The sequence below is a fragment of the Podarcis liolepis genome, assembly GCF_965112155.1.
Source record: "Podarcis liolepis genome assembly, chromosome: 1".
Taxonomy (NCBI): Eukaryota; Metazoa; Chordata; class Lepidosauria; order Squamata; family Lacertidae; genus Podarcis; species Podarcis liolepis.
The window spans coordinates 4,009,124-4,141,337 of NC_139554.1; the positions used below are offsets into that span (position 1 = coordinate 4,009,124).

Below are 132,214 nucleotides of genomic sequence, written 5' to 3' on the forward strand. Positions count from 1 at the left end.
GTCTCTAAGGTGCTACTTAGGGACACGGGTGGCACTGCGGTCTAAACCACAGAGCCTAGGGCTTGCCGATCAGAAGGTCGTCGGTTCGAATCCCCGCGACGGGGTGAGCTCCCGTTGCTCGGTCCCTCCTCCTGCCAACCTAGCAGTTCGAAAGCACGTCAAAGTGCAAGTAGATAAATAGGTACCACTGTGGTGGGAAGGTAAACGGCGTTTCCATGCACTGCTCTGGTTCGCCAGAAGCGGCTTAGTCATGCTGGCCACATGACCCGGAAGCTGTACGCCAGCTCCCTCGGCCAGTAAAGTGAGATGAGTGCCGCAACTCCAGAGTCGTCCGTGACTGGACCTAATGGTCAGGGGTCCCTTTACTTTTAAGGTGCTACTGGACAATTCTTTTCTTATTCTTATTTTTATATACCGTATATACTCGAGTATAAGCCGACTTTTTCAGCACAATTTTTATGCTGAAAAAGCTCCCCTTGGCTTATACTTGAGTGAGGGTCCTTTTGGGCTGCCCCTTCTTCCTCCGCTGCCTTTGCTGCTGTCAGAGGCAGAGGAGGAGGAACGAGCAGCCCGAAAGCAGCCCTTTTGGGCTGCTTATTCTTCCTCTGCCGCTGCCGCCATCACCAGGTTTGTGGTGTGGTGAACCGGCTTATACTCGAGTCAATAAGTTTCCCCATTTTTTGTGCTAAAATTAGGTGCCTTGGCTTATATTTGGGTCGGCTTATACTCAAGTATAAGTATAAGAAAGTGAGGAGGAATTAAATTAATGAGGGTGTAAGAGGAGAGCGCAAAATATGGTCTGAAGCTCAACATCAAAAAGATGAAGATCATGGCCACTGGTCCCATCACCTCCTGGCAAATAGAAGGGGAAGAAATGGAGGCAGTGAGAGATTTTACTTTCTTGGGCTCCATGATCACTGCAGATGGTGACAGCAGCCACGAAATTAAAAGACGCCTGCTTCTTGGGAGAAAAGCAATGACAAACATAGACAGCATCTTAAAAAGCAGAGACATCACCTTGCCAACAAAGGTTTGTATAGTTAAAGCTATGGTTTTCCCAGTAGTGATGTATGGAAGTGAGAGCTGGACCACAAAGAAGGCTGATCGCCGAAGAATTGATGCTTTTGAATTCTGGTGCTGGAGGAGACTCTGGAGAGTCCCATGGACTGCAAGAAGATCAAACCTCTCCATTCTGAAGGAAATCAGCCCTGAGTGCTCACTGGAAGGACAGATCCTGAAGCTGAGGCTCCAAGACTTTGGCCACCTCAGGAGAAGAGAAGACTCCCTGGAAAAGACCCTGATGTTGGGAAAGATGGAGGGCACAAGGAGAAGGGGATGACAGAGGATGAGATGGTTGGGCAGTGTTCTCGAAGCTATAAATATGAGTCTGACCCAACTGCGGGAGGCAGTGGAAGACAGGAGTGCCTGGCGTGCTCTGGTCCAGGGGGTCATGAAGAGTCAGACACGGCTAAATGACTAAACAACAAATACTCGAGAATATATGGTATTTCAACAACAGAGATGTGCCTAGGCTCTCTCCATTGCCCCCTTGGCAAGGAGCTGAATGGGAGCTGCACTTCTAAGTACACCACTGGGCAACTGGGGAGGGGACCCTGCTGCCGTGGCCCATGCCAGGAAGCAGATTCCTCCGCTGGGGCACCCAGAGGAACCACCCAGAGCAGGGGAAGAGCAGCTCAGGGAGTGGGCAGCTGGGTGGGCTCCTAGCCACTCCAAACCAGAGTGGGGAGGCACAGAGATTTGTGCCCCCTGGGCCTGCCCTCTTGGCAGGGGCCAATCTTCCCAACCCATAGGCATGCCCCCGCTGAACAACTTAGCCAAACCCTCCAACATCTGGAGTCCCCAAACCGGGATGAGGCTCGATCCTCGGGGGGGCTAGAGAGTCTTCTTCTTTGACGACCCCTCGTAGCTGAGTAAGATTGTCTTCCATCAACATGGTTTTAGTAATGAGTCCGCAAGTGACTGTGGAGGCCAATTCTGGATCCACACGTCCTTCCACAGTGGGGACACTGGTTTCCGGGCAGGAGGTTCCCCCTCCTTGTTGTTGTTGTTGTTTAGTCGTTTAGTCATGTCCGACTCTTTGTGACCCCCTGGACCAGAGCACGCCAGGCACTCCTGTGTTCCACTGCCTCCCGCAGTTTGGTCAAACTCATGTTGGTAGCTTCGAGAACACTGTCCAACCATTTCGTCCTCTGTCGTCCCCTTCTCCTTGTGCCCTCCGTCTTTCCCAACATCAGGGTCTTTTCCAGGCAGTCTTCTCTTCTCATGAGGTGGCCAAAGTCTTGGAGCCTCAGCTTCAGGATCTGTCCTTCCAGTGAGCACTCAGGGCTGGTTTCCTTCAGAATGGAGAGGTTGGATCTTCGTGCAGTCCACGAGACTCTCAAGAGTCTCCTCCAGCACCATAATTCCAAAGCATCAATTCTTCCCTCCTTCTTAGGAAGACTTAAGATACTGGCATGCTAGCAAGAGGAAAGGTTACGACATCTGGGACTTTTCTGTTAGAGAAGAAGTGAGCAAAGGAGGTGGGGGGGGAGTAACATGGTGTGGAGAAAGGGGGGTGTGAAGTTTTTCTCCGTCATAATGCTAAAACTCCTGTCTATCCCATGAACCGATTGTTGGAAGATTCAGGAGAAGTTTTGGTGCGAAAACGGTGCCATTCATACCACGGAATATGTGGAACATGGCCAGTCGCATAGCAAGGTCAGGTGGTACCCGGTGCAGAAAATTTATTGTCAAACCCCCCCCCCCATTGATTTATTATTATTTTTTTGCCTGCAAAAATGGGTTTGACTGAGGGGGGCAGAGTTGCTGAGCTTTTTTTTTTACGGAGACAAACTTATTCAGCATTTCAACAACTGGAAGCCTCTGAACATGGCACTAGGTGGGCAAAGGTTGGGAACAGACGCCATCTGCTGGGGGACAATGGTTTCTTCCATTGATCACCTGCCGCCTTGGGGCTTGCGAGACTGCACAGAAAGACCATATTTCTAGAGGCACTGAGGAAGAGGGCGGTCACCTCAACAGCTGTGCCTTGGATTCATTTGATGGATTTGTTTCTGTAGCACAGAAATACATGTCATCATTACTAAAGGCCGAGTTGCAGGGGCCATTGAAAGAGCTGGCAGCCCTATAATTGCATCAGGATGTGGTCTGAGACGTGGAAGGCCAAGATGTCAAGAAGGGGGCAACAGACAGACCTCCTGCGCTTTTAATATCTGCCATGAAATGTACATGTGCTACACTTCCCTCTTCTACACAACTGTTAAAAGTTCAAGAGGCCTTTGTCCTCTCTGGCATCTGGCCAATGTAACCCATGTTATTATCCTTGTTATGATTTAAGAGCAGGAGAACACATTGCAAAACCAATAGAGAGATGGCCTATCAGCTGATACTCTGCAGCAACAACAAAAATTATTCTTGTTGCTATTTATTAATTGTGATGGCCTGGGATTCGGACTCGGATGCTGAACCTGAGGGATCCCAGCCTGCACAGGATTCCCCACCTCCAGAACCAGCTGAGCTGGGGCTGGGGCATGAGCCTGAAGGGTCCTCACCTGTGCTAGATCCTCAGGTGCAGGTGTCAGCTGAGTCTGCTCTGGCTCCTGAGGTGATGGAGGACCCATTGCCTGCAGGTGCTCCACTCTCAGCCCCGTCAGGGGAAGGTGAGGTTGCCTCTGGGTCCAGTAACCCTCCAGCCTCTCCTGAGCTGCAGAGGCTCAGGGCAGAGAGGCGGAGGGAACTAAGTTCTCGCAGGAGGAGTGCTCGCCTCCAGGCCAGGAGAGGCGAGTCACCAGAGGATCGGGGCTGCCCTATGCCTCGGGGCAGATAAAAGCCGGCCAGCCCCAGTCCCAAGTTGCGGGAGCAACATTGTTGATTGCTAGTTCCTGCCTGAACCCTGTCCTGCTTTCCTGCCTGAGCTCCTGACCCGCCCTGGCTCCCTGCTTGCAAGCCTGTTCCTGACTTCACCCGACTCCCTGCCCTGCACCCAGATTCAGCTACTACGGACTGCCTCCACGTTGCACCTTTGACCATGGACCGCACTTGGACCTCGCCTCTTGGGTAACCCATGGGACCATCACATTAATTTATTGTTATTATCGGGCGGATGTTGTATTGTCGACACTCCTGAGTTTTGGGTTGTATTTAAGTAGGTGTCCTCTTACACTCCCTTCCCCCGACTTCCTCTTCCAGATCCAGGCACCCCCCCCCCAAAAAAAAGAAACAGTCAGAAACACTGGCAATTCTCTGACTAAAATCTTTTATTAGAACAACACACAGGACCCCTTTTGGGCCTGGGAGGGCGGCTGTCTGCAGCTAAAGATTGCAATAAGTTGCCAACGACATGTTACGAAGTCACTAGGAATCTATTCTAAGCATCAGGAACATCATCAAGAAGCAAGATCGATGCTGATGGGAAAACAAGGCCGCAGGTGGCCCAGCCACCCAAGCCCTGGAGGAGATCGGCGTCACCCTGAAACCTGTCTCCTCTGCAGCCGAGAAAAACGAAGAGCGTGACTGCGAGGTTAGCACCCATTCAATAAATTATGTTTAACGTAATGCTGGTACAACATCACCATAACAGAGAAAAATCAGTTCTAAGGGGAAGGAAATCCTAGAAGGGAACAATTACTTATTTACAGACATCTCCTTTGTTGTTTTGCTTTGGGTTTTGTTTTGTTTTTTGCTGTTAACATTTATTACATTGGATTGTTTTCTTCCCACCATTCCTGATTTATCTCCACTCCTGGTTAAATGAATCAAAGCAGATAATTAAATAACTTACGATGAGAAACAATGGTAGAAGAAAGAAAACAATATCTCAACCCTCCGCAGACAACTATCTCTAGAGAGCGCCACCAATCTGAAAGCAAAAGGAAAGGTCAGACCAGCATGCTGTCCGTGCTACAGAGAGAATATTATGGCACCAACCACATGGGGTGGACTTGAGGCATTATGGGGTATGTACATGACATTCGCCAAATTTAGCAGCCAGTCCCAAGATGGGAACAGATTCCGATGGAACGGTTTGTTAAGGTTTTCTAAAGTTGCCTCCTCCAAAATGGAATGTGGATGGTTGGTATGGCCACAGATATTAGCATCCCTATCATTTATGGCCCCCCGCCCACTTCCCTGGAGACTCCAAATGCCACAAAACTGCCAGTGCTGTCCCTCTCTGTTCTGAATTGAAGGATTGGGCTTCCACAAAATCCAGGGTTGAACCACTGAAATACAAAGGCTTCTTCTCTTGTTGGAACAACATCTCTGATGCTCTGGAGCTGTCCCAGGTCCTGACTTGCCACCGGCTGACAGCTACCAGCTTCCTACCAACCTCCTGACCACATTGCCTGCTCTCGGGCATAATCCAGACTAGTTTCCTTATAAGGCATTGCTCAGCAAATGCTCAGCAAATCCTTCTGCCCCTGGTGTAAACCGATACATGGAAATGCATGCAAATATGCATCTGCCGAGGCCTTATCTGTGCTCGCATTTTTCTGGGTCACACGCACTGCGCCCATCTCAAATTGCAGTTAGAGGCAGCTGCTAGGTGGGTCTTTCGGGAGCAGACGTGGCTGAGTATTTCATTGCAACGTGGTTCCTTCCAGTTCGGCAGAAACGTAATGACAGAGAGCCAGCCTGGGTTGACACTGCGACACAGTTAATCAGACAATGCAAAGAGCAGATAATAATATTATGGTGATACAGAAGAAGTGCATTTGGATGGGTGGGGGTAATGCTGGCTGGCCTGGTTTCAAACCAGGAAGGTGGCAACCATGAGAGGTAGCCATGGCAATGAGAATATTTAATTTCCTGAGATTGTGAAAGGAAGGTATTCCTGCTCTCTTCTCTCCATGTCTGTCGTTGACCACATAGGAATGCTAGATCTGCCTCGTAGTTGTTGGCTTTTTTAAGGCAAAGTCATCACTGTAGCTAATTTTGAAATGCTGCTATGGAAAATTATGTCCTGACACACACGTGGACATGAGGCGAGATGGATGCTATGTACCGGGATGTAGTCAGAGAAAACGGAAACATGTCGCGTCAAGCTTGTTTGCAGAATCAAAAAGGACCCCGCAAGCAGCGCCCCCCCCCCACTGAGCAAAAAAGCAGCTGCCCATTTAGAGTGGGCTATCCAAAATTGACAGCTCCGTGTTGACATGGTCAGGGAATCTCACATTGTTAATACAGCCTTAGACTAGCCAAAGAGCTGGTTTCATCAGTTACCTACGTGGTCTGGAAGCCACCCATAGGTGCTTGCCTCTGATATCTGTAGGAAGCAATCAGTAAGTCCAAGACTACAAAGCCCAGCATCAAGCACAAGGCAAGAGGGGTGCTATCCAAGGGAGGTCCAGCGGCAGATACCTGCCTCTGCCATGTTTCAGACCATGCATGAGTTTATTCTTAATTAAAAGCTGCACTTCTGGCCTCCCAATGGTCTGCACACTGATATGCAATCCTGTTTGCTTGCTCAAAAGGAAGCCATGTAAGTCCCACTGTGTTCAACAGGATTTACTTCAAGTTAAGTGCGTTTAGGACTGCAGACTTGTCCCCGAGCAACCCTGTGCATGCTTACTCAGAAGGAAATTGCATTAAGGTGTGTTTACCCCCATGCTAGCATGCATGGGGTTGCGGCCACAGTGACTGATGTCACAAACAATTAAATGGGCCTGCGCACCAGGACAGGATGTCAAAGGCACAAGCTTCTTTGCCTTGGAAATATAGCGAGATAGAGGAAGGAAGATGACCGTTGGACAGGTGCTGATAATGTAGCATTATTACGGCATGAAAATGAAACACAACGAATTGGCTGGTTTACAAGGGAAACTTGAATATATCTAAGAGCCAGCCTTTGAGCCTTGCTGTGAATATGGATCTCTCCCAGTCTGAAATCTCTCCCCACAACATGACCAGTCTGAAGTCACAGCTCTGCAAACTGACTTAGCACACAAAACAATCATGTAAGAAGCCGTTTCCAGTCAAAGCTGCAATAATCACCGCAGCGTGAAGGATGTCCCACAGGGCCGGCCCTAACATGAGGCGGCTGCCTCAGGCCGCAAATATTGAAGGGCGTCAAGTGGCGGGAGCTCTGTGTATGTGCGTGTTATGCAACCTGTCCTGCGCCCTTGGGGTTCAGTGGAGGATGTTGAAACAAGATTCAACGGTCTGTTGAGGTTTTGTACTTTGAATAGGACTGGGAGGATGTGACCTCTCACATTTTGCTTCAGTCCGAAACAGCCAGAGGATATCAGGATAGCAAAGGCCGATGTAAACCAATGAGAAACAGAAATGCATTATGGGAGCTGCCATGTCTAGCGTGCAAAGGGCCCTTGTTGCACACTAGAGCAAATTGTGGGTGCCTCCTTCTACTTCAGGCATTCAGAGACAGATTGGTGACCCACCCTCCATTTACAGAGGTACAGGACAAATGTCTGGATAAACAGCCAATTAACTTGAGCCAGAAGATTGTCACGTTCTGCTAAATACAACCATCCATCCCAATCAGAAAAGAAATGGGATATTGGATATATTTGCTGAATGCTGGCAGGGGGGGCATTTCTGGGTGGCATTTTGGGGGGAGCATTCAGAAATCGGAATGTTGGCATTTGAGTTTTGAAACTCACTGAAAATGGAAATGTTCTGCTCCTACAAAGTGATAATTTACTCAGAACTCAAATACGAATTTCCAAATTTGAAAATGATGCTAATTTCATATGCAGATTGAAGCATTGAGGAATCCTCCGTAGAGTGATCTAAATCATACATCTCACCCTCACAGGGCTGTTAGACCCGTATCTGAGCTGCGCCACTTCAGATGTGGGCACTGGGAGCAGCTCCCATCACATCTGGGCTGGAGAACCAGGCCTCAGTTGCTTGGCCCCAAAGGATGCCCTGCTAAAATACCATCCTTCATAACCAACATTATTATTTTCCAGTGTTGATTTGTTTATACCGGTGTTCTGTGCTTTGTGGTGAACCGCCTTGCGCATCCTCTGGATCAAAAAAAGGGGTGCCTGATCTTGAAAAACGAAAAGCTAAACACTGTAATTGGGGGGGGGGGGAATCATGTGACCTTTTCCCAGCACCTCTCTGCTTTGACTGGGACAAAATTAAGATAAATCCCATCTCCCAGGGCTTGATTCATCATTCTGCATGGCTTTTGTATGTCGATTAAGTGGTGATCCCAAGCTGATGTCTGTGAGAAGGTATTATTCAGCAAGAAAGGCCACGAGGACAGAGGAGGCAAAAGTCGACTGGACTCTCTGCAAACCCTTCAAGGACCAGCCAATTCTTGCCCGCCCAGGGGCTTGGGGTGGGCTGGGGGGGGTCTGCCTGATGTTATATGCACAACTCTCCATCCATAGCAAGTGAAGCTCAGTTTTCCTTCTGGCTGGAGAATCCGCAAGTTGGTTCAGCCGCCGCGCCCTCAGGAATCTGATCCACATTTAGGGGAAAGGGGAAATTGCAAACTGAAAGAATAACTGAACCCAAAAGCTGATTCGAGAGAGTCGCATCTCAGGCTCTCTCTGGGAACGCTGTCGTCAGCCGAAAGAGCAAAATTAGCAAAGCAAACACACATTCGTGCACACACACACAGAGAGAGAGAGAGCGTACAGGTGGGGCTGGAAAGGCGGAGAGGGGTGGCCCTGGCGGATGCCCAAAGTCTGCTTGGTCCTTTCTCTTCTCTAGATTCCACCCCGCTTTTTGTCTGTTGGTTTGTTTAAAAAATTTGGTTTCCGCTGGCCTGGAGTTACCAGACGACCAGATATTCTCCTCCTTTCTCCCATGAGGTCAATTCCTGAAGAAAACGAACGCAGGTCTCTCGGTATGTCCTGAGAAAAAGCCGCCGGGCGCCCCCTGACTCCTTACTGCATGGAGCCTCGTGCGTTGTAGAAGTCCGGGACTGGGAGACCGGTGTGCAGCGTCACCTGCAAGCAAAGAGAACTTGGTACAAATACCCTCCAACATTTATCCAATGAAAATACAGTGGAGCCTCGGGTTGCGGACGTAATCCATGACGGAGGCACGGCCGCAACCCGCAGTGTTCGTAAGCTGCAGTGCTGCGTCTGCGCACGTGCGCGACACGATTTGGCGCTTGTGCACATATGTGAAGCGCGATTTAGTGCTTCTGCACATGTGCAAGCGGCGAAACCCGGAAGCAACCCTTTCTGGTACTTCCGGGTTTCCCGCGGTCCGCAACCTGAAAACGCGTAACCCGAAGCGTCTGTAACCCAAGGTACCACTGTAGGAACATCTCATTCCACAATGATAACTTTACTATTTATACCCCACACATCTTATTGGGTTGTCCCAGCCACTCTGGGCAGCTTCCAACATATATAAAAACACAATGAAACATTAAACATTAAAAAAAACCCTTTCCTATACAGAATAAAAAAATTCCTTCCAGTAGCACCTTAAAGACCAACTAAGTTAGTTCTTGGTATGAGCTTTCGTGTGCATGCACACTTCTTCAGATACAGTGTATCTGAAGAAGTGTGCATGCACACGAAAGCTCATACCAAGAACTAACTTAGTTGGTCTTTAAGGTGCTACTGGAAGGAATTTTTTTATTTTGACTATGGCAGACCAACACGGCTACCTATCTGTAACTTTCCTATACAGGATTGCCTTCAGACAGCTTGGGGGTTGGATAACTCCATACTCTCCAATGAAAATAGGGACATTCCAGGATCAAATCAGAAACCAGGATGGCGTCTCTAAATCAGGGACTTCCCTGGAAAATAGGGACACTTGGAGGTTCTGGGTACAGGGTACAACAAGAGGTGGCAGGACCGGCCCTACGATGCGGCAAAGTGAGGCAGCAGCCTCAGGCGGCAGATGCTGAATTGTGGGGATTGTGAGTGCTATGTTGGCATTCTGCATTCAGCTGCAGTGGAAGAGACTTCCCTTTCCCAGTATTGGAGTAAGATTCAACCACCAGTCCAGTGGGCTTCAGCCCATGCCTTGGGGAAGGGCATCATCTTGTCCCTTGCCTCAGGCAGCAAAATGTCTTGAGCAGGCCCTGAGGAGTGGGGGTGGCATTTTTCATCCCATCACAGCTGGCAGGATTTGATCTTCCCATGCTCACAGAACCATCTCTCTCTCTGTGTATGTGTGTGTGTGATGGCATGGGACTCGGGCTGGGACTCGGAACCAGAGGAGTCTCAGTCCGCACCGGATCCTTTGCCACAGGCATCATCTGAACCAAGTCTGGGGCCTGATCCTGAAGAGGCCCAGTGTTTTAAATTTGTTGTTAGCCCCCCTGAGCCCAGTTTTTTAACCGGGAAGGGTGGGATATAAATAAAAAAATTTTTTTTTTTTTATTATTATTATTATTATTATTATTATTATTATTATTATTATTATTTATTCCTCCCAGGAAGTCACTAGGACTTGAGGGGCAATTATGGCAGGACCATGACTGTATATTTACACATTAAATGAATCCCCCGCTGTCTTTACACCATAGGCATCAACTCCTAGGGGCCCAGCTCTTTGGGCCCTCCCAATAATTTTTTTGGGGGGCTGCCCTTCCCAATGATCAGGGGGTAGAAGAGGCCAAATGCCAATTGATGCCTTTGCTTTAGTCATTGTTGTGCATACTCCCTAATTCCACACAAGAGCAGACAACGAGGGATTGGGCAGAACTCTACTCACCCCCACTGCCCCACCCCACTGCCATGTTTATGAGTAGCAAAATTGGAGTGTTTGGGCAATTCAGAACAGGACAATTTTTTTGGGGGGGGGGGCGGCTGTTTGAACCTGCCACCTGCTGCCCAGCCCACCCCCTGCCCAGAATGCCCTGCTTGAGGGCACTAGCTTTGAGTACCAAACTGATTCTGAATATTTAACCCAGCAACCTGAGAATCACAGCTTGCTTGCTTTTCGTCAAAGCGAGTTTCTAGTCCTTGGCGTTCCTCCGCCTGTTTTGGACGGCAACTCCCGTCATCGGCAGCCAACGCAACTCTGGGTTTCCCGTTCTGATTCCTGTTCTTCCCACTCTCTGCCCTGCCCCTCTCCAGCAACTGATGGGAGCGCTTCATCCCGAGATGCAAGAAGCCTCTATGTCTCTCCTCCCAGAGGCCCGGACTCCTTCCCATTCCTCCTTACCTGCACATTTCTGTTCAGACTGACAGCAGGGAAGAAGACACCTTCCAGGTTCTCAAAGGCCACTGGCCCCTGCTGGTCCTCATTGATGGAGAAGGTCAAGGTCCTTCTGGTTAGGTCAAGCAAGATCCCGACCGTAGCCCCTTTGGTGATGCCCCCTTCAGTCCTGCCGAGAAAGAAAGCGCTCCTCATTAGCTCAGGGGGGTGGGCTAGATGACATTTTGGGTCCCTTCCAAGCGTACACGTCTATGGTTAACCTCTCTCTCTGTTTAGGGGTACAGTGGTACCTCTGGTTGCAAACGGAATCCATTCTGGAGGCCCGTTCGCAACATGAGCAGAACGCAACCCACGTCTGCGCATGCGCAGGTCGCAATTCACCGCTTCTGCGCATGTGCACGACATCATTTTTGAGCCTCTGCGCATGCGCGAGCGGCGAAACCCGGAAGTAACCCTTTCCGGTACTTCCGGGTCGCCGCGGGACGCAACCTGAAAAGACATAACGTGAACCGAACATGACAAGAGATATGACTGTACTCTCATTTTCACTCAATAAAATCACCAGTTTATAGTTCATATCAGGAAAAATAAATACAGTAAATGGACGAAAGTACAAAGATTCACAAAATGTTTAGGGGTATGCGTACACCTGTGTCACCCCAGAAAAAAACACTGTGTGTGTGTGTGTGTGTGTGTGTGTGTGTGTGTGTGTAAATTTTTAATTAAATTTTCTGTTTTACCATTTAAAATACCCATTTTACATCCTTAAGCTATTAGTGACTTCCCTTCTTTTCTTTCCATAGTTTATTTTACAGATCATAAATCCCTGCACATTTTACAAAAGCCATACCATTCAATATTCCATTATTGCATCCATCAAAACTTGTTTGCACTGCTGAATTTATCGTAATGCTGCCAGCGTTTTCAGCTGTACACAATTATTTCCCATATACAGTGGTACCTTGATTTAAGAACCGTCTGGTTTAAGAACGATTCAGTTTAAAAACTCTGCAGAACCGGAAATAGTGTCTTGGTTTGAGAACTTTACCTCGGTTTAAGAACGGAAGCAGAATGGTGGAAGGGCACTGGTGGCGGCAGGCCTCATTAGGGAAAGCACACCTTGGTTTAAGAACAGTTTCGGTTTAAGAACGGACTTCCGGAACGGATTAAGTTTGTAAACCAAGGTACCACTGTATTCAATAAACATCTCCCAATCTTCTTTAAACATATGTTCTTCTTGTTCTCTTATTCTATATGTTAAGTCTGTGAGTTGTGCATATTCTGTCAACTTAAGTTGCCATTCTCGTTTAATTGGGACCTTGCTCGTTTTCCATTTTGGGGCTAACAAAACACGGGCTGCAGCAGTAACATACATAAATAACTTTTTTTGACACCTGGGGATTTCAGTCTGAATTATCCCCAACAGAAAGGACTTATCGTAACCCTCTTCTAAAACTATCCAAGTTGGTGGCCATCACACTACGTCTTGTGGCAGAGAGTTCCATAGTCTAACTGCGTGCTTCCAACGTTCAGAGGATGGGGGGAAGAGACAGAGGGAACCAGAGATGCTCTGGGGCCTCGTACCTGTTGGTGTGTGAATTGTTATGCATGAACCAGCTCCGGTTGTTGTCCACGTACATGGCCCAGGCCTTGTCATCTTTCCCCAGCATGACGTCCTTGAGAACATCCATGCGGGCCACACCAAAGGCCGGGTCTGGGTGGTTGTCGTAGCGGTCGATGGACAGCTCCCAGTAGTGGAGCCCCTTGGAGAAGCCCGTTTTGCCCAACACCACCCGGTCGTCGTAGCTGTTGCAGGTGACGGTCAGGTTGTCGTTAGAGAAGATGACGTCCGAGTGGGCCGTATTTGGGTCAAACGAAAACCAGGCCACTGCAATGGACACAAGGGAAGAGAAGTTACCTGTGTGAATGGGATGGCAGTCCCTGGGCTGGGGGGGGGGAGGCACAAAATGCATTCCATGCAGGCATGCAGGAGGAAGAGAGTTGCAGGTTGCTCAAAGGCCACGATTCCACATGCTTTCTGGGACAGAGCCGGCCTAAGGCATTTTGCCGCCTGAAGCAGGGGGCAAGAAGTTGCCACCACCCAGTCCCATTCACCATACAAAAGCTCTGCAGACCATTGCATCTTATTTCAGCATCCTCCACTGCACCCCGAGGGCTCTCTCTGTTAGTTTCTGTTTGCCACTGTGCAGCTGCTTAGAGTCACAAGACTCTGTTTACATTCCAGAGACATTCCAGGCTGTTGGAAGTCTCACGGGAGACGGGAGATGGACGTGATGTTACTGGTTTCCTGTTCCTTTGTTTGTTTCAGTTGCTCTCTGCCTCTCACAGAGAGAGGATGTGGTTTTCTGTCTGCATAGTAAGAAATAAAGCATAGCGATGTAGCCATAAATCTCATCACTTCTGCATGCCGTTTTGATTCTCTGCATAATGGGGAATGTGCCTGGAGCCTTATCAAAGGCTCAGGTCGTTAATCACGTCGGAGGCGATTCCGGAGGAGCTCGGCCGATCGCAGGTTCCGACACTCTCCACTCAATGCTCATCAGTATTTGCCACCCGAGGCACTTGCCTTACTCTGCCTCATGGTAGGGCCAGCCCTGTTCTGGGGACAAATCCAAAGGGATTTGAATCCCTCCCTATGTAAGTTATGCAAGCTGCGTATAGTAACTCCCCACAGCAGGTAGGGAGATAAATGGTTTAGTTTTTGTTGGAAGGTGACTTGCAGCAGAATGGAAACGATGCTGCGTGCGACAAATAGAGGCAAGAACAGAAAATGGGTGGAGCGTGGGCTCATGGGGAAGAGCCAGGGGCTGACACCCCTCAACCTGCACCTGCCGCCTGAAGGCCAGTGTCTCACTCTGTCTAATGGCAGGGCTGCCCTGGGCCTGCAGACTTGGCTCCCTGATTGCCCTTGCCTTTGCCTGCTTGCTTTGTTTAGGCTTTTCACTGCAATTGCACATTGTCCGAATGCAGAGGACAGGAGATGATGCCATTGGGTCGCTGAGTTTTGCTGCACCAACTGGGAACCCGCAGAGCTTTGGGGTAGCAATCTGGGCAGGTGCCAACTTCATGGCTTGGACTTGGTTACCGGAATTCCTACGGGCAAGACGTCGCCTTGAGGACAACACACGTGCAGCAAAGTTTTCAAAACACACTCACAAACACACACAAACTGTTGCAGCCAGTCAGTAGGTTCCATTGGCCCCATGCATCCAAACGGACTCCTACCTGCTACCAGTTTTTTAATATCAACTGTTGTCGTTCCGAGCGAAAGGCATGGAGGGGAACAAATGAGAAGCGGTGTCGGCATTGACAGAGGACAAAAGCGCCAACCGCAAGCTTCATTGAAGCTTGGTCTCCTGGCTGCATACTTTAGTTTGCCCCTCCCGGCCAAAGCTGGCACATCAATTTGGCATTAGCAGAAACCTCGCACAGTTATACATAACGTGTCCCGGAGACCACACAGCTTTTGCAGACAGGGAAGGGCTCAAGGAAAGGCTACCAAATTCTGCAAGAGGCTGCTTTCCTTTAGCTCCTCCTGCCTTCCCACAACTCGGCTAAGAAACCAAGTAGAATTCCCCACCCAATTAAAAAAAGAAAAGAGAGAAAAACCAGGTCTAAATTTCACTTCTTCAAAGGGTTGACTCCAAGCTAGGTTTATTGGACTGCTTCCATAGTGCCATAACTCGATCCATCCCTTATGAGTTTCAGAGGCTCCGATGGACACCTTGAGCCAGTTGTGCTGTGATGAGTGAGTTCGCTCAGACCAGGGAGATCTGGGTTCAAATCTCTGCTTAACTATGCTGTGTCCAGGCAGGGGGCAGACTGGGGCAGTCACTAGCTCTAAGCCAGCCTTCCTCCAAAGGCGCCCCCTAGAGGCATTATAACAGGCTCTGCGAATTCATTTACCGTATTTTTCGCTCCATGGGACACACTTTTTCCCTCTTAAAAACTAAGGGGAAAAGTCTATGCAGCCTATGGAGCGAATGCAGGGGGGAGGCAGGCAGGTAAAGCCCCCAAGAGCCGCACACAAGCTTCCTGCGGCTCTTGCGGGCTTTTCCCCAGGAGGGAGAAGGGACTGACGTGGCCAGTCAGTCCCTCCTCCCTCCTCGTAGAAAAGCCCGCAGGAGCCGCACGCTCCTTAAAGGGTGCACGGCTCCTGTGGGCTTTTGCGGGAGGTGGGGGAATTGCCATAGCCGCACGTAGCCTCTCCAGCTGGGAGAGGCTGCGCAAGGCTAAAGAAGCCAAGGCAGCGAGCGCGATCCATCCCACTCACTGCCTTGGCTTCCTCTTTAGCCTTGCACAGCCTCGCCAGCCGGGGGATCCCTATGGCTGTCCTGGCTTCTTTGCTCTTTGGGGCTGGGGGGGGAATAGTACTTTTTTTCTTGATTTCCCCCTCTAAAAACTAGGTGTGTCTTGTGATCCTGTGCGTCCTATAGAGCGAAAAATACGGTATATTATTATGAGTTGGTGGCTTTGCCCTCTAGCTAAAAACAGCTGTTTCTCATTTCAGCATCGCTTCCTGGGCTGCCTCCCCTCTTCCCCCACCCCTCAAAGGTGTTACAGACAAGGTAAGGGGGGACAGACTGGACCAAACATAGTGTTAGTTTAAACATCGGGTGTATAGCTGGGGGTCTCTCCTTGTCACGTACGAATGGGGGGAGTCGAGGGTTAAAAACAAGTGACCGAAACAAATGCCACCGAAATGTGGAAGGAAGTATATACTTGCCCAATTGGGAGAAAGGTCCTGACTGAGCCTCAAAACCTATAAAGAGATACACTGCATTTCATACGTCGACACGGAAAAAGGGCAACCGGACTCGGGTGGCAGGAGCCACGCAGCTGGGGCACCAGCGGGCGGCAGCCGCCGGAACGGACTTGCCAGATTCACTTGCAAAGCCAGAGGCCCACCATCAGAACCAGAGACATGTGCATTTCATGGAACTTCACCAACCTGCGTCTCTCCAGGTTAATTGGACTCCCAACTCCCATCAGCCCCGATCATCCTGGCAGGGGCTGATGGGAGTTGGAGTCAAAGCTCCCAGAGATGCCCATTCTAGAACCCAGGCCTGGCACCCCTGAAGTGGGTTGACAGCAGCGGATTCAAGGCAAACAACAACTGGCACTTCGGCCATGCACAGCACATAGCCAGTGGAACTCCCTGCCACTGGCTTTTAGACAACCCAGTGGAGAGGTCTATCCATCAGGCAAGGCCTCTTTCCCCCTGCCTTGCTCCACCCTTTAGTTTCTGCTTCTCAATTGGTATTGTATTATTTTATGTACTGTGGCTTGCCGTTGTCTTATTGATTATAGTTTAGAAATTATTTATTGTAACTGTTGAGTGGATTTCTGTTTAACTTTTATATGTTGATATTATTATTTTGTACTGTTCTAATAATTGTTGAATGTTACTTTTTGATGTAGGTTGCTTATTTTAAAGTTTTGTTTTATTATCACATTTTTTTATTGCATCGGATTGTTATAAGGTGTACATTTTTTCTTTCTTCAGCTTGTAAACCGCCTTGAGTATTGTAAGATAGAAAGACGGTATACTAATAATAATAATAATAATAATAATAATAATAATAATAATAATATCATCAACCATTAGCTATGCAACTAGAGCAGGCTTCCTCAACCTCAGCCCTCCAGATGTTTTTGGGACTACAACTCCCATGATCCCTAGCTAGCAGGACCAGTGGTGAGGGATGATGGGAATTGTAGTCTCAAAACATTAAATACAGTGGTGCCTCGCAAGACGAAAAGAATCCGTTCTGTGATTCTCCTCGTCTAGCGGTTTTTTCGTCTTGCGAAGCAAGCCCATTGACAGATTAGCGGATTAGCGCTATTAGCGGCTTTTAGCGGCTTATCAGCTTATCGGATCAGCTGATAAGCGGCTTAGCGGCTTAGAAAAAGGGGGGGGAAGGAAAAAAACCCCGCAGGAACTCGCAAGACATTCTCGTCTTGCGAAGCAAGCCCATAGGAGATTTGTTTTGCGAAGCACCTCCAAAACGGAAAACCCTTTCGTCTAGCGAGTTTTCCGTCTTGCGAGGCATTCGTCTTGCGGGGCACCACTGTACAATATTAAATACAATTTGATATATTGAGCATTCTAGTTTCAATGTCTGCCCCCCTTCCTTCCTATCTGTCCTACTTTTTCTTTCTATCCTATCTGGGTGGCCACTTGCCAGGAATTCTTTTAGCTGTGATTCCCGCATTGGAGGGGTTGGACTAGATGACCCTGGGGGTCCCCTCAAACTCTACAGTTCTATGATGGTGATGATAAAAATAATAAATTACTTATATTCTGCCTTTCCTCCTGAAGGAGGAGGTCAGGGCAGCAAACAAGTCAATAGCGGAAGTCAATCAAAACTTCTAAAAACAGTTTAAAAACAACCTTGCAAAAACAGTAAAAGAAACACCCTCATTTCTGCTTCTCCATCACTGTTCTTTTTCGTGTGTGTGTTGGCAAAGACTAGAAAATCACAGGGCCAGTATTAATGCATGAAAAAATAAAAATAAGGAGGCCTAATTGAGCTTGCATAAATCGGAGAATGAATTGGTGGGGGTGGAATTTGAGCATCAACGGAAGAAATGCACATAACCCTGATCCTGTGGACTTTAGCAAAAGCCTTTTAAATGAATCTGGACTCAAACCAACTTAGGGGATTGTGAGCTTCACATTTTTTTTGGCAATTTCCCATTGTGCAATGTCTCCTAAGAGAAGCAAAAGGTGTCCGTTTTAGGGAAGAGCTCCACCAACCATCTAAGGATAGGTGAATCTGAATTTCACACACTGTGTGAATTTCTGTGAATTTCCTCTTTTCCCACTCTTAAGTTCTCCACATTTCCACACCAGTTCGTGAATTTTTTAAAAAGACATTCTCACGAAAATTCCCCAGCATATCACACACTTGTTTTGTACGCAACGTTGTTTGACGTGTGCATTTTTGCAAAGCAATTCCTCCCGACAGAATGTGTTTTTATCTGTTATCTCCACAAATATATCAATTTCCCCTGAAGAGATTCGTTTTCATACAAACTACTTGGCCGGGGAACTGCGCTGCAAAGTTCAGAGAACGGCAAATCTCAAACGATGGCAACGTTTCGGTTTGCTTATTGTTTCAGAAAGCAGAAATTATGCAGGTTTGCTTTTTGAAAGCGAACCAAATCCAGTTTATCCCCCCCCCACATCCCTACCTCCACCCCACAAATCTGCCCCCCACCCAGCTTGAGACCAATTCACTCCAGAGATACAGACTCCAAGAACGTACAAGGAAGCAGGCAGAACCACCAACTCTTCGTACACAGGACACAAGATCAGAAACGTTCGGGGATGGATTATGTCGAAAGCCAGTCGCACAGAAGCAGTGGGATGGGGTAACCCATAAAAGGACGATGGGGAAAATATAATAAAACCGGGGTTGTGCGTCCAGCCCCTCGGTGTAGCCCAGCAACTAAAAGACTGTGCCATTCCTCATTCCAAATTATGGGGTGGACGGAAAGAAAGAAATCTATGTCAGGGCTATTCTCCTTTCGCTTACGCCGGTGTCAGGCAGGTGCCAATGGAGGTTACATCAGCGTAAGCTTGTAGCAACGGGAGAATCCTTAAAAAAAATAATGCAACCCAAACGGAAAAGGTTGGTTCTTGCAAAGGTGGGAGGGGAAGGGTGGGCTGCGGAGAGAGGGGGCACCCGAGGCCTTGGCACCGGAATTCCAGAATATCCCGCAGGAAAATGCATGTGAAGAGCTGCTATTACACCCCCAAGGCTCCGGACAGCTTTCTAGAACCTTCCTTCTCCTTGGTTGCTCTCTTGCTGAAGGCATCACAGTGGAAATCAGCTTGCCTCTTACTTGGCTGCTTCGATCTGCAGAAACTGGCACTGCTGCAGATGCCATGTAAGACCCATTCTGCGCTTGCAAGAACTTGATCTTTTCCTGTGGCCTACACTTCGGAACTCCCTGCCTATTGAGATCGGCCACCTCCGCTGTACTCTTTCTGGGGCCTGCTGAAAGCGTTTCTGTTCAAACAAGCCTGCCCAGATGTTTAGATAGCTGGTGCAAGCCTTAAGCTGCTTTTAGCTTATCGTTATTTTAAACCTTTCGAATGTCTCAAATCGTTTTTCTTTGTGTTATGTACTGAGTCAAATAGGATCCAAAATGCAGCAGTCTGATTGGTCCTAGAACAATAGGATTCAGGATGCAGCAGCCTGATTGGTCCTAGAACAATAGGATCCAGAATGCAGCAGCCTGATTGGTCCTAGAACAATAGGATTCAGAATGCAGCAGTCTGATTGGACCTAGAACAATAGGATCCAGAATGCAGCAGTCTGATTGGTCCACAGGAGCCACCCATTCCAGCTCCAGGTGGAAGTGAATCCGCAACCTGATTGGCCTACAGGAGAATCCCGGAATTAGCCAATCACGTGGGGCCCATAGTGTAAATAATGGATATAAAGCAGACATTCTGGGGGAACTTCCATTCCTCCTCACCACTATGAGCTGAATAAAGAGCATGAAATCCACTCTCGACTCCGAGTATATTTCACTTTGTGACCATTTTAATGTTTGTTTGTAAACCGCTTTGAAGTGTGTGTGTGTTTGTGTGTGTTTTGTTTTTTACAATCCAGCGGTGTATAAATTTTAGGAAACAAATAACAAATGAATGTGTGGGGTGTGGCCACAGATTCAATGTTATAGACAGTGGGCACCCATCTCCCACCCAGGAATTATACGCCTTCAGGAACCCCAACGCAGCTTGGATGTTTTCCTACGTGGCGGCAGCCAACATTTTGCCTTCCAGATGTTGTTGGACAACAGCTCCTCTGGCCACTGGCCAAGCCGGCTGGAGGAGATGGGCGCAGCCCAACATCTGGAGAAACCGCATTGGCTGCCCTGTCCTGCACCAAAACCTCTGCACTGGGGGGAAGTTTAGCCTGTTAGGGAGACGTTTCTTAGCCCAGTCTTCTTGCTGACATGCTCTGCCACAGTTAGTCGGTGTGGTGTGTATTCCAGATATTGATAGACTACAATTCCCATCATCCCTGATCACTGGCACATCTGTGATCTAACCTGCTTCTTCTGTTACAGCACCAATCGGGTGCTCAACAGTCTTGTTGGACTACAACTCCCATCAGCCTGCGGCAGCATGGCCATATGCTCCTGAGGGTGCTGGCTGGGTGTTCATGGGAGTTGTAGTCCAAAATATTTGCAGAGCACCAGGTTGGCAAAGGTTGTGTTATACCCTCAAGTTGCATTTTAAAAATCCCCAATCTGGTGGTGAAATCCAGTAATTGCTGCCTGCCCTGGGCTCCTTTGGGAGGAACAGCAGGATAGAAATTTAATCAATAGAATACTGTAAGTAAATAGTGTTTTTTTTAAAAAAAATTCCTTCTAAATGCTATTTGAACTTTGCACATTTGTGACTTTCCCCCCTTCTCAAGGACAATGCTGTTGACTGCAAGTCCACTTAAAGGAGACAGGATGTCAGCAACGATATCCGTGCTCGCTGGTGCTGTTCAAACAAAGTCTACAAACTTGTAACACAGAAACAAACACGTCACACATCATGTCTACATCCTCAGAGTTTCCTGCACAGTGGAACACGGGCCACTGACAACATAGAACACCAAGTCCCGTCTCACACGGATGCCATGGGCAGGGGAAGAAGGGGAGGAGGGCCCCCAAAAAAAATTAAAAAGAAAAGCAAAAAAAAAAAAAAAGCAAACAGCAACAAAACAAGAGCCGAACCCCCAAAACAAAAACGGGGGGACGTCCAGAAGCACAGCGCAAGAGGCAACGCCAGGCACGCTCGGCTCACCCACCGGCCGAATTCAGAGATTGTAAAGAAGAGTGCAAGCTCATTTGGTGGGACGAGGATCTGAGCTCAAAGTAGGATCTCCCCGGAAAGCTGTTTTGCAGGTTAAGGGTGGAAGAGAAGGGGCTGGATCTACGCAGCTGCAGCCTTTCCAAAGGCACTGGGAAAGTCAGGGCCTGCTCCTCCGGTTCGGAGTCTAGATGCAAGATCAAGGCAAACTCAAGGTCAGAGCTCCCCAAAGAGGCGATTTGAACATGGCACCCAAGCCCTTCCTTACCTGTGCAAGTGCAAAGAGGGGGGAGTCTCCCAGGGGGAGCGTGGCCCCTGGGGCAGAACGTCAGCTCCCAGCAGCGGAGGAGCATATGCCCACACGACCCAGGGCGGGCGCGTCCACCGAGGGGGGTGGGACGTGCTCCCGAGGGGGGGGCAGGGCACGGAGGGTGCCCTCCCAGGCGCGGGATAGCCGCTCAGGTGCATGGTGCACTCAACATTCGGTGTGCCGCCCACCGACAACTCCTAAGCCTCCTCCTGCTGCCCCTTTTCACCGACGGCTCGGGGTAGGCTTGGGAGTCGCGGGCGGGTGGTGCGCCAAATGCCGCCCCCCTCCGCGAAGACACCCAGGATGGACTGCCCCCACCACACACTCCTCCCTCCGCCACTGGCTCCCAGTTATGGCTTTACCAAATTTGGGGGGGGCTCACAGGGAGAGGAGAGGAAGGGGAAGCCCCACCCCACCAACGGCATTCTGCTAGTTCATAATAATAATAATAATTTTTATTTATACCCCACCCTCCCCAGCCAAGGCCGGGCTCAGGGCGGCTAACAAGCAATAATAAAAACAAGTTGAATGAATACAACTTAAAAAACAAGATTAAAATACAACAAATATTGAAACATTAAAATATTAAAATGCAGCCTCATCACAGGAGGAAAAAGAAAGAGGGGGAGGGAATCAAATTGGCTCCAAGCCAAAGACCAGGTGGAACAACTCTGTCTTACAGGCCCTGCGGAAAGAAATCAGATCCTGCAGGGCCCTGGTCCCATGAGACAGAGCGTTCCACCAGGCTGGAGCCAGAGTTGAAAAGGCCCTGGCTCTGGTTGAGGCTAATCTAACTTCCTTAGGGCCCGGGACCATTAGGGTGTTGCTATTTATGGACCTTGAGGCTCTCCATGGGGCATACCGGGAGAGGCGGTCCCGTAGGTACAAGGGTCCTAGGCCGTGAAGGGCTTCAAAGGTCAAAACCAGCACCTTAAACCTGACCCTGTACTCCACCGGGAGCCAGTGCAGCTGGAAAAGCACTGGGTGAATATGCTCCCATGGCAGAGACCCCGTGAGGAGCCTCGCTGCAGCATTCTGCACCCGCTGGAGTTTCTGGGACAGCTTCAAGGGCAGCTCCGTATAGAGCAAATTACAGTAGTCAAGCCTGGAGGTGACTGTCTCATGGATCACTGTGGCCAGGTCAGAGCAGGAAAGGTAAGGGACCAACAGCATTGGATGCAACCTTATATACAAAACTCTGCATACAGATCTACAAAGCTGGGTGCAAATCTATAGATATACACGTGTGTGTGCATGCATGCGTGTGTGCACACGCACACACACACTCCTCAGCCAAAATCCTTGAGCAAGCAAACCTTATCTTTTGGCAAGTAAGAGCCACGGAACAGTAAGAAGAGAGAGTGGCTGTGGGCTCTCGTTCCCTGGTGGTTTTAAAGCAGAGGTTGGGTGGCTTCAGGATGCTTCAGTTGAGATTCCTGCCTTGCAAGGGATTGGACTAGGGATGTAGGGCTGGGAGGGGGGAGGGCATTCCCAAGGCAATTGCTTCGGGCACATTTTTGGGGAGGGAGCGCTGCTCATGCCACCTTCCTTGAGCCGGCCCTTTGCAAGGCTGGAATATGATCAGATCCCAGCCTCGCAAAGCGGCTCAGGTAGGGTGCCTTGAGAAATAATAATAATAATAAAGTTTTATTTATACCCCACCCTTCCTGGGTCAGAAAACCGGGCTCAGGGCGGCTAACAACAGATTTAAAACACTTAATTGATGCAACAAAAACCAGCATAAAATACAGTATAAAAAGTGAATAACAATAAATTCAGAATTCGAAAATCAATTTAGGGGGGAAATTCATCCAATAAACATTAGACGATCACCAGGGCTAGCTGGCTAAATTAGTCCTACTTGGGCCAGCGAGGAGACCAGGGGAGAATTAGCTGTGGGGTTCCAGAGTGCGTAATCTTCATAAAAAGGGGAGAGGGAGGGAAGGAAGGGGAATAAAAGATCAGGCTAAGTTGAAATTGAAAGCCAGGCGGAATAGCTCTGTCTTACAGGCCTGGCAGAAGGAAGTTAAATCCTGCAGGGCCCTGGTCTCATGGGACAGAGCATTCCACCAGGTCGGAGCCATCACTGAGAAGGCCCTGGCCCTGGCGAAGGATAATCTGACTTCCTTAGTTCCCGAGACCTCTAAATTATGATTATTCATAAACCTTAAGGTCCTCTGCGGCGCAGACCAGGAGAAGCAGTCCCGTAGATGCAAGGAAGATGCCACGCACCATCCGATCTCAGCCTCAGCCTTGAAACCCTTTGCAAAACATTGCAAGGCCCTGTGCTGCTTTCGGAGGCTGGGGTCATTCCAGTGGCTGTGGTGGCTGGTGCTGGGCTGGTGCACAGCAGGCTACGTTCGCCCTCCAGACCCCCAGTGCGTGCCCCCCCCCCGGCGCTATGGATACATGCTCCACTGCTAGATTGGACTAGGGGTCCTTTCCAACTCCACCGTTCTATGATTCCATCTTGCCGAAGCCTCACAAGAGCTCACGGAGAGCAGGAGATCTTGTGAGATTTTGGCATGATCCTCTGTCGGAAGATGGCACTGCTGCCAGTGCTTTGTGGGCTCTGGCACGCAATGCAGGAAGAGAGGCACAGCGCCAGTGGCGAGGCGAACAGCGCAGGGAGGGGGTGGCCCATGCCTGTTCCGTCTCAAGTGGCAAAACGGGGTGCGCCTATCCCACCCGGATTAGGGGCTGAAGGGAGAAGTAGGAAAACGGAGGCCAAGGGGGAGTTTGAAGGGGGGGGTGTGTCAGAAGAGAGGGAGGCGGAGGAAGGCTTTACGGGAGCTGTTTCCCACTCGAGAGAGAGAGATAAAAGAAATAGACTCTGGGTCTCAAGGAGTCGCCTCTGTGCTTCAACAAAACACCTGTAGCTGCACCTGCAGACTCATACAAGGTGAAAAAGAAGTCAGGATTAAAAAACTGTGAACGATCTCACTGCCTGGGAGTGGGCTGCCTAAGCCAAGAAGCAGCCCCTCCCCAGAGAGAGGATGTCATCCACTCTAGGGCTGGTGCCCAGCAGCTCTTCCCCATCTTCTGACGTCACTGAATCACACTGACTGATGGATTTGTGGTTGCCCATTTGCTTTATTCATACGCCACTGCGCTAGAGATATCAGAGCGCTCGCTGCTGCGTTTGTTGCTTTTCAGCGCTGCTGTGATTGTCGCAAGCCGCTTTGAGCTCCACGTTCATTGTTGGAAAAGCAGGATGCAACTATGAAATAGAAAACATGGCCAACTGCGCGACACGTTTTTGGAACGGAAGGGGCAGGGAGGACAGAAATTGCTTTTGACGCCTTTTTCCCAGGTGACATTTCTCTCCTTTTTTGAGGGAAGGGGGGGTCTCCAGTTTAGCAGCCCAAACAAGGAAGGGCATCTCCTGCAAGAATTCCTAAGATGAGCCTAGGCAAGGAAGGACCCCCCTGGCCCTTCTTCAGTGGAAAATGCCTCACCCCTGATCCCGGCAGCCATGACTTACCCTCGGAGGTCTGCAGAACCAGCATCTTGCTGTAGGGGCTGACCCCGGTCTTGTTGAAGGCCTTGACCCGAGCACTGTAGGTGCTGTTAAAGTGGAGTCCATCCACAGTGCACATCGTCTCTTTCCCGACATATACCTCCTAAGGATACAAAGACACAAAGCTGATGTATGTGTGGGAATGTTCAGGGAGGCATATATTGTTTATTAATATCCTTTCTAACTCGTGCTAGCAGGTTCCTTTGCTTAGCAGAGTTTACATGCCCCTCCTCAGGCACAGCAGATAGCTGGTTGCAGGCTCGTGTGAGTCTCTCACTGTTATACAATTCAGTCTGTCTCAGAATGAATTGTATAGTATCTGCTAAGTAAAGGGAAAGGGACCCCTGACCATTAGGTCCAGTCGTGACCGACTCTGGGGTTGTGGCGCTCATCTTGCTTTACTGGCCGAGGGAGCCGGCATACAGCTTCCGGGTCATGTGGCCAGCATGACTAAGCCGCTTCTGGCGAACCAGAGCAGCGCACGGAAACGCCGTTTACCTTCCTGCTGGAGTGGTACCTATTTATCTACTTGCACTTTGACGTGCTTTTGAACTGCTAGGTTGGCAGGAGCAGGGACTGAGCAACAGGAGCTCACCCCATCGTGGGGATTCGAACCGCCGACCTTCTGATTGGCAAGTCCTAGGCTCTGTGGTTTAACCCACAGCGCCACCCACGTCCCTGCTAGAGTTCCTGGTAAATTCCCTTTAATCCCTCTTAAAAGAATAAAGAGACAACAATCTTATTTAAAGCCAATAAAAGAAGTTTACTCACATCAGTTCACAGTTGGATTCCTGAAGGCAGACTTAGTTACAAAATATGTACATGTGGATCTTCCCCATATGGGGGAATAATCCCAGTGCTTATGCTAGATGAGAAGCTATCATAGCATCCTAGCTAAAAAGCTGGTCAAACAAAGAAGGAAGTCAAAGAGAGAGAGAGTGCTGCGTGATTTGTGCTTTTTGTTACCTGGACAGGTAAGGTCACGCCTCCCTCTAGTCACATGCAAGGAAGGATGCTCCAGGCCAGGAGGAAACAGGAAGTTTCGACTAGCTGACCAATATCCCCTTGCATGTCCACTCTAGGAAAACAAGGAATGTTGCATTTGACTGCTCCCACAGGGAACGGGCCCTTTCAGGGAAGCTTTGCAATGCAGCAGAGATCTGGTGTGCGCAGTGGGAGGCAAGATCATAGGCCAGCCTTTGCCTGCCTGATGCCCTCCAGATGTTTCGTACCACTACTCCAAAAGTCCATGCTGGTTGGGGCCGGTCGGAGTTGTAGTCCAAAATATCAGTAGGCATCAGGTTGGCAAAGGAAGACGCTGGCTCAAATCTCAGTTGAGTCAACGACAATTGCTGAATGTCCAAAAAATTAGGATTGCTGGAAGCTGCCTTGTGCTTATTGCTGTCTACACTGGCTGGCAGCAACTCTCCAGGGATTCAGGAAGGGAGCCTTTCCCAGCCCAACTTGGAGATGCTGGGGACTGAAGCAGGGTGCTTCTGCATGCAGAGCAGGTGCTCTGCCACTGAGCAAGGATCCTACCTTAAATATATAGGGTAAACAAGAAACTGCCTTATGCAGCCAGGCCACTGGACCATCTAGGCCAATATTGTCCACACTGACTGGCAGCATCTCTCCAGGGTTTCAGCCAGGGGCATCTCAGGGGCATCAGAAATTGAACCTTGGACCTTCTACAAGCAAAGCAGATGTCCAACCACGCAGCTGAGGCTGCTCCCCAGCGAATATATTACATATATTTGTTTTTTTGATTGCTGCTCCTAAGAAAAATTGATTGTTGAGTAACTGTCCCTGAAACTCACAGCTCCCCAGAGAAACGAGGAGGCTAGGAAGCAACTGCCTTTTATTTCCAAGATGTTGGAGGCAGCTATTTTAAGCCAGCCCCCCCCCCTCCAAAAGGCATCTGTGCTGGCTTAGCTTTCCACCCACCCAAGTCTCACATCACAAATCTATTCTCGATTGCCTACGCACACAAAGCGTTTGTGGTTCCAATCTCTGCATTTCAGGGACTCGGACTAGACCCTTGGGGTCCCTTCCACCTCTACAGTTCTGTGATTCTAGGGTCCCAAAGCCACTTCCGCCCTTCCGAGGAGGTGAGGTTGTGGGCTTCACGGCCCCACCACATTGTGTGCTGGGTGGAGGCCAGCCCCCTTGCGATTGGGGGGATTCCTGGCCGCGTCACCCCCTAGCCCAATTGGCCGGTTCAGGGGGTGTGGCCTGCCCTATAAAGGCAGGATGGGGCCAGGGATCTCCCTCTTTGCTGCTCCTCAGCTGTTCTGGTTTCCCCACCCTTCCACCCTATAAGGTTTCGTTCCTTGACCTTGCTATGGACCTCGGTTGGTCGCCGTTGAGGGGCCTGGTAGGGATTTTCCCACTTGGTAAATTGGCACCTGCCACTTGGTTTTCGCCTACCTCGTAGGAAATCGTCACAACTTTCTTGGTATTGGTGGTTAGGCATTGGTGTTGCTCTGTAGATGGAAGAGGGGAGGAAGCGCCATCACCTGCCCCACATATTGAAGGGTAGTCCGGTAAAGGATTCCGGGGGGCGTGGCCCTGTCCGAAGCCTGGGGAGGTGAGGGCCTAAGGCACGCCCCCTATCGGTGACCCCAGGGGAGTTCCTAGTTGATGTGCATCAGCAGGACTCCCCCTACTGGTGGTTAACCCTTCCCGGACTTCAAGCGGACGGGCTGGAGTCGGATATAGTCAGTTAGGATCAATGCCTAAGCCAATACCGCTCATCACCTGTAACCAATAAAAGTTGTGGCTTTATTTAGCCCATTAACCTTAATAATTGTGTCATGTGTCATTATTTCCACCGGGGGGGACGGGAACTCGCCACGCAATTCTATTTGAGTTTAATGGTCTTTTAACGAGGTTGGGTGGCCACCTGTCAGTTGCATCCCTGCATCACACGGGGTTGGACTAGATGACCCCTGGAACCCCTTCCAACGCTAAAACCCGGAGCCAGGGCTGTTCTCCCTCCCACCCACCCACCCCTCAATGTAAAAGTGCCTCTCCATAAAACGTACCCTGAATTGACCACCGTTCCCATCATCCAACTCCAGGATGTATCCGTCCACTTGCACCGCGGAAAGTGGGGGCTGCTTCCATGACAAGGTGGCGCTGTTGTTCTGGGTGCAGCACTCTTCCAGCTGGAGGATTGGGGGGGCCGGCACTGGGGAGGAAGCTAAACAGAAATTAGTGTAACCCCGACTTCTACCGCCAGACAGGGTGGAAATCGGGGTCTCTGAGTTCTGCAAGAGTTTGTCGGCTTATTACCTATCCTTCACCCTAATACAGTGGTACCTCTGGTTGCGAACGGGATCCGTTCCGGAGTTCCGTTCGCAACATGAGCAGAACGCAACCCGTGCCTGCGTGGGTCGCAATTCACCGCTTCTACGCATGCGTGTGACGTCATTTTGAGCGCCTGCGCATGCGTGAACGGCGAAACCCGGAAGGAACCCTTTCCAGTACTTCCGGGTCGCCGTGGGAAGCAACCTGAAAGATTTAACCTGAAGCAAACTTAACAAGAGGTATGACTGTATTATAATAATAATAATAATAATTATTATTATTATTATTTATACCCCACCCCTCTGGCTGGGTTTCCCCAGCCACTCTGGGCAGCTCCCAACAGAATGTTAAAAGCACGATAAAACATCAAACATTAAAAATTTTCCTCAACAGGGCTGCCAGTCCTCTAAACGTCATATACAGTGGTACCTCGGGTTACAAACGCTTCAGGTTACAGACTCCGCTAACCCAGAAATAATACCTCGGGTTAAGAACTTTGCTTCAGGATGATAACAGAAATCGTGCTCTGGCAGCGCGGCGGCAGCAGGAGGCCCCATTAGATAAAGTGGTGCTTCAGGTTAAGAACAGTTTCAGGTTAAGAACGGACCTCCGGAATGAATTAAGCTGAGGCACCACTGTACCTCACTGTACCACAGCCATGAGATTTTCTAAATGTACTTGCATCTTTGCTACTGTAATTCAAAGTGTTGGTGTTGACCTTTAAAGCCCTAAACGGCCTCGGTCCAGTAGACCTGAAGGAGCGTCTCCACCCTCATCGTCCATCCCGGACACTGAGGTCCAGCTCTGAGGGGCTTCTGGCGGTTCCCTCACTGTGAGAAGCGAGGTTACAGGGAACCAGGCAGAAGGCCTTCTCGGTAGTGGCACCTGCCCTGTGGAACGCCCTCCCATCAGATGTCAAAGAAATAAAGAACTATTTGATGTTTAGAAGATATCTGAAGGCAGCCCTGTTTAGGGAAGTTTTTAATGACTGAGGTTTTAACGTATTTTCAATCTTTTGTTGGAAGCTGCCCAGAGTGGCTGGGGAAACCCAGCCAGATGGGTGGGGTATAAATTATCATCATCATCATCATCATTATCATTATCATTATCATTATCATTATGTTTATTATTATTATTATTAGTAGTAGTAGTAGTAGTAGTAGTATTGTAAGAGGCTGTCCGTGGCTACAATAACCCTTCAAGTAATATAAGTAGTGACGTTTCTGTACCTTGGCATTATATGTTCTGTTTTAATTTTTGTACTGGAGTTGTAGGTGATAGTCCTGGGGACCAGCTAAAACTTGCCAGTTTTTCTCCTATTCTAAACTACTGAGTGTATAGAAATCAGTAAACCATCTCATCTTCTTGTTCATTAGCCCCACTTTTGGAAAAAAAAAAAAGCTATAGAAATACTGTTATTACTGCAAACTGAGACCAAATTGCCAGTTCAGAACTTCCTTCTCATTAGCCGTGGGAACTGCAGTTCTCCACAAGCCTACAGTTCCTACCCAGGTGGCAGGCACCCTGAGCGTCGCCCTACAACAAAGCCTGTTTCAAGACAGGGGCCTGGCTATCCCTTCCCCCTTGCGAGGCTTTGAAGTGCCACAATGGCGCAGATGGGCACCTCGCACCTGGCAGGTCGCCCAGGAGCCAGCAAACATATTCTCTGCGGCCCTGCCTGTTGCTGTGTCTCTCTGCTCTGCCGCTCTGCCCCAGATGGGGCCTGTTGCGATGTGCCAATGCAGCTGAGCTGGCAAGGAGGAGAGGAACGGATGCGGAGGCAGCTGGGCATGTCGCAGGAAAGGAGGGCTGCATTGTGCCCAGTCGTGTGAATGCAGGAAAAACAGATCTTGGAATGAACGGCATGCAGAGGAAGGAGGGAGGCAAAGACTCCCATTTCTGCATCAGATTTATTTCCCCTGTTTCCTAAAATGGCAATTGCGCAGCCATTACTGCAGGCATGTAAACATGGGAATTTTCCACCCTGAGAAACCTAGATTATCATTCTCTCTCTCTCTCTCTCTCTCTCTCTCTCTCTCTCTCTCTCTCACACACACACACACACACACACACACACACACATATACCGTATTTTTCGCTCTATAACACGCACCAGACCATAACACGCACGTAGTTTTTAGGGGAGGAAAACAAGAAGAAAAAAATTCTAAACGAAACAGTGGATGTATGATTTTTGTGGTTCATGCTGTGGCCACAGACATGTGATCTGACAGTGAGTTTGGAGTAGCCCAATGCAAAAATCCTGAGGATCCATGTGGATCCGTGCTTTGTAACCACGTTTTAAGTGGGGAGGGAAGGAAAAGCACTCAAGGGACAAGGAGCACGTGTGGGGTGTGTGGAGAAGGATGCTGCTAATCATGCTATTTAGCGAGCTGAGTGGGGAGGAGAGAGGGACAGAGAGCCTGCTTGCTTTAAAGGAGCCAACCGGACAGGAGCCGCTTACACGAGGCTTACTCTCTCCTGCTTTGCTCCTTTAAAGCAAGCAGGCTCTCTGTCCCTCTCTCCTCCCCACTCAGCGGCTCTTCTCCCGCTTTGCTGTTTCAAAGCGAGCCACGGAGGAGGGAAGGAAGGGGAACCATGGATCCTCTGCTCACGACTGTAGCAGATCCCCCCATCATCCGTAGGCATTCGCTCCATAACACGCACAGACATTTCCCCTTACTTTCTAGGAGGAAAAAAGTGAGTGTTATGGTGCGAAAAATTAAATAATTTTAATTGAATTTTCTGTTTCACCATTTAAAATACTCATTTTACATCCTTAAGATATCAGTGACTTCCTTTCTTCTCTTTCCATGGTTCATTTTACAGATCATAAATCCCTGCACATTTTACAAAAAGCTATACCATTCAATATTTTATTATTGCATCTATCAAAACTTGTTTACACTGTTGAATTTATCTTAACTGCAATGGCTCCCGGTGGAGTACAGGGTCAGGTTTAAGGTGCTGGTTTTGACCTTTAAAGCCCTATGCAGCCTAGGACCCACGTACCTACGGGACCGTCTCTCCTGGTCTGCCTTGCGGAGGACCTTAAGGTCCACAAATGACAACATTTTGGAGGTCCCAGGTCACAAGGCGGTTAGATTGGTCTCAACTAGGGCCAGGGCCTTTTCAGTACTGGCCCCGACTTGGTGGAAGGCTCTGTCACAAGAGACTAGGGCCCTGCGGGACTTGACATCTTTCCACAGGGCCTGCAAGACTGGAGCTGTTCTGCCTGGCCTTTGGTGTGGACTCAGTCTGACCCTTATGTTTCCCTCCCCTTATGGTTCTGATCTATGGGGAAATGAGGCTGCATTTTAAATTGCATTTTAACCTGTATTTTAAATTGGTCCCCCCCCCTTATGTTTTTACTGTAATTTTACCGGTGTTAGCTGCCCTGAGCCCGGCTCTGGCCGGGGAGGGCATGATATAAATAAATATTATTATTATTATTATTATTATTAATGCTGCCAGCATTTTCAGCTGCACACATTTATTTCCCATATATTCAATAAACGTTTACCAATCTTCTCTAAATGTATATTCTTCTTGTTCTCTTATTCTATATGTTAAGTCTATGAGTTGTGCATATGTCCGTCAACTTAAGTTGCCATTCTTCTTTGGTTGGGACCTCGCTCGTTTTCCATTTTGGGACTAACAAAACACGGGCTGCAGTAGCAGCATCATACATAAATAACCTTTTGACTCTAGTTTTTTTACGAAAGTACTTTTAAACATTTTTTTCAATTCATTATGGATCATTTCCCAATACTCTTTCCCCCTTTTACAAGTCTACTGGAATGTCATTTTCCTAGCCCAGAGGCTACATCCGCAACTAAGGACATAAGAATGGCGCAATGAGTTGGTGCGTTCCAGGTCTGTTGTGCTCCTGTTTTAGTAAGATGGTGTTGTGAATCTCTAGGATTCTAAGAAGAGCCTGTTAGATCAGGCCGACTGGAGACTGGGGTGCTGGGTAACATTCCTAAAGAAACAAGTTAACATTACTCGTCTTGGTCCATATGGAAATGTTATCTACCCAGACTCACTAGCAAAGCTCGGCTTTTAAAACTGGTTCCTAGGGAACAGTGTTTCAAAAAAAAAGGACATTTAATTATTATGCAATTGTTAGTCACCCTGAGAACTTTGTTCAAGCATGGGAGATAACATGCCTAAAATAAATTTCTAAAAAAGGTAAAGGGACCCCTGACCATTAGGTCCAGTCGTGACCGACTCTGGGGTTGGGGCGCTCATCTCGCTTTATTGGCTGAGGGAGCTGGCGTACAGCTTCTGGGTCATGTGGCCAGCATGGCTAAGCCGCTTCTGGCGAACCAGAGCAGCACACGGAAACGCCGTTTACCTTCCCGCCTGAGCGGTACCTATTTATCTACTTGCACTTTGACATGCTTTCGAACTGCTAGGTGGGCAGGAGCAGGGACCGAGCAACAGGAGCTCACCCCGTCGCGGGGATTCGAACCGCCGACCTTCTGATCGGCAAGCCCTAGACTCTGAGGTTTAACCCACAGCGCCACCTGCGTCCCACGAAAAACCAAAACCATTTCTACCTTGCGGCTATTTTAAACCTGTTGTTTCTTTCCTCCCCCTCGTATTTTCATGCCTGGCACTCCTTCCAAACAGACAGAGACAGGATTGCTCTGACATTTACCTTTCATTTGCATGAAGTCCAGCTGGTGGATGGTCTGCAGCAAAGGCCCGCTGTCCAGGTTCAGATCAAAGTCTGTCGTCATCCTTGGAGAGAGGGTTCCTTTCCCCCACTGGTCCTCTGTCAGGTGGACTCTCCTTATCAGCGCATCAGAGATCTGGTGGCAAAGGAGACGGGTGAATCAGAGAGTGCGAGGCTTGGATAAATACAGGGTTGGAGAAGTCTCCCAGGAGTGAGGAAGGTCACAAGCCTTGATAGCCAAAATGCAAAATCCATCCTTAGACACAGGATACCCTTTGACTGCCATACACTTGTGGAATGTGAAACACAAGAGCAGTCAAGTACAACATTCCTAGAGTGAACATGTTTACACAAGGGGAGGAAGGTTTGTCCAGCCAGCAGGTCAACTTCCTGTTTCCTTCTGGGCTGGGACAGACTTCCTCTGCATGTGACTAGAGGTGGGTGTGGCCTCACCTGTGCAGGTAACGACAAAAGCACAGGGCAGGACAGCCACCTCTCTCTCTTTGACTACATGCACCGAAGAAGCAACATCTGCTTAGCCAAAGATGCTCTCTTGGCCTCCAGCCAAGAGAGGACAAAGGGACTGTCTTCTTAAGGGATAGTTTCCAGGTGTATGTTACTTTTCTAAGCTAAGTCTGCCTTCTGGGATCTGATTGTGAACAGAATGTGAGTAAGTAAACTCTTTTATACTTTTATAGAAGACTGTGTCGTGTCTTATCTTTTATGAGGGAATAAGGGGGAAATACCAGAACAGTAATTATAGAGCCTTTCGCATCCGCTGTGAGTTTAAAAAGGGGAATGTTACTCTGCTAAATTGTGAACGTGTTAACACAAGTTGGAAAGGCTATAACCAAGGCTATAGCCAACAGAGGCTATAGCCAACAGAGGACACTTGGATTATCCCCATATGGGATAGATCCACACATATATACTTTGAAACTAAGTCTGCCTTCAGGGATCCAACTGTGAACTGATGATGTGAGTAAACTAATAATAATAATAATAATAATAATAATTATTATTATTATTATTATTATTATTTATATCCCGCCCATCTGGCTGGGTTTCCCCTGCCACTCTGGGCAGCTTCCAACAAAAGATTAAAATACAATAGCGTGTTAAACATTAAAAGCTTCCCTAAACAGGGCTGCCTTCAGATGTCTTCTAAAAGTCTAGTAGTTGTTTTTCTCTTTGGTGGCAGGGCGTTCCACAGGCCGGGCACCACCACCGATAAGGCCCTCTGCCTGGTTCCCCGTAACCTCACTTCTGGCAGTGAGGGAAGCACCAGAAGGCCCTCGGCACTGGACCTCAGTGTCTGGGTAGAGTGATGGGGGTGGAGACACTCCTTCAGGTATACTGGACTTTTATATACTTTACACAAGATTGTGGTGTGTTTATTCTTTTAAGAGGAATATAAGGGAACTTACCAGGAATCTAATATTGAGAGGCTTAAACAAGCCTGCAACCAGCTTTCTGCTGTGCGTTTAAAAGGGGAATGTAAAACTCTGCTAAGTAAAGGAACTTGCTAGCACAAGTTGGGAAGTATATTAATAAACAATATATCCTCTCCTGCCTCCCTGAAGATTCCCACACAACAGACCTGAGAAAATTCAGATCACAGAAGACAAAAAGGAGGGGATTTAAGCCTTTGCTGTAGTCATGGGGAAATTCTCTCCTCTGAGGCTGCTATTTGCATCAGGGGGAAATGTTCCATTGATGCCAAACTCCTCTGCTTCTCTGCCTCCAGCAACCTGCATCTCCTCAGCAACTTCTCTTTGCATCTTATAAAGTGCATATTAAATGAAAAGATGCATTTAATGGTTCATCTTGTGCAGCTTCAGGTCTATCAAGCCCACTACTGTCTCTTTATACCAGCTGTGCTTTCCCCTAAGGACTCAGACACTTTGCAGTGACTCCGCCTGAGATCCTTTTAACTGGAGATACCAGGGATTGAATTTATGGGTCTTCTGCATGTGATGTGCTCAGTCCCTGTACTTCGCTCCGGCCATCCCTGATGGAATGTGAAGGACTGAGTCTTAAAAGGTTAAACAGACTAGCAGGTTTATCTTCTCAAGGCGACTTGCAAACAAGCAGTCAACTCCTCCTTTTTCCACCAGCGCCTTGTCCTCCTAGGCCAAGTAGCCTTGAGTTGCTTAGGAATGCTAGGTAGCATCATTCAGTAGACCGGTCATGAACACCACAATGTACAGTGGACACTCGGGTTGCAACCTGCAGCGTTCGCAACCTGCAGCGGCTGCATGCACGACCCCTGAAACCCGGAAGTAACCCGTTCCGATACTTCCGGGTTTCAGCGGTCCATCACCCAAAAAAAGCACCCCGAAGCGTCTGTAACCCAAGGTATGACTGTATACATGAACTCAAGGAGGTCTGAATTAGGGCATTTGCAGCGATAAGAGGAAATCCACGCTTCTCTTAGGAGTATGAACAGGGGGGGAAGAGAATCAAGCAGCAACCTGGAGGAATCCGCTGGGATCGTTCTCCTTGATGACCTCCAAGCAGTATTCCATGAGTCCCGTCGTCTGGCGTAGTTTCACTGTGCAGTGGGAGATCTGGTCCCGCACCACCTGCAACGAGACACACAAGACAGCAATGTTTCCACAGCTAGGAGCCATGCTGTTCTATCTCTGTACCATTGTCCAGCCCAGACACTGAGGTCCAGCGCCGAGGGCCTTCTGGCAGTTCCCTCCCTGCAAGAAGTGAGGTTACAGGGAACCAGGCAAAGGGCCTTCTTGGTGGTGGCGCCCGCCCTGTGGAACCCCCTCCCATCAGATGCCAAAGAGATAAACAACTACCTGACATTTAGAAGGCATCTGAAGGCAGCCCTGTTCAGGGAAGTTTTTAACGTGTGACATTTTAATGTATTTTTAATCTTTGTTGGAAGCCTCCCAGAGTGGCTGGGGAGACCCAGCCAGATGGGCGGGGTATAAATAATAAATTATTATTATTATTATGCATTCAGTGGTCTGTGTTGTCTGGACTAGGGATTCTGAGCCCTTGTGTTCTGATTCGATTAATAATAATAATAATAATAATAATAATAATAATAATAATAATAATTAATTTACCCGGCGAACAACAATAAAATAAGACAACATTCTAATCCAATCACAGAACATTTCAGGATTTGGGCCTCTGCCATTGGCCCTTAAACTCTGACTTGTGATTCGCAGCTTGGAAGTTTAGACAGCCAATCACGTTGAGAGTGGGAGTGGCCCAGGCCTCCAGAAATGTCTATAAGCAGTTGCTTTGCCCCTGTTGTCCAGTTCTGCAGTTCAATAACGGTTCTTGCTGTTATCACTTTGTCTTGCCTCGTGGGAACCCACCTATGGTTCAGCTTCTGAACACCAGCTGTTGGAAACAACAGGAGGGGAGTGTTGCTCTTGTGCTCAGGTCCTGATCCAGCGTATGCTCTTCTTAAGTTCCTATACTGCAATACTGCAAGCATCCAGTAGGAGGGGCTCGCACATTGTGTTGCTTCTTCGCGATTACATTTGACATTTGAGTTCATGCAAGTTTCTGCAAAGTTGCAGAAAAGGAGGACATGAAGTCCTTATCACACCGATTCCAAATGGCAGGCCAGATATCAGTCTCGCCAATGGTGGACTTGTGGAATCAGCAGCTATTGCCATTCCTGGCTTGGGAAGGTCTTGCCACAGTAATTCATGGGTCTTCTTTTTCCAGGACACGTCCTCGTTTTCAGGGGTTAAATTTGGAACAATTTGGGTTTCTTTGCTTTGAATGGCCATCATAGCGTCCTATTTTTTTTTGCTCTTCAAGATACGGCAACCCAAGTTCCATCAAGACTGGATTACTGCAATGCACTCTATGCGGGGCTTCCCTTGTGCTTGATCCGGAAGCTGCAGTTGGTGCAGAATGCTGCAGCACAATTGCTGACGGGAACAAGACATACGCAGCATGGAACATCTGTGCTCAGAGATTGGCACTGCTTGCCAATCCGCTACTGGGGCAAGTTCAAACTGTTGCTATTATCTACAAAGCCCTTAATAACTCAGGGCCAATTTACCTACGAGATCTCCTTACCCAACATGTGCTCCATCAACCACTTCAGTTGATGGAATTGGCAGTACTACATCTGCCACATGTAGTATGTGGGCTGGATGAATCCCAAGCTGGAATTAAGATTGCCGGAAGAAATATCAACAACCTCAGATATGCAGATGACACAACCTTGATGGCAGAAAGTGAGGAGGAATTAAAGAACCTTTTAATGAGGGTGAAAGAGGAGAGCGCAAAATATGGTCTAAAGCTCAACATCAAAAAAAAAAAAAAACGAAGATCATGGCCACTGGGAAGAAATGGAGGCAGTGAAAGATTTTACTTTCTTGGGCTCCATGATCACTGCAGGTGGTGATAGCAGTCATGAAATTAAAAGACGCCTGCTTCTTGGGAGAAAAGCAATGACAAACCTAGACAGCATCTTAAAAAGCAGAGACATCACCTTGCCAACAAAGGTCCGTATAGTTAAAGCTATGGATTTCCCAGGAGTGATGTATGGAAGTGAGAGCTGGGCCACAAAGAAGGCTGATCGCAGAAGAATTGATGCTTTTGAATTATGGTGCTGGAGGAGACTCTTGAGAGTCCCATGGACTGCAAGAAGATCAAACCTCTCCATTCTTAAGGAAATCAGCCCTGAGCGCTCACTGGAAGGACAGATCCTGAAGCTGAGGCTCCAAGACTTTGGCCACCTCATGAGAAGAGAAGACTCCCTGGAAAAGACCCTGGCGTTGGGAAAGATGGAGGGAACAAGGAGAAGGGGACGACAGAGGACGAGATGGTGGGACAGTGTTCTCGAAGCTACCAGCATGAGTTTGACCAAACTGTGGGAGGCAGTGGAAGACAGGAGGGCCTGGCGTGCTCTGGTCCAGGGGGCCACGAAGAGGCGGACATGACTAAACGACTAAACAACAACAACACATCTGCCACATAACACCCACTCCACATTTCTAAGAACTCAATTGTTTAGTATGGCAGCGCCTATACATCGGAACCCCCTGCCTCTTGTACCAAGCAGGGACCTTCACTGTATTCTTTTTGGTGCCTGCTAAAAACATTCTTCTTCAGGCTAAGCCTACCCAGATGCTTAGAAATGCTAATGTGAATTTTAATCTGTTGTAGTATTTCAACTTTTAGCATGTTGAAAAGGATTGCAAATGTTTCTTGGTTTTATTGCTTTATCTTTTTGTAAGCCGCTTTGTGGTTTGTTTTATTGGTTTATTTTTACAAACAACCAGTTTATAAATTTTATGAAATAAATATAAATGAGATATACAGACACAGTTCTGAGTAGCATTCCCTTTTTAAAAAAACCTGAAGTCAATGTGTTCCCAGTAACTTGCTCCCCTTTGCAAATGTTGATGCCGACTCTCAATGTTCAAATATTTGCCAGTTGCTTGGTGTCTACATTAATGGTATTCGATTTCAATGTTTGCTACCTGGTGGTAGGCAGTTGTCATGCAGTGGTATTCGGGTGCTTAATTTATTACAGGGCATGCAATGGCATTCAGCATAAGGCAGCTTCCTCTGTTCCTATAAAATCTCCAGCCTCAGGACAAGTAAGCAAAGCATTGAAAGCGCCTTCCCTTTCATCACGTCGGCCTCCGTTAATACTCTTTGCGGAGATGAGCCCAGCCCTGGGGAGCGAGATTGCAAATATGGGATTTGCGGGGGAAACCATCTTTTATCTCCTTATCTTCTTTACAGCTTAAGTCGAGGTTCCTGCTCTTCCCAGATAATGAAATCTCTCGCCTCTCCACTCAAAGTTGACGCTTTCAGAATATTATTGAAGGAGCCACCATCTGCTCTGCGCATAAACTCCGTGTGTATAAATCACAGGGTGATGCACGGTGTGTCTCAGGTATGGCAAGGAAGGAGTTTCAGGGGCTCCGGAAATTCAATAATGGCTCATAATCTTAGCTTCACAGAAGGAGGTTCAACACAGTCCCAGCGGGGCCTTAACTGGTGCCGGGGGACAGAGCTGTAGCCTGTGAGGTTAGGGCTTGACCTGGGCCAGGGGTGACTCCTGACCTCTGACCTTTTTATAACCTCAACAGCAAGCCCAGTTGAAGGCCAACATGTCTGTACAATAACACATTACAGACAAAATCTGCAAAGGACTTGATAAGCATTGCCTCTGATTCAACGCACTACTAGCTGCCTCTAATTCTCTTGAATAAGGCCCATCCACACTTTATATTTAACTGGGCTCATGCCACTTTAAACTGCTGTTCCCCCCAGAGAATCCTGGAAACTGTAGTTTGCTATTCCACTCAGAGAGCTGCAATTCCCAGAGTTTCCTGGGGAAAGAGATTGATTATTAAACCACTTTGGGAACTATAGCTCTGTGAGGGCTGAGGTTTGGTGAGTGTCTGAATCTACTTATGCAAATACCATATTTGCAATATCAGACATCGCTCATCCCTATCAACAAACCTTTGAATCAAAGAATTAGAAAGTTGGAAGGTACTGCAAGAGCCTGCAGTGAAGAATCTCAGCTAAAGCATCCATGACTGATGGCCATCCAAAAGTAAAAGTAAAGAAGAAGAAGAAGAAGAAGAAGAAGAAGAAGAAGAAGAAGAGGAGGAGGAGTTTGGATTTGATATCCCGCTTTATCACTACCCGAAGGAGTCTCAAAGCGGCTCACAATCTCCTTTCCCTTCCTCCCCCACAACAAACACTCTGTGAGGTGAGTGGGGCTGAGAGACTTCAGAGAAGTGTGACTAGCCCAAGGTCACCCAGCAGCTGCATGTGGAGGAGCGGGGAAGCGAACCCGGTTCACCAGATTACGAGTCCATTGCTCTTAACCATTGCACCACACTGGCTGGTAAAGGACCCCTGAGCGTTAGGTCCAGTTGCAGACAACTCTGGGGTTGCGGTGCTCATCTTGCTTTACAGGCCGAGGGAGCCAGTGTTTGTCTGTAGACAGTTTTTCCGGGTCATGTGGCTAGCATGACTAAGCCGCTTCTGGCACAACGGAACACCGAAACCAGAGCAGCGCACGGAAATGCCATTTACCTTCCCACCATAGTGGTACCTATTTATCTACTTGTACTTTGACGTGCTTTCGAACTGCTAGGTTGGCAGGAGCAGGGACCGAGCAACAGGAGCTCACCCTGTAGCGGGGATTCGAACCGCCGACCTTCTGATTGGCATGCCCAAAAGGCAAAAGGCTCAGTGGTTTAGACCACAGCGCCACCTGCATCCCTGATGGCCATCCAACCTATGGTTAAAAGTCTCCAAGGAAGGAGAGTCTATCACCTCCCAAGGGAGCCCGTTCCACTGCTGAGCAGCTCTTACCATCATAGAATCATAGAATCATAGAATCATAGAGTTGGAAGAGACCACAAGGGCCATCGAGTCCAACCCCCTGCCAAGCAGGAAACACCATCAGAGCACTCCTGACATATGGTTGTCAAGCCTCTGCTTAAAGACCTCCAAAGTAGGAGACTCCACCACACTCCTTGGCAGCAAATTCCACTCTCGAACAGCTCTTACTGTCAGGAAGTTCTTCCTAATGTTTAGGTGGAATCTTCTTTCTTGTAGTTTGGATCCATTGCTCCGTGTCCGCTTCTCTGGAGCAGCAGAAAACAACCTTTCTCCCTCCTCTATGTGACATCCTTTTCTATATTTGAACATGGCTATCATATCCCCCCTTAACCTCCTCTTCTCCAGGCTAAACATGCCCAGCTCCTGATGTTCATTTGGAATCTCCTTTCTTGTAACTTAAATCCATTGGTTTGCGACCTGCCCTTAAAAGCAGGAGAAAACAAGCATGCTCCCTTCTCCATGTGGCAGCCCTTAAGATATCTGAAGATGGCTCTCATATCTCCTCTCAGTCTCCTCTTTTTCAGGCTATATTATTTATAATATAAAAGCTTTAATGTAAAATTTCAAACTGTGTTGTATTTGCATACAGCAAAGAGAAGTTTAGAGTAATTAGGTATTATTCAATTTAGTTAATTATGTTATAGGTTTGTGTTAGAAAATGAATATGGATGTTGATTTTGATGTTTCTAATTTTTCTTTTTTCGGTTTTGGAAGTAAATGATGATGATGATGATGATGATGATGATAGAATAACAAAAAAAGATATTTGAAGATGGCTCTCATATCTCCTCTCAGTCTCCTCTTTTTCAGGCTAAACATACCCAACTCCCTCAAACATTCCTTCTAAGGCTTGGTTCGGACCCTTTATCATCTTGGTTGTTGTTCTTTTCACACATTCCAGTTTGTCAATATCCTTAAATTGTGGTGCCCAGAATTGGACACAGTACTCCAGGTGTGGCCTGACCAAGGCAGAATCGAGCAGGAATATTACGTCCCTTGATCTGGACGCTACAAAGCCTTGGCCCTGCAAAGAGTTAAAAACTGGCCCGGGTATGCTGTGCATTATTTAAAACCCAGCCTCTGAGCCACAGCAAAGACAAATGCTGCACTCTAAATAAATGATGCTCATAAAGCAATGCAAATATATTTTGCATAATTAGTGCCACATTATGCATGGTTATTTATCTTTCTGCATCATTTATGATGCTGGGCGCTGGAGAGCGAATACGTTGTTCTAGTGAGTCCTAAAGCCCCATTCCAGCATCGCTGGAAGTCACACTCGGCCCTTCTCTAGCCCCAGGGACTCTTCCCATGTCCATAAGGACTAGAAACTTACTTTTATTCAAAAACAAAAGCGTATGTTTCGGGTACAGAAAATCCAGTCCTCAGTAAAAATGCAGGGAATTAAAAACTTGCAAGTCCACATAGGGCTGTCATACGCCCAGATTTTCCTGGACATTGCCGGGATTTCAGAGGCGGAAGTGATGTCTGGAAGGAATTTTCAAAAAGTGGTGCTTTGTCCTGGATCTTAGGTAAGTCAATTGAAAAATTGTTTTTAACATTTGTTTTTGTTTTTAACAATTGTTGTTTTTAACATTTTTGCAAAAGGGGGAGCTCAAAATCTTTGGGGGTGTCATCCGAAGGCAGCCCTGTTTAGGGATGTTTTTAATGTTTAATGCTGTATTGTGTTTTTAATAGCCGGTTGGGAGCCGCCCAGAGTGGCTGGGGAAACCCAGCCAGATTGGCAGGGTTTCTATTCTATTCTATTCTATTCTATTCTATTCTATTCTATTCTATTCTATTCTATTAGGGACGCGGGTGGCGCTGTGGGTAAAACCTCAGCGCCTAGGGCTTGCCGATCGCATGGTCAGCGATTCGAATCCCCGCAGCGGGATGAGCTCCCGTCTTTCGGTCCCAGCGCCTGCCCACCTAGCAGTTCGAAAGCACCCCTAAGTGCAAGTAGATAAATAGGTACCGCTTTACAGCGGGAAGGTAAACGGCGTTTCCGTGTGCTGCGCTGGTGCCGGCTCACCAGAGCAGCTTCGTCACGCTGGCCACGTGACCCGGAAGTGTCTGCGGACAGTGCTGGCCCCCGGCCTCTTAAGTGAGATGGGTGCACAACCCTAGAGTCGGACACAACTGGCCCGTACGGGCAGGGGTACCTTTACCTATTATATTATATTATATTATATTATATTATATTATATTATATTATATTATATTATTATATTATATTATATTATATTATATTATATTATATTATATTATATTATATTATATTATATTATATTATTAATCTAAGGAGGAATACAGCAGGGAGATCCTAGAAATGGGTCTGTTTAATTTTAAAAAAATTGATGGATTTGTGTTTCACTGTTCTACATTCACTCTGAATTAATTTCCATTAATTTCAGTGGGTTTTGTTATGGAAGGCATAGAGGACATATCAGGAAGTTATATGACATTAAAAGATGGTGGGATTTCAAATCTAAGACCAACAAATGTGAATATGGTATGACCCAAATGAGTTCTGCCTCTGGGCCACAATGAAGTACTCAAATGCTCAACGCAACTTTATAGCTCATAAAACAATCCAGGAGGCAGAGAAGATGGGGAGCCGGGGAGGGCCTGGGCACTCATTACTGAGGGGTGATGTTGTGTAAATAACTGCTCAAGGGAACTCAAGTTACATCCAAGTCCTTTAAGAGACCCCAAAGCTCATTATCAGCTTTGCAAACGTCATCTGTTTCTTCCTCCTGAGCTTCTCCTCTCTCTCTCTCTCTCTCTCTCTCTCTCTCTCTCTCTCTCTCTCACACACACACACACACACACACACACACACACACACACACACACCACTCTTCTAATCAGAACCAGCTGAACAAACTCTGTCATTTCACAATCTTGGAGTCCTCACAGGTTGTATGATTCAGGAAAGGGAGCAGAACCCTACATCTTGAGAACTGCGGCGATCATTTCTTCATCATCCGAACTCTGTGTTCATCATCTGAGGCTGTTCTCTGAGTGCCCTGTCCACATGGGGTGGCAACATGAGAACGGCATACCCTCCAACATTTCTCCGATGGAAATAGGGGCATCCCATTCCATAAGGATAATTTTTCAAATTACACCCCTTTGCAATTTATACCCCACACATGTAACTCACTCTACGTGGGGCTGCCCTTGAGAATGACCCAGAAACTCCAGCGGGCGCAGAATGCCGCAGCAAGACTCCTTACGGGGTCCTTGCCACAGGATCATATTCACCCAGTGCTATACCAGCTGCACTGGCTCACGGTGGAATACAGGGTCAGGTTTAAGGTGCTGGTTTTAACCTTTAAAGCCCTATACGGCTTAGGACCCTCGTACCTACGGGACCGCCTCTCCTGGTATGTCCCACGGAGGACCTTACGGTCTTCAAATAAAAACACCTTGGAGGTCCCAGGCCACCGGGAGGTTAGGCTGGCCTCAACCAGAGCCAGGGCTTTTTCGGCTGTGGCTCCGATCTGGTGGAACGCTCTGTCACAAGAGACTAGGGCCCTGCGGGACTTGACATCTTTCTAAAGGACCTGCAAGACGGAGCTGCATTCTACTGTATGGAGTGACGCAGGTTTGCTTTGAAGAGACATCTCAGTTCTGCTCTGAAAATGCCAGCGGTGTTCAAAGACACACAGAGAGAGAGAGGTATAAGGGAAGGTTGAGGGTGGAAAGCCAAAAGCTCTGAGCTGGACGCCTCTGTGCATGCAGGGAAACCTACTGGAATCCTCTGCTGAATAGGCAGAAATGTGTTTGAGTTTACTGGGCTGGAAAACATCTCAGCACTGCTGCCTTTGACTATTCCCAGGGGGAGAGACTTTTGGCTCCGGCCGACCCAGTTAGGAGCAACCTTCTCCCTACATTCAGCCTGTGTTGCAATGGTGCAGTGAAAATGCCCGGGAGATGGACTCTCTCCTTCCTCCACTAGTCGATTTCCTTTCAATCAATTCTCTTGTGCAGCCGCAAACTCCCTCCTGGGAGAGGAGCTATAACCTTTCCTTGGAGGGGACTGTGCACAGCACAAACGCAGCTGCCCTCCATCTCCAAGGTCAATTCTCCCTGGGCTTATCTGTTGCTGCTGGTCTTCCGCACGCCACACACACTGCCATCCCTCCCTCCCTCCATCTCCGGGTGTTTCTATGGCAACTGTTGCCACGGCAATTTCCAGGCCCCCTCCCTCCCATGGTGGCGGCACCCTCATCCCTAAATCATCCCAGCCCTCTAATCATTCCTGCGTGCGCTGGAGGCGGGTGGGGGCTTCAGGGAGTCTGGGTGGAGCAATGAGAAGCCATGCTCAGCTACCCCTGAATTGTGTGTGCAGGTCCGTATAGTTCAAGCTATGGTTTTAAGTGAGAGCTGGACCATAAAGTAGGCTCATCGCCGAAGAATGGATGCTTTTGAATTCTGGTGCTGGAGGAGACTCTTGAGAGTCCCATGGACTGCAAGAAGATTCAACCTCTCCATTCTGAAGGAAATCAGCCCTGAGTGCTCACTGGAAGGACAGATCCTGAAGCTGAGGCTCCAAGACTTTGACCACCTCATGTTTCCTGCTTGGCAGGGGGTTGGACTCGATGGCCCTTGTGGTCTCTTCCAACTCTATGATTCTATGATTCTATGAGAAGAGAAGACTCCCTGGAAAAGACCCTGATGTTGGGAAAGATGGAGGGCACAAGGAGAAGGGGACAACAGAGGACGAGATGGTGGGAGAGTGTTCTAGAAGCTACCAGCATGAGTTGGACCAAACTGCGGGAGGCAGTGGAAGACAGGAGTGCCTGGCGTGCTCTGGTCCAGGGGGTTACGAAGAGTCGGACATGACTAAACGACTAAACAACAACAGCAAAGCAAGTGTGCAGGCTTAAGGCGATGGCAGTTGAAATCCAAAATAACTGGAGGGCACCAGTTCTCACAAATGTAGAGAGACAGCTACCTATATGGATCCATATTTTAGGGACGCGGGTGCTCCTGGGGCTTGCCGATCGGAAGGTCGGCGGTTCGAATCCCCACAATGGAGTGAGCTCCCGTTGTTCCGTCCCAGCTCCTGCCAATCTAGCAGTTCGAAAGCACACCAGTGCAAGTAGATAAATAGGTACCACTGTGGCAGGAAGGTAAACAGTGTTTCTGTGTGCTCTGGTTTCCGTCACGGTGTCCGTTGCACCAGAAGCGGTTTAGTCCTGCTGGCCACATGACCTGGAAAGCTGTCTGTGGACAAACACCGGCTCCCTCGGCCTGAAAAGCGAGATGAGCACCGCAATCCCATAATCGCCTTTGACTGGACTTAACCATCCAGGGATCCTTTACCTTTTACCTTTATGGATCTTGTCTCACCAACCTCAGTCTACCCTCAGCCAGCCCCCACCTTCTTATCTTCTCGTTTATTACTCAGAAGAGCTCTGCTGGGCGATGGTGATGGCCCACTGAGTCCAGCATCATCTTCTCACAGTGGACAACCCTTAGCCGCAATGGGAAACCCCCAAGTAGGACCCCAGCACAAGGGTACTTTCCCCTCCTGCGACTGTCTCCCATCTGTGTCCATCACCCATGTGAACCTTGCTGGCCGTTCTTGTCCAAAGGCCGTACGCTGCCCCCAGATACATCACCACCACCCTCACCCCAGACCAACCTTCAGCTTGTGCTCATGTTCCTTGTTGACCCGCGTCAACAGCTGAGCTTTCCTCCGGTTGAGGGCATCAATGAGGGCATCACACTGGGCGACGAGGCAGGCTTCAAACTCCACGCTGTTCTCCTGTGGGGCAAAACACCTGTGAGATGGTCCCAGTGATAGGGACAGTTGAAGCAGCTCCCATTACATGGTCTTGTCTTCATGCAAGTCTACCCCGACTTGGTGCCCTCCGGATGTTGCAGAGTAGCATTCACATCGGTCCCAGGGGGTATGGCGGATGAGGGATGCAGCCCCAAACATCTGGAGGGCACCAGGTTGGGGAAGGCTCTCCTGAGCTGCATGAAGATTCCCCAAGGCCCGCTGGAGGTGGCAGATATTGACTAAGAAACGTACACATTTCGTGTGCAGATGATGTGCACATTCTCCAGGCGGCCTGGTGAATGTGCACAATGGCTGGGTGTTATGCACATTTACCGCTCAACTAAGGGCTCACCCACACTTTTGCTTATCCGTTGCCTAGAAAGCATGGACCTGAGCAGTTTCGACCTTGCCCTGCTCCTTTCCTAGGAAAAACCCAGTCTTTAGCTCTAAATCGGAGCAAACAGCAATCTGTGCAAAAATCAGATTGCTGTTTGCTCCAACTGAGCACTAAAGAGCAGTTTTGCCCGGGGGTGGGGGAAATAGTGGGACAAGACTAAGTGTGGATCAGGGCCAGATTAAGACCTTTAGAGACCTTAAGCACTTAAAGGATTTGGGTGCCCTGTATATATATCTAATTCAAAATATAAACCATAATAAACCATAAAATAAATTTACACTTTTTGAAATGAAACAAAACCTACAGTAAAATGGGAAAGAGTGTTTATTTTTGTCTACTTCCACTTTATTTATACAGTGGTACCTCACAAGACGAATGCCTCACAAGACGAAAAACGCGCAAGACGAAAGAGTTTTTCGTTTTTTGAGTCACTTCGCAAGACGAATTTCCCTATGGGCTTGCTTCGCAAGACGAAAAACGGCAACGTCTTGCAAGTTTGTTTCCTTTTTCTTAAAACCGTTAATACCCTATGGGAAACCGTGCTTCGCAAGACGAAAAAAAACTCGCAGAACGAATTAATTTCGTCTTGCGAGGCACCACTGTATCTGAAAAAAATTCTTCTGCTTTTTCTAATTGTAGTCTTTGACCAGATTCTCAAAACTAATCTTATGTAAAACATCTGCTTCTACACTTAGTTGAGATAAGGCATGCAGCCTGCCTTGTTGAATAGTTGTTCTGCTGGGATTTTAAATATACTTCAGTTGAGGACATGAATGCTCAGCTGAGCCATTTGTGACCATGAATGTTAAAAAATCCAGCAATGGAAAATTTCTGCGGTGCCCCCCGCCTTTCCCTTGATGCCCTAAGCGCGTGCTTATTTTGCTTAATCCTGCCCTGATGTGACTCAGCCCTGACATTACTCCTCCTCCACACAAAAACAGGTAACACGCTCGAGCCACCGGGGCAAAATTAGGCCCTTACAATCGAACAGCATCTCTGTGCTGCCTTGAGAAAGCAGAGCTCCTGCAAAACCTTTCCAACCCATTCCTGGAGATCAAGCCCCTTGACTGAAACAGTTGTGTGTCTCCGTCCACAGCAGGGCTGCTCTGTTAGGCGAGGCAGGATTAATCCCCAGAGGGATTACTAACATCAAGGCATACAAAGTGGGGCGAGGCAGCGGTAGGGGGCGGGGGTTTAATTTGGCAACAGCTCAGCCTGGCTGTGATGGATGACTCTCCACAGCTTAATGGGGAAAGGCGGGGAGGAGCAGCCTTCCTGGAAACCAAAGCCAGCCAGCCACAGCGCGGGAGCCACACTTTAAATCAATGCCGCATGGAAGCCCAATTCCTCCGGAGGTTTGCATTAGCCCTCCAGGCACATTTGCAGAGATGTTATCAGGCTTGGCTGGGGGGCAGGGAGGCTGCACGGAGAATAGTTGCCTTGGCTATGCCATATCTTTAGAAGATGCTGCAGCAACAGCGGTACCCAACACCTCTCCATCTTTCCTAAATACTACTTGGGGTGGGGGGAATTTAAACTGTCCGATGGTAATATTATTTTGAACTATATTCCAGCTGCCTGGGGTTTGACAAAGGGTCGGTGTAAATGGACTCTCCGTGCCCTTACTTCTGCGAAAAGACCGATATTATTTCGTCGGAAAGATAATGTGCCATGGCTCATTAGAAAGAGATGACGACTCTAGCAACATACGAACGGATTGCCTTGAAACACAGATTGCGTGTGGATAAATATTTGGAATCAGTTTGTAAAAAGCATAATGCTGTGTTAAGAATTTGTTGGATTAACTGTGCTACTCATGTGCAGGGTTATTTTGGAGAAGGAAGTTGTGGGAACCAAGTTCACTTACCTTTTTTAAAATTAAATATATTTTTTTTGGTCTGGGCAGGCTGGAATGGATGTAAAACCCAACGCCCGAGCCAAAAATCCACTTATATCTGCAATCAATAAAATTGTGGACATTTCTAATTGAGATCATTGTCTGCTAGAGTTTATGAATCACATCTTACATTTAGCCACTGCCTGGGGGTGGGGGTGGCACTGTGACTGGGCCCGCAAAAACAAACAACTTTTCCTCTTTCTTTCCTTTTACATTTCTTTTCTTTCATATCATATTTTCACTGAATTTTAAAAATAAAATATAAATATTTTAAAAAGCACGTTAGTGACATGGTCCAACAGAGCAGGCTTTGCTAACCTTGTGCCCGCCAGCTGTTCTAGGCCACAGCTCCCATCAGCCCTGGGGTTCAAAGGACTTCCAATGCACAGGAAAAGCACATGACTCCCCCCCCAAATGAATTCTGGGAACCGTAGTGTGGAGTTTGTCTCCTAGGATGAGTCATAAGGAAAGGGTTAAAATAGGTGTGATGTGATTGGGCAGTGAGAATGCAAGGGGGGAATAAAAGTTAGAGTGGGAGGTTTTAAGGTTGGGTTGAGTTGAGTTGAGTTGAGGTTTGGGAGTTGAGTGGATTTGAGGCTGGGGAGTTGAAGAAGGAAGAGGGATGCCTTATGAGGAACGGCTAAGGGAGCTGGGCATGTTTAGCCTGGAGAAGAGGAGGTTAAGGGGTGATATGATAGCCATGTTCAAATATATAAAAGGATGTCACATAGAGGAGGGAGAAAGGTTGTTTTCTGCTGCTCCAGAGAAGCGGACACGGAGCAATGGATCCAAACTACAAGAAAGAAGATTCCACCTAAACATTAGGAAGAACTTCCTGACAGTAAGAGCTGTTCGACAGTGGAATTTGCTGCCAAGGAGTGTGGTGGAGTCTCCTGCTTTGGAGGTCTTTAAGCAGAGGCTTGACAACCATATGTCAGGAGTGCTCTGATGGTGTTTCCTGCTTGGCAGGGGGTTGGACTCGATGGCCCTTGGGGTCTCTTCCAACTCTATGATTCTATGATTCTATGATTCTATGATTCTAGGTGTGGGTTGGTAGAGTTGTATTGTGAGAGAGTGAGAGGAATTGTTAGGTGGAGTCAGATAGATAGTTGGAATAATCAGTTTGGAGTTGTTAGGAACTAAGAATAAGAAACTGACAAGAGAAAAATTAACTGAAACCATAAGCTTGTTCCTGCATTTAAAAATAAACTTGATTATTTGTTTATGTTAACCACTGACTGGACTCCGTGTGTCCCCGTGAGATACGGGGTGGTGGCAGCGGAAAAAGCAATCGCAGTGGCGGCACAGGGTCAATAGACCGTCAAATGTCCGGGGCCCCTGTGTGTGATCGCCACACGTAGTTTCCTCCTCACAGAGCTGCAATTCTCAGGACCTTTAAAAAAACTACCAATTGCTGGGAACTATGGGATGGGAGAATGCTGCTCTCGTCTTCAAATCCTGTGCTTGCGCGCTTGCCACAAACATGTGGGTGGCCACTCTGAGAACAGGACGGTGGACTCAGTAGGGCATTGGCCTGATTCAACAGGTTCATCTCATGCTCTTAACCATTCCTAGGATACTTTGGGGGAAGCCATGTGCTTGGCACGCACGCTGGAAGCTTTAAACTATGGCTGATTTAAATTATGATGTGGGTCTGCCCCCGGTCATCAAGGTTGGGGGCTGATGGGAGTTCTAATCCAAAACAGCTGGAGGTCTTGGTTGTGTTTAGAATAGATTTATGAAAGATTTAGAAAACTTTAGTGATTATAATATTTGCATGAGATAGTATGGGAAAAATACAGAATAACAGATACAACCTTGCTTAAAATGTACCGTATTTTTCGCTCTATAACACGCACCCGACCATAACACGCACGTAGTTTCTAGAGGAGGAAAATCCGTAGGCATGCCACCCGTAGGCATTCCCTCCATAACACGCACAGACATTTCCCCTTACTTTCTAGGAGGAAAAAAGTGAGTGTTATGGTGCAAAAAATACGGTATATAGGAAGTGCAGTGTAAGCGATGGAAGTCAATCAATGAAATTTTATTATTCATTTCATATTGAGATATTTGTAGAATAAATTTGGAAGAAATTCTTCCAACTTTTCTTCTTTTTTCTCTTTATTTTTTCTTCTTTTTTCTTTTCTTCTTTTCTATCTTTTATTCTTTTGTTCTTTTTTATATATGTGTGCTTATCTGAAATATATATGCATGTATGTATTTGCAATATTTTGCTTATATTTTGTAATAATTATGTTAAATAAATTAAACAAACAAACAAACAAAGAGCTGGAGGGCATCTGGTTAGGGGGCTGCTTGGCTGGGCAGTGGCCAGGGTTCCAATTTGGGCTTTCGGTTTCAGGTCCCCAAATGCTGCATCCAGCTCCCACTTCCACCTGGTGGATTCGAGAGCATACCTGGATTTGCTGCACCATGTTCCGTAGTTGCACCAGAAATTCTTTGGCCTCCTTTGCTCTGTCTGAGAGTCCGTTCAGCGCCTGAGACAGCTGGCTCTGTGGGGGGGAAGGAGGAAAAATCTGGGTTAGAAGAAAGGACCCCATTTCCCAGGATAAGTGCAGGCTGGTGTTAGCTACTCCAGATGTGAGACTGATATTTACTCAATTTGATTTATTGAAAAATATTTAGAGTTTGTAAATGCAGCATAAAAACAAGCAGTGTCATTAAAACAAAACTACCACCCAAAACCGGTGGCATAAAAGCACATAAAACCAAACAGAAATTCAGGGGATTCGGGTACATAAATCAGGGTCAGGGTCTTATGAGTCTGTGGAAGCCTCTGTACATGCTCAGATAGCTCATCGTTCTCGCACCTGCACCAGGGATGGGCCTCAACATTCTAGGTAGGTTATGGAGCCAAATATTCCAAGCAGCTCAGTGTTAAGTTGTGGGTGAACATATCAGACGACATAGCGATTCTTCAGACAGCTCTTATTTATTCACAGGCCAGAAGAGAACTGAACTGAAGGGTTCAGCCAGCCTGCTTATATAGAGCTCCACTACAACGCAACAGTAACAACTTTCTGTAACTATCCAATCACTGAACGTCACTTTCAATTCCTTATTTGCATATGCGGACCTGAGTGAAAACTATCTACAGTATCCCCCTGCTGGCCCAGGGTGAGAACTTCAGTACATAACACCCAGAATTGCAACAGCTCAAGTTCAGCCAATGATTAGCAAGAGGCGAATTTCACAGAAAGCGGCAAATAATTCAGATTCTACAACCCATTAAAAGGCACTGCACTCCTTCCCAGTGGAGTTCTTGCTCATATACCGAGCCAGAATTTTACCAGCCTGCTCAGAATGCTCAGGTCACCAGGATAGCAGGATTGTAAAGCCAGAGCAAAATTAAGTGTTTGGGAGTTTTCACCATTTCCCCACTTACCGAAAGAAAAAAGAAAAAGGCATGGGACTGGCAGAAATGACCGGCAGAATCCGAAACCAGGGAAGAGAGACGGCGGAAGAAGATTGGAAGAAATTTAAGGACTATCTTGGGAAATATTACAAAATTAGTGAATGTTAAATAGATGTTGGATAGAATTTAAGTGGTTATTAGCTGAAATGATTAAGATAATTGGGGGAAAATAAAAAGAAAGAAAGGTGTAAAATTAAGTGAAAATTAAGGGTGAGGATTTGCTAAATGAAATATTTGAATTGGAATACAAAAAGGGGAGGTATGAGGAGGTCCGAGAAATAAGTTAAAGGAAAATAAGTAAATGAAATTATATGTGTTGTTAATTTTTTGTATTTTTGTGTGTTTTTTTGTCTTTGTTGTATAATTTTTGAAAATTTAATAAATATACTTAAAAAAAAGAAAAAAGAAAAAGGTATTACAGAAGAGACACTGCTCATAGTCGCTCCCCCCCCCTTATGTGGATTTACTGCAACCCGTGGCTAGAAAAATGTACTCTGCACGTACTCAGATACACTACGTGGTAAGGGCGTATTGCAAAAAGCAGATTTCTTTCCATGCAGAGGAAGGGCCTGTAGAAGAAGACATAGGGGCTGAGCTGCTATGTTTCTGTCTTCAAAGACACCACTAGCAGAAGTGACATAGTATAGTAGTCTTTAGCCCAGGAAAGGGACATCTAGCTAGATTTGACAGTGGCCTCAACCCCACCCCTGAAAAAGAAACCCAACCCCTAATGTGCCCCCTCACATGCAGACATGATGGATTTAACCATTGCAAATTGTTGTTGTTGTTTAGTCGTTTAGTTGTGTCCGACTCTTGGTGACCCCCGGGACCAGAGCACGCCAGGCCCTCCTGTCTTCCACTGCCTCCCGCAGTTTGGTCAAACTCATGCTGGTAGCTTTGAGAACACTGTCCCACCATCTCGTCCTCTGTCGCCCCCTTCTCCTTGTGCCCTCCATCTTTCCCAACATCAGGGTCTTTTCCAGGGAGTCTTCTCTTCTCATGAGGTGGCCAAAGTCTTGGAGCCTCAGCTTCAGGATCTGTCCTTCCAGTGAGCACTCAGGGCTGATTTCCTTCAGAATGGAGAGGTTGGATCTTCTTGCAATCCATGGGACTCTCAAGAGTCTCCTCCAGCACCAGAATTCAAAAGCATCCATTCTTTGGCGATCAGCCTTCTTTAGGGTCCAGCTCTCACTTCCATACATCACTACTGGGAAAACCATGGCTTTTACTATACAGACCTTTGTTGGCAAGGTGATGTCTGTGCTTTAGATAGCGGTATTTCTAAAAGAGAAAGGGAATCAGGAGTCATCAATTACTCCTTATCTTTTCCTCTCTCTGTGGACCAGCGCTTCTTCCTTCTCTGATTCTTAAAACGACAGCATCCTTCTTGACGGTCAATATTCTTCTTGACAGCTCCTGTTAATCATGTGCTCTGTGATTCAGGGAACAGGTGCATTTTTGGCCCCAGGGACAGATGAAATCGCAGACATAGGTCCCTGGTTTTTAAAAGGGTCCCTGCTATACCACCATCCCTAAACCAGCCCCTTTCCAGGGCAGGCCATTTATGGAGTCTCCTGGGAAGCAGAAGGAAAAGGCACTGGAGGAAGAATTTCCTTCCGGATCTTTTGCACGCTCTCAATGGAAAAAGCTCCATCAGGCGGCAGTTTGATTGCTGAAGCGGCAGGCGAGGAAACAGTAAATGGAGCCCGGGCTGTTGAGACAATTACTCATCACCTCCTTGCAATCAATTGCTTCCACATTATGTAAATAGGGTGCCCTGAATTCACTGCACGGCTGGTGCATCAATGCAGACATGGAGGCTTTTTCAGTGACAAGGAACCACTGGAAGATTTATGCCAGGAGTTCAGAGGCAAATGGATGGTAGCACAAAAGCAAGGGGAAGGGAACAGCTTGGTGGCGAAGCGTCTGCTTTGTATGCAGAAGGTTACTGGAACATTGGAACATAAGAACCTGCTTAATTCCATAGAATGAGAGATTTGGGAAAAAGTTAAAGGGACCCCTGACCATTAGGTCCAGTCGTGACTGACTCTGGGCTTGCGGCGCTCATCTTGCTTTATTGGCCGAGGGAGCCGGCGTACAGCTTCCGGGTCATGTGGCCAGCAAGACTAAGCCACTTCTGGCAAACCAGAGCAGTGCACGGAAACGCCATTTACTTTCCCGCCGGAGCGGTACCTATTTTTCTACTTGCACTGGTGTGCTTTTGAACTGCTAGGTTGGCAGGAGTAGGGACCGAGCAACGGGAGCTCACCCCATCGCGGGGATTCGAACCACCGACCTTCCGATCGGCAAGTCCTAGGCTCTGTGGTTTAACCCACAGTGCCACTCGCATCCCATAGAGTTGGAAAGGACCCAATAAATGTTGGAAATGTAAGGAAAAAGAAGGTACTTTTTACTGTATTTGGTGGGAATGTAAGAAAGTAAAGGACTTTTGGGAAATGACATACTTGTAATGAGATTTTTTAAATGTTGAAATAGACATTTTTTTAAAAAGCCAGAAGCCCTTTTACTTCATATTGTAGGTACAGAGATTCATAAGCATGATAAAAAATTGTTTTTACTGTATATGCTACAACTGCAGCAAGAATACAGGGGTCAGCAAACTTTTTTAGCAGGGGGCCAGTCCACTGTCCCTCAGACCTTGTGGGGGGCTGGACTATATTTTGAAAAAAAAATACAGTGGTACCTCGCAAGACGAATGCCTCGCAAGATGAAAAACGCGCAAGACGAAAGAGTTTTCAGTTTTTTGAGTCGTTCTGCAAGACGAATTTCCCTATGGGCTTGCTTCGCAAGACGAAACATCTTGCGAGTTCTTGCGAGTTTGTTTCCTTTTTCTTAAAGCCGCTAAGCCGCTAAGCCGTTAATAGCCGCTAAGCCGCTAAGCTGCTAATAGCCGTGCTTTGCAAGACGAAAAAACCGCAAGACAAAGAGACTCGCGGAACGGATTAATTTCGTCTTGTGAGGCACCACTGTATGAACAAATTCCTATGCCCCACAAATAACCCAGAGATGAATTTTAAATAAAAGGACACATTCTGCTCATGTAAAAACACGCTGATTCCCGGACCGTCCATGGGCTGGATTGAGAAGGCGATTGGGCCATCTCCATGTATAATAATAATAATAATAATAATAATAATAATAATAATAATAATAAATAAATAAATAAATAAATAATGTATACCCTGTCCATCTGGCTGGGTTTCCCAAGCCACTCTGGGCAGCTTCCAGCAGAATATTAAAATACAATAGTCTACTAAACATTAAAAGCTTCCCTAAACAGGGCTGCCTTCAGATGTCTTCTAAAAATCTGGTAGTTGTTTATTTCCTTGACATCTGGTGGGAGGGCGTTCCACAGGGTGGGTGCCACCACCAAGAAGGCCCTATGCCTGGTTCCCTGTAACTTGGCTTCTCACAATGAGGGAACCGCCAGAAGGCCCTCAGCACTGGACCTCAGTGTCCGGGCAGAACGATGGGGGTGGAGACGCTCCTTCAGGTAGGGGTTGAAGAGAACCTGCCAGTCCGTGTAGACAATACTGAGCTATCGGGACCAATGCTCTGGCACTACACAAGGCAGCTTCCTATTTAAATCTCACGTTCTTATGTCCTGATGGAGTTTTCTGCACACCCCGTCTCTTTTCCGCTTGCATTAACAGATTTTGGAGGAAGAGCAAAGATCACCAGTGTGCAGTGACCGGAAATTTGTCTAGGTTAAAGTGCTTTTCTCTTCTCCCACGACTTCAGTCTTGGAAAAGGAGCTGGTGTCCTAGGATAGATGAGGGATGAGAAGGGGGAAGGGCACCCAGGCTTAACGAAGTAGAAAACGACCTTACAGTTGCCTCTCTAAAGGGGGTGGGGGGGAACCCAATGCAATCCTTTGTCAATTCTTTTCTGGGTAATTTATAGCAGCAAGATCATTAAGATGGAGAGCTAATCAACGGAGGGTTCTCTAATTAAAATGACGCCACTCATCAGCCCTGCTCCCACTCAATACCCCCCCCCCTCAAGTAACATGGAAAAACACAGGGTGGGGGCACTGCCGAGAAGCTTCAGGGTGAAGATTTTCCAAGGAATACAAAACTAGACACAATCAAGAAATACACAAACTAGATACAGGTGACACCCCTCCGCCATTTAGATTTCAGAAAGAGAGGGAATTCTCAGCAAATGTAAAGTCCTATTTAGCTAATCATAGAATCATAGAGTTGGAAGAGACCACAAGGGCCATCGAGTCCAACCCCCTGCCAAGCAGGAAACACCATCAGAGCACTCCTGACATATGGTTGTCAAGCCTCTGCTTAAAGACCTCCAAAGTAGGAGACTCCACCACACTCCTTGGCAGCAAATTCCACTGCCAAACAGCTCTTACTGTCAGGAAGTTCTTCCTAATGTTTAGGTGGAATCTTCTTTCTTGTAGTTTGGATCCATTGCTCCGTGTCCGCTTCTCTGGAGCAGCAGAAAACAACCTTTCTCCCTCCTCTATGTGACATCCTTTTATATATTTGAACATGGCTATCATATCACCCCTTAACCTCCTCTTCTCCAGGCTAAACATGCCCAGCTCCCTTAGCCGTTCCTCATAAGGCATCGTTTCCAGGCCTTTGACCATTTTGGTTGCCCTCCTCTGGACACGTTCCAGTTTGTCAGTGTCCTTCTTGAATTGTGGTGCCCAGAACTGGACACAGTACTCCAGGTGAGGTCTGACCAGAGCAGAATACAGTGGTACTATTACTTCCCTTGATCTAGATGCTATACTCCTATTGATGCAGCCCAGATGTACTAGGCTGCATCCGCAGAGGTCTAGCGTCCAGATCAAAGAAAGTAATAGTCCCGTTCTATTCTGCTTTGGTCAGGCCACACCTGGAATACTGCTTCCAGTTCTGCGTACCACAATTTAGAGAGGGTGTTGACAAGCTGGAAGGTGTGCAGAGGAGGGCGACCAAGATGATCAAGGGTCTGGAAACCAAGTTATGAGGAACGGCTGAGGGAGTTTGGCTTAGCGTGGAGAAGACTAGACTAAGAGGAGATATGATAGGCATCTTCAAATATCTGAAGGGGAGATGGAGCAAGCTGGTTTTCTGCTCCTCCAAAGCACAGGATGCAAACCGATGGATTCAAATGACGAGAAAAGAGATTTCAGCTAAAAAACAAGACAACAAGAACTGTTCAAAGTGGAAAAAACTCCTTCAGAAGGTGGTGGACTCTCCTTCATTCAAGGTTTTTCAATTATTATTGTTGTTATTATTAATTTTATTATTTATACCCCGCCAGGGTGGTGGGTGGCGCTGTGGTCTAAAACACAGAGCCTAAGGCTTGCCGATCAGAAGGTCGGTGGTTCGAATCCCTGCAACGGGGTGAGCTCCCATTGTTCGGTCCCTGCTCCTGCCCACCTAACAGTCCAAAAGCACACCAGTGCAAGTAGATAAATAGGTACCGCACCAGCGGGAAGGTAAACAGCATTTCCATGCGCTGCTCTGGTTCGCCAGAGCTGGCCACATGACCTGGAAGCTGTCTGCGGACAAACACCGGCTCCCTCGGCCTATAAAGCGAGATGAGCGTGCAACCCCAGAGTCGTCCACAACTGGACTTAACTGTCAGGGGTCCTTTACCCGCCTATCTGGCTGGGTTTCCCCAGCAACTCTGGGTGGCTCACAGCATATATCAGAACATACTAAAACGTGAAACATAAAAAACTTCCTGAAACAAGGTAGACGCTGGGTGGCCATCCATCAGGGATTCTTTAGTTGTGATTCCTGCGTCGCAGGGACTAGATCACAGAATCATTGAATTGTAGAGTTGGAAGGGACCCCGAGGGTCAACGAGATGTCCTTGGAGTCCCTTCCAACTGTACAATTCTATGATTCTATGACTCTTATTTATGCTCAAGATTTAGGATGCAAAGCTATGCCCTCTTCCTCATGACTAATCGACTCTCCAGGCATACCGCTTATCGTCCATTCATGATTATTTGCGCTCACGGTTATATCTGGGTGGTTATAGGTGATCCTGCTTTAAATAATGTTTGTGCCTGCAGAAGTTTCAGGATGAGCATACAGCTTCATTTCCAAACAATCTATAAAAAAGCCATAAATCCTCACTGAAATCCTATAGCTCTAGACAGTCCCTACAGATGGCAGTGATGGAATAGCATTGGAAGATCATCACAGACTAACCAAGAAAGCAGGACAATGTGTGGATGGTCTGGTATAAATCCATCTGTGATGGCCTGGGATTTGGACTCGGAGGCTGAACCTGAGGGATCCCAGCCTGCACAGGATTCCCCGCCTCCAGAGCCAGCTGGGCCAGGGCTGGGGCTTGAGCCTGAAGGGTCCTCACCTGTGCTGGATCCTCAGGTGCAGGCACCAGCTGAGTCTGCTCTGGCTCCTGAGGTGATGGAGGACCCATTGCCTGCAGGTGCTCCACTCTCAGCCCCGTCAGAGGAAGCTGAGGTTGCCTCTGGGTCCAGAGGCTCAGGGCAGAGAGGCGGAGGGAACTAAGTTCCCGCAGGAGGAGGGCTCGCCTCCAGGCCAGGATAGGCAAGTCACCAGAGGATCGGGGCCGCCCTAATGCCTCGGGCATAAAGCGAGATCAGTGCTGCAACCCCAGAGTCAGTCACAACTGGACCTAATGGTCAGGGGTCCCTTTACCTTTACCTAAGAACAGAATGGCAACTTAAATTGGTGGACTATGCGCAGCTTGCAGACTTAACATATAGAATAAGAGAGCAAGAAGAACATACGTTTAAAGAAGACTGGAAAATGTTTATTGAATATATGGAGGAAAATTACATTCATTTGAAAACGTGGGCAGCATTAAGATAAATTCAGCAGTGTTTATAAGTTTTGATGGACGTAATAATGGAATACTGAATGGTCTAGTTGGGGGTGGCCAACTCCCCAGAGACAGCGATCTACTCACAGAGTTAAAAACTGGCAGTGATCTACTCCCTTTTTGGGGGTGCAGGGCAAAGATGTTGAGCTTTTTTTAGGGGAGCCAAAGTTGTTGAGCTTCTTCGGAGGGGAGCCAGTGATCTACTGGTGATCTACCACAGACGTCCAGTGATCTACAAGTAGATCACGATCTGCCTGTTGGACATGCCTGGTCTAGATTATATAAAATATGCAGGGGTTTATGTTTTGTAAAATGAAGCACGGAAAGAGAAGAAGGGAAGTCACTGGTATCTTAAGGATGTAAAGATGAGTATTTTAAATGGTAAAACAGAAAATTTAATTAGAATTGGGAGGGGGGAGAACAGGAGGTTGGACTAGATGGGCCAAGGCTCATGTTACATTCTTATGTTCGACACCAGCAAGCCTCTCGAATCCGCAACCAGGAAACTCCCCGGCGGAATTAAATAAGTAATGGGAAGGTTGAAGGCCAGGATGCCTCCACAATGTACGAGGGGGAGGGAGAAAAAAGTACATTATTTCCTGGAGATTGCACACCAGGCATGACGTCAACCCCTGTAACATTTGCAATCCCTTCCCATTCATCCCAAGAGGCTTTCGCTCAATGGCTCAGCCTGCTGGAGGATTATCAGTGGTTCTTTCAGACAGCTGCTCCGGAGAAGGCAAGGGCTGGGTGGGCTTACGGCTTGCTGGGATGCTTGATTTGTGGAAATTGCACAGGGGATCTGTCTAAGCCGCCCAGCCCTCCTCCTTTTGGCCTTTTGCAACCCACTAAAGGATTCCAGCACTCTGGGGGGGGGGGGTACGGGGGCTGGCAGCTTCTGCAAAAGAAGGTTTGTGCTCAGATGACCTTGGAGTAGGAAGGACTGTGTGTGTGTGTGTGTGTGTGTGTGTGTGTGTGTGTGTGTGTGTGTCTTTCGGTTCCGGAGGAGGCCGCCCAGATTGTAATTAGCAGGCCATTTTTTGTGCTTGGAAAGCCAAAGTGTTGCTTGGGGGAGAAATGAGATTACTGGAGCAGAGCGAAGGAAGGCACCTCTGGGGAGGGAGTGAAGGGAGAGGGGGGAGCAGAGAAAGGAGGAAGGGAAAGAAGAGGCAGAGAGAGAGAGAGAAAGCAGACAGAGAAGGATTAGCCAAATACAGAAGCAGCTAAAGGACCCGGACTCTGGATTCGAATGGGAAGCAGAGGGTGGATGACGATGAACAGGGCATTTTAATTTGTTCCACAGAGGAGCGCATTGATTTCTCCTCCGTATGAGCGATGCTCTTTCCACACTTGAAAGAGAATAAAAACCCACAGTCTCGATTTTTGTGTTTTGGGATGTGATGGTACATCTCCTACCTGTTCATTTCTGCCTTTGGTTTTTATTGCGTTTATATCCTATCTTTTTCTCCAGGGAGCTCAAGGCGGATTATATGGTTCTTTCCCCCACCCCGCCCCCCAGCTTATCCCCACAACAACCCAGTGAGGTAAGTTGGGCCACCCAATGAGATTCATGGCCAAGTGGGGATTTGAACCCTGCTTTCTCCCGGGTCCTAGGCTGACTCTCTAACCACTACACCACTCTGGCTTGCTGTCATGAACTGGCAGGACGACGGGGAGAAGGAGGAAGCGGTGGAATAGGATCCTGGCAAGGGGTGTGGCCGGGACTGTGAGGCAAGCTGGGGATAGGGAAGGAGAAGATGGTATAGAAAGTACCGTATTTTTCGCTCTATAGGATGCACCGGACCATAGGAGGGGGAGAACAGGAAAAAAATAATTCTCCCCCTCTCTGCTCAGCGCCCATTCAGTGAAGCAGCAGGAGAAACAGAGCCCCTTCCATTTCTCCTCCCGCTTTGCTGAAGGGGCGCTGCGCAGAGAGGGAAAACTGTGCAGCGCCTCTCCAGCGAAGCAAAGCCAAGCCTGGAGAGCAAGAGGGATCGGTGTGCACCGACCCCTCTCGCTCTCCAGGCTTCAGGCGGCTATCCGCAAGCCTTCGGAGCACAGCGAGAACTCCTGCTGCACTCCAAAGGCTTGCGGATAGCTGCCTGAAGCCCCCGGAACGCAGCGGGAGTTCGCGCTGTGCTCCGGGGGCTTCAGGCGGCTTCAGCGAAAGCAACGCGAAGCCTCTGGAGCACGGGGGGAGCTCTCCCTCTGCGCTTCGGAGGCTTCGCATTGCTATCGCTGAAGCCAAGGAGCCTGCATTCGCTCCATAAGACGCACATACATTTCCCCTTAATTTTTGAAGGGGAAAAAGTGTGTCTTACAGAGCGAAAAATACGGTATTCACAGGCTGTCAGGGACCGAGGAGGAATGTGTTGGTTTCTGTTTATGCCATTGTTCAGTGCTTGGAGTCACAAGACTCTGTTTTGCATTCCAGAGATTCCAGGCTGTTGGAAGTCTCACGGAAGACGGATGTGACGTTACTGGTTTCCTGTTCCTTTGTTTTTCCAGTTGCTCTCTGCTTTCACAGAGAGAGCATTTATGTTTCTTTTCTGTTGGTGTAGTTAGAAATAAAACGGTCTTTGCAATGTAGCTCATATTTCTCAGCGCCTTCCCTGCTGCTGGATATTCTGCGTTACTCTGGAGCCTTATCAGAGGCTAAGGTCGTAAATCATCATCGGAGGCGATTCCAGAGGACTCGACCAGAGGAGTAGCTCGGTCGTAGCGGAGCTTCTGACATTTTTTGTTATGGGCCCAGAGGAACGGAATGCAATGGTGGGAGCCCCGTCCCCTTCTCCTGAACTTCCCCAAAGGCAGGAGGATAGTATTGATTTAGAACAGTTGTTGCAGAGGGACATGGTCTAGAAGGGAGAAGCTGGGAAATACTGGGTGAGGAACAGTTAGAAGAGGAAACATCAAGAGAGAAACAGCTGGTAGATTCAGTATCTTTGAACAGCATTCCTGACCCCTTTCGCCTAAGACTAGACTAGACTAGACAGACTCTGAGGGGAGGTAGGTAGCCGTGTTGGTCTGCCGTAGTCGAAACAAAATAAAAAAATTCCTTCCATTGCATGAACACATGAAAGCTCATACCAATAACAAACTCAATTGGTCTCCAAGATGCTACTGGAAGGATTTTTTGAATTTTGTTTCATCTGAGGGGAGGGCGTTCCACAGGGAAGGTGCCACCACCAAGAAGGCCCTCTGCCTGGTTCCCTGTAACTTGGCTTCTCGCAGGGAGGGAACCACCAGAAGGCCCTCAGAGCTGGACCTCAGTGTCTGGGCAGAATGATGGGGGTGGAGACGCTCCTTCAGGTATACTGGGCTGAGGTCATTTAGGACTTTAAAGGTCAGCACCAACACTGGGGAAAGTGGGAGGACAAAAGAAAGATCTCTCAGACCCATGCCTAGGGATGAACAGATGAAATTGTGGGACAAAGGGAAGTGTGAAGGAGCCCTTCATGTTGGGAGTTTCAGGAAAGATACATGGAAGTATTTCTTTCCACAGCACATTGTTGAACTTTGGAACTCACTGCCACAGGAGGCAGGGATGGCCACCAATATGGATGGCTTTACAACAGGGTTAGACAAATTCATGGAGGAGAGAACTATTGAGGGTTACTATCTAGGATGGCTTTGCAATGTTTCTGAATACCAGTTGCTTGAATGCACAGAAAGGCAAGAGGGCTCCTGGGCTCAGATCCTGCTTCGGAGATACACGGGATTGAACCCTGAAGCTTCTACCTGTGAAGCATATGTATATGCATATTTTGGGAAGAATCACCCCAAGTTTTGTCTCTGAGCATGATTTCTCACAAGGCGCAAACTCCCAGTGTTGAACAATGCAATTTCCCATGGGTGACAAATGGCTGGTGGTTTTCCTTCAGCAGTTTGATACATTTTTTGATGTTGCGCATGGTTCTGTTTACATCCTTCCCTTCCAGGCGCACAATGGGGACTCCTCACAAGAAAAGACTTCATGCATGCCCTTGAAAATCTGAGAAATTAATGCCTTGTTTCATCTGTCAGTAATTTGTTTGGCAGATGTCTCAGTGAGGGCGGCTGCTAGATTTGGTGACTTTTGGGTTTCCCTACAAGTTTGGTCTTCCATCTCAAGAGCAGCCTTGCTTTAAATAGATTCTAGGCTCACGGGAATCTCTATAATAAGGGCGGTGAACCCATGTCACTCTCCCTTATAGCAGGACTCCAACTGCCATCATCCCCAGGTAACATGACCAATAGTCAGGGCTTTTGACAAAGTCTCCCATGATAGTCTTGTGGAGAAGCTGGTGAAATGTTGACTGCATAAGATTACTCTGGAGTCCTGTGTCCAGTTTTCGGTACCACAATTTAAGAAGGATGTTGACAAACTGGAAGGTGTGCAGAGGAGGGCGACCAAGATGATCAAGGGTCTGGAAACCATGCCTGATGAGGAACGGTTGAAGGAGCTGAGTAGGTTTAGCCTGGAAAAGAGGAGACTGAGGAGAGATACAACAGCCTTCTTCAAATATCTAAAGGGCTGCCACATGAAAGATGGAGCAATCTTGTTTTCTCCTGCTCTGGATAGGACTTGAACCAATGACTTCAAGTTGCAAGAAAGGAGATTTGGACTCAGCATCAGGAAGAACTTTCTGACAGTAAGAGGTTGGGGACTTTTCTTTGTTGGAGGTTTCAAACAAGCGTTTGGATGGTCTTTGTGGGATGTGAAACACAAGAGCAGTCAAGTACAACATTCCTAGAGTGAACATCTTTACACATGGGGAGGAATGTTTGTCCAGCCAGCAGGTAAACTTCCTGTTTCCTTCTGGGCTGGGACAGACTTCCTCTGCATGTGACTAGAGGTGGGTGTGGCCTCACCTGTGCAGGTAACGACAAAAGGACAGGGCAGGGCAGCCATCTCTCTCTCTTTGACTACATGCATCAAAGAAGCAACATCTGCTTGGCCAAAGATGCTCCAGCCAAGAGAGGATAAAGGGACTGTCTCCTTATGAGATAGTTTCCAGGTGTATGTTACTTTTCTAAGCTAAGTCTGCCTTCTGGGATCTGATTGTGAACAGAATGATGTGTGAGTAAACTCTTTTAATACTTTTATAGAACACTGTGTCGTGTCTTATCTTTTATGAGGAAATAAGGGGGGGATACCAGAACAGTTATTATAGAGGCTTTAGCAAGCCTGAGCAAACTCATCTGCTGCAAGTTTAAAAAGGGGAATGTTACTCTGCTAAAGTGTAACTTGTTTACACAAGTTGGAAAGGCTATAATCAGACAATATATCCTTTCCTGCATCTCTGAACATTCCCACAGTCATTTGTCATGGATGCTTTAATTGAGATTGCATTGCAAGGGGTTAGACTAGATAACCCTGGAGACACCTTCAAACTCTATGATTCTGTGATGACAGCTGGAATCTCAACAACATCCTGAGTGGGGAGGGGGCAGAGGTCCCTCATCCCTGCTCTAGAATGCAAGAAGAGCCCCGCTGGGTGTCAGACCAAAGGAGGTGGTGCTTCCAAGACAATAATTTAACACACACACACACACAAACATCTTTCCCACTTCTTTCTCCAGGGAGCTCAAAGTGGCACACATTTACCACCCTCCCTGTTTTATCAAGGGACACGGGTGGCGCTGTGGGTTAAACCACAGAGCCTAGGACTTGCCGATCGAAAGGTCGGCAGTTCGAATCCCCGCGACGGGGTGAGCTCCCGTTGCTCAGTCCCTGCTCCTGCCAACCTAGCAGTTCGAAAGCACGTCAAAGTGCAAGTAGATAAATAGGTACCACTCCGGCGGGAAGGTAAACAGCGGCCAAGGTAAGTGGTGGCCAAGGGAGCTGGCATACAGCTTCCGGGTCATGTGGCCAGCATGACTAAGCCGCTTCTGGCGAACCAGAGCAGCGCACAGAAATGCCATTTACCTTCCCACCGGAGCGGTACCTATTTATCTACTTGCACTGGTGTGCTTTCAGACAGCTAGGTGGGCAGGAGCAGGGACTGAGCAACGGGAGCTCACCCCGTCGCGGGGATTCGAACCACCGACCTTCTGATTGGGAAGCCCTAGGCTCTATGGTTTAACCCACAGTGCCACCTGCATCCCTGACCCTGGAATGACTGTAGCCAGGTGCTAATTGCTACAAATTACCTCCTCTAGCATCACTCCACCTCCCAGGCCCCAAATCTCTAGTGATTTAAGAGAGGAAGGCAACAAAATCCCATGAACGCAACCTGTATCGAAGTGTGGAAATAAGAATTTGAGAAGAATTGGGATTAACCGGTGTTGGAGGCCTCATTGTCATGGAGGCGTTAAACTTGTATCTGGGCTTTACCACTGCAGATTGCAAAGGTAGGTATCCAAAGGCACCCACAGGACCTGAAAGATTGCACAAGCCAAGATCGGCAGCCCCCTCGCCTGTTGCTGAAGTCGCCCATCACCAACTGCTTTGCCACCTCTCCTTTCTGTTCTTGCAAGGATGCTTCAGAGAACTGATCTCATCTCTGACCGCAGGCAAAAATCACCTTCCCCAGCAGGGGAGAGGGGAGCAAGGTTTCTTTCAGGCTGCATCCCATGTTGGGTAAATATTTTGACAGCTTGGCTGAGGAGACCGCCGGGAGAAGAAGCTCATGCGTGGCAAACCGTGTTGCACCCAGCGCCCTTTTGCCCTGAGGCGGCCTGGATGACACCGGAGAGCTGGCAGAGCAGTTTGTGTCTTGCCAGGCAGGCTCTCTTCCGCCTCCTGAGCTCAAGAGGGCTGCACTTGTGGAAACGCAGAGTGGGAAGAGGAGGAAAGCGAGGGAGGGAGCAGGAGAGGGCAGAAATGCAGTGGCGAAGAAAGCTGCAATTGTGAAGGAAGGTCCTTCTTCATTCTCACACCCCACAACCACCTGTGAAGTCAAGGAGATGCTCCAGAAAACTCCATGGCTGCTAAGAATAATGGAATTGTAGAGTCCAACCTGTTGTCTTTGTCCACGGAGTTTTCTTGGCAGGGATACTGGAGTGGCTTGCTGGTTTCTGCTCCAGGTGGATCACGTTTGGTCAAAACTCTCCACTATGACCTGTCCATCTTGGGTGGCCCTGCACGGCATAGCTCATAGCTTCTCTGAGTTATTCAAGCCCCTTCGCCATGGCAAGGCAGTGATCCATGAAGAGGCAGTGATACATGAAGGATCAATGACAAACCTAGACAGCATCGTAAAAGCAGAGACATCACCGTGTCAACAAAGGTCTGTATAGTTAAAGCTATGGTTTTCCCAGTAGTGATGTATGGAAGTGAGAGCTGGACCATCAAGAAGGCTGATCGCCGAAGAATGGATGCTCTTGAATTCTGGTGCTGGAGGAGACTCTTGAGAGTCCCATGGACTGCAAGAAGATCCAACCTCTCCATTCTGAAGGAAATCAGGCCTGAGTGCTCACTGGAAGGACAGATCCTGAAGCTGAGGCTCCAAGACTTTGGCCACCTCATGAGAAGAGAAGACTCCCTGGAAAAGACCCTGATGTTGGGAAAGATGGAGGGCACAAGGAGAAGGGGACGACCAAGGACGAGATGGTGGGACAGTGTTCTCGAAGCTACCAGCATGAGTTTGACCAAACTGCAGGAGGCAGTGGAAGACAGGAGGGCCTGGCGTGTTCTGGTCCAGGGGGTCTAAATGACTAAACAACAACGGCAGAGTTCAACCCCTGCAATGCAGGAATCACAGCTAAGGAAACTCTGTTTTAAAACTTCCAGTGAAGGAGAGCTCACCACCGTCCAAAGAATTCCATTTCACTGTAGAATGGCTCTTGCCGTCAGAAAGTTCTTCCACATGTTTAATAAGGATCTCCTTTTTTGACATTTGAATCCATTGGCTGGGGTCCTACCCTCCAGAGCAGGAGAAAACAATATTGCTCCATCTTCTAGTGTGATAGCCCTTCAGATATTTGAAGATGGCTCTCAAATCGCCTCTCAGTCTTCTCTTCTCCAGGCTAAACACCCCCAACTCCCTCAACCATTCCTTGAGTTTGGGTTGGATGAAGCTGCTTTAAATGCATTTCTCCACATTTCTGCAACAATTTGCAATTTAAAAAAGAACCCTATAAAAGTTCATCAGTATTTCAATGGAGATTTCCCCCTGATAAACACATCTTGGTGTGAAGTTTTGACTAATATGCATATTTTTGCATGCAATTTCTTCTAAAAGAATGCATTCAACCTCTTGTTTTCACCCTATTTCTGTGACTGTAATTTGTTTTAACTGCTTTTATTTCCCAATTTTAAATTGTTGTCACCCACCCTGGGGCCTGTTGGTGACTTCTCCTGCCATATATACATTTTTGTAGGTATTGCCTGGTTGTAGAACTGCATTGCAAAATTCAGAGAAGGGGAGACTGGACTTCAGTTTGGGTATCATTTTGAAAAGTGCAAACAGTATCCATTTCCCCCTCCATCCTTGCCAGGAGGAGGCACACAAGCACAGGAAGTCCACAGAGCCACATGCATGCCTAAGAAACCAGCCTCACATCTGATTGGCGGCTGTGGGGTGCTGCCACTCCCACTCCCCCCTCTGAATTGTGAGAGTGCATTTTTGTCGTCTTTTTTTAAAAAAAAATATGTTGTTGTTTCTATCCCAGTTGTTTTTTCCAAATCCAGGACTTCTATTATTATTTTTAAATTTTTATTGGAAATTTTATTTACAACATAACATAAACCCCCACCCCACCCCCCAGTACAGAAATACAATAAACATAACATACAACAATACAAACAACCAAATAAAAGACTTCCTTTATCCTGTATCTGGCCTCCTTATTTACTTCTTGTAAGCTGTTTCCTTTAAGAATAATTATTAAGATTTTTCTAATTATAACTTAAATATCCACAAAGTCTCCTGCAGACATTAATCAAAACAAGTCCAGGTATGTATTTTAGGGCACTGTTTTGTGCAGTACCGTATTTTTCGCTCTATAACATGCACCGGACCATAACACACACGTAGTTTTTAGAGGAGGAAAACAAGAAAAAAAAAATCTAAACGAAACAGTGATGTATGATTTTTGTGGTTCATGCTGTGGCCACAGACATGTGATCTGACAGTGAGTTTGGAGTAGCTCAATGCAAAAATCCTGAGGATCCATGTGGATCCATGTTTGTAACCATGTTTTTGCACCACTGCGGCCCCAGGCAACAGTGGGTGTGTGATTTTTTTGGTGCAAGCTGTAGCCATGGACATGCTATGTGATCTGATGGTGAATTTGGGGTGACCCAGTGCAAAAATCCTGAGGATCCATGTGGATCCGTGCTTTGTAACCACGTTTTAAGTGGGGAGGGAAGGAAAAGCACTCAAGGGACAAGGAGCACATGTGGGGTGGGTGGAGAAGGATGCTGCTAATAATGAAGAAGAGGGGTATAAGGGGAGGAACCAACCGGACAGGACTCGTGTAAGCGGCTCCTCTCCTCTCCCGCTTTGCTCCTTTAAAGAAGCAGGCTGTCTGTCCCTCTCTCTTCCCCACTCAGTGTCTCTTCTCCCGCTTTGCTGTTTCAAAGTGAGCCACGGAGGAGGGAAGGAAGGGGAACCATGGATCCTCTGCTCACGACTGCAGCAGATCCCCCCCCCCCCCGCCATCAGTAGGCATTCCCTCCATAACACGCACAGACATTTCCCCTTACTTTCTAGGAGGAAAAAAGTGAGTGTTATGGTGCAAAAAATATGGTATTCTCTGCATTTCCCCCATGCTTTTTGAAACTCTTATCTAGTGGGATCTCTAAGTCCAGGACTTCTAATGCAGTTAAAGAGGGAGAAGAAATTCTACTCCTTTTCTCTAAACTAAAAGGTCCCAATAAATGCTGCAAACTTTTCTCAGAGTGGAGTTTCTCCATCTCCATCTCCATCTCCATCTCCATCTCCATCTCCATCTCCATCTCCATCTCCATCTCCATCTCCATCTTGCTAGCCTTTTTCCAACTCTACAAGATCCTTTGGGAGGTGAGGCGACCAGAAAAAGAAGCGAAATAATTTCCTGGAGTGCGGTTCCTTTGCAACAAGCAACGTGCAAAGCTTAGGCGCCAACATTTCCTTTCACACTTCCTCGACTGCTGAGCAATCCCCCTGGCAATCTTTGCTAGATGCCCTGCATGGTCTACTTTCTTGTGCACTGAGAGCTGCCAAACTGAAGGTGCTGCAACAGTGGCTTGAGCAGATTCTCCTGGCTCCACACTCACAGTCCCAATGTGCACAGAGCATGAACCTTCTAGGACTTCTCAATCCAGCCCGCGGACAGTCCAGGAATCAGCGTATTTTTACATGAGTAGAATGTGCCCTTTTATTTAAAATGCATCTCTGGGTTAATTTGTGGGGAATAGGAATCTGTTCATTTCCCCCCCCCAAAAAAAATATAGTCCGGCCCCCCACAAGTTCTGATGTACAGTGGACCAGACCCCTGCTGAAAAAGTTTGCTGCCCCCTGTTCTAGGGGGCTCTTTGTTCAGCCCCTGTCCCACCCTATCTAAAATATTGAGACAAGGATACTAGCCTTCCTTCTAAGGCTTTTATTGTCAGGATTAAATATGGCAGCAAAGTTGCCAGTAAGGACCCACTGCAATGGTCACATTTCTCCTCCATTTGAAGATCTACACTGGTTACCAGTGTTCATGATCTCTTACACTGAGTCAGACCATTGATCCAAGTAGCTCAGCGATTTCTACAGGACCCTATCTGAAATTTAGATTTGTTTTTAAAGGAGACAATAATACCGGCCTCCCAATTGGATGGAAGGCCCTTGGCACTGGTCCTCAGTGTCCGAGCAGAACGATGGGGGTGGAGACGCTCCTTCAGATATACTGGACCGAGGCCGTTTAGGGCTTTAAAGGTGAACACCAACACTTTGAATTGTGCTCGGAAACGTACATTCCCCAATAAGGCCTCCCACCGCCAGTACCCTTCCACCATTCGGCTTCTGTTCGTAGACCAAGGTAAAGTTCACTAACCGGAACACTACTTCCGGTTTTGCAGAGTTCATAAACAGGGAGTTCGTAAACAGGGCTGTTCTTAAACCGAGTTACCACTGTATCTTACAAAAATTCACTCTGAGCTGCTTTTCTGAGCCCCCTCCATTAAAGTCCTTGGGTAGAAGATGGGGGGGGGTTCCTTGCTCAGAAATATGACCTCCAGTGCTCCCAGTCATCAAAGGACCCCATCCTCTATGAGGGCAAAGTCAGTTGTAACCAAGCTTTGGGTGTAACCAAGCTTTTGGGTCTAGAGTCTAGGGGCTATTCACGCAGCCATCTTCCTCTTATGCTGCTCTCTATTGATCCCTTCTCTCCATTTTGCTGTCTGCTGTCTGCTGGCTCTCAGCCAGCAACACAAGGGCTCCTCCCTCACAGAAGATGAACCCACACTTTTCTCTGTAACCGTAACTACAAGATAAAGCCTGCCTTCAGGACCATACTGTGAACTGAATGTAAGTAAACCTTAGCATTACTTTTAAAGGAAGACTGTCGTGTCACTATGGTTTTTAAGAGGGAACCAAAGGGGATTTACCAGGAACAATCCAATCTGGGTTGCTTAACGCAAATGATTCTCACGAATCCATCCACTAGCTTACTGCAATGTACAAGGGATTGTGCTACATGACTCACTAGCGTGAGTGAGGAAGGATAATATTTAATCAATATATCCTCTCCTACTATCCTCAACGGGACGCGGGTGGCGCTGTGGGTTAAACCACAGAGCCTAGGACTTGCCAGTCAGAAGGTCAGCGGTTCGAATCCCCGCAACGGGGGGAGCTCCCATTGCTCTGTCCCTGCTCCTGCCCACCTAGCAGTTCAAAAGCACATCAAAGTACAAGTAAATAAATAGGTACCGCTCCAGCGGGAAGGTAAACGGTGTTTCCGTGCGCTGCTCTGGTTCACCAGAAGCGGCTTCGTCATGCTGGCCACATGACCCGGAAGCTGTACACCGGCTCCCTCGGCCAGTAAAGCGAGATGAGCGCCGCAACCCCAGAGTCGGTCACAACTGGACCTAATGGTTAGGGGTCCCTTTACCTTTACTTTACTATCCTCAACATTCCCACATGGACAACTTTTGCTTGGTTATGAAAAGCAGGTGAAGTCCCAGGCCCTGTGTCTTTCTCCAAAGAGTTCTCCAGGAAGTTTTGTTTGATGCCATCCACGGCCAGTCCAAGGCATTTTGCCACCTGAGGCAGAAGAAAATTTGACCATCCCCTAATTCCACATATAGAATTACATCTTACTTCCACACTGGTGACATTCCCCACCATGCCTGAGGCAGCAGGTCAGATTTTTATGTGGGGCAGGAGTGGCCATGTGGAAACAGCAGAGACTGGCTGGGGACCCAGAAGGAACAGCCAGAAACTGCTGCTGCTACTCCTGAGTCAGTGCTGCCTGAGGCAGTTGCCTTACTTGATCTAATAGCAGGGCCAACCCTAAACCCCTTGCCTGCAAAAAGGAAACCACCACCACATTTTGTCTAATAGCAGTTACTTGGCCGTTCACCTGTCGATATCTATGAATTACGGTCTCGAAAACGAGGCAATTCAGTATGTCTCGGAAGATCATTAGAATTCATTACAATGATGAATTAAAATGTATTTCAGAAGGCTGATTTTAAATGCATTCCTCTTAACAGAACTGGGCCAGGCAAGTTGACTTTGGTGCAGCGATGCCACTTTGCTGAAGTGGAATTATTGGGCGAGGGCTGAGGGGACCTGGGCTCAGAGGTCCTGAAACTCATGAGATGGCCTTGGGCCGGCCACTGTTCCCTAGCCCGTGGGGATGAAAACACTGTGTATCCATGTACTGAATAATAATAATAATAATAATAATAATAATAATAATAATAATAGCATTCTCACATGCAAGAGAAAGAGGATGGATAATTAATAAATAAAATATCCTCGCCTACTCATCTAAATTATTATTATCCATCTAACAGATAAGCTGTAATGCATGCAACAAAGATGATCAAGGGTCTGGAAACCAAGCCTTATGAGGAACAGTTGAGGGAGTTGGGGGTTCTTAGCCTGGAGGTTCTTAGCCTGGAGAGTTGGGGGTTCTTAGCCTGGGGGTTCTTAGCCTGGAGAAGAGGACACTGAGAGGAGATGTAATGGGCATCTTCAAATATCTTAAGGGCTATCACATGGAAGGAGGAGCAAGCTTGTTTTCTCCTGCTCCAGAGGGTAGGACTTGAACCCATGGATTTAAGTGACATGGATTCCAACTAAACATGAGAAAGAACCTTCTGGAATGCACTCCTTTAGAAGGTGGTGGACTCTCCTTCCTTGGAGGTTTTGAAGCAGAGTTTGTGTGGCCATCTGTCATGGATGCTTTAGTTGAGATTTCTGCATTTCAGGGGGTTGGACTAGATGGCCCCAAGGGTCCCTTACAATTCTAGAATTCTATGATTTTATGATGGGGTGGTGGTGACAGAAATGAGAGAGAAAGGAAGGTTGGAAAAGAAGGGAGAATGTGGGAGAAAGAGAGAAAAGAAGTGGGAGGGAGAGAGAGAGAGAGAGAGAGAGAGAGAGAGAGAGAGGGTGGCTGAAAGAGAGAAATGGGGTGCTCTGTCCAGTTCTGCCCATCACTGGCTCTGATTCCAATACCTCCCCTCTGTCTATGGCCAACCCTGGTCTGCACCCCCCAGCCAATAATTACCTGATGAGAGTTGTAGTCCAAAACACTTGGGGCGCACCAGGTTGCAGAAGGCAAGGCTAGTGCCTTGGCTGTAGGGCACCCTTGTTTCCAAATGCTCCCACCGCAAAAATTGACATTTTGTGTATTCCTGGTTCATGTGGCTTGAGGAGAAATGTCCCATTGCCACCTCTCACACGGCACCTTGAGCAGCGCTAAATTCATTACAGTGGTACCTCGGGTTACAGACGCTTCAGGTTACAGACGCTTCAGGTTACAGACTCCGCTAACCCAGAAATATTACCTCGAGTTAAGAACTTTGCTTCAGGATGAGAACAGAAATTGTGCAGCAGCAGTGGGAGTCCCCATTAGTTAAAGTGGTACCTCAGGTTAAGAACAGTTTCAGGTTAAGAACGGACCTCCAGAACGAATTAGGTACTTAACCTGAGGTACCGCTGTATTGACTATGAGACCTGAAGCTAAAAGCTTTGGCTGCTGTTAAGTCATAGCATACCACATACATTGTTTCAGCAATCCATGCAAAAACCAGGAGGAGAGCGAGGCAGTGTGATTATCCCCACATTTGTGACCCTGAGGGCACTTTGCATTTCATGGATGAGCAGAGAGGAAACAGGGTCTCCTTGCTCACGATGCAACACTTAGCCGTAATTTTGCACACACTGTTGGTTCTGCTACACCAGGCAGAACCATAGCTGGAGTTTCAACCGACGGTGATGGGTGTACATGCACTTCATCTCCAACAGAGGCAGATGCTTCTGGTTTGCGCATTGGAACATGGACTTCACAGTCCGGGTGCGACATTTGCAAAAAGCAAAAAATCACCACCGCCAAACCCTCTTCAGGGATAAATGTGTCACTAGGTGGCTTCTTGCCACACACCATACTGAACGTGCCACATCCTGGCTCCCTGCCCAGACAGCTCAGTGAGGGTGATCGGGTGTGTGAGAGAAAGGGGAATCAATTATGCCGATGTGCATCCATGCGCTGATGCCCGGCTTACGTGTTCCATCAGGGTACGTGGGGGAGGAGGGGATATCCAGCCACATCAGAGTCGCTTCTCTGCCCTAGTTACCTCAGAGGCAGGGTCACTATCCTGCAGCCAGATCCCCTGTGACAGCTAGACATGGGTAGCCGGTGGGTGGGTGGAGTGGGGTGTAGAATGGGTGGGTTTGGTGGGAGTCTAAAACCGTACCCCTCATCTCATTCTTCCCACCCACCACTGGAGTGGCTGCTCCATATTTATTCAGCCAGCCTTTGCCAACCTGATGTCTTCCAGATGCTATAACTCCCATTGCATTTGTGCCAGCTGGGGCCGATGAGAGTTGCAGTCCGACAGCATCAGGAGGGCACTAGGTTGGCAAAGGCAGCATCAAGCAACATCAAGTGTCACCTGAAATAATTTGCAGAGAAGCTGGTCAGCATTCAGGAGAGAAATCTAATCCTCCAGAAAGCAGCCTCCGAAATCTCCTCTGATGCTCTTGAGATCTGTCACTGGCTTAAAGCCCCTCTCTCCACAGACCCTTCGTTTGAACCCAAGAATTCATTTTTCCCCCAATGCCAATGGCCAGCTCTGTCGTCAGTGAAGGAACAGTGCTGAAAATATCACCTCTGGCAGGCACAGGCAAAGCGTTTCCCCCTCTTAACAAAATAAACACGACACATTCCTGTGCATATGGCAACACAGAAATGCAGCTGAGAGACCCGAAACAGCTGCCCCAAGCCAGGATTGATCCCAGCACCCTGCCGACCACCCCTGGCTCCAGATATCTGGTCCTGCCCTTTGCCGCCTCACTGAAAAATGAGAGGGGCGTTTGCAAGAAAAGCTTGTAGGGGTTTCTGTGGGGAACATCGCCTGGATGTGGGCAAAGGCAATGGAAGCCTGGGCAGTCCCAGGGGTGATGTAAGGACAGTCGAGGGCTGCAGCATAACAAAGTCTATTCCATCCCTGTTCCTGACCACCCCCCACACCCACTCATCTGTCAATGTTAAATTCATCCACCCCCAAATGCCCCCCACCCCCAGGTCTGTGTTGCTTTGCACTGCAGGCAGCTTGGTGCAAACACTTGAACAGCAGCCAAGAAGGTGGGGGTGGGGGTGGCAAGAGCCATGGGAAAAGAGGCAATGGAGCCCCAGCAGTTCTGTGCTTCGAAATCAGGGTGAGAGACACCCCAAGCAGCAGCTGGATTGGCTGACAGACAGGAGGGGCAGCAGCTGGGGGGGGTCTGGAAAGGGACTCCTGGAAGCCCACCGAGGAGCAAAGACTGGGAAGAAGGTTGTTTACATGGAGCTGAGACTGAATCATTAAAGGCGGGGGCGGGAGATGGGGGGTGGGATTGATTAGTCAGGTAGGGAGGAAGCTGGCTGATGATAGGAAAGGGGTGGGAGGGTGGGAGGGAAGGAAGGAAGGAAGGAAGGATGAGAGTGTTAGCTCGTCCATACTGTCATTTAATATGGATGTACATCTACTGATTCTCCATTACCCTTATGACGTTCTCCTGCAAATCACTGCCTCCACAAACGTTCCTTCTCCCCAGTCTGGATTTTCACATACCAGGCATGCTCTAAAAATGAGAGGGTATGAGAAAATCCGTATGGAGTGAGAGGAAAGTGTGGGGAGGCAGTGATTTAGAGGAGAGTGTCCTATGGGCAAATGAAAATTTACGGAGGGCCAGGAAGCTTGCTATTCACATTGAGGGATGGTGTGGATGAACCCTAAGGAGGGACCCTGCAGAAAAAGACGAAGTGGGGCAATGAAGGGAGTCAAGAGATGGAAAGGGAGGAAGGGAACTCTTCAAAGCTGACTGCCCAACTAGTGCCCACCAGCTGCTTGGGACTACAACTCCCATCAGCCCCAGTGAGCCATGGTGGGGGCTCTGGAGTTGTAGTCAGGTAACATCTGGTTGGCGGGGCTGATGGAAGGCAGAGAGAGAAAAAGAGAGGGGGGTTGGAGAGGGAGAGTTGGAGACTGAAGACCTTTAAACAGAACCAAGTGAAGAGGTAGATAAGTGAGAGAGAAAGAGATGGAGAGAGAAGAGAAATGAAATGGATGGATGGATAGGAGAGATGGGAAGAAGCCCCCCCCCCCATGGACCAGGAGCTGCCTCCAGGTTACTGCATGCCAGCCCTATAGTCTAGTGGTTAGAGTGTTGAACTAGGGCTTGGGAGACCAGGGTTCAAATCCCCCCTTGAATCTCCATGGGTGACCTTGGGCCAGCCACTGTCTCCTAGCCTACCCTACCTCGCACGGAATTGTTGTGGGTTGCAATGTGGAGTGGGGAGAACCATGAGCTTCTTGGAGCAAAGGGTAATGTATAAATGCAATAAGCAAACAAATAAAAGCTCTCCCCCCCCCTCCCGCCCGCCCACAGACACACTCCCGGGGGCTGACCTTGTGGAGCTTCCACATGGCACCCAGGGCCTTGACCTCGTGGCTGGAGTGCTTGCCCTCCTCCAGGCACTGGTAGCAGACGGGCACCTTGCACTGGACGCAGTACATGCTGTGGTTCTCCAGCTCGTGGTCGGTGCAGGTGGAGATCTTGCGCGGGCTGAGCCTCCGGCTGACCCGGCCCTGGGCAGGGGGCAACAGGCGGTGCTTGGCTAGCGGCCCCCGCGGCGGGTGGCAGCGCAGGCGGCAGGGGTCGCAGTAGAAGACGTCGCACTGCTCGCACATGACGGTGGCCTCCTTGGGCGCCTTCTCGCACAGCTGGCAGCGCAGGGCGGCCGCCTTGCTCTGCTGGTAGCGGTCGATGACGCCCTCCAGGACGCGGTTCTTGGGGAAGCCGCGCAGGCCCCGCTCGTCCAGGATCAGGCTGCGGTGGCACTGCGGGCACGTCAGGCAGGAGTTGCGCGGCACCGGCGCCAGAGAAGCGGCCGAGGCCGGCGGCAGGTGCGCGGCGGGCGGCACGGTCGGCGGGAAGACGCGCACGCCGTTGGGAGACTTCTGGCACGGCGTGGTGGGCGCGCTGGCGAAGCCGCCGTACGAGCCGTAGCCGCTGTCCGCCTCGCTGTACAGGCTCATCTTGTCCAGGTCCAGGTAGTCATAATCGGAGGCCGAGCCGCCGGAGCCCGAGGCGCGACGGCTCTGCGGCGAGTCCGCCTCGGGCGTCTGCACCAGGATGTTGCGGGCGCACGCCTGGCACAGGTTGTGCGAGCAGGGCAGGATCAGCGGCTCCCGGTAGAAGGAGCCGCACACCGGGCACTTGAGCTCCTCTTCCATCTCGTCCATGGAGCACAGCAGCCGCCGCTGCCCCTCGACGGCCACCGGCAGCAGCAACAGCAACGAGCGAGCGAGCGGGAGGAGGCGCTTTCAGCACCACGGAAGGCGGACAGCGCCTGCTGCAGCTGCTGCGCCGACGGCCAGCCTCGCTCTGCCTGCGCGCCGCCAGCCTCTGCGAGCGCCTGGCTGCCGCAGCCGCCCCTCCACTCCTCGGGCTCCCCCCCACGCTCGCCATTGGCCAGCTCGAGCCCAGTGCCCGGCCTCCATTGGCCCAGGGAAGCCGCCCCCGGAGAGGAGCTCCTCCTCCTGCCCCCCTGCCCTCGCCGAGGAGGGGGCGGCCGCAGCAGAGGAGAGGCGCCGCTCCTGCTGCGGAAAAGGAAGCGCACGTCCTCTCTGGAGCGTTGGATGCGGCTTAGGCGCCCACCCGCACTCCCAGGACACCCCGGGGTGCTTCGCCCAGGGCCCAGGAGGACGCCGTCGCCCAGTGCAAGGGGATCACGGGTTGGTTGGGGGAACCGCAGCCCAGTTGGGACTGGGAGCAGTGGCGTAGCGTGGGGGGTGCAGGGGGGGGCCGGCCGCACCGGGCGCAACATCTGGGGGTTAGGGTTAGAGGGTGCAAATCCACGGGTTAGGGGGCGCAAATCCACGGGTTAGGGGGCGCAAATTACTTGCCTTGCCCCGGGTGCTGACAACCCACGCTACGCCACTGACTGGGAGACCTGTAAATGGGATTGGGGGGGGGCTGAACGTGGCGGGTTGGATCCCCGTTTAGCGCAGCATCTTGGCCAGACTGACGCGTCTGGGGAGCTTGTAAATCAGGCGGGAAGGCGATTGCCCCTCTCCCTGTTTAATCTCTTCTCCGCCACCCAGTCCCGCGCCACTCGCAGTTAATATCTGAAGACAATTTGCCTCTGAACACAGAGGGCAGGGATGGGGCCCCCGAAGTACTTCAGATGCTATTGGACTGCAGAGGTCACCACCCTCTGACCATTGATCGTGCTGGCTTAGAATGTTGGCAGCTGGAGTCCAATAACATCTGGGAAACACCTGTTTTAGGGCCATCCGTGCATCACCTCCTCTTGTGGTAGCAAAAGTCCACAATTTAATCCCGGACTGGGAGAAGACTTCCCTGGTGTCTCTTAGGAGTCATTTTTGTCTGTGTGGTCTGTGATGGGTCTGTGTGGTATCCAACACAGCTGTTCCACTAGAGCAGTGGATTTCTGCTTGAGCCACAGAATTCCCCTCCCCCCCTCTCCTCCTCTATTCACCTCCCAGAGGTAACAATCCCCAGAGTTCCCTGGGAAGAGAGATTAATTGTTAAACTTCCTTCCAGCAACTCCTGCAGCCAAGCCGGTGCCCGCCAATCCATACCCACGTGGGACATCTTCAGGAATAGAAAAGGCCAAGGTATAAACCCTTTTCTCCTGGCCTGGAGGCAAGCAGGAACTTAGTCCCCTCTTCCTCTCTGCCCTGAGCCTCTGCAGCTCAGGAGAGGCTGGAGGGTTACTGGACCCAGAGGCAACCTCAGCTTCCTCTGACGGGGCTGAGAGTGGAGCACCTGCAGGCAATGGGTCCTCCATCACCTCAGGAGCCAGAGCAGACTCAGCTGGTGCCTGCACCTGAAGAGCCAGCACAGGTGAGGGCCCTTCAGGCTCAAGCCCCAGCCCCGGCTCAGCTGGTTCTGGAGGCGGGGAATCCTGTGCAGGCTGGGATCCCTCAGGTTCAGCCTCCGAGTCCGAATCCCAGGCCATCACACCCTCATTTGTTATCCTCTTTGCCTTCTGTAGCTGCAACCCCTCTCTCCACACACACACACACATCACCAAGCCTGGCTTCCCTTTGGCCAAGTAAAAACCTCCTCTTCTCAATGTTTGCGCCTCTGTGGGCAACCCTGGGTCATTTATCATTGCATCAGGGTGGAGGGTCTGCTTAGCCTGCAAATGAACAGCAAACCTCCCCATAGGGAAACCAGGAAGTGTGGGGCTGCTTCCCCCCTCCACCTCCCCTTCGTCATGTACCATAATCTCATCCTGTGGCTTTCTACCTGACACGATGTTTCAGCCCTCTTTAACTCGACGAGACAATGCTTTGGGTCATACAAGATGCTGCTGCTGCCTCCTTGTCATGTTCAATATTGCCCTGAGGAGTGTTGCTGTTTTCATAAGCAAAAGAGCTGTAATCATTGCTTCCCTGCTCGCTAAACTCTTTGGAGAGACGCAGCGGTGGTTAGGAGTGTGGGAAAAGGTTATGAAACCAGATATAGATTTCCTGGTTCGTTTGCGCATGCACTCAGCAGTTAAATAATGAGGAACAGAAAGGCAGTCTTCAAAGTTTGGTTTTTTTACATTGAATATGCCCAGATTTTTCCTTTCTTGAGAGTCAATGGAAGGTAGCCATCTCCAGTAAAAGGATTTGAGTGTCCTAAAAGGGGGCAGCAGAGTGAGAGGTGGGTCTGAGATGACCTATAGTGCTCTGGTGCAGTTCCTCCCCCCCCCAAAAAAAAACATTTTATTGTTTTCAAGTATTTATACAAGAAGCAACCATCAGTATTCAGCAATCCACACACAGAGAGAGATGCACTAAATATCTGTTTAGTCACATCTAACTTGGAAGTCATTCCAGTTTTTAGGCAAAGGCATCATTCCACAAGTTGCCATTTGTCCTCCGAGGTCTATAACCATGTTCTGCCAGCGTTGCAGTGTAATAAAACTACGCCAGGTTGACTGAAAGTATTGGTTTCCATGGGTTGTCGGTTTGTCCATTTATAGTCTTATAATAGCTGGGTACCTGCCCCTCTCTCTGCTGCGCAGTGGCAAGAGCCCAAGTAGTGCCAGCCACCTGGCTTTAGGAATATGGCTTTTGGAGAGGCAGGACTGAGATTTGGATATGCTTCAAGGTCCAGACTATGGGAAGTCCCGAAAAATTAATAATTGTAATTTGGATGAGAATTTGGTCTTTTTTATTTCAGTTTTTTTATTTTAATTGGATTATGATTTGACATGTTAATTGGATGTTTTATATTGGAAAATTAATAAAAATGATTTAACAAATTAATATGGCTTATGGAAGAATGGGGGAAACTGTGGAGAGTGAATTTGAAATTTACTGGTTGTATACTATTAAAAGAGAATTATATGAAAATGATATATAGATGGTATATTACATCTGAAAATATAGCCAAAATGTACAGAACAGGCTCCAATAAGTGTTGGAAATGTAAAGAAAAGGAAGGCACTTTTTTCATATGTGGTGGAGCTGCAAATTGATTAAAACTTATTGAGATATGAATTATAAGGAAATTAAGAAAATGTTTAAGTTCACCTTTACTAAAAAAAACCCAGAAGATTTTTTTATTAGGCATTTCAGGTCAAGTATTGCCAACAGAAAAGAAGAAATTCTTCATGGACGCTATGAATGCAGCTAGGATGCTACTAGCCCAAAGGTGGAAAAGTGAAGAAATACCAACTAAAGAAGAATGGCTCCAAAAACTGATGGAATATGCTGAAATGGCGAAATTAACAGAAAGACTCAGAGACAAAGACAATAGAGAATTTTAAAAAGATTGGGAACCATTTATGCTGTACTTAAAGAAACGATGTAAAGAAATAGATTCACTAGCAGGGTTTGAGTAAACATGTGCAATTATCAAAAATAAGTATAAAAACTATAAAGATGATGCCAAAGTGATAAAAGATAACAATAATCTATATACAATTTATATAGAGATTCCCTATGAAGGTACAGGAAAGCAAGCAGGGGAAACCAATATTGGGGGCAACCAGAATAGGAGGTTGAGAGAAGTCGGGGGGGGAGGAGGGAAGTTGGGGGAATGCATGTCTTTATTTTGATGAATTGATATGATGTAATATGATAAACCTAGGCAGCATCTTAAGAAGCAGAGACATCACCTTGCCAACAAAGGCCCGTATAGTTAAAGCCATGGTTTTCCCAGTAGTGATGTATGGAAGTGAGAGCTGGACCATAAAGAAGGCTGATTGCCAAAGAATTGATGCTTTTGAATTATGGTGCTGGAGGAGACTCTGGAGAGTCCCCCATGGACTGCAAGAAGATCCAACCTCTCCATTCTGAAGGAAATCAGCCCTGAGTGCTCACTGGAAGGACAGATCCTGAAGCTGAGGCTCCAAGACTTTGGCCACCTCATGAGAAGAGAAGACTCCCTGGAAAAGACCCTGATGTTGGGAAAGATGGAGGGCACAAGGAGAAGGGGATGACAGAGGACGAGATGGTGGGACAGTGTTCTCGAAGCTACCAGCATGAGTTTGACCAAACTGTGGGAGGCAGTGGAAGACAGGAGTGCCTGGCGTGCTCTGGTCCATGGGGTCACGAAGAGTCGGACATGACTAAACGACTAAACAACAACAACAACATGATAAAAATGTAAAATTTAACAAAAACTTTCTTTTTAAAAAAAGAGAATATGGCTTATTCACCTATTTACACCTTCTGTCTGCAATGAGTCCAGATCTTACTGCATAGTCATTTCAAGAGACAGCAGTGTAGGCTGCCTGCAGCCAGTATCTCGCAAGAACCGACTTGTGTAACAATATTAAACGCGTGAGTTGTGAGGTCCTGATCTCAAACATGCCTGCATTTAGAGTCTTCCAGCTCCTTGCAATAGTAAGCCATCAGGTGAGTAACTAGATCCTTGTGGGAATGTTGTTGAGCAGCTTCTGAGTAGTACAACGGAAGGGCTATTTTAGGATCCAAAGGGATATCTTTGTTTTGTGATAAGACCTGCTAGCTCCTCTCTCCTTTCAGCAAGGCTTGCCCAAGAAAGATGCTGTTGGACTCCAGCCAATGGCTTCAAGTTACAAGAAAGGAGAGTCGAAGCATCAGGAAGGCCTTTCTGGAGGCAAGAGCTGTTTGATGGTGGAACGGACTCCATCAGAAAGTGGTGGGCTTTCCTTCATTGGAGGTTTTAAAGCAGATGTTGAATGCTCACATGCCAGGGATGATTTAGTTGAGATTCTTGCATCGCAGGGGGTTGGACTACATGACCCCTAGGGTCCCTTCCAACTCCACATTTCTGTGATTCCATGATTCAGCCCATAGCTGTCAACCGTCCCTTATTTGGCAGGAAAGTTCCTTATCCCAGTGCTGTGTCCCACTGCTGTCCCTTATTGATGATGTCCCTTAAATTTCCCGGGTTTCAAAGGAAGCAGCTCCTCTCCCTCCCTCCCTGCCGGCCAGGGAGGAGGGAGGCTCCAACTGTGTTGTTTGGCTGTGTTGCTCACCCAATAAGGAGTCTAAGAATGACTGGGGGGTGGAGCTTGCATGCCTTGTGCCAATCAAATCGGCCGCATTGCCTGGGGACTCGCCTTTGCTCAGCGCTTCCCAGCGGAGAGGTGACGGTGGTTTTCCTTGCTGTTGTATCCCTTTACTGGGTTGCTGCGCTGTGGGAACCACTGCTTGAGGCTTCGTTTGGCTGCTGGCTGGGCTTTCTGCCTTTGGCTTGAAGGGGCTCAGAAGCTGAACATACCTGTGCTTGGGAAATCCCTTATTTTGGCTGCTGATCCCTTATTTTTGAGGCTGCTGGTCCCTTATTTTCAAATCTGTAAGTTGACAGCTATGATTCAGCCACACAAGTGGCTGGCATTGTGTGTGTGCTCGGTACTTCACTGGAGAACCAGCTGCCAGGGGCAAAACTAGGCTTTATTTCACCTGGGGCAAATATGTACACACACACAGGCTGGGAGCCTCAACCGTGCCCCTCTGGAAGCTTCACCCCGAGCAAAAGAAACCTGGCTAGCTCCCACTTCACCCTGTAGCTACAGCTCTGACAACAGCCAGGACAAAGCAGCATTTCCTCAATGTGTGGGCTGGTCCTGAGGTTGATAACTGGCCATTCAGAAGAACAGGGCATCTGCTGAAGCATTGCAGATTTCGTAAAGGGCGCTCTCTCCTGTCTCATTTCTCCCTGCCTTCCTTGCCAGGATCCAAGACTCAGCTACTTTGAGTGAGTCATCCCTCCTTCCCCAATCCTGCAACGAGAGCCTCATGCCAAAAATCCTTCCTCAGCCAAACATCCCCCATCAAGCTGGAGCCAATTCATCATAAACTCACAAAAAACAAAGGCCCGTCAGCTCTGAGATTCTGCGTCCATCCGAATGACACAGCTCTAAAGCAAGGCACAATGGAGATGGCTGATTCATCCCGGACACCTGCTCTGGTCAAGCCACACCCCTCACTGGCTCTCCTCCATCATAGAATTATAGAATTGTGAAGTTGGCAGGGACACCAAGGGTCATCTAGTCCAACCCCATGCCAAGGGTGAACCTTGGTAATATGGCTCCATTGCAAGGGCTAAATTCAAGGCACTCCTGCCCCTCACACCTCCTCAAAGCTGGGTAAGGGAGATGCTGGGCTTTGGGAAGGAGGCACTGTGGGGTGTAATCCACTGGGAGCAGTTAAATACAACATTCCTTGTTTTCCTAGAATGGACATGCAGGGGAATGTTTGGTCCAGCCAGTTGAAATGTTCTGTTCCTCCTGGGCTGGAGCATCCTTCCTTGCATGTTACTAGAGGTGGGCGTGACCTTACCTGTCCAGGTAACAAAAGGACAAGTCACGCAGCATTCTCTCTCTTTTTCACTTCCTTCTTTGTTGGACCAGCTTCTTAGTTAGGAGTGTTCTGCTAGCTATCAGCTAGCAGAAGCACTGGGACTATTCCCCATATGGGGTAGATCCACATTTACATATTTGTAACTAAGTCTACCTTCAGGAATCCAACTGTGAACTGATGTAAGTAAACTTCTTTTATTGACTTTAAATAAGATTGCCGTGTCTTTATTCTTTTATGAGGGATTTAAGGAAACTTACTAGGAGTATACAATTCAATCTGAGACAGACTGAATTGTATAATAGTGAGAGGCTTACACGAGCCTGCAACCAGCTATCTGCTGTGCATGTAAGAAAGGGGAATGTAACTCTGCTACATGAAGGAACTTGCTTGCGCAAGTTAGGAAGGATATATATATCCTTAGGAGGGATAAACAATATATCCTCTCCTGCCACCCTGAACATTCCCACAGGGACAAGGCTCTGGCAGGGCCCTAGAGTCCTTCCTCCTACTTCAGAAAGTTGGGCAAGTGCTAACTAGGCTTGGGGAAGGAAGAGGGAGGACTCTAGGACCCTGTCAGAGCCCTCACACCTCCTTCTCAAAGCCCAGCACTTACTAGTGTGAAGGTTCCCCCTTGACCCTTGCACCCTGTGTGGGGGAATCAGTTGCAGTACCCTAAATCCGTCTCTGCCCATGCAATGCAGGAATCACAGCTGACAAATCCCTGACTGATAGCCACCCAGCCTCTGTTTATAAACCTCCAATGAAGGAGACCCCACCGCCTTCCGAAGTCATCTGTTCCACAGTCTAACTGCACTTGCCATCAGAAACTTCTTCCTGATGTATAGCTGGAATCTCTTTTCTTGCCCTTTGGATCCATAGGAGTCATATGCTCCTTGAGAGTCTTTGCACAAGTGGTGCTGTGGTCTAAACCACTGAGCCTCTTAGGCTTGCAGATCAGAAGGTTGGTGGTTTGAATCCCTGTGAAGGGGTGAGGTCCCACTGCTCTGTTCCAGCTCCTGCCAACCTAGCAGTTCAAAGCATGCCAGTGCAAGTAGATAAATAGGTACCACTGCTGTGGGAAGGTAAATGGTGTTTCTTTGTGCTCTGGTTTCTGTCACGGTGTTCCATTGCACCAGAAGCGGTTTAGTCCTGCTGGCCACATGACCCAGAAAGCTGTCTGTGGACAAATGCTGGCTCCCTCGGCCTGAAAGCAAGATGAGCACTGCAACCCCATAGTCGCCTTTGACTGGACTTAACTGTCCAGGGGTCCTTTACCTTTACTTTCAGAAAGTGCATCCTTGAACTCAGATAATAATACAAAAAATACCACAAAACATACAAAACCACCTAGAAGGATCAAACTGAGAAACGAGGACACACAGCTTATAAAATTATTTTTTTACGGACATCTCTGAACTCCTCTTCCCTGGCACGTGGTCTTCCAAAGGTTGCTGAAGACCAGAGAAGGGCAGGGCTGTGGCTCAGTGACAGGACACCTGCTCTGCATGCAGAAATTCCCAGGGTGAATCTGCAATGGCATCTCCATGCAGGGCTGGGAATATTCCCTGCCTGAAGCCACGGACAGCAGCTGCCAGTCAGTGTAAACAATACTGACCTAGATGGACTCACAGTCTGGTTGGGTGTAAGGTGGCTTGCTCCGTTATACTGAATTAGAAAATTTGGTCTTCCCTTCCTTCCAACCCAGTTGTCTTGGTTCCCCCCCCCCTCCCTCTCCCCAGCTCACACAGAGTTGCAGGGAAAAGGTCAAGAGCCACACAACTGGCAATTAATTCTTGAAGCGCTGTTACTTTCTTGGAAGTGTTCAGACACCTTTATATTTATTTTTTAAAAAAAGGGAAAAATGACATCTAATTTGAATCAAGTAGTAATTAAAGAATCTGCCCTCCTGGTATACTAATTATCTCCCTCCTCTGGACCACTTCAGTCCTCGTGCACCTGAATGTCTCCTGCTGACTTTTTAACGTTAGAAAACTGCCTCACTAAGGCAGAGCTGTATGGAAGTGAGAGCTGGACCATCAAGAAGGCTGATGCCAAAGAATGGATGCTTTTGAATTCTGGTGCTGGAGGAGACTCTTGAGAGTCCCATGGACTGCAAGAAGATCAAACCTCTCCATTCTGAAGGAAATCAGCCCTGAGTGCTCACTGGAAGGACAGATCCTGAAGTTGAGGCTCCAAGACTTTGGCCACCTCATGAGAAGAGAAGACTCCCTGGAAAAGACCCTGATGTTGGGAAAGATGGAGGGCGCAAGGAGAAGGGGACGACAGAGGACGAGATGGTGGGACAGTGTTCTTGAAGCAACCAGCATGAGTTTGACCAAACTGCAGGAGGCAGTGGAAGACAGGAGTGCCTGGCGTGCTCTGGTCCAGGGGGTCACGAAGAGTCGGACATGACTAAACGACTCAACAACAACAAGGCAGAGCTGTGGGCAGCAGCCTTTGGGGAGCTGGGTGCCATGGGCAGCAGTCATCAGTGGGGCTGTGGAGGAAACAGAAGGAAGTGGTGCTGTTAAGGGGTGGCCCTGGGAGTCCAAGCCCCATATCCTGAACCACTTGCCCCTCTGCTCCTTTTTTAATTTTGTAAAGAACAGGGTTTCTTTAACTATTATTATTTGAATTGCAGGGGGCTGAATTAAATGACTCTTTTGAGTCCCTCCCAACTCTACGATTGGTCATACTGGCTGGGGCTGATGGAAGTCCAACAACATCTTGAGTTTCCCACCCCTGAGTGAAAGAAAGACTTTTGCACCAACACTAGCAGGGTCTGGTTTGCTTTTCCTTTTGCTTGGATGTAACTTTCTAAAATAAAAAATAAAAACGAAGTGCTGCTAATCACTGGATTTCTCCAGACAACCCGGATTGGCTTGCACAAAGCTTACATTATGTTACACCACCCAGGTCTTTGTTGAGCATCCATTTCTAATTTGGTATACCACAAGAAGCATTCAATAATAAATAATTATTATTATTATTTATATCCCGCCCTCCCCAGCCAAAGCCGGGCTCAGAGCGGCTAACAACAGTAAAACCATAAAACACTCTAAAATCATTTCATTATAAAATTAATTCCAATCAAATTAATGGCAACCATTGGGCTAGAAGTTCTGTGGAGATTGCCAAAGGAGGGAGTCAGGCTGTGCCTTGGCCAAAGGCCTGGTGGAACAGCTCTGTCTTGCAGGCCCTGCGGAAAGATGTCAAGTCCTGCAGGGCCCTAGTCTCTTGTGACAGAGCGTTCCACCAGATCGGAGCTACAGCCGAAAAAGCCCTGGCTCTGGTTGAGGCCAGCCTAACCTCTCTGTGGCCTGGGACCTTCAAGATGTTTTTGTTTGAAGACCATAAGTTCCTCCATGGGACAGACCAGCAGAGACGGTCCCATAGGTACAAGGGTCCTAGGCCGTATAGGGCTTTGAAGGTTAAAACCAGCACCTTAAACCTGACCCTATACTCCACCTGGAGCCAGTGCAGCTGGTATAGCACTGGGTGAATGTGATCTCGCAGCGAGGACCCCATAAGGAGTCTCACCGCGGCATTCTGCACCCACTGGAGTTTCAACTTTATTTCCTTGCATTGTGGCTATACACCTTCCCAGTAATCATTCGTTCATCCCACACTTTTCAGTACATTTCTCCATCACTTTCCTTACAGCAAAACATTCAATTCTTTTCAAGCGGATTTACTGCAAAAGGATGGCAGAGGGCTTTAATCCAATTTAATTGTGCAAACCTACATTTCTGATATTCACTTGGGTTCTGCAAAACACTGACTACCTGAGTGAGGGTGACCCATACCTAATATACGGGTGGAGGAGTTGCTATTCCCAAAGGGGGGCGGACTTCACAGGGAAGGAGGCACTTAGAAATGTGAGACCCTGCTGCAAATAGATTCACTTCCAAGCTACCTGTCCATTGTAATTCACCGCAATACAAAGTGGAAATATAGCTGCATTCAGAATGACCCCAGAGAACCTGCTATGGTTCTGAAGTGATCAGACTTGCCAACTGCTAAAAAGCAAATCCCCCTTCTGTTTGGCTAGGCAGCTCAAGAAGAGTCCACCCTTCTTCCCAGATGGCCAGATAAGCTTAATTCCTTGCTCCAATCTGTTCCGAAGAGCTGGGGTCTCCTAAATGGTGCTTCCAAGATGGGGAATTGAAATCTGCTGGAATCTCACCCTGGTAGCTATTTGCACTATGACAGGAATGGGGAACCCCTTTCAGCTTGCCACCCCCACACCCCCACATTTCCTTGTGGAAAACCTTCCAGAAGCTGCATATCAATTGTGGGTGGGAATGCTAAGAAACCAAAAAGATCAGTGCAATTTTGAAGGTTGAGTTTGCCATATTGATTCAAAATGGCATCCGTCCGTATCTAAACATAGATGGAAACTCACTGCCTTGATCTCAGGGATCATCCTGGAAAATTTGCTTACGATATTTTAAGAGATGTCGAAATGCGTGGTGAATGAACCAGTTTCTAAAATTTTGTTGTTGTTGTTTAGTCATGTCCGACTCTTTGTGACTCCCTGGACCAGAGCACGCCAGGCACTCCTGTCTTCCACTGCCTATACAAACCTTTGTTGGCAAAGTGATGTCTCTGTTTTTTAAGATGCTGTCTAGGTTTTCATTGCTTTTCTCCCAAGAAGCAGGTGTCTTTTAATTTCGTGGCTGCTGTCACCATCTGCAGTGATCATGGAGCCCAAGAAAGTAAAGTCTCTCACTGCCTCCATTTCTTCCCCTTCTATTTGCCAGGAGGTGATGGGCCCAGTGGCCAGGATCTTCGTTTTTTTGATGTTGAGCTTCAGACCATATTTTGCACTCTCCTCTTTCACCCTCATTAAAAGGTTCTTTAATTCCGCCTCACTTTCTGCCATCAAGGTTGTGTCATCTGCATATCTGAGGTTGTTGATATTTCTTCTGGCAATCTTAATCCGGCTAGGGATTCATCCAGCCCAGCCTTTCACATGATGAATTTCTAAAATATATAGTAGATATTGATTGATTGATTGATTGATTGATCATTAAGTGGTTTTGTACACCTAAACAAATAAATCCCTTGACCATGCCCATTCTTTCTGCACATTCCTGGAGGGGAACTGGCCAAGTAGCCCACTTGAATTTGGATGCAAGGTCTATAGACAGAGGTGTTGTCCACTCTCTCTGGGACCATAGAAGGTCTGGTGGGGCTCGGTTCCAACATGGAAATCTGAAAGACAGGGCCTGCTGGCTTTCAAACGTATTCTCAAGCTAGGAGATTCTACAATCTCCCTCTCTAGGTAAGATGTTTTTAAACGAGAAACAGGGGATTTCAGGAGCTGTGAAGAATGCCTAATTGTAATCACACCAATTTCAAGGCAGGGAGGCAGAGCAGCTGGGAAGCCCTCGCTCAGAGATAAAACTCCTCTGCTAATTAAATGCCGCACCTTTGAATGCCGTTAGAGAGCCATGATTGCAGATTTCAAGTTGGGCACAGTTGACGTCAGAGGAAGCTTGCCAGGGTTCACCATTTAAGGTAGAACACTTTTTTTTATTTTTAGCTAATTTGGTTGCCATGGCAGCAGTGAAATTTCAGCACTAGGATGCAAGATGAAACTTAACTTTTTTTCCCCCTTTCTCTTTTGCCTCCTACTCAATGTATCCTAAAACCCCCCACTGTGGAACAGATTGCACAGAATTAGACTGAAGACAGGCTGTACATTCCCCGCCCACAGAATAACATGTTGACCCACTTTGTCTTCCACCATTTTATGGAGTCCGCTTTCTCCGGGCTTTCTGGTCCAACCCAAAAAAGCTATGATGGAAACAGCAGGAGGTGAAAGATCCACTTCAACGCGTCCCTGAGGCTTTGGCGATGCCTTCAGAGTAGTGGCAAGTAAGAAAACCCATTGGCCTAAGCTGGTGGTCGCCCAGCTTTTTGGGCTTCTGGGACTCTCCAGATTCTAGAGTCCCTGTCGTGGATGTCATCCTCTCTGGTCTCTTCATAGAATAATGGAATTGGAAGAGACCCCAAGGGTCATCCAGTCCAACCCCCTGCAATGCAGGAATCTCAGCTAAAGCATCCATGTCTGATGGCCACTCAACCTCTGCTTAAAAACCTCCACGGAAGGAGAGTCCACAACCTTCCGAGGGAGACCATCCCACTGTCCAACAACTCTCCACCCCCATCGTTCAGCCCAGACACTGAGGTCCAGCTCCAAGGGCTTTCTGGCGGTCCCCTCCCTGTGAGAAGCAAAGCTACAAGGAACCAGGCAGAGGGTCTTCTTGGTGGTGGCACCTACCCTGTAGAATGCCCTCCCATCAGATGTCAAAGAGATAAACAACTACCTGACATTTAGAAGACATCTGAAGGCAGTACTATAAGGGAAGTTTTTAATGTGTGACATTTTAATGCATTTTTAATCTTTGTTGGAAGCTGCCCAGAGTGGCTGCGGAAACCGAGCCAGATGGACAGGGTAAAAATAAATTATTATTATTATTATTATTATTATTATTATTATTATCCAATAGTTTAGTAGGAAACTCATTTCTTATCATTTGAATCCATTGGTTTCTCCGTCTTCTTTGTAGTTGTCCAGATGTTGTGGGAGGCATAGGCACAGCCAAAGGGGGGGTAAGGGAACAGCTGCCCCCCTAGATCAAGTAAAACAATAAAAATACTTAACTGACCAATCACATCTGTTCTGCCCCCCCCAAAAGTCCTGCCCCCTCAACAAAAACCCTGGCTACGCCCATAATGGAAGGTACATGTAGGAGGTACTTATAGGAAGGGCCACCTATTTGTGAGGTCTTTGGTTAATCGGCTGGAGGGTCTTATGAAAGTTTTTTGCTGGCGCTGTCTCTAATTAGCAGCGTAATCCTCTCCTCCTTAGAGTTAAGTCGCATTGAATTCAGTGGTACTTACCGCGGTGGATTGCAGCCTGAAGATTTCTAATGGACTATTGATTGAACATTCATTTCACATTAAAAAATTGTGCTTTTTCCATTGGGAAGAGTGGGTTAAATATATTTTAAAGCAACAAAGGGGTGCTGGGTCCTGAGCAGATTACCTTTGTTCTAGAACTGTGCATTGCTGACAGCTAAAGGCATATTGTAACGGGATGTGGGTGGTGCTGTGGGTTAAACCACAGAGCCTAGGACTTGTCGATCAGGGTCGGCGGTTCGAATCCCCACGAAGGGGTGAGCTCCCGTTGCTCGGTCCCTGCTCCTGCCAACATAGCAGTTCAAAAGCACATCAAAGTGCAAGTAGATAAATAGGTACCACTCTGGTGGGAAAGTAAACGGCGTTTCCATGCTCTGCTCTGGTTGCCAGAAGCGGCTTAGTCCTGCTGGCCACATGACCCAGAAGCTGTATGCCCGCTCCCTCGGCCAATAAAGCAAGATGAGCGCCGCAACCCCAGAGTCGGTCACGACTGGAACTAATGGTCAGGGGTCCCTCTACCTTTAACGGCATATTTCATCAATCAGCACCTCAATAGCTAAAGGACTATGGATTACCGTATTTTTTGGTCTATAAGACTCACTTTTTCCCCTCCCCAAAAGTAAGGGGAAATGTGTTGGCGTCTTATGGAGCGAATGCAGGCTGCGCAGCTATCCCAGAAGCCAGAACAGCAAGAGGGATTGCTGCTTTCACTGCGCAGCGATCCCTCTTGCTGTTCTGGCTTCTGAGATTCAGAATTTTTTTTTTTCTTGTTTTCCTCCTCCAAAAACTAGGTGCGTCTTGTGGTCTGGTGCGTCTTATAGAGCGAAAAATACGGTACCTTAAACCAGGGTTTCCCAAAATTGGGTCTCCAGCTGTTTTTGGACTACAATTCCCATCATCCCTAACCTCTGCTCCTGCTAGCTGGGGATGATGGGGAGTTTGGGTAACCCTGCCTTAGGCGATTGCTGACTACTAGTAGATATATAAAACACAACCCTTCTGTGGAAAGGGCCGTAGGTCAGTGGTAGAGCATTCAGAAGGTGCCATGTCCAGTGCCTAATATCTCTAGCTGGGGCTGGGAATGAGCCCTGCCTAAACCCTGGTGAGCGACTGCCAGCCAGTGTAGACAACACTGAACTGGATGGATCAACTATTCTGCCAAGGGCAGGGTTCTTTCCAGATCTGGAGTCAATAAGCACACCAGTGGATGAAGAATAAGTAATGCTTTATTTGCGTAAGGTTAACAGACAGCAGCAGGCATACAAAACATAGAGGCACAGAGAGCTGTTCCACCAGGCTTTTGGCCAAGGCACAGTCTGACCCCCTCCTTTGGTAATCCTCACAGAACTCTAGCCCAATGGTTGCCATTAATTTGATTTTGAATTGATTTTAGAATGAATTGATTTTAGAATGCTGTGTTTGTTGTTGTTAGCCACTCTGAGCCCGGCTTCAACTGGGGAGGGCAGGATATAAACTTATTATTATTATTATTATTATTATTATTATTATTATTATTTTATTAAAACACAAATTATAGCATACCTGACAGAAGTCACACACAATCTCCCCTTCAGCTGCCCGGAGCTCCAGGTAGAACAGCGAGAGAGAGACCCTGGCCGACAGTCTCACAGCACCTGGTACCTTGACCTGTGAAGATGCTCTCTGGACCACTTCAACCGACAGCTTATAGCCAACTTTGATTGACTTGATTGACTGCACCTGGTTATCAGGCATCACTCATGATCAGCCCGGAACACCGGGTGTAACTCAACAGGAATGAGGAGCAGCTGAGAGTCTCCAACCCAATTCACTGCAACTGGGTATCCTTCCCACTAGCCAATCAGCACTTAGAACACAGGAGACCCAGGAAACTCCTGACACAGGTGTGTGGAAAACAAGTTATACCAGCATGAATTGGCAAACCGAAGATGTAAAGGGAAAGAGACATGTCATCTAACTCATGGGTAGGCAAACTAAGGCCTGGGAGCCAGATCTTCTGGGAGCCCAATTACCTTCTAAATCCGGCCCACAGACAGTCCAGGAATCAGCATGTTTTTACACAAGTAGAATGTGCCCTTTTATTTAAAATGCAGCTCTGGGTTATTTGTGGGGCATAGGAATTCATTCATTTCCCTCCCAAAAAATACAGTCCGGCCCCCCACAAGGTCTGAGGGACAGTGGACCACCCCCCTGTTGAAAAAGTTTGCTGACCCCTGATCTAACTCCTCGAAATTACAATGGTCTTCCGCGTTTCCCCTACACCAACAGTCTGAATTAGGCCGCTTCTTAGGATCATTTTTAAGGTATCCAGCAAATGAGAAAGGTTGGTTTTGTGTTTTCACAGGGGCTGGCAAGGAGGAGTCTTTGCAAAGTGTGGGAGGGCATGTTGTGGGTTTAGAGGGGGGTCAGTTTGGATGATGCCCTGAGTCCCTCCCAATTCATGAAGTCCTGTACCCAGTGAGGTTTAGAATCAAATGGAGGATGATTCTGCGGATGAATTTAAGTATCCTCATCAGGATCCCAAAAGAATGAGCTGGGTTGTAAGAGCTACAGCTAAGGGATGGTACCCTTATAAAATCATTTATCCTAAAGACACCACGGTCTCCACTGACCTTCCAAGGAAACCACAGCAGGGTAACTGGCCAGAACCTGGAGTCTCTCACCGCTCTGAGATTGGGGTGGCATGTAATGGGCATATTACCATATTTTTCGCTCCATAAGACGCACCAGACCACAAGACGCACCTAGTTTTTGGAGGAGGAAAAAAATATTCTGAATCTCAGAAGCCAGAACAACAAGAGGGATCGCTGCGCAGCGAAAGCAGCGATCCCTCTTGCTGTTCTGGCTTCTGGGATAGCTGCGCAGCCTGCATTCGCTCCATAAGACGCACACACATTTCCCCTTACTTTTTAGGAGGGAAAAAGTGAGTCTTATAGAGCAAAATGTACGGTATTTGCTTTGGGTGGTGGGGGATGGGGGAAGATGCAGCTGCTTTTAAAGACCAGATCAGTCAGCCAGAGTCCTGACCTCTTCCTCCCTGTGGTACCTGCACATTTGTGTGACAGAGATCACAGGAGGAGGAGCGTCCATCGCCAGAGCCCTCTCATCACCAGGAAGCTGTTCCTGACCCCTTCGAAGGAGCCAAAAACCCCAATGCGTTCTCTGGGCTTGAGCAGGAGCACTCGAAGGCAACACCCGCCTCGTACAAACACACACAGCTCTGTTCACGCCTGCCTTGTGGAGCGTCAGTTGATTTAGATAAGGTTTTTTTGGTGGCCGGGAGAGAGGCTGACACCGTGACCAGAATCTGTAGAGGTTGCCATGGCAGCAGAGGCGCCACAAAAGGCTTCAGAGACCGCCTTGGAGCAGCCTATAAAACATGCCCGTTTCCAAGGCAAAGTCTTGCAGGAGAAAGAGAGGGCCTCACGTGTCTCCCCTGGCTTCATCCTGCGTCCCCAGGATGGCTTGTTATCCCAGCAGGACATTTATGGGCCATGAAAGACAAGGGCTCCAGACAGCAGATCTCAACATCTTTTATGGGAGGAAGGCTGTCTCTACCCTCAATAAACATCTAAGGGACATTCAGATGTGAGGGGTTTGGCACTAGTTTTTCTGGTAATAATGCCTGTACTCCTGTCCCATTTTCTAATGATCCTTTCACACTGCAGTACAGTGGTACCTCGGGTTACATATGCATCAGGTTACAGACTCCGCTAACCCAGAAATAGTACCTTGGGTTAAGAACTTTGCTTCAGGATGAGAACAGAAATTGCACAGCGGTGGTGCGGCAGCAGCGGGAGGCCCGATTAGCTAAAGTGGTGCTTCAGGTTAAGAACAGTTTCAGGTTAAGAACTGACCTCCACAACGAATTAAATTCTTAACCCGAGGTACCACTGTACCTAGAATCTTAGAACTGTAGGCACCTTTTATCATATGTAGTGGACGTTTAAGCATCTTTAAAAGCAGAGGCATCACCTTGCCGTCAAAGGTCCAGATAGTTAAAGCCATGGTTTTCCCAGTTGTGATGTATGGAAGTGAGAGCTGGACCATCAAGAAGGCTGATCGCCAAAGAATTGATGCTTTTGAATTATGGTGCTGGAGGAGACTCTTGAGAGTCCCATGGACTGCAAGAAGATCAAACCTCTCCATTCTGAAGGAAATCAGCCCTGAGTGCTCACTGGAAGGACAGATCCTGAAGCTGAGGCTCCAATACTTTGGCCACCTCATGAGAAGAGAAGACTCCCTGGAAAAGACCCTGATGTCGGGAAAGATGGAGGGTGCAAGGAGAAGGGGACGACAGAGGACAAGATGGTGGGACAGTGTTCTCGAAGCTACCAGCATGAGTTTGACCAAACTGCAGGAGCCTGGCGTGCTCTGGTCCAGGGGGTCACAAAGAGTCGGACACGACTAAACGACTAAACAACAACAACAGTGGACGTGTAAGGTAATAAAAGGGACACGGGTGGCACTGTGGTCTAGTCCAGTGTTTCCCAAACTTTTTTGGGCAACGGCACACCTGTTTACTGAAAAAAATCTCGCGGCACACCACCATTAAAGCCCCGCCCCGTGACGTCAGCGCGCAGCGTGACGCCGGGAGGGACGCACGAAAGTGAAAGTTTTTTCCCTCCCCCTTGCCGGGGAACCTCCAAGCTTTGGGGGTGGGAGGAGGCAGCAGAGCGAGGGACTGAGGGACGGCGGCAACTGAGGCGGCGGCGGCTGTTGTGGTGGTGGTGGCGATAGCGGGCGGAGGAGGGGGCGGCGGCGGGGCTTGAGGAGCCGTCGCCGGGAGTTGCTGCTGCTGTTGTTGCTGCTGCTGCCTGGACATGCCGGCCTCCTCCTCCTCCGCTGTCTCGCGCTCCTCCCTTTTGCACGCGCTGCCCCGCCGCTCGGCACCACCACCGCGGAGCCGCCCCCGGCTCGACGCGGATCCTCGCCGCCGCCGCCTCTCACCGCCCGACTCGCCCGCCTCCCTCCCATGGCACACCAGCCAATGTCTCACGGCACACTAGTGTGCCGCGGAACACCGGTTGGGAAACACTGGTCTAGTCCAACCCCTTGCAATTCAGGAATCTCAATTAAGGCATCCATGACAGATGGCCACCCAGGCTCTGCTTAAAACCTCCAAGGAAGGACAGTCCACAACCTCCCGAGTGAGATTTAAAATAAAATAATAATAATAATAATAATAATAATAATAATAATATTTTATTTATATCCCACCCTCCCCAGCTGAAGCCGGGCTCACAGCGGCTAACAACAGTAAAAATAACACAGTTTAGATAAAATCACAACCAATTAATTGAAATACATTCTAAAATCAATTCATTCTAAAATCAATTCAAAATCAAATTAATGGCAACTATTGGGCTAGAGTGCTATGAAGATTACAGAAAGAGGCGGTGAGACTGCGCCTTGGCCAAAGGCCTGGTGGAACAGCTCTGTGTTGCAGGCCCTGCAGAAAGATGTCAAGTCCCGCAGGGCCCTAGTCTCTTGTGACCAGTGGCGTAGCGTGGGGGGTGCAGGGGGGGGGCGGCCACACCGGGCACAACATCTGGGGGTTAGGGTTAGGGGGCGCAAATCCACGGGTTAGGGGGCGCAAATTACTTGCCTTGCCCCAGGTGCTGACAACCCACGCTACGCCACTGCTTGTGACAGAGCCTTCCACCAGATTGGGGCCGCAGCCAAAAAAGCCCTGGTTCTGGTTGAGGCCAGCCTAACCTCCCTGTGGCCCGGGATCTCCAAGATGTTTTTATTTGAAGACCGCAATGTCCTCCGTGGGACATACCAAGAGAGGCGGTCCCGTAAAACAAAATGCAGATTTGAGGTTTTAAAATGTTAGATTTCCATTAGAGCTGCCATCGAGAGGCCTCTGAAAACAGCTTCCATGTCTTGACTTGGGTCAGACTCCGCATTGCAAGCCCCTCAGGGGACCTACCTATCAGTCCATGTAGGAAGCCAGTGCGCAAGTTCTCTGGCGACATAAGCAGCAGCAGACAACAAAGTCCTTTGGTGTGACTGAGTTGCCTGTCACGTCCCCAGGAAGTGCAAAGGAACTCCTCATTTTCATTGGTGGAATGAATAGAGGCAAGAAAAAGGGGAGTTGGCGAGGGGTCTCTAAACTAAAGTGTTCTCTTGCTGGAAAACCCGTAGACTGATCATTTGCACAAGGTGGGATGCTTTTGTGCACATGTCAGACGAAAGACGTAGGCATGGGAAATTTCAATACCCTACAATGGTGCGGAAAGGGTTTTCTTGTTTAAAAATCTGCCAAACTTCTGAATATCAGTTGCTGGAAGTCACCGGAGGGAAGAGGGCCACTGCTTAAGGTCCTGTGTGCATGCTTCCCTTTCGGGTATCTGATTGCCCATAGGAAGAACTGTTGGGAAATTCCATTCCACCTTTAGTTACAGACATGAAAATGTTGCATGTCACATGTCTGTTTAGGTTCCAGCACAGTCTGCTGGGAACTTCCGTTTTGTGTATAGCTTTTGCTTTTGATTCTCTCTCAAGGAGAAGAAAGGGAGACGACATGTTTCTTTAATAAATTCTTACTAAATCTTGAGCTGCTGGTATGTTTCTGGAATCAAGATTGCCGGAAGAAATATCAACAACCTCAGATATGCAGATGACACAACCTTGATGGCAGAAAGTGAGGAGGAATTAAAGAACCTTTTAATGAGGGTGAAAGAGGAGAGCCAAAATATGGTCTGAAGCTCAACATCAAAAAAACGAAGATCATGGCCACTGGTCCCATCACCTCCTGGCAAATAGAAGGGGAAGAAATGGAGGCAGTGAGAGATTTTACTTTCTTGGGCTCCATGATCACTGCAGATGGTGACAGCAGCCACAAAATTAAAAGACGCCTGCTTCTTGGGAGAAAAGCAATGACAAACCTAGACAGCATCTTAAAAAGCAGAGACATCACCTTGCCAACAAAGGTCCGTATAGTTAAAGCTATGGTTTTCCCAGTAGTGATGTATGGAAGTGAGAGCTGGACCATAAAGAAGGCTGATCGCTGAAGAATGGATGCTTTTGAATTATGGGGCTGGTGGAGACTCTTGAGAGTCCCATGGACTGCAAGAAGATCCAACCTCTCCATTCTGAAGGACAGATCCTGAAGTTGAGGCTCAAAGACTTTGGCCACCTCATGAGAAGAGAAGACTCCCTGGAAAAGACCCTGATGTTGGGAAAGATGGAGGGCACAAGGAGAAGGGGACAACAGAGGGTCAGATGGTGGGACAGTGTTCTCGAAACTACCAGCATGAGTTCGACCAAACTGTGGGAGGCAGTGGAAAACAGAAGTGCCTGGTGTGCTCTGGTCCATGGGGTCACGAAGAGTCGGACACAACTAAACAACTAAACAACAACAACACATCTGCCACATAACACCCATTCCACATTTCTAAGAACTCAATTGTTTAGTATGGCAGCGCCTATACTTCGGAACCCAACAACAACAACAACAACATGTTTCCACACGCCTTGGCGTCTCTTCTGTTTGTGCAGCACACTCCGCTGACACAGCGTGCTCAGACTTTTGAAGTCTGAGTCACTGATTTATGTTGCACCAGAGATTGGGGGAATGTCACTGGAAGAGCATGATCCAGCTGGGGGCTAGCCAGCTGGCATCCCGACCCCCGAAGGATGCCAACAAGAACAGGATGCTGGACTAGATGGGTCACTGGCCTGATCCAGTTGATGCTCTTCTTATGCTCTCATGTTCTTATAGGGGCACGGGTGGCGCTGTGGTCTAAACCACTGAGCCTCTTGGGCTTGCCGATTGGAAGGTCGGCAGTTCAAATCCCCGTGATGGAATGAGCTCCCATTGCTCTGTCCCAGCTCCTGCCAACCTAGCAGTTTGAAAGCACGCCAGTGCAAGTAGCTAAATAGGTACCACCGCAGTGGGAAGGTAAATGGCATTTCCATGCGCTCTGGTTTCCGTCATGGTGTCCCGTTGCGCCAGAAGCGGTTTAGTCCTGCTGTCCACGACCCAGAAAGCTGTCTGTGGACAAACGCCAGCTCCCTCGGCCTAAAAGCGAGAGGGGCGCCGCAACCCCATAGTCGCCCTCAACTGGACTTAACTGTTATGGGGTCCTTTACCTTTACCATGTTTTTATGTCAATACAGGAAACAGGAAATAAAGTAAATATCGCTTCTGATTCCTGTGCATAAAACTAGACAAAGTTTTCAGTTTGCTGTGGAGTTGCTTTGCTCCAGATTAATAAACAAAAGTGAGACAGATGCTCTCCCCTCCCGCATCCACTGGAAGTCTCCTAAGATTAGAAAAAGTATTTTGAAAAATATGAGGCTTAAATCTCCCATTTAGCCTTAACATGGTGCATGATGAATTATCAATGCTTTGACTTCCAACATCCATTTACCAGCGTAATCGGAATGAATGAAAAATATTAAAATACCTGACCTAGTTTTTTACAAAACCAGTTTTACATTTCCAACATGGATTTGGAACGTTTAATGGGATGGAGGGGGATTTCTAGGTCAGGAAGGCAAATCCTTGTGTAGCAGCCGCACTCAGCTTTATGCACAAAACGCAGGAATCCCGAACAATGTGTGCTTCCTGAATCCACACGTACAGTCTATACTTGATGCTCCCTTAAGAAAATGTTTGCATTCTCATGTTCCCAGTTAGGGACCTGTTCAGGATGACATTTTCTAGATCCATAGAAACTCTGGTTCAAACACTCACTGGTCTACATGTGCAGTAGAATAAGGTGGTAGAGTCAGTAGAATGGTCTTCAGGTGGAAGACCATGTTTTTCTATGGTCCCTTATGTAACAAAGCCAAACCCTTTTGCAGGTACAATATTTAGCAGAGCTGGCAGAGTGGGCTGCACCACTCAGACTGGGAGGGGTGGCTGCTATTTTGGAATGCTCCCCCTTGCACAAACTAGTATCCTGGCTCCCACTCAGTGTAAGCACACGGAGGCACTCAGCCCAGAGTAAGAAAGAAGTTGCATCCATGTTCAACTAGTAAAGTAAATGGGACAGAGTAAATTGGAGATAGGCAGACAGTAGGTAGCTTTTGTTTATTTTATTTGCATATGGGTGCGGGTAGTGCTGTGGTCCAAACCACTGAGCCTCTTGGGCTTGCTGATCAGAAGGTCGGGGGTTTGAATCTCTGTGACAGAATGAGCTCCTGTTGCTCTCTCCCAGCTCCTGCCAACCTAGCAGTTCGAAAGCACGCCAGTGCAAGTAGATAAATAGGTACTGTTGCGGTGGGAAGGTAAACAGCATTTCTGTGCGCTCTGGTTTCCGTCACGGTGTTCTGTTGCACCAGAAGCGGTTTAGTCCTGCTGGCCACTTGGCCCGGAAAGCTGTCTGTGGACAAACGCCAGCTCCCTCGGCCTGAGAAGCAAGTTGAGCGCCGCAACCCCATAGTTGCCTTTAACTGGACTTAACCAGTGGTCCTTTACCATTCCTTCTTCGCAGAGGTTTGAACTAGATGACCCTTGGGGTCCCTCGGGTTAAGAACTTAATTCATTCTGGAGATCCGTTCTTAACATGAAACTGTTCTTAACCTCAAGCACCACTTTAGCTTAATGGGACCTCCCGCTGCCACCGCCGCACAATTTCTGATCTCATCTTGAAGCAAAGTTCTTAACCCGAGGTACTATTTCTGGGTTAGCGGAGTCTGTAACCTGAAGCGTCTGGAACCCGAGGTACCACTGTATTCCATATATGCAGCGAACCACGTAAAAGTCATCAATACGATCGTTGCTGTGTAGTCGTTTAGTCGTGTCCGACTCTTCATGACCCCCTGGACCAGAGCATGCCAGGCACTCCTGTCTTCCACTGCCTCCCGCAGTTTGGTCAAACTCATGCTGGTAGCTTCGAGAACACTGTCCCACCATCTCGTCCTCTGTCGTCCCCTTCTCCTTGTGCCCTCCATCTTTCCCAACATCAGGGTCTTTTCCAGGGTGTCTTCTCTTCTCATGAGGTGGCCAAAGTATTGGAGTCTCAGCTTCACGATCTGTCCTTCCAGTGAGCACTCAGGGCTGATTTCCTCGAGAATGGATAGGTTTGATCTTCTTGCAGTCCATGGGACTCTCCAGAGTCTCCTCCAGCACCATAATTCAAAAGCAACAATTCTTCAGCAATCAGCCTTCTTTATGGTCCAGCTCTCACTTCTATACATCACTACTGGGAAAACCATGCCTTTAACTATACGGACCTTTGTTGGCAAGGTGATGTCTCTGCTTTTTAAGATGCTATCAATACGATTACACCAGTTTAAAAAACAGAAATAATAAATGGTTACATGTGTTTGGCCACAACTGCCAACACCTGCAGAATGACAGTATTTCCTGCAGAGATCTAACCTGTTCCTGGCTTGGGCTACACACACACACTGTTTCTGCTTTTGTTGCTTTATGAGAATCAGAGGAGGGCTATCAATGACTGCTAGCCGTGGCAGCTCTGCTCTGCCTCCGCGGTCAAAGGCAGCCTTGCTTCTGAATACCAATTGCTGGAAAGCACAGGAGGAGAGAGGGTTCCTGTGCTCAGATCCTGCTTGCTGGTTTCCCAAAGAGTCCTCTAGTTGGCCACTGGGGGAAAAGGATGCATGTCTAGATGTGTAGCCTTATTGGAGTTCACCGATTGCGTCTGCGTTGCTCTGGGACAGGAGGAAGGAAGTCAAATGACACCGAGGTTGGTTCAAAGAAAGAGTTTATTCTGCTCTCCGGAACAGCAGAAAGGTACCTGCGTGGTCAGTCCACAGCAAGTCCAAAGAAATGAGGAGTTTCATGCAGTATATATACCCTCCAGGCACCCTCTCCCCCTTCCCCAGGAATCCAACCACGTCAGCCTATACACGCAGGTTGACATCACAGATGTTCCTGCTCCGGCACTCTTAACCATAAAAGGGTTTTCCTTCCTGTACTTCTGACCATAAAAGGGTATTCCTGTTCCTACTCTTATCTTGGAGGAAGAGGTCACCATCTCCGAGAACACACTCTGGCTCTGTTCCCGGACTTAGGTCTGTGAGTCAGGGTTGTGGTAAGATAAGACCTAGAGTGTCATCCCTGTTCCACTTTAGAGTGGACAAGGTCATCCTTATCGTCACAGACTGATAAAGGAGAGAGCCTTGTTTATGCAGCTGTGTTCTTGTTATGCATTTGCTCAACAGCTCAAGTTAAAGCATTTTGGAAATGCTAAGAAGAAAAGGGGGGGTTGAGTCAATTTTAAACTGACTGCACAGAAACCCATTCCTTCAGATGGACCATTGGTCTGGTCCAGCCACAAGCTCTTCCTAGGTTCTTAATTATCAAATTAATTATGCATGGAATCCATATTCATTAATACCTCTTGGTGGCAGCAAGAATATTATTGGCACAAAAATGGAAGCAAGAAGAATTACCGATGAAAGAAGAATGGCGGATGAAGTTGGTGGACTATGCAGAACTGGATAAATTAACAGGAAGGATTTGAAACCTGCGGGACCAGAGATTCTTAGAAGACTGGAGTAAATTTACCAACTATTTGAAAAGTAACTGTAATGAACAGATTACGCTAGTAGGATTGCAAGAAGTTTTGTAAGGATGATTATTTGAAATATTGGAAGAAAGACTATGAGGAGAATTATTAGTTAATGATAATTAAGAGTAATAGAGAAATTAAGAAATGCAGAATAAGTGGTAAAGAACGGAAAGTCATCAGAGGTGTTGACAGAAGTCTACAATATTGTATAAGATAAGAAGTTATGTTATACGATTGTTGGAAATGATATGTTAAAAAACTAATAAAAATGTATATGAAATAATAATAATTAATACCTCTTGGATTGTTCTGGGATCTGAAGAAACTTGATGCCAGCAGACACCAAGACCAGTGGAAGACGGGCCAAATTAGTGCCCTCTCGTTTTAGTGAGTTGTGTGCCAACTTCATCTCCCAAAGAATGTCTTTTCTGTCATTTCTTACACACACACACTCTTCTCCAGATTTAAAATGATGCACTCCATGTGGGTGGGAGATGACTTGCTAGAATCCGTATTGAGAGCATGTGGGAGAGCAGTTGCGAAGTCATTTGCAGCCGGAATTGAAAGGAAGGGAGATCTGTAAGCCTCAATTCCCCTCCCTCTCCCTGCCTCCCCGCCTGCTCTCTCTCCAAGGAATAACAGAGCAGGGGTGGAACAGGCCTTGGGGCCAAATGCAGCTCTCCAGGCCTCTCTCTCTGGCTCCCAGAGCTCTTTCCCAAGCCACGCCCCTCTCCTCAAGCCACGCCCCTTCATGGGCTCTACTTCACACCCAGAGAGTTTTTGCCTGGCTTGACTATGTCAACCTTTGCCAACCTGGTGCTATCCAGGTGCTTTTGGGTTTTTTCCCCTTCAAGTTTTTTTTATTGGTTTTCACAATTTTATAAACAAGGAAACACACAAGACAAACAAACATAAATCATAACCTTATTGAAAATTACACTTATTAACTTTGTTAAGTGACTTCCTCGCTTCCCCTTGGTTGAATTTCATTGCATGTCCTTTTTACAGTCTTCCAAATCACAATTCTTATGAAATTTAACTTAAACATTAACATCCTTAAATCTTCACATTATGGAATTAAACATATTAATTCATCACTTAACATAAATAAAATCCTAAGCCAGTTAGGTATCTGCAAGCTGTTTTCAGTTAATTTAACTTAAATATTTAACTAAATAATCATTAAATTTAATCCACTCTTCCTGATACTCCTCCTCCTTCTGGTCGCGGACTCTTCCGGTTAGGTCAGCTAGCTCCGAAAAATCCATCATCTTCATCTGCCATTCTTCTATCGTCGGTAATTTCCACTTTTTAGCTAACAGAATACGAGCAGCAGTTGTGGCATACAAAAATAATTTAACATCTTTTGGATTGCAGCTCCTGTCAGAAGTGGGTTAATGGAAGCTGCAATCCAAAAATCATCTGGATGCCACCAGGGTGGTAAAGGCTGGAATATGTCATTCATGGAATCATAGAATCATAGAGTTGGAAGAGACCACAAGGACCATCGAGTCCAACCCCCTGCCAAGCAGGAAACACCATCAGAGCACTCCTGACATATGGTTGTCAAGCCTCTGCTTAAAGACCTTCAAAGAAGGAGACTCCACCACACTCCTGGGCAGCAAATTCCACTGTCGAACAGCTCTTACTGTCAGGAAGTTCTTCCTAATGTTTAGGTGGAATCTTCTTTCTTGTAGTTTGGATCCATTGCTCCGTGTCCGCTTCTCTGGAGCAGCAGAAAACAACCTTTCTCCCTCCTCTATGTGACATCCTTTTATATATTTGAACATGGCTATCATATCACCCCTTAACCTCCTCTTCTCCAGGCTAAACATGCCCAGCTCCCTTAGCCGTTCCTCATAAGGCATCGTTTCCAGGCCTTTGACCATTTTGGTTGCCCTCCTCTGGACACGTTCCAGTTTGTCAGTGTCCTTCTTGAACTGTGGTGCCCAGAACTGGACACAGTACTCCAGGTGAGGTGTGACCAGAGCAGAATACAGTGGCACTATTACTTCCCTTGATCTAGATGCTGTACTCCTATTGATGCAGCCCAGAATTGCATTGGCTTTTTTAGCTGCCGCGTCACACTGTTGGCTCATGTCAAGTTTGTGGTCAACCAAGACTCCTAGATCCTTTTCACATGTACTGCTCTCAAGCCAGGTGTCCCCCATCTTGTATTTGTGCCTCTCATTTTAGAAGAATGAGAGAATCATAGAACTGTAGAGTTCAAAGGGACCCCGAGGGTCATCTAGTCCAACCCCCTGCAATGCAGGAATCTCAGCTCAAGCATCCATAACAGATGGCCATCCCACCTCTGCTTAAGAACCTCCAAGGAAGGAGAGTCCACAACCTCTCAAGGGAGATGTTGCAGTCCAATCAGAGCAGCTCTCTATTAAAAACAAAGTTTGGTTTTATAGCAGTCATGCTTCCCTCTCTGAAGCATCCTTTGAGCTGTTTGGGAAGGATGCAGCGAATTTCCTATTGTTGATTCACAGCCCTGCAGCACCGACTGACAGTTCCTGGTCTTCCCTGGAGAGAGAGAGAGAGAGAATGACAGCTACTAGTCTAAAGATGCCTCCAGACTGTCACTATTCTGTGGAAGGGATTCCAGGGCATACCAGAAATTTAGCTTTGCGTGATTAAAGCAGATCAATGTCCTCTGTCACCCAGGAGCGGGAAATCCACTTCTTTTTAAAGGGCTTTTTGCATTTAGGATAGTGACAGGGAACAGCACTGAAAAGCATGGGATGAAGCATAACGGGAAGCCATGTGGACCTTCCACAAGTGAATCAGGATGAATCCTCAATAGTAACTTGGGAATCTACCTTATACCGAATCAGACCATTGATCAGTCTAGCTGAATATTGTCTAGACTGATTAGCAGTGGTTTTCCAGGGTTCCACTGGTGACTGGGAGCAGCTGCTGAGACCACATAACACCGGTCTTGAAAGACCTACATTGGCTCCCACTACGTTTCCAAGCACAATTCAAAGTGTTGGTGCTGACCTTTGAAACCCTAAACAGCCTCGGTCCAGCATACCTGAAGGAGCGTCTCCACCCCCATCGTTCAGCCCAGACGGTGAGGTCCAGCGCCGAGGGCCTTCTGGCGGTTCCCTCCCTGCGAGAAGTGAAGTTACAGGGAACCAGGCAGAGGGCCTTCTTGGTGGTGGCGCCCTCCCTGTGGAACGCCCTCCCACCCAATGTCAAAGAGATAAACAACTACCTGACATTTAGAAGCCATCTGAAGGCAGCCCTGTTCAGGGAAGTTTTTAATGCATGATCTTTTGATGTATTTTGAATCTTTGTTGGAAGCCGCCCAGAAGAGGGGGCAGGGATCTCTCAGTTAGGCAATGGGAAGCCTCCCTTCCCAGCTGAGGGATCCCTGCCCCCTCCTGCTTGCACGCAAGTAGGAGTTGGGATGGGGCTGCTCCTCAACGTGTAGTGTTTGTTTGTTTGTTTGTTTAAAGTGTGCCTGGAATCTGAATTCATTGAAAAAAATCTGGTAACCTTACTGTACATGCACAGAAGTCCTTAAAGGGGAGCCCTTAAATTAAAAAAAAGCAGAAGAATGGGAGACTGCAAACACATCCGTGCCACTTTGGGAATAAAATCATGGAGGAAGAATTACATAAGCAGCCTTGACGCCAACTTTATTCTAGAGCCTGATCCTTGACAGCAACTTCAGATGGTTCTGAGAACATCCTTGCCCACCATCCTTCCAGTAGATCTTGTGACCTCTGCCAAGCACAGGATATTGGGGTGAGTGAACCGTTTGTTCCATTCAGCCACACTTGGCGTGTTTTAGGAGTTTAGCAAACTGAAGCATCCCTTTGATTGCATTTTAAGGAAGGGAGCAGGAGCGAGCGAAGCCTTCCTCCCTTTGCAGGTCTGGCACAGCTCAGAGGTGATGCTTATGCGGGGGAGACAGGATCCAGCCTCCTTCCTATCTTCCAGGAGATAAGTAAACAGGCAATTCATCGATAAGCAAAGAATGCAAGTGGTGGCAGTAGCATCTCTCTGAAACAAGTCAGCAGACAGATGGCCGTGGGCCCTGAAACATCTTGCTGGAACAGACCGATGTGGGATCGGGGACAAGAAAAGAAAACACCTCCATTATTAATTTTTTTGTCATTGCAGAGTGGCCCTCCTCCCTCAGGCTGGGAACGAAGCAGACAAGCAGGTGGTTGTGTGAATGAGATGATCTGGGCAACGGAGGAGTGAGGCACCTGGACCCAGAATTCGACTCACCTAGAGCAGTGTTTCCCAACCACTGTTCCGCGGCACACTAGTGTGCCGCGAGATGTTGCCTGGTGTGCCGCGGGAAAAATTAAAAAATTAGAAAGATTTTTTTTTTAAAAAGTCAAATTTTCGATTGGGGCGCCGTCACTAGATGACCCCTGGGGTTCCCTCCCTCCCGCTCTGCGCCTCCCTCCTCCTCCTCCTCCGGGGAGGCCCTTCCTGGCTCTCCGCCAAGGCTTGGCGGCTGCCACTCACTCACTCGCTGGCCCACCCGTCCCTCCATCCCTGCACCCGGCCTCTCCCCCTCTGTCCCCGGCGCGGGGGCTGCTGGGATCCGTAGTCCCCTCGCCCTTGGGCTCCGCGCCCGCGCAGGGTGCGCAAACTACGTTTCCCAGCGTGGCCTGGCGGGCCGGGCGTTTTGTTTGAAGCACTCTTCTCCCGGCCATGGAATGAGCGCAGCGGCGGCGGCCAGGCGGGCAGGGGATCTTCCGCGCAGACCCCGCGCAGCCTGCCTGCGCCCCCACGGAGATCGGGCGGCAGGATGGAGCCCGGGGATCCCCGCGGAGGCGGAGCGGCGGAGGCGGAGGCTGCCCCCCAGGTAGGGCTGCGTCGGGGGGGGGTTATTTTTGCAATGCTGCATCCACGCCGGAGGGGACGCATCGGACCGCGGGGAGACCCCTTGGCGGGCGTCCAAGGCAATGCATGCGTGCAGGCGTTGCATGGAGTGCAGTGCAATGCAATGGCAACGCGGCGCCCTGCATGCATGCATGCAACTTTCACCGGCGCTCCGGACTTGGCAGGTGAGGGGGGTCCCCAGTGGGCGGCAGAGAGAGCCGGGAGGGCGAAGGGGAGCCGGGGGGGAGCAGCGCTGCTCCCCGAGCCGAGCCCGGGGTGAAACTTCGGCGTCGTTGCGCCGGGTGTTGGAAGCGGAGGCTGGCGGGGGCCCCTCACCTGCAAAACCTGGTCGCCTCTCATATATTTCGTGCATTGCATTCATCGCCCGCTTTCTCCTCCAAGGAGCTCCCGGGGGCGCGCGTGGTTCTCCCCGTGTTATCCTCGCAACAACAGCCCTGCGAAGTGGGTCAGGCGAGTGGCCCAAGGGAGCACCCAGGGATTGTCCTGGCCAGGTGGGGTGATTTGAACCCTGCTCTCTGCCCGGTCTTCGTCCTCATTTAGCCCCCACATGTGCATGACTGTGCATGACTGAGGTTTTCCCCCCTCGTCTTGGCTATGGTGTGAGTCTGTGCTGTTAATTAATGGGGTTCTGCCTTCGGAGAAGATGAGCCAGCCCTCAAGGAGGTGATTATGTAATTTGCTAGCAATTCATGCCCCTCCCGGCGTGACGCTGCGCGCTGACGTCACGGGGCTGTAATGGTGGTGTGCCCCGAGATTTTTTTCATGAAACAAGTGTGCCTTTGCCCAAAAAAGGTTGGGAAACACTGACCTAGAGGATACCTTAGGCAATCTGTTTATTGAGCATTCATCCCAGTTTGCTTACACGGAAGTTAGACTATGTCCGGTCTTTAGTGACCATTTGTTCTGATTTGTTTGCAGGCAGCTTATATGACCATGAGTAGCCCTCCTGACTTGTGTGGGAATGTTGAGGGTGGCAGGAGAGGATATATTGTTTATTAATATCCTTCCCAACTTGCGCTAGCAAGTTTCTTCACTTAGCAGAGTGCATTCCCTTTCTTGAGCAACAGAAAGCTGGTTGCAAACTCGTGTGAGTTTCTTAAGACAATAGGCAATTCAGTCTGGCTTGTCCAGATTTAAATGTGTTCTAATATTTTCCTGGTAAGACCCTTTTGAATCCCTCCTAAAAGAATAAAGACACCACAGTCTTATTCATGAGCAAAGAAAGTTTATTCACACTCAGGCAGACCAGAGTGTGATCCCTGAAGGCAGGCTTAAGGCTTAAAGTTACAAGTACAGTGGTACCTCGGGTTAAGTACTTAATTCGTTCCGGAGGTCCGTTCTTAACCTGAAACTGTTCTTAACCTGAAGCACCACTTTAGCTAATGGGGCCTCCTGTTGCTGCCGTGCCGCCGGAGCAAGATTTCTGTTCTTATCCTGAAGCAAAGTTCTTAACCCGAGGTACTATTTCTGGGTTAGTGGAGTCTGTAACCTGAAGCGTATGTAACCCGAGGTACCACTGTATATACAAACAGGTTTACCCCATATGTGGGTTGACCAAATGACTGCAGTTAGCAGTCTGGGAAGTTTGCAAGATGAAAGGAAGATGGAAAAGAGGGAGAGTGGCAGCAGGCCTTGGCCTTTTACCAGGTCTGGAAAGGTCACGCCCACCCACTAGTCACATGCAAGAGGAAGGATGCTCCAGGCCAGGAGGTACAGGAAGTTTTGACTGGCTGGACCAACCATTCCCTTGCATGTCCACTCTAGCAAAACAAGGAATGTTGTACTTGACTGCTCCCAGTGGATTACATCCCACAACTTGTTTTTAATGTTGTTTTTATTGGGGGTTCCGCTCATCATCAAATATGCCTTTATTTCATTTTGTAGAGGAAGCAGTTACAAACCACCAAAAAGGACAAATAGAACAAAAAGGGAATAAGGCAATAAAAGGGAGGGGGAGCTACAAATACAGTCGGATTGGATCCTGTGCAGGCATTATGTTCTGGGGGTGGCACATATATGCAAAAAAAAAAAAATGCATACTTGAGCTGCCCCCCTTGGAACTGCCCCTGAGTGAGCATCCTTGCCTTTTCTGAACTGCCACCCTGAAAGGGCCTTGTCACCCCCACCCCCAAGCAAGACAGAGAGCTGTCAAAGTTCTCACAAGAACTCAGACAGCACTGAGCAGGGCTTGCCCAGTAAATAAGCTTGAAAGCTCTTTCCATGCTGGGAAGCCCGATGCGAAAAGGTCTCTGCCTTGTGAGCATTTAATTGATGAAGTGAAGGCACGAGTCGGGTGTTGATCATCAGGTGAGCTGTGCATAATCAAGCTGCCAGCTAGCTCTGCAGAAGTTCCTTTTATTGGCACAATATGCAAAACCAGACAGATATGTTTTGGACTATGACCTTTACACATCTTCGAATCCTGAGATCGAGGGGTGGTACAGGTTATTTTGGCACCTGTTTCCACCACTTCGCTTTCCCCTTGCACAATGCTTATTTGAAAGAGACAAAGGTCACAGACAAGGCACGGCGGACTACTAAGACCGCAAAAGGTTAGACAGAGGGCAAGATGTTCAGACAACTGAGGCTGCCCGCAGGCAGGAGTGTGCTCCACACCCAGTGATAATTCCTACAAATTTGCAGTTTCAACCAGCCAGCCTTCAGCTGTGCAAAGTTGAAATTGCATGACTTAAAGCATACCACACAACTGTCCTATTTTAAGCGGGACATCCTGGATTGATAGAAGCCACCCCAGCTTCTGATCCTAATCCTGGATGTCCCGTTTTAGCTCCTGTGCTCTGGCCACACCAGAACATGGGACCAAAAGACGGGCACTTTGTCACCCTGCCCTGTGGCACGAGTCTGTTGGTTCACACCGGAGCGCAGGACCCAAAAATGGAAGCAAAGCCTACCTTGTCCCAGTGTGTCGCCCCTCTTCTTCTTCCTCCTTCCTTTGCGGCACTTCCAGAAGTATGTCTGAGGCGCTGGCAACTTCGCTCGAGGCCACAGCAGCTTTGACTGAGGCAGCGACAGCGGAGGCTGTGGGGGAGAAGGCAGTAGGTGAAGGTACGAGGGAGGGGGGGGGAGGGGACAGGTGAGCAGCAGCAAATGGGTGGAGGTGCCCCAATTTGCCCTCCCGAAATGTTGGAGGGTATGGTTAAAGGCATGTGAGTTGCAATCACACTGGACCTTTTGGGAGAATACACGTCAAAGCTAAAACTGTAAAATGTCATACAGATATTACATGAGACCCAAGAAGAATCAAGGGTAAGTGCTTTCCTGGACTGTCTCCAAAAACTGAGCTGTGAGAGTGGAGGCTGAATGGACCATTCTGATCTAGTGACAAACAGTAGGCGCCCTCAAATTTATCAGCCTTAATATTTACGCAAGCCGAGACCCTATCTGCCTCGCCAGAGTGGTGTATGTTCTGGTTTTCTCCCACTTGGACTACTGCAATGCGCTCTACGTGGGGCTACCTTTGAAGGTGACCCGGAAACTACAACTAATCCAGAATGCAGCAGCTAGACTGGTGACTGGGAGCAGCCACCATGACCACATAACACCAGTCTTAAAAGACCTACGTTGGCTCCCAGTATGCTTCCGAGCACAATTCAAAGTGTTGGTGCTGACCTTTAAAGCCTAAACGGCCTTGGCCCAGTATATCTGAAGGAGCGTCTCCACCCCCATCGTTCAACCCAGACACTGAGGTCCAGCTCTGAGGGCCTTCTGGCAGTTCCCTCACTGCGAGAAGCCAAGTTACAGGGAACCAGGCAGAGGGCCTTCTCGGTAGTGGCGCCCTCCCTGTGGAACGCCCTCCCACCAGATGTCAAAGAGAACAACAACTACCAGACTTTTAGAAGACATCTGAAGGCAGCCCTGTTCAGGGAAGCTTTTAATGTTTGATGCATTATGGTATTTTAATATTTTGTTGGAAGCCGCCCAGAGTGGCTGGGGAAACCCAGCTGGGGGGGGGTATAAATAATAAATTATTATTATTATTATTATTATTATTATTATTATTGGTATTTTTCATGAGGCTTTTAGAGCGCCACCTGCAAACTGCTCAGAGATCTTGTTATGTACTCATCTGAAGTTAAACCACAGCATGCGAAGGCTGGTGGGCACATTAGGAGAGCAACCAGGAACCTGGTCTTGGGAGAGGAGGAAGAGAGGAACAAGGTGTAAGTAGCCTTAATGACTTATCACCTCCCCAGGGTTGTGCCTCCCTGTATCCCTGATGGCTGAAATTGGGGCGGCATCACCCACGTCCCTCCCTCCCTCCCTCCCACAAATGCATGATGCAAACAAGCTCTCAATATCATACCTATTGTGCATCTGATTGTTGCCCATTCCATGTTCACCGTGTAATTTGCATTAAGTGGCACTAAGATGACGCTCTGCCTGGAGGTACGGCGCATTCAGAGTCTTCTAAGTAAATGGAAGGGGGCAACCCTGAGAAACTATTTTCTTTCTGCTCTTTCTTTGCTGGTTATATAACAGGCTCAAAATACGCACAGAAGACATCCGAGCGACAAGCTCCTCTGCTTTTCCTAAACTGTAGAGATATAAATATCCACCCTGTGCCGTGAGCAAGATGTTGCTAGAACAGAAGATGCGAGCACAAGCCCATCCTCGCTACTTCCTCTTCCCTTTATGGTCACCTGCAAACTTTAGGGAAGGGCGTGAATTTTCAGCGCCTTTTTCCTCTGGTTCCGCTGTTTCCCAATGCAGCTTCCAGCTCCTTCACGCCCAGCTAGTCCTGCATTTTGGTTCCAAATCGAGGAGGAGGACATGAAGACTCTCCTCCAGCAAAACCTCTCATTCAGGGGTTATAGGAATGGGGCAGGAGTTTGATTCAGTTCACCATCAGCATTCATCCGTGGTTCCATTTGCTCTGCCATTTGCCTCCGGAAAATCCCATGGTTTAGCAATGAATCGGAACAAACGACAATTGGGTTTTTCACAGGTTGCTGTTTGTTCCAATTTAGCACTAAAGAGCAGGGTTTCCAAGGGGGCGGGAACAGTGGGGTAAAAGCAAAACCGGTCAGACCCGTGATTTCTAGGCAGAAGTGTGGACGAACCCTTAAAGCAGGCTTCCTCAAACTTGGCCCTCCAGATGTTTTTGGCTTACAACTCCCATGATCCCTAGCTAGCAGGACCAGTGGTCAGGGATGATGGGGAGTGTAGTCTCAAAACATCCGGAGGGCTGAGTTTGAGGAAGCCTGCCTTAAAGGCAACCCTCCCACACTTTCTGAAATAATATAATAGCAGCTGTGTTTTGGGAATTGGCTTATCTAGATTTTGTGATGTGGTTCTCCAGCCAATACGGAGATCTGAATTTAAGATTGGAGAAATGAGAAAGAGAGAGACCCAGAATTGACAGAGCTTTCCATCCCCTCCAAAGATACACAGACAGCTTGCATTTGGCTCTTGTGGCCAAAAGCCGCTGATTGTCCTCTCCTCTCCCTCCACTTCCACCTTCTGACCATCTGAACTACAGAGGATGCCTCCAGTCCATCACTACTTTGTGCGGAGGATTCAGTCGCACAGCAGAAATTAAGCTTTGCACCGTTGAAGGGCTCAGGTGCAACAAATCCGCTCGGAAAACAAACAAACAAAATGTTTATGGTTAGGAAAGTTACAGGAAAATGGATTGAAAAGCAGGGGATGAACAAATCGCTAATAGGAAGATGTATTCATGAAAGCAAATTGGGATCAAATCAGGATGAATGTCTCGAACTGCTGAAGTCCCATCTGTTTTAATCTGTTTTTAGTTTGTCGCTGATTTTCTCTTCGGAATGTTTTAAAAGAGTCCTTTTATTTTGTTCTTTTTGTAAACTGTTATGTACTGAAGTTCTCACCCTGGGCCAGCAGGGGGAGACTGTAGATAGTTATGCAAATAAGGGATTGAAAGTGACGTTCAGTGATTGGATAGTTACAGAAAGTTGTTACTGTTGCGTTGTAGTGGAGCTCTATATAAGCAGGCTGACTGAACCCTTCAGTTCAGTTCTGCCCTGGCCTGTGAATAAACAAGAGCTGTTTGAAGAATCGCTATGTCGTCTGATATGTTCGCCCACAACTTAACACAAACCACTTGGAGCTTTTTTAAAACAACAACAGCAACAACACACCTGTCAAATCGTGTACACATTTTATGAACTAAACAAGCAAAGGTCCACTCAGTCCTGTACTCTGGTTCCAAAAGCTCTCCGTGTAACCCTTTTGCACAGAGCGTTGTTTTTCTCTATGTGCAGAAAAGAGAGTTTTTACAGACATGCTGAGTGCTGTGAAGAAATAGGCTAAATTATATACCAGCAGCACAGCTGAAGGACACCTCTTATGGTTCTCCTGGTGAGTCAAATTACAGTGGTGCTCCAAACAGCTGGGCTACAACAGTCCTACATCCATTGCGTACCTGAGGATGCTAAGGGCGAGGTGAGAGACACTGCGGCCTCAACCCTGCCCAGGACTATGGATTGGGAAAATAAGAAACTGAGAGAAACCAAAACTGACAGATTTGCCAATCCTTCCTTGTGCCTAGTAGCCAAGCCTTATCCTCCATCTTCCATGCATTTCTGCTAGATTTGAGAAAAGGGACGCGGGTGGCGCTGTGGTCTAAACCATTGAGCCTCTTGGACTTGCCGATCAAAAGGTTGGCGGTTTGAATGCCCACGATGGGGCGAGCTCCCGTTGCTCTGTCCCAGCTCCTGCCAACCTAGCAGTTCAAAAGCACACCAGTGCAAGTAGATAAATAGGTACCGTTGCGGTGGGAAGGTAAACGGCATTTCCGTGCGCTCTGGTTTCCGTCATGGGGTCCCGTTGCACAAGAAGCGGTTTAGTCTTGCTGGCCAAATGACCCGGAAAGCTGTCCGTGGACAAACGCCGGCTCCCTCGGCCTGAAAGCAAGATGAGTGCCACAGCCCCATAGTTGCCTTTGACTGGACTTAACTGTCCAGGGGTCCTTTATCTTTACCTTTTTTAGATTTGAGAACATAAGAAGAGTCTGATGGATTAAGGCAATGGCCCGTCTAAGCCAACATCCTGTTCTCACAGTGGCTGACCAGATCCCTGTGGGAAGCCCACAAACAGGATTCGAGCACAAGAGACTTCTTCCCGCCTGTGGTTTCCAGCAAACAGTATTCAGAAGTCTCGCTGGAGGCCTTTTGCTGTTGGCCTTTGACTCCCTTCCCCCTTTCTCCCGCTAGCTGACTTCCTCTCCTGCCTCAGAATCCATTTCACCTGTAATTTATTTCCATTCATATTCATTTCCTCTGTAATTCATACCTGAATGGAAAACTCATGCAGGGGAGACTGAAATTATGATATCCTGACAGGCTGGAGAATAATGCTACCTTCCCATAACTTGATGGCTTCCCCTCTCCTGCAAGTCAAAAAGCAATAGTCAAAAATCCCGTAGGCATCTGGTTGAGGTGTTGGACTAAATGGGCCTTTGGTCTGATCCAGCAGAGCTCTTGAAGGGGACAGCTTTAGTTACAGGTAGGTAGCCATGTTAGTCTGCCGTAGTTGAAACAAAATTTAAAAAATCCTTCCAGTAGCACCTTAGAGACCAGCTAAGTTTGTTATTGGTATGAGCTTTCGTGTGCATAAGAAGTGTAAAGGTAAAGGGACCCCTGACCATCAGGTCCACTCGTGGCCGACTCTGGGGTTGTGGCGCTCATCTCACTTTATTGGCCAAGGGATCCAGCGTACAGCTTCCGGGTCATGTGGCCAGCATGACTAAGCCACTTCTGGCGAACCAGAGCAGCGCACGGAAGCGCCGTTTACCTTCCCGCCGGAGTGGTACCTATTTATCTACTTGCACTTTGATGTGCTTTCGAACTGCTAGGTCGGCAGGAGCAGGGACCGAGCAACGGGAGCTCACCCCATCGCGGGGATTCGAACCACCGACCTTCTGATCGGAACCACCGACCTTCTGATCGGCAAGTCCTAGGCTCTGTGGTTTAACCCACAGCGCCACCCACGTCCCTTAAGAAGTGTGCATGCACACAAAAACTCATACCAATAAGAAAACTTAGTCTCTAAGGTGCTACTGGAAGGAATTTTTTTTTATTTTGTTTCGAAGGGGACAGCGTTTGGGCTAAAAACTGGAAGTGAATTAGTAGATGGGGCTAATGCAGTCTTCCTCAACCTCGGCCCTCCAGATGTTTTGAGACTACGATTCCCATCATCCCTGACCACTGGTCCTGCTAGCTAGGGATCATAGGAGTTGTAGGCCAAAAACATCTGGCGGGCCAAGGTTGAGGATCCCTGGGTTAGTGGGTTACCATTGAATCCTAGAATTGTTGGAAGGGACCCAGGGGTCATGTAGCCCAACCCCCAACCCCCTGCAATGCAAGAATCTCTACTAAAGCATCCTCCTTTCGCCCATTATTTGAGCACCGGTGCTCCCAACTTAATGATAAGATCATAATCAGCAGCTAAAAGCTATTAGAATAATTCAAATTCCCTGTTACTTAGCAACGGGAGGCCTTATTTAATTATAAAATGCAAAATAACTAACCCACAGCAGCACTGGCAGCAGTCATGCGCTGCAGCTAAACACCTGACATGGTTTGTCTTTAAAAAAAGCAAAGCTCAGGCCAACCAATATGGCAGGGAGAGCTGAAAAATTGCCTGGCTTTTGCTTTGCACCCTTTCTTGCAAATGGATTTGGGGACGAAGGCTGCTTCCACTCCAGCTGTTTCAGCCCTCTACCCATCACACCATCACCTGTAAGCTGGCTGTGTGCCAGGGGTCAACTAGTCCAACTCTTTCCCCCAACCTGGGCTCGAACACACGGCCTTGAGATTAAGAGCCTCATGCTCAGCTACCCCAGGTCTCCATCACAGGGCGGGTAATTAACAATAAAATCACATGGGTTGCTCCGCCCACTTTTGCCTATGCCCCGCCCACCACGGTCATGTGGCCTTTAAAAGATTGCCCAGTGGTACCTCAGGTTAAGTACTTAATTCGTTCTAGAGGTCTGTTCTTAACCTGAAGCACCACTTTAGCTAATGGGGCCTCCCGCTGCTGCCGTAACCACGGGAGCACGATTTCTGTTCTCATCCTGAAGCAAAGTTCTTAACCTGAGGTACTATTTCTGGGTTAGGTGAGTCTGTAACCTAAAACGTCTGTAACCTGAAGCATATGTAACCCGAGGTACCACTGTAGTCTGGTTGAGCCATCCTGCTTGCTTTTCCTCAGAAATGCTCTGGGATGAATAGCCATAAGCAGCAGCGCTTAGTTTATTTCTTGGTTGCTATTTTGTTAACGTTGTTCTATCGATTATTAGATTGTTATTACTATTATTGTTATTATTATAATTTCTTAAATTTCTATACTGCTCTTCATCTGAGGGTCAACATAAAAACACAAATATACATACCACAGATTACACTTTTCTTCTAGCATATTGCTTTATTTTGGCATAAATATGAGGGGTGTCAAACACCTAAAGAACTTTTAGTTACCTACATGAAGACAGACGATTAACACACTGTAGTTCTTTGTGAATCCTATAATATAGCTTTTGGTATAATGGTAGCTTTTTCAAAGTTGTTTAGTGTTTCATCGATTGCAATTGTTTTGCTGGTGATTTGTAATTGATTTACTGAAGGTTTGCGGATCATTTCATTTGATTTATGTTGTATTTGTCTATCGCTCTTAACCACTACACCACACTGGCTCTCACTGGCTTAGGGCCTCATCAAACCTAAATCCGTCCCTGCCCCAACCTCCCCACGGCTTTAGCAAGGCCATCACTGTGTGCTGGTTGGGGCCCTTCCATTCTTGGCAAAGGTGAAGATGCCACCAGCAAGCATCAGTGAGGCTGGTGGTCCCTGCCCCAGGGACCCCGAGGCAGCAAATGTCTCTGCTGGCACGGTTCTGTCTCTCCTTTCCACCCTGGTGCTTTTCTGACTGCAATGCCAGGAGAGCCCAGATTAATCCTGAGCACTTTCTGTGGCGGTAAGGCCCGGCGTAGGAGCAGCTGGATTGTGGGGCCGGTCCATCAAGCCTCCAGAAATAATTAGAAGTTGCCACAAGGAGTTTTCTGATTCCGAACAGCTTTGTGTTTCTCCGGCACCAACCGTCCTCCGTGCGGGTGACTCACACGCTGTGGGCAGGCAGGAATGACTGTACTGCTCAACTGGCATGGCTTCCAACAGAGAGCCGGGCAGCCTGCCAGCCTTGCCCCCAGAAGCAGAGAAGGTGGGATGGTGATACAGCCCAATGAGAAGGCGGAGGGGAGTCAGACGGTCAGGATTCAGAAAGCGCGTGGGGTTCTGGGAGGGGGGTATGGCACAAGGGTTTGGCTCCTGCAGATTTGAAGGAGGGTCTCGCCCCATGGGAGTCACACACACACACACACACACACACACACACACAAACTGCTCCCAAAGATCTAATTGAGCTCCCATTGCTCGGTCCCTGCTCCTGCCAACTTAGCAGTTCGAAAGCATGAAGTGCAAGTAGATAAATAGGTACCGCTCAGGCGGGAAGGTAAACGGCGTTTCCGTGCGCTGCTCTGGTTCACCAGAAGCGGCTTAGTCCTGCTGGCCACATGACCCGGAAGCTGTACGCCAGCTCCCTCGGCCAATAAAGCAAGATGAGCGCCGCAACCCCAGAGTCGTCCGCGACTGGACCTAGCGGTCAGGGGTCCCTTTACCTTTAGGGTGGTGGCCATAACACTGCCTCCTCAAGTGGCAGGTGAGTTCCATAGTTTATGTGCGGCATGAAGTAGTACTCTCTGCATGGAATTGCCCCTCACCTCTGAACTTGGCGAATAAAAGGAATTATGATGATGGCACCAAACGAAAGGGTCTGAATTGGTTCAAGGGAGAGCCTTTGTAACCTCACAAAGAGATGCTTTCTCCTGCCGATTCCATGGCGATAAGGATCTCTCTCTCTCTCTCTCTCTCTCTCTCTCTCTCACACACACACACACACACACACACACACACACACACACGCCCAGCTCCCTCCGGATCCATAAAAGGATTTGCGGGTGAAAGAACATTTCGCATCGGCCCACACACTGATCCCAGCGCTCACAGATAAACGGCGTGTGGGTGAGCCTCACAAAGCATCTCGCAGCATCATGTCGGTGAAGTGTGCCAGAGAACACTGCCTACCCCCCAACACACACACACACACACACACACACACACACACACACAAATTCAATCCAGGGCACAGCTATTATTACAAATGTTCTGGCTTAATTATTCCTCACGGCATTAGTCCTCCTCTGCTACCTCTTTCCTGCCACCACCCCCCACTGGGCCCTGAACAAAGCGAGAGGGAGCAGGACAGGGGCTGCCATGGCAAAGCTTAGGAGTTGAATGGTGCCAGGCTCTTGTCCCTGGTATCCTCTCCAGTTTAACAGGAGGAGGAGGAGGAGGAGGAGGAGGAGGAGGAAGGAAGGGCTATAGATGGCTACTAGTCGCCAAAACCTCCCTCTCCTGGCTTGTGTGCAAGCTTCAGGCAAGATCTCCCCAAAATCTCGTGAGCTCTGCAATATCTCGCAAGGTTTTGGGAAACCTGAAAGAAGAACCTGAACACAAGAGCCCCCTCCATACTTATGACTCCCAAATTTACTGCCTCAGACAGTGAAGTGAGATTGGAGTCGCTGTGGCAAGCGGCCATTAATAGGCTGATCTTCCACGAAAGTGTCTGATCCTCTTTTACAGCCATCCATGTTGGCGGCCATCTCTGGGCCTCATTGGAGCAAATTCATCGACAAGGATATGTGGAATGTTGAGGTGTGTTTTAATTAAGGTCACCAGATTTTTTTTCAAAGAACAACAACTTTGAAAAGAGAAAAAAGTTGTTGTTGTTGTTGTTGTTGTTGTTGTTGTTGTTGTTGTTGTTGTTGTTGTTGTTGTTAAATTAAGAAGTAATCTCTTCTGTGGTCTCCTGAGAGCCAGTGTGGTATAGTGGTTAAGAGCGGTGGACTCGTAATCTGGGGAACCGGGTTTGCTTCCCCGCTCCTCCACATGCAGCTGCTGGGTGACCTTGGGCTAGTCACACTTCTCTAAAGTCTCTCAGCCTCACTCACCTCACAGAGAGTTTGTTGTGGGGGAAGAAGGGAAAGGAGATTGTGAGCCGCTTTGAGACTCCTTAGGGTAATGATAAAGCGGGATATCAAATCCAAACTCTTCTTCCTCTGTCGCGCAGCCTTCCTCTGGGTCCCAGCCTGCCGTGGAGTAGGCTCAGGCCGGGCCTGGACTCAGCCACGTGCCCTTGCCCTCCTGGTGCTCTCCTGCCTCTCCTCCTTAGTGGCGGCAGCAGTGGCGCAGCAAGGTCGGGGTCCCCTCTTTTTTTCTCCTTCCTCTTTCTCTCTCTTCCTTCTCCTTCTCCTCTCCTTCTTCTCCCTGCATCAGCTTCGGGGTTTTCCTAGCCCCGAGTGCCACTGGGCAGTCGGCTGGGTGCTCTTGCTCCCGGCTCGATTTCAGTTGCAGGGGTCTGTGTGTGTCAACGGTTCCCCCAGTTGACACGCTGGGCGTCCCCAGTTCCCCCTTGGCAGTGGTGGTGGTGGCAGCAGTCTCAGCAGCCCAGAGCAAGCCTGGTAGTGCAGTTGGCTCTGGCTGGCTTCAGGAGCTGCCCGCTGCCTTGGTGCCCGCCATTTTGCCTCTCCGGAAGTCCCCATATGATGTGTCTTGTGCCATTGAACCAATCACGCAACATTCTTTCCCTACTAATAAATCTACAGCACTTAAAATATAAATCCGAGGACATTAAATTTGTAAATCCGGGACTGTCCCCGGAAAATGGGGACGTCTGGTAACCATAGTTTTAATCTCTTTTTAGTTTAGTGCTGATTTCCTTTTTTTAAAAAAAATACCTCTTTTTATCTTGGTTTCATATTGACAAATTTCACATTTCTTTTATGTTTTTCCCTATGCCAATTAGAGGTTATATTTGCACTAAAATGGTATTTAAATTTTGTCAAATAAATAAATAAATAGTCCATATCAGCCAAAAGAAGGGGACTCACTTTGAAACTCACCTACAGGTGGTACTTAACACCACGGAAACTGGCGCTGATACGCTCAAGAACTTCACCAACATGTTGGAGAGGTTGCACCTCCACAGGCACATACCTCCACATGTGGTGGGAATGTCCTAAAACCCAACGCTTTGGGACAGCAGTCCTACAAGATATATGTAAAATAACTAAACAGGTATTAAAACTCACCCCAGAATTGGCTCTGCTGAACATCTTCCAAGATCATAATGGCCACTCATATTATAGAGCAGGGGTCAGCAACCTTTTTCAGCCGTGGGACGGTCCACCGTCCCTCAAACCATGTGGTGGGCTGGACTATATTGGGGGGGGGGGGAATGAACGAATTTCTAAGCCCCACAAATAATCCAGAGATGCATTTTAAATCAAAGCACACATTCTACTCATGTAAAAACAACAGGCAGGCCCCACAAATAACCCAGAGATGCATTTTAAATAAAAGGACACATTATACTCATGTAAAAACATGCTGATTCCACGGGCTGGATTGAGAAGGCGATTGGGCCGCATCCGGCCCCCGGGCCTTAGGTTGCCTACCCCTGTTATAGAGAGTTTATAACCCAACTACTCTCAGCAGCCAGAAACCTCATAACCCTATGGGGAGTAAATAAAGGTAAAGGTACCCCTGACCGTTAGGTCCAGTCGCGGACGGCTCTGTGGTTGCGTGCTCATCTTGCTCTATAGGCCAAGAGAGCCGGCGTCTGTCTGCAGGCAGCTTCCGGGTCATGTGGCCAGCATGACTAAGTCGCATCTGGTGAACCAGGGCAGTGCACAGAAACGCCGTTTACCTTCCCTCCGGAGCAGCACCTATTTATCTACTTGCACTTTGACGTGCTTTCGAACTGCTAGGTTGGCAGGAGCAAGGACAGAGCAACGGGAGCTCACCCCATTGCAGGGATTCGAACCGCCGACCTTCTGATCGGCAAGCCCAAGGCTCAGTGGTTTAGACTACAGCGCCACCCGCATCCCGTCAGGAGTAAATATTGTATGGGAAACGACCTTGCTAGAAAAGCTAACCAATAAACTGAAACTGACACGGGGACAAACAGAAGAGGACGCCTTCACCCCAGTATGACTCCCCTTTATCACATACAAAACCCAAAAAGACCACAATAAGAATCCACTGACAGCATACGAGTCAATCTGGCTTACCTGACCCAACAAGCCCTCCCTGCCTCAAAAATGCAAACAAACCTCACCGCGGACAACCACAGACAAACAACTGCACCCTGCCGCCCTATACCTCTCACAACCAAGGAAATGTAATAAATGAATAGAACCTACCCAGTTGATGCTGACACAAAACCCCACATGTACACTATATCTGTGGCAGCCAGCCTGTTTAGAGAAATTTTTAATGTTTGATGTTTTATCGTGTTTTTGAGATTCTGTTGGGAGCAGGCCAGAGTGGCTGGGGAAACCCAGCCAGATGGGCAGGGCGTTAATAATAATGATGATGATGATGATGATAATAATAATAATAATAATAATAATAATAATAATAATAATAATAGAATATAAGCCTCACCACACCACCCCTCCTCTCCCCCCTCTTCTTCCCCAACCTTATACAGTGGAACCTCGATTGTCAAATGTAATTCATTCTGGAAGACTGTTCGACTTCTGAAATGTTTGACAACTGAGGCGCAATGGGTGGTTGGCAATTTCAATGGAGAAAATGGAAAAACGCACCTCAGAAACCGTTCGACATCCGAGGCACGTTCGAAAACGGAAGTATTCGCTTCCAGGTTTTTCAACGTTCGGCTTCCGAATCGTTTGGCTTCCGAAAGTCTCGAAAACCGATTTTCCGCTGTACCGTACTCAACACTAATGTTTCACAACAAATGTAACTGTTTTGTAAGAAAGACTGTATATCCCCCCCCCAAAAAAAAATAGAGACAAGGCATGTACTTTTATACACCAAGAAAATCTTTAATAAAAATGAATCCAAAACAAACAAACAAACAAACAGTCTGCACTGACTGGCAGCAGCCCTCCCGAATTTCAGGCAGCATCTCTCCTAACCCCATCTGGAGACTCTGGGGATTGAACCTGGAACCTTCTGCATGCAAAGCAGGCGTCCAGTCACCAAGCTACAGTCCTTCTCTCTTAAGAGAATAAAAAGGTAAAGGGACCCCTGACCATTAGGTCCAGTCGTGACTGACTCTGGCGTTACGGCGCTCATCTCGCTTTACTAGCCGAGGGAGCTGGCGTACAGCTTCCGGGTCATGTGGCCAGCAGGACTAAGCCGCTTCTGGCAAACCAGAGCAGCGCACGGAAAAGCCGTTTACCTTCCCACCAGAGTGGTACCTATTTATCTACTTGCACTGACGTGCTTTCGAACTGCTAGGTGGGCAGGAGCAAGGACTGAGCAATGGGAGCTCACTCCGTCGTGGGGATTCGAACCACCAACCTTCTGATCAGCAAGTCCTAGGCTCTGTGGTTTAACCCACAGCGCCACCAGCGTCCCCTCTAAGAGAATACATTATCATTAAATCACCAGAGCCAGCCCATATATATTGGAGGTTTCAGGCCTCCTGGAGTCCCCAAACCTTTCATTTCAGAATACAGTTTCTCAGTTTTATTCTGTAAAGAAGGCAATCAGGCACAAACTTTGAACATTCTTCGCTTTCCTGCCATCTTCTGGGTGAAAGTGAAACTGCAGTATGGATGCAAAACATAATCCTGGACACAGGGGCTCCTTCTCATAATCCCCAGTCCTGGAGAGTCATGTTAAGTAGAATTGTTTAATTCACATTGAAATGGAGAATGCTTTAATGTGTATTACTGAAGGATTTAACACAGGGATTTTCCATGGGGCTATAGCAAGCTCTCTGAGCTCCTAGATGGGTTGATAATTAACTGTTATTGCTCTCTGCTGGCTCTGACAAGGTGTTTAACTTTAGATCACATGGGAGGCTATTGAATTGCAAATCGCTATTTTGAAGGGATTTGCCTTTTGTTATGTTTTTGTTCCCAGACTCTGTGATATATTTTTAAGATGCTGAGCCTGTGCTGGACACGCACAAGAAATTGTACAACTGTTCGGCTGTACCATTTACTGTCTTTTGTTCTGCTTTGAAGAAAGATCTGCAAGTAAAGCTTTGAATCAAACATGGGTCCGGACAATGTTTTATTCCAAAAAGGGTCGATTTTTTATGCACCCAGTTGCTTCAAGCTGTTAATATTGCAGATATTAATATCTGCAATAAATGACCAGGGCTATGGAATTCTAAGGTGCTGTGGCATAAGAGTCCCTTGATCAAGGAAGATCAAGGAACAAGAAGTTTCTGGTGGGTCTTCTCAGCTACTGGCAGGAAGGCCAACACTAGGTGATACCAGAGCCGGCGGCAGGCACAGCAAATTCCAGTTTTGTCCCAATCCTCTTCCCTGCTGAGTTCTACAAGGACAACATAGAGATTAAGGAGGAAGAAGTGAACAGGAAGTGCCACCTGCTGCATTAAGAAGGCTGGCAGGTGGAGGGGGGGTTAGGTGAAGGCAGAGCCAGAGTTGGTGGGGCAGTGGCTATGGCACCCATATTATAGACTGCACCTCCCCATCTGAAAGGTGAATTGGCGCCAACTTTGCTGGATATTAGAACTGTATAGTGGGAAGGGATCCTGAGGGTCATCTAGTCCACCCCCTGCAATGAAAGAATCTCAGCTAAAGCATCCATGACAAATGGCCATCTGACCTCTGCTTAAAAACCTCCAAGGAAGGAGAGTTCACCACTTCTCATGGGAGCCTGTCCCACTGCCTAACAGCTCTTGCTGTCAGAAAGGTCTTCCTATAGTTGGAATCTGCCATTTGAATCCACTGGTTTGGGTCCTGACCCCTGGAGCAGCAGAAAACAAGCTTGCTTCTTCGATACGATACGATAATCTTTATTGTTATTGTCCCATACAGAACAACGTAATTGAAAAAATCTACATCAGAGCTTCAAAAACCAGCAAGCCTGCTACCCCGGCTATCCCAGCCTGGTTAACCCCCTAAAAACTCTGATACCCCATAATTAAATACAATATACTCCCACAGAGACTACCTTACACTGCGTTTAAAACCAAAATCGCATTTGGATAGAAACTGTTTCTCGGGCGGCTAGTCCTAGTCTTTATAACCCTGTACAGTGGTACCTCGGGTTAAGTACTTAATTCGTTCCAGAGGTCCGTACTTAACCTGAAACTGTTCTTAACCTGAAGCACCACTTTAGCTAGTGGGGCCTCCTGCTGCCGCCGCGCCGCCGGAGCACAATTTCTGTGCTTATCCTGAAGCAAAGTTCTTAACCTGAAGCAATATTTCTGGGTTAGTGGAGTCTGTAACCTGAAGCGTATGTAACCTGAAGCGTATGTAACCCGAGGGACCACTGTACCTTCTTCCAGAAGGCAGAAACTGAAAGAGATCATTTCCGGGGTGCGCACTATCCTGCGCTATCTCTGCAGCTTTCTTATGACAGTGTGGTGTAGTGGTTAAGAGTGGTAGACTCGTAATCTGGGGAACCGGGTTCGCTTCCCTGCTCCTCCACATGCAGCTGCTGGGTGACCTTGGGCTAGTCACACTTCTTTGAAGTCTCTCAGCCCCACTCACCTCACAGAGTGTTTGTTGTGGGGGAGGAAGGGAAAGGAGATTGTGAGCCGCTTTGAGACTCCTTCGGGTAGTGATAAAGCGGGATATCAAATCCAAACTCTTCTTCTTCTTCTTCTGGAAGCATAGATTTGATCCAAGGTGGGAAGAGTGCACCCAGTTATTCTCTCTGCAGTCTTTACAACCTTGGACAGCATTGTTTTTTCCCTGACCATGCAGCTCCCAAACCACACACACAGACCATAAGTTAATACACTCTCAACAGTACAATGGTATACAGTGGTACCTCGCAAGACAAATGCCTCGCAAGACGAAAAACTCGCAAGACGAAAGAGTTTTTCGTTTTTTGAGTTGCTTCGCAAGACGAATTTCCCTATGGGCTTGCTTCGCAAGACGAAAACGTCTTGCGAGTTTGTTTCCTTTTTCTTAAAACCGTTAATACCGTTAAAACCGTGCTTCGCAAGATGAAAAATTCGCAAGACGAAAAAACTCGCAGAACGAATTAATTTCGTCTTGCGAGGCACCACTGTAATGCCATCAACATCCTTTGAGAGATTATTTTTCCGGGTGTGGCAGATATCCCCATCCCTATTTGGGGGGGGGGGATTAGTGGCAGAATGAGCTCAGGGGTGGGCGGCTGTTCTCAGCCTGGCCTGGTTCCATGCTGCCACCTTCTGGCAAACGAGGCAGGGTTCAACGAGGAAGTTAGAAACCTGTGTGGCAAGTGGGCCTCTAATTTCAGCTCCAAACAGGCTGGGGCTGGTCGATCCCTCGATGCAGGAGTTCCAGGCTGCCGTGAACCACATGGATTGGCTGATACCCAGTGCGCCACTGACATCAGCGAGGGCAGAGGGTGGTTGGTTAGAGCATGGTGCTGATAACACCAAGGTTGCAGGTTTGATCTCCATATGGGACAGCTGCATATTGCTGGGGGTTGGACTAGATGACCCTCAGGGTCCCTTCGAACTCTGCAATGGTACAATTCTATGAATAAGTTGCCTCCTGTAAGAAGTCTAACTGGAGCTGCCATGTCGTGCTGCCGTGGACATTGCCCACATTCACATCAGGAGTTCAGCCTACATTCGAGTAGGACCCTGGCGGAGAGACAATCCCGACTGGCATGTTCTCTCCCTCCTGGTCGATCGTTTGGGAGCTTCAAAAGCTTTCTTCAGCTTGAACATCACAGCGACCTATGCCAGCCGACACCAGCACACTTAGGGATCCGCAGAGTTTGCGCATCATGCGCGTCACAGACCTCAGCAACTCAGCATTTTGGCTAATCTACTTTATTTACATAGAAACACACACGGAGCACTGCAAAATGACTTCCTCTCTCTCTAGCATCAGACAGCAAAGAGAAAAGGAACAAAGGACAATAGTCCCACTTCACGGGACACAGTAACACAAACATCCTGTCTCCGTCACTTCCCACTAAACCATCATGTGAAAGACAACAATCCCATGACTGCAATCATGGAGCAGGAATTCTAACAACATCGGCGTTAGATTTAGGGTGGTGTGGGCAGCACCCCTGCGCAAGCTGCCAAGCCAAGGGTGGCACAAAACAATAATGAATTTAAAAAATGAATTATTGTGAAAACAAGAAATATTGGGGTGAGGCAAATTATGTCCTTGCTCAGGGCACCAAATTACCAAATTGCTTTCCCTGTATGCAATTAAAGTGCAATGACACCAAATTAAACAGTACAGTGGTACCTCATGTTGTGTAACCTCCAGGTTATGGAATCTTCGGGTTACGACTGCAGCAAACTCAGAAGTGTATACTTCCTGGTTCCGCCGTGCGCGAATGCGCAGAAGTGCTCTACGAGCCACAACGCTCAATCGTGCCGTGCGCTTGCGCAGAAGGGCGCCTCTGGTTATGAAGTTTTCAGGATACAGCCGGGCCTCCGGAATGGATCCCATTCGTAACCAGAGGTAGCACTGTAATGGCTTCCTCTAAAGAATTCTGGGAGCTGTAGCTACAGTTGGTAGAGTGGTTTACCAACCGGTCCCTCTTCACAAGGAACTCTGGGAATTGTAGCTCTCTGAAGGGAAACAGTGGTCTCCTAACATCTCTGTGTGTCCATAACAAACTACAGCTCCCAGAATTCTTTGGGGAAACCCATGGCTGTGTTTCCCCAATTCTATGGAAATTCTATGAAGACTTACAACACCTTATAGAAATGACACCAAAGAAGGATGTTCTTCTCATTATAGGGGATTGGAATGCTAAAGTAGGGAGTCAAAAGATAAAAGGAACAACTGGCAAATTTGGCCTTGGAGTTCAAAACGAAGCAGGGCAAAGGCTAATAGAGTTCTGCCAAGACAACAAGCTGGTCATCACAAACACTCTTTTCCAACAACACAAGAGACGACTCTACACATGGACATCACCAGATGGGCAGCATCGAAATCCGATTGATTATATTCTCTGCAGCCAAAGATGGAGAAGCTCTATACAGTCAGCAAAAACAAGACCTGGAGCTGACTGTGGCTCAGATCATCAGCTTCTTACAGCAAAATTCAAGCTTAAACTGACGAAAGTAGGAAAAACTACTGGGCCGGTAAGATACAATCTAAGTCAAATCCCTTATGAATACACAGTGGAAGTAAGGAACAGGTTTAAGGATTTAGATTTGGTGGACAGAGTGCCTGAAGAACTATGGATGGAGGCTCGTAACATTAGACAGGAGGCAGCAACGAAAACCATCCCAATGAAAAGGAAATGCAAGAAAGCAAAGTGGCTGTCCAACGAGGCCTTACAAATAGCGGGGGAGAGGAGGCAAGCAAAATGAGAGGGAGATAGTGAAAGATACAGGAAATTGAATGCAGATTTCCAAAAAATAGCAAGGAGAGACAAGAAGGCCTTCTTAAACGAGCAATGCAAAGAAATAGAGGAAAACAACAGAATGGGAAAAACCAGAGATCTGTTCAAGAAAATTGGAGATATGAAAGGAACATTTCATACAAAATTACCATAATAAAAGGCAAAAGTGGAAAGGACCTAACAGAAGCAGAAGACATCAAGAAGAGGTGGCAAGAATACACAGAGGAACTATACCAGAAAGAAATGGATGTCTTGTATACCCCAGGTAGTGTGGTTGCCGACCTTGAGTCAGACATCCTGGAGAGTGAAGTCAAATGGGCCTTAGAAAGCACTGCTAATAACAAGGCCAGTGGAAGTGATGGTATTCCAGCTGAACTACCGGTATTTAAAATTTTAAAAGATGATGCTGTTAAGGTGCTACACTCAATATGCCAGCAAATTTGGAAAACCCAGCAGTGGCCAGAGGATTGGAGAAGATCAGTCTACATCCCAATCCCAAAGAAGGGCAGTGCCAAAGAATGCTCCAACTACCGCACAATTGCACTCATTTCACACGCTAGCAAGGTTATGCTTAAAATTCTACAAGGCAGGCTTAAGCAGTATGTGGACCGAGAACTCCCAGAAGTGCAAGCTGGATTTCGAAGGGGCAGAGGAACCAGAGACCAAATTGCAAACATGCGCTGGATTATGGAGAAAGCTAGAGAGTTCCAGAAAGACATCTACTTCTGCTTCATTGACTATGCAAAAGCCTTTGACTGTGTCAACCACAGCAAACTATGGCAATTTCTTAAAGAAATGGGAGTGCCTGATCACCTCATCTGTCTCCTGAGAAATCTCTATGTGGGACAAGAAGCTACAGTTAGAACTGGATATGGAACAACTGATTGGTTCAAAATTGGGAAAGGAGTACGGCAAGGCTGTATATTGCCTCCCTGCTTATTTAACTTATATGCAGAATTCATCATGCAAAAGGCTGGGCTGGATGAATCCCAAGCCGGAATTAAGATCGCCGGAAGAAATATCAACAACCTCAGATATGCAGATGACACAACCTTGATGGCAGAAAGTGAGGAGGAATTAAAGAACCTTTTAATGAGGGTGAAAGAGGAGAGCGCAAAATATGGTCTGAAACTCAACATCAAAAAAACGAAGATCATGGCCACTGGGCCCATCACCTCCTGGCAAATAGAAGGGGAAGAAATGGAGGCAGTGAGAGATTTTACTTTCTTGGGCTCCATGATCACTGCAGATGGTGACAGCAGCTACGAAATTAAAAGACGCCTGCTCCTTGGGAGAAAGGTGATGGCAATCCTAGACAACATCTTAAAAAGCAGAGACATCACCTTGCCAACAAAGGTCCGTATTGTAAAAGCCATGGTTTTCCCAGTAGTGATGTATGGAAGCGAGAGCTGGACCATAAAGAAGGCTGATCGCCGAAGAATTGATGCTTTTCAATTCTGGTGCTGGAGGAGACTCTTGAGAGTCCCATGGACTGCAAGAAGATCAAGCCTCTCCATTCTGAAGGAAATCAGCCCTGAGTGCTCACTGGAAGGACAGATCATGAAGCTGAGGCTCCAATACTTTGGCCACCTCATGAGAAGAGAAGACTCCCTGGAAAAGACCCTGATGTTGGGAAAGATGGAGGGCACAAGGAGAAGGAGAAGACAGAGGATGAGGTGGTTAGGCGGTGTTCTCGAAGCCACAAACATGAGTCTGACCAAACTGCGGGAGGCAGTGGAAGACAGGAGGGCCTGGCGTGCTCTGATCCATGGGGTCACGAAGAGTCGGACACGACTAAACGACTAAACAACAACAACAATGGCTGTGTTGTAAGAATTCTAAGGTCTCAAATATAAAATAAATGTTCATAAATTTACAAGGCAAATACATACATAACTATATAAATCATATGTCTGAAATAGTAAAGGTAAAGGAACCCCTGACCATTAGGTCCAGTAGTGACCAACTCTGGGGTTGCGGCGCTCATCTCGCTTTATTGGCCGAGGGATCCAGCGTACAGCTTCCGGGTCACGTGGCCAGCATGACTAAGCTGCTTCTGGAGAACCAGAGCAGCGCATGGAAACGCTGTTTACCTTCCCGCCGGAGCGGTACCTATTTATCTACTTGCACTTTGACGTGCTTTCGAACTGCTAGGTGGGCAGGAGTTGGGACCGAGCAACAGGAGCTCACCCCGTCGTGGGGATTTAAACCGCCGATCTTCTGATCGGCAAGCCCTAGGCTCTGTGGTTTAACCCACAGCGCCACCCGCGTCCCTGTCTGAAATAGTACAGGAGAGCAATCCTGAAGCCATTTAGACTCTCCCAGTGACCTCAAATATTCCTCTGCAGTGAGGAAATGGGGAAAGCCTTCCCATTGTCTTTCTGCTTACAAATCCTGTCTTAAGGGTGTATTTGTGTATGAATAGGGTGAGCCTGTGACCCGGATTCAGGAACTAAAGTATTGGCCATCATAATAGAATGGCCAGGCAGCCCAGGTAAAGCAATCAGTGACCATTATCAGGTATCCTGGCAAACAGGACTTCTGCTGTAGACCGCCTCTTCTGCTGTAGACCGCCTCCTTCTGTGATGTATGTATGATGTTTTAGAGGGTGGTCTTGGGCTATATAAGGACTTGTGCACCATTGTTCTGGGTTCCTCCTGCGTGTGGTGAGTGGGGACCCTGTTGCAACAGTTAATAAAGATCAGGCTTACTAGCCGCTTTGCTTCTCAATATATTGTACTCTGGTTGGCCTCCGTTATTTTCTCCTACCGATAGGAAACCCACTTAAGGGCTCTATAAGGGTTCTTGGATACCCCATAAGAGAAAAGAAGGTTTTTTTATATAACAGCTGTTTAAAATGGTATCAGAGTGGAATATGGCCTCTCTCTCTTAGTCAGATGAGGATCATCTAAGTTTCTCGCTGGTCCCATTCACCCCACACATTTCAAGCACTATGATACCAATTTAAACGGCCATGGCTTCCCCCAAAGAATTCTGGGAGCTGTAGTTTGTTAAGGGCGCCGAGGGTTGTTAGCATTGCTCCGTATGTGAGATTATACTGGGAAGTGCCTGGGGCCAGGAGGCCAGTTGCCCCCTCCCCAGGCAAGGATCTCGCCTCCCCCATTGCTGGACTCCTGTCATTAACATTTACTTGTTTCTGCTACTTGTTTGTAAAAAAATTTGGTTTTCCTTTTTTTCTTTTTCCTTTGTCTTTTCTTTCTTTCTTTTCTTTTCGTCTTTTTAACTTTTTTCTTACACTTATGTCATGATGTTTTTCTCTTCTGTATTGAATTTTTCTATACTTACCTTTGTTGTAAATGATCGTTTACGTCGGTATTTTAAACCAATATAGATTTATCATGGAAAACAAAAAGAAACATTTACTTCTCTCTCTCTCTCTCTCTCTCTCTCTCTCTCTCTCTCTGTGTGTGTGTGTGTGTGTGTAGTTATGAGTGTGGGGTGAAGGGGGGGAGCAAGGCTCCAAATCCTTAGATTCTGTAAAGGGTTAGAATTTTCGAAAATTCATAAATTCCTGAATTTAGTTTGGAAATACAACTCAAGCAGAGGAGTGTAACAATATACATATACATTTCTTTCAGGGAAATATTAACATTTGGGACACGCAGCTCAGCCACTTCAAAATATATTTTGCCCAGAATTTTTTTTTCCTGGTCCTGTCACTGGGCAGGGAATGGGGACGAGGAAATAAATAAATTAACACTGCAGAGAGAGGGAGATGGTCCTGTTACACACTTTTGCGGCTGTAAATCATCCAGATTAAAAGTGCTCCGTGACAAACACAGGTCCTCACTTCTCCCACCTAAGAGGCAGATTTCATTCCCATTTTAAGGTTGCCCCATGTTCAATGGCAAGCAGCCAAATTACGACTCCTTCATCCGCTACTACCTCTGATATCCAGAAGATGGCAGTCAAGGATCAGGGGCTCCTGTTTTCGTCAGAGGAAAGAATTCTCTTGGAAATGTATGCGAAGTATGTATATTACCCTCATTACTAATTTGAAGCATCCAAATTTGAAGCATCCTCATTATTAATTTGAAGCAGTTGCATACATTCGTGATGCCCTGTGGAACAAAGCTGCAACAGAAACGGAAATTAGCATAGGAAAAATCCTCCCAGCTCAGGGGGAAATGATCCCAGCAAGGAAGGGGAAGCAGCTATGGTCACATCTTCACAATACATTCACACCAGTGCCAAATCACTTTAAACAGTAAGAATCCTATTCCATTATCATCATCGTACTATTTATACCTCGCCCATCTTACTGGGTTTCCCTAGCCACTCTGGATAGCTTCCAATATACCTCGGTTTAAGAACAGTCCGGTTTAAGAACAATTTAGTTTACAAACTCCGCAAAACCAGAAATAGCGTCCCGGTTTGAGAACTCCACCTCGGTCTAAGAACGGAATCCAAATGGTGGAAGGAAGGCCTCATTAGGGAAAGCACACCTCGGTTTAAGAACAGTTTCGGTTTAAGAACGGACTTCCGGGACGGATTAAGTTCGTAAACCGAGGTACCGCTGTATATAAAAACAGAACAAATCATTAAACATTAAAAAAACTGTACAAGACTGCCTTCAGATGGCTCAAGGGCCAGATTACTCCATACCCCCCAACATTTCTCCGATGAAAATAGTGACGTCCTAAGGAAAAGCGGGACATTCCGGGATCAAAACAGAAACCAGGATGACTTCTGTAAATCTGCAATTTCCCCAGGAAAATAGGGACATTGGGAGGGTCTGTTGAGGCTTCCCAAGCTGTTGCCATTGGCTACGGACTGCCTGTGATGTCACAAAGGCACTTGGCAGCAGAGGGGTTATAAACAAGGGCAGGGATGCCAACCTGAATAAAATATGGGGGGAGGAGAGCAGGTAAGTCCTGCCCTGCATAATTGATCACAAGATGCAGTGCATGCACCATCAACTGGGGGGGGGCTCAATCATTTCATTGGGGAGCTGAAGACCCCTTAGGCCAAAGCAGAACACAGCTGGCAACAGCTGTGACCTTCAGCATTGCCTGGGGTTTTCTTCCACTTGGAGGCGGCGAACTGGCGGATGCAAGGCGGCGATTGTCAGGTGGTGGGATGCTATGGAGTGATACTATGCCAAGTTTGCAACCTTGAAGCCTGCTGATATATCCCAGGTCGGAAGCTGGCTGGTGTTTAGCGATGAGGGTGGCCTTCTTCCACCTGCCTTGCCCCACCCTCCGGCCCTGGGTCTCCTCATAAGGAAGCTGTTCCTGGAGGAAGAACTGTGAGGGGAGAGACTCCATCAGGCAAGGCCTCCTTCCACCTGCCTTGCTCCACGCTCTGCTTCTCAATGTGTATTGTATTGTTTTATGTACTGTGGCTTGCCGTTGTTTTATTGATTATAGTTTAGATATTATTGCAACTGTTGGGTGGATTTCTGTTTAACTTTTATATGTTGATATTATTATTTTATACTATTCTAATGATTGTTGAATGTTACTTTTTTGATGGAGGTTGCCTATTTTAAAGTTATGT

At 48.0% G+C, this 132,214-nt stretch overlaps 1 protein-coding gene across 6 annotated transcripts; it reads right to left on the reverse strand.

The window, feature by feature from the left end:
- Positions 1-4,259: 4,259 nt before the first annotated feature.
- TRIM9 (tripartite motif containing 9) lies at positions 4,260-76,531 on the reverse strand. 6 transcript variants are annotated; one of them, XM_083514897.1, is made up of 13 exons: positions 75,550-76,531; positions 50,662-50,757; positions 45,807-45,929; positions 35,260-35,370; positions 32,768-32,921; positions 27,840-27,985; positions 24,760-24,898; positions 20,964-21,152; positions 15,869-15,904; positions 14,368-14,391; positions 12,706-13,009; positions 11,128-11,290; positions 4,260-8,942 (listed from the first exon to the last, which is right to left on the reverse strand). In XM_083514897.1, exons 1-13 carry the CDS (start codon positions 76,384-76,386, stop codon positions 8,880-8,882), a joined length of 2,385 nt encoding a protein of 794 aa, XP_083371023.1. In that variant the 5' UTR covers positions 76,387-76,531; the 3' UTR covers positions 4,260-8,879. The 6 variants fall into 6 exon arrangements, with proteins under 6 accessions (XP_083371023.1, XP_083371022.1, XP_083371024.1 ...); XM_083514896.1 differs by having other exon boundaries at positions 27,840-27,997; positions 75,550-76,526; XM_083514898.1 differs by lacking the exon at positions 15,869-15,904 and having other exon boundaries at positions 27,840-27,997; positions 75,550-76,526.
- Positions 76,532-132,214: the final 55,683 nt, after the last annotated feature.

What these genes read in the sequence shown, in the direction of transcription:
- TRIM9 (XM_083514896.1), bottom strand. Translation starts at nt 76,386, where the DNA reads ATGGACGAGATGGAAGAGGAGCTCAAGTGCCCGGTGTGCGGCTCCTTC. An exon ending in GGACTTCATGCAAATGAAAG is followed by an intron (nt 27,998 to 32,767) that starts GTAAATGTCAGA and finishes ATTTCTGTTTAG; the next exon opens with CTTCCTCCCCAGTGCCGGCC. An exon ending in AGGACCTTTCTCCCAATTGG is followed by an intron (nt 14,392 to 15,868) that starts GCAAGTATATAC and finishes GAACGACAACAG; the next exon opens with TTGATATTAAAAAACTGGTA.